Source organism: Cebus imitator, unplaced genomic scaffold (genome assembly GCF_001604975.1).
Source record: "Cebus imitator isolate Cc_AM_T3 unplaced genomic scaffold, Cebus_imitator-1.0 Scaffold5, whole genome shotgun sequence".
Lineage (NCBI taxonomy): Eukaryota > Metazoa > Chordata > Mammalia > Primates > Cebidae > Cebus > Cebus imitator.
This window is the reverse complement of record NW_016107320.1, coordinates 11,909,144-12,053,322: the sequence shown is the minus strand read 5'-3', so window position 1 is coordinate 12,053,322 and position 144,179 is coordinate 11,909,144. Positions and strand designations below refer to the sequence as shown.

General features: G+C 42.9%; 1 pseudogene; it reads right to left on the bottom strand.

Annotated features, from left to right (window-relative positions):
* Positions 1–107,009: 107,009 nt before the first annotated feature.
* Positions 107,010–108,301, bottom strand: LOC108309223 (annotated as a pseudogene).
* Positions 108,302–144,179: the final 35,878 nt, after the last annotated feature.

The following is a 144,179-nucleotide window of genomic DNA, read 5'->3' as shown; positions in this document are numbered from 1 at the left end:
TTATTCTGGAATGTGATCACCGAATTTTCTTCAACATGGGCCATTCTCCTTGCAGTGGGATCTTGGCAGTGGACTGCCATGGGAGCTCTGGGGAAAAAGGACCATGTGGACCCCAGAATCTCCCGAGAGACTACCACCCTCCCCGCCTCCAGCTCATGCCCAGCTCCGAGTCAAACAGACTCTTCCTGTTGTACTTGCGAGGTTGTGCAAACCTTAAAAGGCAAACACAGTGAGGGTCTCTGATTTGCTGTGTGGACAGCCCACTCTCTGACAGCTCAGATCATCTGCAGCTATCCCTGGGCTGGGAGCGGGAAGCCATCCTCGTGAACCACTCCTCATAGCTTGAGCTAAGCCACTTTGGGTCCCCTAAGTCTGAGGCTCCAGCTGCTTGGCAAGACTGAGTCTAGGTGATTTCTTAAGAACCAGTAGTTTGGCATTTAAAGATACTAGATTAACTGCAAGGCAAATTTAGATTGCATTTCAGATTGTAAACAATGATCCCAGTGCTTTATGTGAGACTAAATCAGAAATGAGCTATTAGCCAAGCTAGTTCTGGGAGTCAGTCCTCTTTTGAATGAACCCCTAACCCTGATCCAGGAATCCTTGAAGGAAAATCATCAAAATGATTTATCTTCACTTTACCTATTATCTCACAAGAATCTAATTACTCAAGGAAAAGGAGGGTGTTCTTCAGTGGATGGAAGGCATGGGGGATGTGGCCTTCCTTATAACTCAACTTTCAGAGGGAGCTGAATTGTAAACAGATGGAACAAAATGTGTACAAGAAGCTTCTTAGATTTAGTCTTCCATATCAAGGCTCTTGCTAAAAATCCTGGCACAGCTGTTGAAATGAGGGGAGCTCTGACACACAGACACCCTCTTTGCCTCACTAACCTTCCCATACACAGTCATGTGCACCAGGAGCAGGTGCCAATACTGAAATGCCTTTCTGGAGTTTCCCCAGTGTAAACCCTTGACAGCCTGGCAACAGCATCAAGTGAGGAAGGAGCTTCCTTGATCTGGGAAGAAGAACCCACTGATAAACATGGAACTGTGCCCTGAGTGTGTTCAAACTCATAGACCCACTGTCTTCCTTCACTGAGTGGGTTGGCTGTGGTTCTGCCTTGGCACTCAGATGTCCAGTTGCTCAGGCTGCTTGGGAGGAAGCCCAGCCCAGATCAGGTTGTCACAAGCCAGAGACCCTGTCCCCAGGACTGGCCTCCCTCTGGGGTCCAGCACGGCCCCAGTGCTGAGGCTCACACTGCTGAAGGACATGCCCTCTGTTTTCTCCCTTTGTTTCCATACCAAGGCGATCTGCAGGTAGGGGTCAAATTATTCTTGGAAGACTGGGGCTATGGGTAAGACAGAAGGCATGAGGGAGAGAGGAGACAGGAGAGGAAAGGGAAGGAGAGGGGAGGGCAGGGGACAGGTAGAGGAGAGAGACAGCAAGAAAAAAAATAGAAAAAAAAAGATAAAATAACAGGAAATAAAGGTTGCAAATGCAAAGGGACATTAACAAGGGGCAGAAGAAGGGAGGCAGAAGAGGGAGAAACAGAGAAGGCAAACAAAGAAGACATTTCCGAAAAAGACACACCCGGCAGGAGGCAGAAAAGAAACAAGGAGAAGGGAAGGAAGAGGAAGGAAGTGAGATAAGCTGGGGAGAGAAGAGGCAATGGCAGCCAGGGGCAGGGAGAGGGAGAGACGGGTGGGAAACCCCAGGGAATGCAAGGAAAAAAGTGAGGGAAGCCAGTGGGAGGAAGGTGAGGAAGAGGAGAGACAGCCTCACTGGGTGGGGAAGAGGCAGCGGGAGAAAGCCTGTGCTGTGCGGATTATTGTGTGTTTGTCATCTGGAATGGTATAAGCTGTAGGTACAGCAACTCCCGCCCATGATTTATGGTCCCTGTCAGGCAGGGACCGAGCTTTGTCTGCTGTAGCGTGGACGATGAATGCTCCGCTGTCATCCCAGCCTGGCCGGCCTTTCTCTCTCTCTGCTCCCAACGCTGGCTCCCCATTTCACGCCAGTGAACATAAACAATCTTTTGTAAACCTGACAGTCACACTTGCTTCTTTGGAAACATAAAGCAGAAATGTATGACTCGGCTTTCATTACCCAATTTCCTACGCTATATAAAAACACTCAGGAAAGACATGTAAGTGGTCACGAAACCTGGGAAATTGGAAGTGTCCTGGGGGGAAAAAAAAGGAATGGGGGGAGGAAGGGGGTGTAGGGTGGGAGGAAGCTGGTGAGGAGAGGAGACGATGTGTCTAACTCCACCACATCCTTCCCAGAAAACGCCGGCTGATAAACGGGCCATGCAGACACATAATTATATTACATTTCTGAATAATAGACATTTCCTGCCTGAAGTGTTGCTTTTTTTCCTCCTTCTCCTTTTAACCCAGAGTGCAGTAATGAAACAGGCTTGAGATCAAAGCTGCCTGATAATGTGGCTTTGTTTTTTCTCCCTTTTCCTGCTTTACATTTTTTTCTTCCCCACTAGCCATTTGGCAAACTCCCGGAAGTGAAAAGTGTAACTTATTTTTAAAGGGCAATTAGGGTGTAGATCTTGGTGATTTCTCAGCCAGGAAGGCGAGATCGGTGGTGGAGAATCTGCATCTGTTTTGACAGCCAGGCCAGGGCGGGACAGGTGGGGTTGGCAGGAGGGAACACTGGGTGGCTCTGGAACCCGCCAAGACCCGGTCTAGAAGCCACCAGGCATTTTCCCAGGCTTTTCTTTAGGGATGGATAACTTCTCTTCCAGCCTTCAGTTATATTCAGCTATAGTCTCATGCCCAGGAAAGGGGACAGGTGCTAGATTTGGAGCCTCAGTTCTTTCATTATGTGGGGTCCTGGCCTTGATGGCTGGGGCTGTCAGAGATCCTGGGGAGGTTACTTCAGCGACACTGCGGGCCAATGGGATTCCCGGCTTTGTGGCTCTGGAAGTGGAGAGTTATTTTCTACTTATGTTAATCATCTTTTCCCACCACATTCTTTGAGATCAAAATCTTTGAGAGGCATGTAGGGAGTTGCTTTACTTTGTCCACGTGGTTGCTTTTGAATGGAAGCGAGCCTTGCAGCAGCCGCTGGAGAAGAGTTAACGGAGCTACCTTGCAGTGGCGATGCCAGTGCACATCCTGGACCTGGGAACCGACGCAGAGATGGAGGAGTCCTTCTGCTTCCCCGAACCTCCACCCACCTATCTACACACCTAACACACACGCATGTAGAGAAATATTAGAACACTATTTCAAGGACTAGAATATTAAAATTCAAAAGAGGTTTTGAATACTTACTACATGTCCAACACTATACAGTCATTCCTTGGTATCCATGGAGGATGCGTTCCAGAACCCCATACCTATACCAAAATCCATGGATGTTCAAGATCCTTATATACAGTGGTCTGGTGTTTGCACGTTACCTATACATATCCTCCTGTATGCTACACATTATCTCTGGATTACTTCTAATAAGTGATACAATGTCCATGCTGTGTAGTTATTATACTGTGTTGTTTAGAGAATAATGACAAGAAAAAGTCTGTGCACGTTCAGTACAGATGCAACCATTCATTTTTTAAAAAATATTTTAAATCTGTGGTTGGTTGAATCCGTGGATGCAATGAGGAACCCACGGATATGGTACCCATGGATAGGAAGGGCAAGTACTAGGTTTTATAAGATGCATGTCCTCAAAATGATTTTCATTTAATTGGAAAGTTTAATAAGGAAGAAATAAACAGGCAGCTCACTGAGCACTTCTGACTGCAATATATAGACTCTGAACAGACGTGGATTTCTTTGGGGCTTTGGAGGAGTCCTTTCTCTGTTGTTGTTAGACATGTTCATTGGATAAACAAAGTAAGCACGATGAGATGAATTTAATACTTGTCAGGCCTCAGAACAAATGTCGTTGATCTTGCTGATACTACATAAAAAGCAGGAAAGTGGATCCGATTTGGCCCTATGGCAATTTATAAACCTTTGGTGTCCCTAGTTAATTTTCACTAGGACAGACATTCTTTTGCCTGCTGGGAGGAGAGGTAGCTACTCACACAAGCTGCCCGTGCTGTGCCAGTAGGAAAGGGACTCAGAAGGAGGGCATCTTACATGGGCAAGAACTGGAGGAGTAGCAAGCGAAGAGGGAGGAGGTGGGGATATAGTCGAACTTCATGTTAGGAGAGTTCGATACGTGGAAATCATAGGTCCTCTCTTGTCTCTAACTGCCCCCACCATTAAGGGGAGCTATTTGTAGGGCTGAAGGAGGGTTTCCTCCTTTTTAATGATTCCTGAAATATCCTGCTTCCTGAATAGGTATTCCGAGTAAGTTACACTAGACTCAAGCCGTACTACCATCTTATAGGAGAACTTGGGAAGGCAAAAAGATGCTCTTGGAATGCGTTGTTCTATGGCTATAGAATGATGAATTTCATTCCCAACTACCAAAAATGGAAGGTTTTGCTTTGAGGGGCTTTTTGATGGTGATATCACCAGCATGTTTTAGCTCATTGGTAGATTGGGTCTTCTTTAAAATTTTGTCTGAGGCAATGGAAAAGATCTCTGCCTAGGAGATCTTCCAGATCCCCTCCTATAGGAAGGGCTACGGAAGAGTCCCTATGAGCCTAATGTGTGCAACAAGAGGACCCAGCCCAACAAGCTGAGAGAGGCAAGTTTTTCCTTTCATTAGGACAGTAGCTGTAGCTGCTGATTAGCGTGAAAAAAATCTACCACAACAGTTTTAATCTTGTATGAAGCATCGAGGTATCTCATCTTCTCTATCAGTTATCAATTGCTCTGCACAACATTACCCAAAGTGTAGTAGTTACTATCTTGCAGTATCTGTGGGACAGGAATCTGGGAACAGCTTATATATGGGTGATTCAGACTCAGGGTCTTTCATGAAGTTGCATGTAAGACATTGGCTCAAGTGACATCCTCTGAAGGCTTGAGCAGGGCTGGAGAAGTTCTTCCCAAGATGACTTATTTCCTTACACGGCCTTGGTTCCTCTCTGTCTATTAGCAGAAGACTTCCTCCCTGGCTATTGCCAGGCTATTGCCACATGGACCTCTGAATAAGTTTGCTTTAGTTTTCTTATCATGTGGCAACTGGTTTCCTCAAAAGCAAGTGATTCAAGATATAACCAGGAGGAAGTCATAATGCCTCTTATGACCTGGAAGTCATATACCATCACTTTTGCCATATTCTATTTGATGGAAGTAAATCACTATATCTAGCTCACTCTCAAGGAAAGGAGAATTAATCTTGACTTCTGGAAGGGATATATATAGAGAATTAGCCAAGATACTTTGAATCTCCATTTCTTCTTATTTCTATTCCTAATTATTCATACCAAAATCATAGTGCTGAACCTTTATTTTATTGCTAAAAATTTCCATTTTTCATACCGTGAATTATCAAAATTTGATGTTGAAATAGAATGAAATGAAATACAAATAAATGTGATTACAGACATTTATTAAATATGCAAAACTAAATGATATAAAGCTTTGTTTTGACTACTTTCTTTTTATGATTCTTTCTTGGGTTATACTGGGTAAGGCCCCTTTTCTACCTTGTAGATTATATTCCTTGTAGACTTCTTTTTTTATTGCCCCAGGGACCTTGAATTTGCTTTCAAATTTGTGATCATTCATTTACATAATATTTAGGAAATTTGCATGGCCAGTTCAATGAGGTTGTTCACTGGAAGTTTTTGAATCACAAATAATGAGGAAAATGCAGTTAGAGTAGCACCTCCTCCTTCTTTTCTCTGGCCAGTCCTTGCTCTAAATGCAGAGCAGATCAAGTCAGTTAAGATGCTGCTAAACTTGACTGGCCAGCTGGCCAGTGACTTCTTGACCATCAGTTTTGGGACTGGTTGTTTACTGGATGGTGAGAAAAGAAAATAACTTCTATCTGAGGAATGGGAGTCCTTTTAATTAGCAGGCCCAGAGAAACATTAAAATGAGACAGGAATCACATCCTACTTCCCCCTTGAGCTATGTATTCTTCCCTTGAAACTGCTTGCTATTGCTACAAGCTATAAATCAACCTCATAATGCCACCCCAGACACTATCAACCACACACTATTGCTTAACAATGTCTAGCCAATCACTAGTCAATGTTATATCTGAAAACCAGTGAGAATTCCTGACAAACAACTTTGTATCAACCCACTCTTCATCCACCTGTTTTGCCTTTAAAAATCCACTTGTAACTGCTGCTAATCAGAGTGTATATTCAGGACAATTTGAATCTATGCTCCTAGGTTGCAGTCCTCAAGCTTGGCCCTAATACACTTTTTACTTACACAAATATTGCCTCAGATTCTTCGTTTTAGGTCAACGATAGCTACGGCTATGTTTTGGTTGTTTAGTAGAGGGGGTTTCAAGGCAAGCTGTCTTAGTCCAGGCATTATCCATACAAAAACTGGAGACTCTTAGCAGGCCCAAGTAAGGATGAGATTCAAGTACACGAGGCTGGCTCTTCCTGAAGCCTTCCCAAGTCCCCAGTCAGGTTCACTTACCCAATCATCCATGCATTCCACACACATTTATTAACACCCTACTGCGGGGCAGGCATTATGCCAAAGCAAAAGATAACAAACAGTGAAATGGCCTTTGCAAAGATTGTAACACTGAGAGCATTATGACAGTGAAAGTGATCTGACCCAACTCCACCTTGCCTTTAACTTCTAAGCTATCTTTGTTCATTCCTGAACATAGGCTGAACTATGTATAACGCATTAGCCACAAAATTGGAAGTTATGGCTCAGGAGTCATGCAGCCAGAGGCCGTAGGATTCCTAACCTCCGCAGTTGCTTTGATGACTAACATTACTATTCTAAGACCTAAGATTGGTGTTTGAGATATTTTTCAGACCTTGCATTCTGATGCATCACCTGGCACCACACAGACTGGCAAAGTGGCTCATCTGGTCTTGTGGTTCCCACCTAGGAACTGGCTCCATGCAAGAGGATGGCTTCAATCCCCTGTGATTTTATCCCTGACCCAACTAATCAGCATTCCCCATTCCCTAGCCTCTGCCTGCCAAACTATTTTAAAAAGACCTAGCATCTGAATTTTCAAGGAGGCTGATTTGAGTAGTAATAAAACTCGAGTCTACTGTTTAGTTGGCTCTATGTGCATTAAATTCATTTTCTGTTGCAAGTCCTGCCTTGATAAATCAGCTCTATCTGGGCAGCGGACAAGGAGAACCCATTGGGCAGTTATAATAGTTTCCAAGCAGGTGTGGAAAACACTGGGGTAAGGAAGCAGGGGTGGGGTATTTCTCCTGGCCAAGAGCCAGCCTCTGGGCTGATGTTCAGGGGACACTAGAGGATGGTGACAAAGGACAGAAAGGGACTCAGGACACTTTCCAAGCCTTTGGCACAGAGAGAAGGCAGAAGACAGAAGCCCTGTGGTAAGAACTGGGTGCAGGTTGGGACAAGCAGCCAGAGATTAGGGAGCCATTCAACTAGCAGACTTGAGGCCAAATTAGCAGCAAGTGAAACTCACCTGCTGATACCCTTAGGTGGGCCTAGAACCTCTTCCATCTCACAGGTCTCAGCAGAGGCAGGGCTAGAAGTTGGGTTTTCAGGCAAGCGTGAACATCAAGTCTCCTGAGCCAGGGGAGAGGACAGCTGCAGAGACTGGCAATTCCTGCTGTACCCCAAACATTTCAGTAGTGGGGATGGCTCTGCAAAGGAGCAGGGACAGCCAGGCAGGGAGCTGGATGGACCCAGGTAAGAGTCCCTGCTCATCCCTGATACCCCCAACACAGTCCCCACTGCTCAGCTGCCTATAGCCAGAATGAACCCCCCGAGACGCACAGGTAGGAGAGACACCCCCACGAGCGGGCTCCAGGAGGGGCGCCCTGTATTGGCAGATCCAGTGCCAAGGGGCACAAAGCCCCATCGAGGCACAGGAGCTTTCTCCCCTCCCCTGCAGTAGGGCCTGGCTCCTTCTCCTCAGGGGGTTCATTTCAATGTTAATGAGACTAAGAAGGTGGAGAAAGTTGTTTTCTTCTAGAAATTCCATTTCACCCTTCCTTGCTCTCTGAGCATACCTCTGATTTAGATACACTGTGTTTAATTAAAGCTGTGTTTGTTTTTCTTCCTCCTTTGCTCTCCCCACTTCCCTGTGCAGGCCTCTTCCTAGGCTGTCTCTGCCTCCCAGCCCCACCAGGCCTTTGGGGAAAGCTTGGTTCGGGGATTTTCTTTCTTTGCATTGCCACCTGGGATGCAGAAAAAGTTTTGCGTTGGGAACCCTCCTAAGAGTTGGGTACACATGTCCCTCACTTGGGGTAAATATGAGAGCTCAGGTATGAAAGATCTGAATGCACAAAAACTGATTATCGAGGAGAGTAGGGTTTCCCAATGCATGAGAGAACTCTGGGACAGGGAATCAGACTGCAGTTCTTTCCTTTAGGGAAGTACTCTTCTCCATTTGATGGGATTTAGAGCAAGTGCCCTGTACACAGCCAACCCCTCTACTGAATTTAAAATAGGGATTAATTCAGCAAAATGAAGAATATACAATTTCATAGAACATAGAGCCATGATAGCTACCATTTGTGTGCCAGGTTCTATGTAAGCACTTGAATGTGTCCAATGATATTTTTACTGGAACTTTGATTTATTTCACTAATAATAAAATAAATAATAGTAAAATAAATAATTTGATTTAATTTGTTGACAATAAAATAAATATATAAATATAAAATAATAGTAAAATCAATAATTTAATTTATTGTATTGGTAAAATAAAATATATGTAATTAATAACACAAATAATAGTAAAATAAGTTATTTATTTTACTACTAATAAAAAATCCGTTTATTAGATAACATTTAAAAAATTAATAAAATAAATTATTTTATTAAAGGTAATGGCAAAATCTACAATTACTTTTGCACCAACCTAATACCTACTTTACATATGAAGAAATGGCAGCTCAGAGAGGTTTAGTTTCTTGTCTAAGCGTATGGGGCTTGTCCACAGCAGAACTGAGATCTGATTTCAGATTTGTCCAACCACAAATCTCACATTTCCCACTATATCCGGAAAGAACCCCAAAGGTTGAGTCTGAGCAACTCAACCCGTTCTGATTTTTCAGAAGACTGCAACTGCCATCAGTGGTGACTGGATAGGAAGTGCTGGCCGTGACGTCTTTTGCATCGGGAAAGTCCAGATCTTCCGAGACGGTGGCGTGGGCGATGATGGGCTAACTGGAGGCCGGGCTTTGGTTTGACTCCCTTGCCTGGCCCACATCTAGCTGGTGGAGTTCCTGGGCCTGGGTCTTGGTGTTTAGCGCTACTCTCTTCCCATCTCTTTGTGTTGACCTTCAAGTTTGCTGAATAAACTGAGGCGTACTTGTCATTAAATACTTTCCATACATAGTATGCTCAAAGTGGAATGGCCTGGTGGTCCTTGTCTATTTCCTTCATTGATGTTTATCCTCCAGTTCAGTGCTGTCCAACAGAAATATAATGCAAGCCCCATGTGCAATTTTAAATTATTTAGGAGCCACATTATAAAAAAGTAAAAACAAAGAGGTGAAATTACGCTGAATAACAAATTTTATTTAACCCAATATATTTAATGTATGAGCAATATGAAAAAAGTAACATAAAAATCAATGAGATATTTTACATTTTTTTGTGCATAGTATTCAAAACCAAGTGTGCATTTTCCAGCTATCACATGCCTCCATTCTGACTAGCCATGTTGCAGATACTCCCTAGTCACATGTGCCCAGTGGCTAAGCTCTTTTGAAAGCACAGTAGCTGACCCAGTTACAGGTTCTTCCCTTTGGAGGGGATGTTTCTGATGCCTCTTGACTCAGAAGGGAAGAGCTGAGGGAGCAGACAGGTGTGTCCTCTTGAGCTACTCTCTACTTTCCCTGTCATGTATTCCCTGTAGCAAGCATCATGGGGCTGATCCCAACCTTCCCCAGCACAGAGGAGCTGCAGGGGAGAGAATTTGTGTCTATGTCAACAACCCATGGCCCTAAGTGTAGAAAGCACTTCCAAGGGAGACTGCAATCTGTGGCCCAGGAAAAATGCCTCTCTTCCTTTGTGCATTTCTGTTTAGACAAAGTTTGACAAAGTTTTTATAATCAGATTTGGCCATCTCAGCCCTAGGAAACCTGTGTAGCTGGTGAGGTTTGATTTCAATGTTCTCATTTCCCCACTGAACTTGATTCTCTCCTTTATCCTCAAGGGGCCTAGACCCCAGACCAGTGGGAGGCCCAGCTCACCCACGCTTCGCCACTTGAGGAAATTGAACTTTCTTCTTTATAGCTGCTGTGCTCAGCTGAACACAGAGTGTATGCAGTGTCTCTCTCTGTTCTCATATCTAGTCCTTCACTGAGTTTGGCTTGAGAATTTTGGGGAAACTGACCTTTGCTAGGTGATATGGTTTGGCTGTGTGTCCCCACCCAAATCTCATCTTGAATTGTAATCCCCGCATGTGGAGGGAGGGACCTGTAATCCCCACGTGTTAAAGGAGGGAGATGATTGGATCATAGGATGGTTTCCCATGTGCTGTTCTCATGATAGTGAGTGAGTTCTCTGATGGTTTTATAAGGAGGTCTTCCCCCTTCACTTTCTCCTGTATCTCCTGCTGCCATGTAAGATGTAACTGCTTCCCTTTCTGTCATGATTTTAAGTTTCTTGAGGCCTTCCTAGCCATGCAGAACTGTGAGTCAAATAGACCTCTTTCCTTTATAAATTACCCAGTCTCGGGTAGTATCTTTTTTTTCTTATTTTGTATTTTTATTTATTTATTTGTTTTTTGGAGACAACGTCTCACTCTGTTTCCCAGGCTGGAGTACAGTGGCGCGATCTCAGCTTACTGCAAACTTGCCTCCCGCGCTGAAGCGATTCTCGTGTCTCAGCCTCCCGAGTAGCTGGTATCACAGGTGCCCACCACTGCGCCTGGCTAATTTTTGTATGTTCATTAGATACGGGGTTTCACCATGTTGGTCAGGCTGGTCTTGAACTCCTGACCTCAGGTGATATGCCACCCTCGGCCTCCCAAAGTGTTGGGATTATAGGCATGAGTCACTGCGCCTGGCCATTGGGTAGTATCTTTACAGCAGCGTGAATACAGGCTAATATACTTGGTGTAGGAAGATGAGGGGAATGTGTGTAGAACTGGCTGTAGGCAGGAAAGGCATAGGCTGAAAAGGTATCATGACTTTTGGGGAGATGACAATCATCTAATCAACCGTCTGAGCTTTTGTGTTCCTAACCTTGGGCATTGTAGGGGCAGCGTACCCCCCACCTCTGAGACCAGTTGCCATCCTTGGACAGGAATTAAATAAAGCTCTCAAGGTCAGACATCTTCAGATTCAGCTGCTGGCCCTGCTCCAGTCTGCACACAGTCACAGAGTCATTGTCCCCTTGTGGTACTCTTGATTGCTTCTAGTGTGGGTCCCTCCCTTATATTCTTGGTGCTTTCAAGGATTCATGTTGTGTCCCATTGATATCTGATGCCCTAAGCTTATGTCAAACTCTGCTTCAGATGAAAAGCTTAATTCTGGTCTTGCCTGGGTGTTGACAAGGGTAAGAGAATTCCACAGAATCAAAAGAAACAGCAGATGTGTTTTACAAGTGCTAGTGCATTTTAGACAGTTTGATGGGGTGTGTTTTATATTTAAAGGATGAGGAGATAAAGCTAAATTCTTTCCATTGAATTGTTAGACCACCTTGCCGAAGATGGCAATAGAAAAACAGACCTTTCATTTCGGCTTTTGGCGCTGTTGCCCCAGAAGAAAGGTGCTTTTCTTTGTGGCATAGGTTACTCAGGTCAGAAATTGAGCCAATATGCTTAACAGAATTATGTTAAATAGAAGTCAGGGGCTGGTGGTAACCAACATTATGACTCAACCAAATGGCCATGGACACAGCTTTGGAAGGATCCTTGCAACAGCCTTCACCACGGCCTGAACTCTACCCACTTCCTCTACTGTGTGACTTATACCATCTCCTTCTGCATGCCTCCCATGCGTACTTTGCTTCAGCCACACAGGCCTCCTCACTCTTCCTTAACACACCAGGAATGAACTCAGCTGAGAGCCCTTGCTCTTCCTGCACCCTTTCTCTGGAAACCTCATTCCCCCGCAGCATTCACAAGGTCCACTCCCTCATGTTCACATCTTTCTTCTAATGTCATCTTCCTAGCGAGGCTCTCCTGACCACAGTCTCCCTCCTCTGTTCCAAGCCCTGCCACTCTCCATCCTCTTATCCTGTCTTATGATTATATGCCATTAGCACATACATTTATTTGCTTATTACCTGTCCTTTCCACTAGAACACAAGTTCAAAGGAGGATAGAGACTTTATTTTGTTCATTACCATGGAAAGCATAAGATAGTTCATGACACGCAGAAAATGAGAACTAAATGTTGAATGGTAAGTACACGAATAAATCATCTGGTTTCACATTCCAACTGTCCATGGCATCCTCAACAGATTCTGACTTCTGCTCAGATATCTTTAGGAATGGTCAATTCAATAACATATTTTGTTTGGTGGCTTCATTTGTTGTAAAAATCTGTGTGTGGAAGTATGGCTTGGTAGAGAGAGCACCAGGTGATTTCCAAAAATTCAAAACAAAGAACCACACACATGGATACCTGGATACAAACCTGGGAAAAAAGCAACAGGCTCTGCCTTTCCCAATCCTGCCATCAATTCCCACAAGATGTCAGAGAATTCATCATACCTCTATGGCCTCCGCTTTCTCTTCTATAAAGACTGTGTAGACATGTTAGAAGGAAGATCCCATGACCAGAGCAAAAGTATGTAGAGCTTAAAGAATTTGATAGCAGTCACACACTGCTGTGGTTTGAATGTTTGTCCCCTCCAAAAGTCATGTTGAAATTTAATTGCCATTGTGACGGAATTGGGAGGTGGAATCTTTAAGAGGTGTTTAGATCATGAGGGCTTCACTCTTATGAGTGGAATGATACTGTTATTGTTGGAGTGGGTATATTATTATAGGAGAGAGTTCATTTCTCTCTCTCTCTCTTTGCCCCTTTGCCATGTGATGCTTTCTGCCACGTGATAACACAGCAAGAAGGCCCTCACCAGATGCTGTTGCCTTGATTTTGGACTTCCTGGCCTCTAGAACCATGAAAATACATTTTTGTTCATTATAAACGACTTAGTTTGTGATATTCTGTTACAGCAGTGCAAAACGGACTAAGACAAACAGTAATGTTTAGCTTAAATATTGACTTATCAGAGAGTCTCCTTAGTGTGTGTGTGTGTGTGTTGTGTGTGCCACACAGGTGCGTAGACATGCCGTCTCAAACGGGACCGAAAGCTACACTGCTGGTTTCGGGGATGTTTTTCTCTTATTATTTCTTACAACCTGTGCAAAAAACTGGGCTGGCTCAAAAGCTTGATAACTGACTTAATATAAGCCTGAGAGTAACTGTGCATTTATGTAAAGGCTTCCTCAAAGGAGCTCTCAGCACTCTGCAGATAATGGACTTATTTATCCTTAGAGCACCTCTGTGAGGCAGTTACAGGACAGGGGTGACCAGGCTCACATCATAAATAATGTCAAGAACAGCATGAAGCCCAGCCAGCCTATAATTCTGAGGCCCTGGAGGAGATGGGATGGACCCAAGGTCACTGGGTGAGGTGGGGCTAGGACAAACTTTCCTGCTGCAAGAAAGGGACTCATTCTTTCCAGCACTTCTGCTCCCAGGGCCTCCTTGCACGTCTCCTTGGGCAGGCTTGGGCCTTTTCTGTGCACATCCTAAGGCATATTTTCTAAGTCATCAGCAGTGTCCTTATTAATCCATGGGCCAATGAGCTCCAGAAATATTGTGTTTCACAGAGTTAAACAGGAGTCTTTACTGGAGGACCTGACACTTCACAAGATCTGTTGTGTTGTGAATCTCTAAGAAGGGTCTTTATTATGCACAATTTTCCAGATTTACTCGTCCATGAAAATGTTCTTCCTCAGCCTCTCACAGGATTAGTAAAATGCCGCTTTCTTAACATCTAACACCAGAACTTCCCTTGTGGAAGGCGATATTTAGGTTTACGGAAGATCTTGATAAGCCCACTGGGCATGCGCTCACTTTGTCAATATGGCTGTTGGATGCTGAGATATGGAGAGGGAAAGCTACACTGCACGTGACAAGGAGAGGAATGAATGGCTTTTGTTCCTAAAAGAGGGGAAGAAAGAGAGGAGAAGAAAGGGGAAAGGTAAAAGAGAGAAACCAGGAAGAGGGGAGAGGGGTGGGCTGGAAGAAGTAAAGGTTCAATGAAACTCCAGGATGGTGGGGGAGACCAAAGGACAAGGATTTCAGGATTTAAGAATAAGGATGCTGGCTGGGCATGGTGGTTCATCCCTGAGATCTCAGTGCTTTGGGAAGATTGCTTGAGACCAGGAGTTCAAAGCTGCAGTGAGCTATGATCACACTATTACACTCTAGCCTGGGGGACAAAGTGAGACCTTGCCTCTTAAAAAAAAAAGGAAAAAGTAATAGGGATGCTTATTGTCCCATTAGAAGTTGCTGGTGTGACAATGTAGACCCCTTCTCCAGTGTCTTCCTCTCTCATTTATAGGCGAATCTACCAGATCATATGTGTGTGTGTGTTCATTTCATCCCTGAACTTCTGTGGACAGGGAACAGACAGCATTAACAGAAATAGGAGCTTAGAGGCAGAGATGACCAGGTAACCTCTTGGTTGCTCACGTAACTCTTTGGGAGGATTGGGGCACTATAGGACTTGAGTTAAATTCCCTAAGATTTCAATGGTAGCCCAGGCTGCAAAATTGGGTACACCGTGGATTAGCTGTTTCTAATGATGTCCTCTGCTATGTCATCTCAGGATCATAATTAAATGTCTCATTCCTGCCATACTAGCCCAGGCATCTGGAGTCACAGAGAACACACATCTTAAGTTAATGATCCTATTTCCCTGTAGCGGTCTGTTCTCCAGATTACACACCTTTTATTTCTTCTACATGTCTTATATGACTAGTTACCAGACTCATTACCATCTTATCCAGCCCTGTCTGGATTTCCCTTCCTCCAAGGTTTCCACAGCCCTTGTGGGTTTAACACAATCCAGCAAGTGTGGTCTGCCCTTGTAAATATGGTAGAGTTTTTACTGTTTGTGATCCGGACCTTCTGATTCTACTAAGAAAGCCTCAATTTGATCCAGGATTGTTTTTATTCAGCCCTCATATTGTCTTCTCAGCACCTATTAGACTGGGTCGACTGAAATCCTTATCAGGTGATAAGTAAGTCCACCCCTTTTTGTTACAGCTGCTCAGATTGTATGGTGTTACTGCCATGTGGGTGAGAACTGCTTAGTTTCATGTCTATTGCATCATGATTACAGTTTATATCATGTTGTAGTGGGGGAGGATGTTGTCAAATACAAGCACATGTGCAAAGGCCTCGAGAGCCACTCTGTGCCATTTTAAGGAGTGCCTGGTATAACGAAGTGATAATTAATAGCGTCAGTCACAAACAACCTTTTTCTTTTCTTCCCGCACTTCCCAGCTTGTTTGTCAAAGGCTGCTGATGTACCAGCGATAGGCGTGATGTAAACACAGGTAGACACAGAGATCCTGGCAGACAGTGAGTGTGGAGGGTGTACTGAGACTCCCTTGCAAACATCCTTAACAATAGTGACAGCCACATGTCTAAACACAGTTCACCTTAAACAGCTTTTACGTGCTTCTGGGGGTAAGAAATAGCAATGACGAAGGTAGCAGTAGCAGAATGTGGAGGTCTCCAGTTATGTTAAGTGAGTTTTAGTCTCATCAGAGCTGTGTTAACCTTTCCTGATGGACATGGTGTTGTAGGGCCACTTGTCCTTAGCCCATCGTCTTGTAGAACCATGGAGCTAATGTGGGCAGGGGAGAGAGAAGGTGCTTCCTCTTCCGTTACTCACCAGCCGTGTGACTGTAAACAAGCCAGCCTTTTGGAATTTGTTTCTTCATCTTCAAAACAGATTTTCCAAAGTGGATCTGAAGGGTAATAAGCAGGTGGAACCAGTGCCCTAATGCTCCAGAGGAGGAAACTTAGTACCCTGAAAGAGTTCTTTCCCCACTCAACATTGTGTGAGTCTCTCGGGGTCAGGCCTCACTGTGGGGCCACGGACCTTAGAAGACAGGCAGCCAACTCTGCCTTCATACAGCTGCAAGGTGATGAGATCTGTACACAGACAACCATGAAGCAAGGCAGATGGGAAGTGTTTTAAGAACGAAAAATAATAGGAGAAGGGAGAGCCTCCTCTGAGGGGAGGACAAGTGGGAGGAGAAGCCCTCTGCAGGGGCTGGCATTTGTGCTGACCCTGAAGGATGCGTGAGGGAGGATCAAGAGGAATGCCCTTTTTGAAAAAGGGAAAAAGTATGACTCCCATGTGAAGGCAGAGTGTTTCCACATAAATTATCTGGTTCAACTCTCCCTGCAATAATGCTAACAGTTAGCTTGGCAAAGCATTGTTCGTGATAGAGTCTGTCTGAACTTACTCAGCAGAGGCCGTTGCAATCTGTGCAATGTGTTGCAGGGTGCGAGGAGGGAAGTCAGGGGAGACAAGATTGGAAGTGGTTTCTGGGAGCTTAGCCTTTGTTGTATAGGCAGGAGGAGCCCTAAGGGTTTTAGAACAGGGCATCAACATGAGTCAAGGCAGTACCTTTACGGGGGGCGGGATGGGGGGTATGGGAAGCAGGCCACTGTGCTTTGGTATCTTGCAGGCATGAGGAATTCCCTCAAAACTCTCTCCCTGCTTTCTTGGGTGCCTTGAGCCATATTTCAGTCTGAAATCATTAATTCAAAGGTGCGGGACATGAAATTATCTTTCAAGCTGAAACTTGAACTCATATAATGCTACAGTTTTCTGGAGGGATGCATGGATTAAAGTCATTCACCAAGCACTTCATTCATTCATTCAACAAACATTTAGGAAAGACCCAAATGAGTCAGGCACAGTCAGGCAATGACTAAAGCCAGTCCTTGTCCTAACAGGCTTTAAGGCTCATCTCAAAGGGGCTTCACATCAAAAAGCCTTTCCTGATATGTCCTCTGAAAATAGTCTCCCGTCTCTCCCACATTAACCCCTGAGATCTCCCTACATTCTCAAGTAGCTCATCAGCTACGGGTGGCAGAGCCAGTCAGCAACAGACTGGATTTCATATAGTAAGTGGGGTTGGAGCCTTGCACAAGGTATGATATGAGCCTTGCACAAGAAATCAGAGGAGACTTCTCAGAGGAGGTCAAATCCAAGCCGAAGCCTCTGAAGGGAATGCTGGGGACAAGAAACAGCAAAAGGTATGGGAGAAATGGTGAGTACCTAGGAGTTGTTACAGCAGAACCTGTGAGACCCAGAGTAGACACAGCTATGGCTGGACACAAGTTGATGGGGATCAGAGCACAGAGGACCTGTGTACACTGTGCTCGGGAGTTTGGGCTCCATTTGACCAATGATGAAAACTACTGATGTCTACTGGGTGGAGGAAAGACATGGTCAAATTAGAATTTTCTATGATGATCATAGACAATACTGGTATTGCCTGGGTGTGGTGGCTCACGCCTGTAATCCCAGCACTTTGGGAGGTTGAGGTGGGCAAATCATGAGGTCAGCAGTTCGAAACCAGCCTGACCAACATGGTGAAACCCCGTCTCTACTAAAGATACAAAAAATTACCTGGGCTTGGTGGCACGTGTCTGTAATCCCAGCTACTCGGGAGGCTGAGGCAGGAGAATAGCTTGAACCCAGGAGGTGGAGGTTGCAGTGAGCTGAGATCATGCCATTGCACTCCAGCCTGGGTGACAGGGTAAGACTCCATCTCAAGGAAACAATAAAAATTAAAAAAAAAAGAAGAAAGAAAATACTGGTATTATTCCAGGCACTGGTTTAGTGCTTTGCAAAGGATATGGTTTGGGTCTGTGTCTCCACATAAATCTCCTGTCAAACTTTAATCCCCAGTGTTGGAGGTGGGGCCTGGTGGGAGGTGATTGGATCACCTTTGGGGGTGATCCAATCACCTTTGGGGGTGTTCCTGTGATAGTACGTGAGTTACCACGAGATCTGGTTGTTTAAAAATGTGAAGCGCCTCCCCCATCTCTCTCTTCCTCCTGCCCCGAGGTTAGAAGATGTGCTAGCTTCCCCTTTGCCTTCTGCCTTAATTGTAAGTTTCCTGAGGATGCCCCAGCCATGCTTCCTGAATGGCCTGCAGAGCCGCGAGTCAAGTAAACTTCGTTTTTTTTTTTTTTTTTTTTGTTGTTTTTTTTTAAATTTTAAAAATACCCAGTCACAGCTATTTCTTTACAGCAGTGCAAGAACAGGGGACTGTGACAAATAATCCTTACAATAACTTAGAAGTACTATTATTAAATCCCATTTTACAGATGAGGAAACTGAGGCTTAGAGCTGAAACGACTAGTCTGGGGCTGTACATATAATAAGTGAGGAGATTTGCGGTATGAAGCCAGGTGGTCTGGCTCTAGAGTCTGTGGTTTTAGCCAGGCTATTCTACTGCACTCTGGAGATACCAATGAGATGTCCCAGGTAGCAAAGTCTGGAAGGTGGGAGACACATCTGGAAGTTGTTGCCAGAGTCCTGTCAGGAGATACTAGGTTATTAACTAGTAGTGAGTAGAGAGGATGGATTCCATAAATGCTAGGGAGAAATTCTTCAGGCTTTAATGAGTGATTGCCAAAGGAGTTGAGAGAGGAACCAGTGTTGGACTTGCTTAGGCGTTGGCACACTGTTTCTACAAAAGCCTCCATGGCAACTCCTTTAGGCTTTGGAGGTCATGTGGTCTCTGTCACAACTACTCAACCCTGCCATTGCAGCAGGAAAGCAGCCACAGACCGTAAGTGAATGAATGAGTGTGGCTATGTTCTAATAAAACTTTATTAATGGACACTGAAATTAGAATCGCATGGCATTTTCATGTGCCATAAAATACGCTTCTTTTGATTTTTTTTTGCAACATTAAAATATGCAAAAAACGTTCTTAGTGTGAGGGCTGTACAAAAATAGGTAATGGGCCAGATTTGGGGAGCAGTTGGCTGACCTCTGGGCCAGTTCCTGGCGGGGTGGGACAAAATAATCCAGGATGATTGGAAGTAAACTCCAAGTGCAGGGCAAATGAGGCTGCACAGCATCTTCCTGGGCCGGGATCCTCTGCCCTGGTGTCCTCTAGCCAGGCACACACGCTGCGAAGGGAGTGATTCAGAGCCAGCATGCAGTGTTCGACCCCCTTAGACCTGAGCTGCTGCTAATCAAAGAACATTCGCAAGGACAGCGTTAACAAGCAGTGGCTTTCTCTTCTTCCAGCTCCCCCTTTCCACCCCAGGCACGGTGGTAATGAAAACACGTTTACATAAACACAGAGGTCACGGTCACACGGCCACTCTAATGCTAAAGCATTTCCGAATACTAATAGTTTCCATTTAATGCAAAATCCAGGTTGTACGGGAGAGCTTAAGGTGACCTGAAATACCACTCCAAATTGTACCACTTTATTAATAAAAAATCATTCTGCAGGCTAACCGATTCCAGTTTTCTTCATCCATGTTGGAGACAGGGAAAACAGAGAGTTTGAAACTATATCTGAAGACAAATCTTAGGACATGAGGGTATGGCCTCAAATGTCAAATCCTTACGAAAAAAACCAAAAGTCACCCCTTAGACTACAAACCAACCAGCCAGCATGCCTAACCCTGCTCTCAGAAACCCCTCATCATGTCCAGGAGAGAACCCTTCCCTTGGGGTTCGTTATGAATGAGTCAATGGTTCATGGCTGCCATCTCTGAGCACCAACTTCCTGCCAGGCACCTGGCCAAGACCTCTGCAAGTGAACAATTACAGATGTTTCATTGGTGCTGATGATGGCATGAGCAAGGCATGGGATCTCAGAGAATGTCTAGTTCAAGTGCCCTTAGACATTGAAAACTTTTAAATGAAGTAGAATCTTGTGCATATCATCAGATTTACATAGAACTTTACTATCTAAGACATGAAAGAGGGACAGGACAGCCCCTCTCACACAGTAGGTCCTGAGGCATTCTAGGGTCTTGCATTGTGACTGTGATCCTTCATTTTCTAAATCAGGAAGCTGAAGCCAAGAGAGGGTGTGTGACTGTCCCAATGGTACTTGCTCTGTCTGGACACAGTGACTCCATAGGTCAGTACTCACTTCATTCCACAAGGCAGTCTCTCACTAGCAATTTCTAGAGGTGGACATATTTATCCCATGACACCTTCAAGAGGGACAGCTTGGTAACATGGAATCAGCCCTGGATTATGTGACAGTAATTTGGGTTTGAATCTTAGCTGACACTTAACCAGCTATGTGACCTTGAGCAAATAACTGCACCATCAGCCATGGTTGTATGGTGCAATACAACTATACATGGCTTCCTCATATGCAATATAAGGAGTCACAATCAGATTTGTTAGAGGATCTTACGAAAGAAATAAGCAGAAACATTTTGTGAAGCACTACATTTCAGAATGTGGTTATGAGGGCATGATGACTCACACGTGATCCCAGCTACTCAGGAGGCTGAAGGAGGAGGATCACTTGAGCCTAGGAGTTCGAGACAAGGTTGAGCAACACAGGAAGACCCCGTCTGTACAAAACATAAGAAAATTAGCCGGTGTGGCGGTATGTGCCTGTAGTTCAAGCTGCTTGCGAGACTGTAAGAGGATCAGTTGAGGCCAGCAGCTTGAGGCTGTAGCGAGCTGTGATTGCACCGCTGCACTTTAGCATGGGTGACACAGAGAGACTCCGAAGCTAAAAATATTAAAAAATAATACACAAGCATGTGATCATGGCTGTTCTAGCCAAATCTTAGGGGCCACCCGCTGGAGGGCAAAGCCGGTGCTTGTGCAGTTGAAGGGTGTGGGATTTTCAACCAGCCCAGTTTGTCTTAACCCAAATGCATGTTCAGCATCTAAGGATAGGCTTTTTGCGATTGGTAAAAAAGAAAATACTACTGCATTTCAGTCCTTGGTTTGTGACCTCCAACCCTGTCTCCCATTTGCCATCCATCTAGCAACTGGGAAGGAGAAAAGAACTCTTCTTTTACCCTCTAGCTCCTGGGCAGCATTCAAGAGTTATGGGCTTTTGCTTCCCCAGGAAAGAAACATTATCCTCAGTCTTCAAGGATGAAGATCCCTGAATGTCCCAGGAACTAAATAATGCCTTTTCTCTATCTTTCATACTGGAATTTAAGAGGCCTCTAGAGCAGCTGAGTTTATTAGGACCCATAAGAACTGCACTATAACCAGGACACCGGCAGCCATAAACCTGTACCTTGAATTTTGCAACAAATCCTGAAATGGTGAACTAGGACGAGCTCTTGTCTCTGTCAGCAGAAAAAAAATAAAATAAAAGAAAAGAAGAAATGCAAACTCAAGCAGAAAAAGAGACTTGAGAAGGGAAGGCAGGAAGAGTGAGAAACAGCAGAAACAACAGCCACACTATTAATGACGCTAACAGTCATTAGGGCACCAAGAGGCAGGTGATATGTGCAAACCTCTCTGAGTAAGTCTGGGGAAGCCACATCCATCACAGGACGGGGTCCAGTTCATGAGAGAAGTGGGGAAATAGCTGGGTCAATTAGAAAGGAAGACACTTGCACCTGTACACACACACACACACACACACACACACACACACAGCCGCAGAGGAAAGCATAAGAAGCTGCTTGGAGAAAAGCAACACCCAGGTAGACAACAAAAGACATCTTGGAACTTTCTGAGCAGCTCCCACTGTTGGAAGAGCCATTGGGAGCAAGATCTCTGGGGAGAGTGGATACTTTCTCCTCTATCCTTTGGTGCTACTCAGATGGCTGAATTGACTTTTCTCTGAAGAACCCGAGTTCCTTTAAGGCTGAGCAAAGTGGACTCTGCCCTGTGTTAGAGAGGAGTACAACAACATTAGAGCATGCTGGGCCTCTGGTGGATGTGCACAGTTGGAGCAACCATGGCAGGGCAGCGCTGGGGAGCAGGGCTTAGAGCGCCATCACTTTCTCCTTGTGGGACGAAGACCATTTCTGCAGAGAGCATGTTGCAAACACGCACACACACACGCACGCACGCACGCACGCATGCACGCACGCACGCACACACCTGTCTCTTTCTTGGCAGGGAGCCTGTGTTGCCCCATATCCCTCTTTACCAGCATGGCAAACCCCATTCATTAATAACACAAACCCATTCCTCTTTCCTTGCTCTTAAACAGAACCCCAACTTTCTTTGGGGGTGACAAGGTGTCTATTTCATCTCCCAGGCTCTTTGGGGACCATAGAAGCCAATTCTGGTTAATGAGATAAATGCCTAACTTGCTGCTGGCTTACGAATGGGGTGTGCTGCGAAAATTGGCTTTCCTGATAACAGGGAATGAAGGCTGGAGCTGTCTTTCCCCCTCTCTTTCTTCTTGAACATGGATACTGTGTCTGTAGCTGCAGCAGCCATCTTGTGACTATAGAGTCAAAGAGGGCAAAAGCCAATCTCTACAAGATTCCAAAACAAACATTTAGAAAACTGATCCAGCACCTCCCACCCCTGGACTTCCGTTATGTGAGAAAAAATAAATACTTCTTTGTGTAAGTCGCTGTGAGTTGAGTTTTTTGTATTTGCAGCCAAATTCAATCTTAATTGGCACATTCAGGTAGAAAGAACTTGGCACCTTTTTGTTGTTTTTTAACTTCCAACCTTCATGTTGCCTCTTTCTAGCTCATGAGATTTCACTGTCAAAGTATTAAATAACCCCAACATTCCCCTGGGTGTAAAACTCAAGTGTCTTGGGCTGGGCTGGGGCAAAGAGAGAAGCTTCCGGTGCCTGAGCTGACTGGAGCTCTCAGGTCTCTGTCCCGTCCTCCTCATGTCCGTCTGCTCCTCCCTGCTCTGCTTCCTGCCCTCCCAGGGTCTCGGCTCTCCCTGGCCTGTGCTTCATGCCTCCTACGTTGACATCATCTCTGATCCAGAATGGGTTAAATTTTTTATTGATTTATTTTTCTTTTTGTGAGCACATAGGGAGGAAGAAGAGGGAAAATAAATTATACATCTCCCAAGATACGATCTGTAGTTAATTCTTAATTAGGACTGACAGATGCTTCCCCCATAATCCTATTCCCAACATGTTCTGTTTGCTTTGTTTGGTGCTGGAAGATGTATTGTGACACAGTAATGACCTTTCTAAGCTTGTCCTGGAAGTGTTATTGGCATTCTAATGATTTATTGCATGTTCCAGTTGATTACAGGGCCATTTGTCAACATTTTATTTCTCTCTCCATAAACCTGTCTCCTGCGTCACAGACATTCACTGGCATGAAATTTAAACAAATACAGTATATTGCTCTTATTCAACTTCTGTTTTCACTTGGAGCCTCTGGAGCCAATCCATTCTGGCCAAGAGAGGGCTTTTTATGACCGGTGTTGCTGCGGCTTTCACAGGGCAGGAATTGGTCTCTGTGTGTGAAGCTGGAGAGGATTTCCTCTCTATTGATTTGCAATTCCTTGTGATGGGAATATTTTTCTACAACCGAGTTCATCAGGCCAGTTTCCCAGTGACTTGTGTGGACTGTCTCTGGGTTTGTGCCTGTGTTGGCATGTGAGGAACTGCTTGGTTGAAAAAGGAGGTACTGACCTGTCGCAGCCAGTCTGCCTGGCAGATTTATCTCTTAACGCCTTACCGCCACAGAGTCACCACACAGGTGACAGGGGGACATTCAGAGAGAATGTGAGTCACACCATCACAGCATGGAGGCTCGTCCTGTTCCCAACTCGCTGGGTGACCTTGGGTCCATCCCATCTTGCCCAGGGCCTCAGAGTTATAGGCTGGCTGGGCTTCGTGCTATTCCTGACATTATTTATGATGTGAGCCTGGTCACCCCTGTCCTGTAACTGCCTCACAGAGGTGCTCTAAGGATAAATAAGTCCATTATCTGTAGAGTGCGGAGAGCTCTTTTGAGGAAGCCTTTACATAAATGCACAGTTACTCTTGTGCTTATGTTGAATCTGTTCTCAACATTTAGAGTCAGTTCATAAGACGCTGTGGGGGAGAGGGAAAGAAATATAAGATCTGGCTCCCCTTTCAGTCTTGAGAAAGCATGAATATTCACCTGTATGCATTCTCAGACACATGCACGCACCCCTGTGTCCCTCCACCCCCGATGGAGTGCACTTGTGAGTGAAACATTCAGCACTAACAGGGATCGCATTCAGCTTTCCTCAGATTTCTGCATCCCTAGTAGACCCTTCTTGGTCTCTAGTGTCTATTTTAAGTGATGTGGGGAAGCTGGAAAACTGCAGTGACGCCCCTCTATTCCAGATTCGTGTGTGCTTCCCACTGGCATCGTCAAATCTCCAGGTTGATAACTGAACTTGTAATTAGTTTACATGTTTTCATTCCCTGAAAGAGCCTTTCTCTTCTTGAAATACTTTTCTCATTGAATGGCATGAACATCTGCCCAGTGGCTCAGTTAGAAACCGGAGAAGCCTTCTTGCCTCCATCTTTTCCCGTATCTTCCTGAAGTCCTGGTGGATTCTGTGCTATGTGTGTTTATTGGCTCCAAACCTTCTCCACCATGCCTATCTTCAGGCCCTCAGCATTCCTCTCCTGGACCATGGCAGCTTATCTTTCCTTGGCTGGGTACAGTGGTTGCAAGCAACAGAAACTCAATATTGCTGTCACCAAAGATATTTTGTTCTTAGAACAGTAGGGGGAAGCCAGAAAGTCAGACCTAGAAAATAACTAGGAGGTAAGAGATCTTTAAACATTAAACAGTTGAATCCTCAGTCAAGATCCCCATTCCAGTGATCTATTTCTGTGGAACAAACCACCCCACACTCAGTGACTTAAAATGACAATGTTTATTTTGCTCATGAATAGGCAATTTGGGCACTGCTTAGAGGGAACAGCTTGTCTTCACTCTGCATGGAGTTAGCTGGGGTGACTAGAAGGCTGAGGCCAGAATTCACCCAAGGATCCGTCCTTCACAAGTCTGATGGTCATTGCCACTGTCAGCTGGAATCTTAGCTGGAATTGTTGGCCGGGACGCCTATCTACACATGGCTGCTCCGTGCAGTCTGGGCTTCTCTGCAACGTGGTGGCTAGGTTCCCAGGGCAAGCTTCTGAAGAGAGATTAAGCCAGATAGAAGCCATCTCACTTTTCGTGATGTCGTCTCTGAGTCTTGCAGTGTCATGTCTATTGCTTTGATTCCAGAGGAGAAATAAACCCCATCTCTTGTTGGAGAGGAACAAGGCTGTAGAAGAGCATGTGGAATCAGAAATGTTGCTATGGTCATTTTTGGAAAATAGAATCTGTCACAGTCTGTGAAAAGTGTGCTGTTTAGTTGCCCTATCAAAAGTCAACATTTCTAGTAAGGAATGTTGGATTGACTGTGCCTGTCTTTTGCTCCTGGCTACTACAGTTGGTAAGGCCGAGAATCGTGCCCCTTTTATGATAGAAAGCAGCAGTTTTTCCTTCCAGGACCACATAAAACAAGGAGTTTTCACTGAAAAAGAGATCAGGGTGCTAACAGGAAGATGGGAATGGGGATGTGGAGAACAGTATTGTGTACTAGACTTCCCCCAAATGACAATGATCTTCTTCAGCCTGACTCCCCAGCTCTGTTTAGGTCTTCATTACTTTGATGCCATTGTGATCTAAAATTCTATGGTGATCATGTGACCCCCATGCCTAAGATCCTCTGATATTTTCCCACAATTTTCGAATCAGTCTCTGTCTCCTCAGCCTGGCATAGCAGAGAACTATGAATCTGCCTCTTGCCTATGTTTGCAGATGTCTTCCGGCCACTGCTCAGAGCCCACAGCCCATACACAGCCTATGTACTGCCATGTTGCTTTCTGGCTTTTTCTCGTGTTTTCCATACCCTCTACTTTGAAATTTTGCATTTGCAAATCTGCAGATCCTTCTGCATCAAAAGCCCTTCCTCTGCATCCTTGTGTACCAGGCTAGTTTTAATTCATATATGTATATGTGTGTGTATGTGTTTGTATACACACACATACATATACACACACATATACATATACACACACTCAAACACATACCTGTGTCATGGGTCACCACAAGTGAGAAGCCTTCCCTAGAGTCACGTCCCTCATCCCAGGTCAAGCTATGTGTCTTTTCTGTGTTTCCATAGATCTAGTGCAGTTTTGATCTTCGCCTTTCTTGCCAGTTTTCTCAGAGAGGCAAAGACTATCTTTACTGTCTTTAGATCCCTCAGAGCTTAGAATGCTACTGGCCACATAGTGGTTGCTCAGTAAATGCCAACCAAATGGTGACAAACAACACAAGGTGGTCCAGATCCCATTTTCTTTTCTTTGAGACAGAGTCTTACTCTGTAACCCAGGCTGGAGTGCAGTGGCATAATCTTGGGTCACTGCAACCCCTGTCTGCCTCCTGGGTTCAAGCGCTTCTTGTGCCTCAGTTTCCCAAGTAGCTGGAATTACAGGCATGTACCACCACACCAGGATGCTTTTGGTATTTTTAGTAGCGATGGGATTTCACCATGGTGTCCAGGCTTTTCTTGAACTCCTGGTCTTTAGTGATCTTCCCTCCATGGCCTCCCAAAGGGCTGGGATTACAGGTGTGAGCCATTGTGCCTGGCCCGAATCCCATTTTCTAACATGACTGGGTGTCATGGAGGGAGATAGCATTTGCAGTTAAATGTTGGAAAGCCAGATGAAAGCTGTTCACTACCAGTGGGACTATGACTGTGCAGAATAGGGCTGGAGGGAAAATCAGCTTGACACAAGTTGCTGGGCCACATAAAACGTTGATGCTAAGCATTGGTGAGTTTGTCATAATTTGGGCCTGAGTAGGGTACCCCCGTGTGGGGTATATACACATGCAACAAAATGTGTGACCAAAACTGTTCTTTGGTTCAACATTATTCCAAGAGAAATGGACACTGGAAAATGGCAGGGAGGAGCAAATCCATGTAACTGGCAAGGAGAATCGTTTATTTTTCCTTGTACCTTTCTGATATAACTGCTCTCTCTCTGTGACTTGGACAAAATGTGAAGAAAAGCATGAAAGGGTAAATATCTTTGGAGAATGGGGCTGAGCTTGGTAAGTGAAGGGCAGAGAGCCAATGTGGTTCCTTTCACGTGTAGACCCATGCGGGACTGGGCCCAGGGTGCATCAACTTACTTGGAGACACAGGGATGGGATTAACAGGGCTTCAGCTCTCTTTCTGGGGACCAATTTCCCAGCCATTGCTGGATCCTCAGTGCAAAAGCACTGTCTCCTCAAGGATGCCTGCACCAGCCACATGGCAGACCCATGACCATTGGCCCCTATCTGTGCAGAGGTTGCAGCAGGCCCCATACAAGGGGCAAGAAGGAAATCCAGCCCTTGGCTGAAGAGGACAGATGGGGTGAGGAGAGGGGCATCCCTGGGAGACTGGAAGGCTGAAGAGCTCCAAGCCCAGTGCGAGCTGCATGTAACGTATGGCTTAATTTCCTCTCAAATTAGACACTTGATAAAAAAAGTTATTATATCTGTCAAATTGCCAGGGCATTTTATGGGTGTGATAAACTAAGAACCACTGCTTTACAAACCTTGATGGGATATTTCAGTACCTGGAAAACAATTTTATGGCCGCCCAGGCTACTAACAAATTGCAAATACTGATTAAGCCATAAAGTTACAACAACATTAAAATATAATGAGAGGTTATTGCACGAGGGAAGGCTTTTAAGCAACAGCCGCAGCTGCACTCAGCTGCCAAGGCGGGCTTGTGCTTCCTCTGGCAGAGCGAGGCATGTCAGGACTCAGTGGTGGCTTTGGGGCCAGGCCTGGGCTCTTGGTGGATCTTAGATGGGGTTTCCTTCAGGGTGGAGCAGAGCACAGAGAGATGCTGCCTGCACTGAGGGCTTAGAGACATCGGTCACTGGACGTTGAATGTCGTATTTCTTGGAACTCTGGAACATAAGACTGGGCAGAGAGGAAGGGCCCTGTGTCTGTCCCACATACCCTATTTTCAATGTGACACCCTTCCAGGAAGTGCAAATTCCCTCCTTGTCCTTTGTTTTCGCTTGCTATGGAGATTCAACTCCCCTTGATGTGGCATTTCCCACCCTATGTACTGGGCAACTCCAAATGGTCAATGTGTAAGCTTGAGGGTGGTTATGGGAAGCAAAAGGTAAACTGACCTACAGGCCTAGTTTCTGCCCCTAAAGAGCCATACTCTAGTGGGAGAGTGGGAACATATGCATCAGAGCATAAAAACCTAGTACAGAATTTGCTAAGAGCTGGTCAAACCCCTAGATGGAATCTACTGCTGGGAAAGAAGTGAAGTGGGCATTCTCTCTCTGGTTCCCTTTGCCTTGCTACGATTCAGTCAAACTGAAATTTTCTTGAGCTTCCCAATCTGTCACCCAAGGAGGCAGCCATTCCTGTTTGGATCACTGGTCCGTTCCTTCAGCTACAAGAAAATGTCAATGGAAGCCCAGACATCCAGAGCCCTGGGGTGGTGCTGCTTGCCTCATGTTTAAAGCCCCGTGGTGCCCTGCATTGCGCAGAGGCAGGAGTTTCCTTTCTTATCGCCCATCCCAGAGCTGAGGTCATTTGTGTGGTTCTTTAAATCTCAGAGCCTTCACCACAGAGGGTGACAACTTCTCAAAAGGGGTAGGTGGATTCGTCATTTGGGGTTTCCTTTACCAAGCTTGGACCACAGGCTTCCTGACAGCACTTGGATGTCCTACTTTTTATCCAGGAAAGAAAAGGGTGTGGTTGTGAGACCCATGTCACCTCCCCAGATGGGGGAGATGGAGCTAAATACACAAGCTAAAACCTGTGTAATGAATCAACAACAGTGACAGCTGCTTAGCATGGAGGTCAGGAGAGGCTACTCTGGGGCCGGGAGGGTCGGGGAGACAAACCCAAACTCAGGACTTCTCTGCTGAGTGGCCTGGGGTAGGTTATTTAGTGTCTTTATGCTTTAATATTCTCTTTTTAATTTATATATTTATAGATTACATTGTATTTATGCTATATTATTTGGATAATTATATTTATATGATATTTATCATTTGTATATTTACTATTTATATTTATCCTCATTTAAATGACCTACTCATAGGATTGTTGGAGGATTAAATGTGAATCCTTGATATATGTGAATCCTTGAAGGGGTCCAAATTGGCATATCATAAACCCTCAATTAATGTTATTACTGCCATGTATTGAGCATTTATTGAACATCTACTATGTATTAGCATCTCCTTTTGTACTTTATATGAATTACCTCTTTAATATTCATAACAGATACCAGCATAAATATTATTAGCCCAATTTCACAAAGGTAGACACAGTGAGGTTCAGGGGGGAAGTCCCTTGGTAACAGCTCATTGATGGTGAAGTTGGAATTCACAAATAGGTTGGGCTGATTTCAAAGTCCATGCTCAAGATGCCATAATTCAGAATACTTTATAGAACTTACGGGGCAGGTACCCAGAAAAGTGGGAAGAAACCTCTCTTCTTATCCCTCCCACCCATCTCGCATGCACTGCACCTGTCCATAGGACTTCAACTTGGGCTCTGCTGACCGTGGTTTCCAGGAGCAGCTCTGGCTTCTGACAGGCTTGGGAGGGTATGATCAAAGCCATCTGTTGTTCCCCTTATGACAGGCTGTCTTCGCTGCCTCAGCACAACTCTTCAGCATTTTACAGGGAGGAGGAGGATGCCTCGGAGCAGCTTGGGATCAGGAGTTCGAGACCAGCCTGGCGAACACGGTAGAACTCTGCCTCTATGAAAAATATAAAAATTAGCTGGGCATGGTGGTGGGCGCCTGTAATCCCAGCTACTCAGGAGGATGAGGCACGAGAATGGCTTGAACCCAGGAGGTGGAGGTTGCAGTGGGCTGAGATTGTACTACTGCCCTCCAACCTGGGCAACAGAGTGGGATCTGTCTCAAAACAAACAAACAAACATAAAGAAGGAACTAAGGAACTTAGAATGGAAATGTAAGCAGGAGACAGGCCATCCCATTTTGACTGTATTCATATGAAGAGATGGGCAGGCGTAAAGAACAATGCCACCTATGGAACTAGCCACATATTTGCCCTTTTAAAGCATGTTAGGGAAGTATGCAACAAATAGAAGGCTAGCACTCAGAAGCTCCTTATTCATTCATTCCTACTCATCATAATTTATTCTGCTAAATGTTAACAGTCTTAAGTGCCTGTGAAAGAGCAACATCGTGACTGGCACTTAGGATCAGTAGTTGAATAGAGACGGAATGTTCGAGTAATAGACTATTGTAGGGTCCATGGGGCATCAAATAGTATGATGAAGGTGGACAGAGCATAAGGGATGGTAGGGGAAAAGGTGATGGGGATCTCAAGTCAGCTTGGGGAGGTTCTGGTCTGAGGCTGCAGCTGAACTGCCCAGGCCAGAGAGAATTAGGATAATCATACTTCAGTGCCCTCCCTCCTCTCTTAGGAATACTGCCCCTGGGGTCTAGGATGTGAAAATTTAATGACAACTCACATCTGTGCAGCACTTTGCAAAAGGCACAGTTGCCCCATAAGACAGCTATTGTTGTTAGTCCCATTTGATATATTAAGAAACAGCAAGGCAGAGAGGGTGTACTTTTTCCCAGTGTTCCTTTTTTTTTTTTTTGTACTGTTAGGTCTTAGCCTGGTATCATGTAGCCCTCATACGAACAGGGACTTGCATCCTTTGAATGGCTGCTCACTGCCATGTTCTCAGCACCTAGAAGAGTGCCTGGGACATGGTGGTCACTGGATAATGTCTTATCGAATGAGTGGCTGAAACTCAGATTCTTTTTCATTCCAACACATCTGTGCTTTTCACTACATCACCAACTCCTGCTGAAATGCCAGTAGCCTAGAGAGAATTTCTGTGGGAGAGAACATGACACACAACTATTACTTTCTTCCCTTATCCAATAAGCACAGAGAGAAGGTGCAAGGTTTTAGTGACCATCGTTTGTATGAAGCACACTCTGTCGGAACCTCTCCAAGGTACCTAGGGAATGGAAGCATTGCAAGGGTGTGAGGATGGGCTGTGGAGGTGGAGAGGGTTAGCATGAGGTCTCTTGCAGAGTGGCTGAGCAAGATGGGAACAGTCTTCTAGCCATTTCTGCTCATCAGATGGGATCCTGTTGTGGCCCAGCTGGAATCAGACACAAACAAAGTAGCCTTCTCCATGCCAACAAGAGTGGAAATAAGATGTGTCAGCAAGACAAAACCTCTCCTTGAGGTTCCTCTGCAGTACCTATTAGAAGTGAAGTCAAAAGGCTGCGGGTGGTGGTGGAAAGCCTGTGGTTCAGAAAAGGGGGTTATTAGCGCTGGCATACTGGGCTGTAATGGAAAATGTCACCTTCCTCAATTCCTTTGAAATAGTCACTTGTGATATATTTTCTGATGTTGCTGCCCTGTTCTTAGCTGGGTCATTCCTCCTCTCTGGCATCTTGGGAGAGGGGAGGGATGAAATTGCAGAGGAGAGGCTAGGATAGAACATCAGTCTCCATGCCTGCTGTGTTCTAGAACCCAGGCTGGGTGTCTCTGTGCCCCGGCGCAGTGGTCCAGCCAGTCTCAGGGAGTGTCACCTTCACACTTGTCCCCATCCTCCTGGTCACTGCAAATAGGTCTAAATGTGTCCATTTCCTGCCCTCTGTGGAGCAGGGCTGGCCAATGCCTGGTCTACCCCTGAGGTGTGTGCTAGTCAGCCCGGGCTGGCTGCAGCCCTGCAAGTTGTATCTGAGAGAGGCTATTTTTAAGCCTTTTGCTCCTTTCTGGAGCACCAGCCTTGTGTTGTTGCCTTAGTGTTGTTGCTTCTTCCCAACATGACCAGACCTTGGGAGATAAAGGGGAATTTCATATAGAGACATTAACATATGACAGTCGAAGTAAGAACAGGGTGTATCAGTGACTGCGTCTCTTAGAGGCACACCTGGGAAAGTGTGTCCGTGCAACGACCAGCTCCACTCTGCGCTGGGATTGGCTGAGTCTGGAAACGCTGTGTGGAGGGAAAGAAAGAGGGCAACTGGCAACTGGGAGACAAAAATCTTGAGCAAAAAAGAGTGGAAAAATAAAAACGCAATGCACCAAACTCTAACAAACAGAGGCATAAAACTTTGAAATTGTTCAGCAAGTAGATGTGATCTTGCAACTGAAGACAGAGGACTAAATGGATGCATTTAGACCTATTTGCAGTGACCAGGAGGATGGGGACAAGTGTGAAGGCAACACTTCCTGTGACACAGGCTGGACCAATGCGCCTGGACACAGAGAGCCCACTACAGCCCTTGCAGGCCATCAGAGAAGAGCATGAGCGTGTTGGGATTCTCTTCACTTTAGCCCACGCGGCATCTTCGGTGTGTCCTGGGAACTGGGATATTCATCCCCAAGTGCCTCCAGATATTGCTAAGGAGTTGTGTTACCGTATAGATCATCGTCTTTCACTTTAACACTTGATATTCTACAGCACTAGGTAGCCTAACCTGCATCCTGGGGCCCCAACACAAGGCCAGAGCATCTGCGCTTCCCTTACGCAGTGATATGGGGATGTGCGGAAGCCAAACAGTCATAGGAACTATCATGGAGTCTGTGTCAGGACCTGCAAAGCCCAGCACTATGCTTATCATTTTACGTACAAAGTCTCCCATTTTCACAACCCTTTGCTGGCTTTTCACTTGCACTGATCTGTCTTCAGTTGCAAGATCGCATCCACTTGCTGAGAGATTTCAAAGTTTCATGCCTGAGTTTGTTAGAATTGGGTGCATTACACTTTTTATTTTTCCACTTTTTTTTTTTTTTTTTTTTTGCGCAAGATTTTCGTCTCCCAGTTGCCACTCTTTCTTTCCCTCCTTACAAAGCATTTCCAGGCTCAGCCAATCCCTGTGCAGAGTGGAGCTGGTAATTGTACCACTGCACTTTCCCTTTGCTCTCTGACTCTCTTCATCCTCACGCCAAACTGTGTTTATTGAATCTGGGCCTGTGATGTCTCTAGCATCCCTGGGTGTTTATTGAATCTGGGCCTGTGATGTCTCTAGCACCCTTGAGTGTTCTCAGCCATGCAGCCCAGACCCCTAAGACTCTCATTTCCACCACCTTGTGCTCCTCAGTCCCAGGAGAGGACCTCTTATTTCTGAAGGTCCAAGAGGCCTTGTGGGTTTACCCAGGAGTGAAAGCTGAAGGCAGTTCTGAGTAAGGAAGTTGGCGGGTGGGGAGTGCCGGTGTTCCTTTCTTGTATCAGGCTGTCTGTTGACCCTACAGGGTCAGAGTTGTTGTCTGCAGTTTAGATTAAGAGTGAGGCTTGTGGGCCCTAAATAACTGGCCCAAGAGATAACAACTAACCCTAGGACAGAGGTGAAATTCCACCCTGGATCTGTCTAATTTTAGGGCCCTCTCTGCTATATAAACTTGCCTCTTACAGAAAGGACATGACAGCGTGGATTCTGAGGAAGTGACTTTGTGGCTAAGGTGTTCTGTCTGTCTTGAAAATTACCAAATACTACTACTAAAGAAGTCTGATGACAGCCACTATGCTACTAGTAGAAGTTAATGTATACTGAGTTGTTCCTAACCTTGTTGAAAGCACTCTACATATATCAACTCTTTAATTTTCATCATACTCCTCTACAAATTTATCCCTGCTTTCTGGATGAGAAGACTGAGACCAAAAGAGATCATTAGAATAGTCATTTAATGGGGACAGTGGTACCAATGTGATAATAAGCACGGTTATATTTCTGAAGTACATCAAAACTTAGAAAATGTATAAGGCCTCCCCCACCTGCCACTCTGCTGGTCAGAACAAAATGGAGATGCAAGGGGAATGGAAGCTGGTAGAAATCTAACAAATTGATGCTATCTGAAGATTCTTGTAGCACTTGTTGCTGTTAGTGTTGTCTGCTTTGCACTGGGCAGTATTTGGAATACCAATTTTTTTTTTTTTAATCAAAGTAGGGGCACAATAGATTGTTTTACATGAAGGCATGATTACTTTCTTGAATAGTTCGGTCCTTAATGGTAAAGATAGAGTGTGAAGAGGTTTAGATGCCCTTGCAGCATGGACAAGGGAAAATGTACACAATTGTGGGATTGTTCCTGGGGACCCCAACATGGCAGAGCACAGAGGGTCTGAGGCTGGTAACCAGGGGGCTTTGATCTGAGTCGCCTCCTCTGTTGCTGACTGCCCATATGATCTTGGATAAATTATTTCCATCTTCTGGCTGGCCTTGGTTTCCATAAAATTAGAGGTTGGGCTAAATGATTTCTAAGGACCTTCCCTGCCTTTTCTGTCTACCTGTATGCATGCTTCATCCACGCATCCGTCCCCTGCTGCTGCTAAGGCTGTCGCCATGCCTCTCCTCTGATTCACACTCCATCTTCCCGCTCCCAGAGTGGTGTTTCTAAACATGCAAACCCTGCCATGGCATACTTACACCTAAAACCCTCATGCCTATGAAATAAAGACAGATTTGCCATGGATACAAATAAGGACATAGAGAATATAGGTAACAGAACTATAGAGTGTGATTTACCAGTAGATAATTATAGAGTGGATTACTAAATACCAACTTGGATTTAAGTGCTATGGAACTCTATTTCTCCCAAAAAACTGAGATGCCCATTCCTCCCAAAAGTGAGTGAAACATCTACAAAAATGGAACTTTTATAGTAATAACTTCCCTGAAGTAGAAAGTTTATTGGCCACGTTCATTGACTACAATGCATTAATATTGGAATTTACTAATAGAATAGTACTTGTTGAACATGTTAGAAACTTAGTATTAGCCGAAAAACCCCTAAAACCTAAAAGAACTTAAAAAAAAAAATCCTGATCAGCCAGAGAGGAAATCAAAACTGCAAAGACAGATAGTTTAAAATTATTAAAGGTCTAAAACCCTGCATATCAAAAGTTATAAAATGTGGCAAAATCTATTTTTAAAGGGTGCTTCATCCATAAATTACTTTATTACTAAGAAGAAATGAAAAGTAAATGATACAGTAACAGAATTCCAGAAGTGAAAAAAAAAAATAAAAAGAAAGAAAACCAAGAAAAATAAGAGGTAAGAATTAGCAAAAATAAGAGCAGAAACAAATACATTAGCATAAAAAAGGATCAATCCTTAAAAAACACAGAACAAACAGACAAAAACAGATTATGCTTTGGCAAGGAAGGCCAGAAAGAAAAAGAAAAGAAAAGAAAAGAAAAGAAAAGAAAAAAGAAAACGAATGAATAAGAAATACACCATATCAGATACGAAAAAGATTGCATGTATTAGTTTTCTATGACTAGTGTAGCAGATTATTGCAAATTTAGTGGCTTAAAACAACACAACTTTATTCTCTTACAGTTTTAGGGGTTGTAAGTCTGACATCAGTTTCACTGGGCTGAAGCCAATGTGTTGGCAGGCTGGCTCCTTTTGGAGGCTCTGAGATCGATCTGCTTTTTCCCATACCTTCATTCCTTGGCTTGTGACTCCTTCTTAGACTCTCTACTGACTTGTGTTGGGAGGTTGAGGTGGGAGGATCATTTGAGCCCAGGATTTAGAGGCTGCAGTGAGCTGTGATTATGGCACTACACTCCAGCCTGGGCCACAGAGCAAGACCCTGTCTCTAAAAAAAAACCTGTGATAACATGTAGAGTCCAGCTGGCAAATACTGCAGAATGAATTCATCTCAAGATCTTTAACTTAATCATAACTGAAAGTCCCTTTTGGCATATAAGGCAATATCCATAGTTTCTGGGGATTAGGACATGGATATCTTTTAGAAAAACATTATTCAGCCTACCATATTTTATAACCACAGAAATTTTCAAATTTAAATATTAAAATTGTTAGTTTTAATGTAGATCTTAAGTATTCTCACAACAAAAAGATGGTAACAATGTGAGATGATGAAATGATTGACATGTTAATTAGCTTGATTGCAGTAATCATTTCATAGTGTATACACATATCAAAACATCACATTGCATATCTTAAATATATATAATTTTTATTTTTCAATTATACTTCAACAAAGCTAAAAAAACCATAAAATGTGTATTAGGGAAATATATAAAACATGACTTAATTCTGAGTCTAGATGAATCGTGTATTCCACCTTGGAAAAATAAAAATGTCAACAATCGACTCAAGGATAAAAAATTTGAATAGAACAATAAATCCTCCCTTCCCCCAAAAGTTCACCAAAAAGGCACCAGGTCTAGATAATTTTGTGGGTAAATTTTTTCATGTCTTCACTGAAAAGAAAATACCCAGATCACACACAATTCTCCATAGCATTAAAAAATGTGAAATATCTTCAACTTCATCTTTCGATTCTGGTAATGAAACTAGACAAAGTTTCTCAAAGAAAAAATGCAGAACAATCTCACTTGAATATGGATATAAAAATCCCAAGAAAAATATTAACAAACCAAATATAGTAATGTATTGAAGGTAAAATATGTCATAAACAAGGATTCCAATTCAAGGATTCATTCCAAGAATGATTATGAAAGCTCTGTTCAACATTAGAAAATTTATTAATGCAATTTAAAAATGTAATATGACTTATTCCATTACTAGGTTAGACGAAAAAAAAGATCAACCTGTTAGGGTCCCAAATTGCATTTTACAAAATTCAAAATCCAGAACTGAAAATTGTAATTTAAAAAACTTTAGTACATTAGGAATAGAAGGAAATTTCTTAAGATTAAAGAGTATCAGAAACCAATAGTAATCATCATAGCAAACAGTGAAATAGCTGAAATGAGTAAATCAGAAATCTCCCTCAACTATTGTCATGTATTGTTGCTGAGATCTGGCCAGTGAAGTAGTAAAATAAAAGTAAGTAAGAGATAAATATTGAAAAGAGCCCAAAGAGCTTATTATTGTAAACCTAGAAAATCCAACCTAGTCAAGTAACAATCCACTAGATAAGAGAGTTCAGTAAATTGACTAATTTAAGATAAAAGTCAATAAATTTCTTGCACATTACTAATAAGCAAAGGAACGCTAATAAAGGAAAAATACTATGTTCACAAATGAAACTAGTTGTTAGAAATTAACAACATAAAATGTCGGAGACTTTCATATCATAAAACATTTTAAACTGTATTGAAAGATCTAAGAAAATAACAGAAACATACTATATTATTCCTGGAAACATTCATTCTTCTAAGTATGGTTCTTTATTCCAGATTTATCTGTAAATTTATGGCATATCATTCAAAATCTCAGTAGGATATTTTTAAGCTTTCCAAATTGATTCTAAAATTCATCTTAAAGAGTGAATATATAAAAATAGTTGGCAAATTTTGGAAAAGAGGAGAATAGGGTAGAATTTTCTTTGGTATCTATCACAATAATAATTAAATGATATTTTATTGGCACAGGAATTGACAAATTAACTAATTTATTAAAATTAATTACAAACAGATTTGGATTTAAATGCTATTATAAAATACCAGAAAACATTTTTCAAACTTTGAGTGGGGGTAGATTTTTCTAAGTATCTTCTGAAGAATTACATTAAGACCAAAATCCTTTAGAAAGTCAACAGATTTGCTTACACAATAATTGTATACTTTTATATATCAGAAGACATAATTGGCAAAATTAACAGATAACCAACTGGGATTGTGCATGTTAGGCAAAGATTTGTAATATATAAAGTACTCCTAGAAATCAATAAGAAAGAAGTAAATAGTAACCAAATGATGTTAACTGATGATTCATACACAAAAATACAAATTTTCAGTAAATGTCAAAAAAGATATTTCGCTAATAGAAAGGAATGTATACTAAATTTTTAAGATCCCACTTTTCACTACTAAGAGGCAATGGTAGCACATATTTTGAGAATGTGTGGAAATATATGCTATTGGTGGGTGTATTAGTCTGTTCTCACACTGCTATAAAGAAATGCCTGAGAGTGGGTTATTCAGGAAGAAAACAGGTTTAATCGGCTCATGGTTCTGTGGGCTGTACAGGAAGCATGATGCTGGCATCTGCTCAGCTTCTGGGAAGGCCTCAGGAAGCTTTCAATCATGGCAGAATGTGAAGATGGAGCCAGCACCTTACATGGCCAGAGCAGAAGGAAGAGAGAGGCAGGAAGGTGCTACATGCTTTTAAACAACTGAATCTCCTGAGAACTCTATCACAAGATCAGCACTTGGGGGGTGGAGCTAAACTATTAGAAATGGCCCCCATAATCCAATCACTTCTCAACAGGTCCCACCTCCAGCTTTGGGGATTACAATTCAACATGAGATTTGGTGGGGGCACAGAACCAAACCATATCAGTGGAGGCGAAAATTGGTTGGCACAATCATCTGAAAAGGCGACTTATTGGTGCATATCACATTTAAAATGAGCATTCTCTTTGTTTTGAAAGCCCTCAGCTAAATTGGGATTCCAGTACCAGAGCAACTAGCAACACTTCAACTGGAAATGAAAGGACCTAGATTTGGGTGTTTATAGCTGCACTCTGGAAGCTTCTTTTCCTGGCATATGGCCTAATGTCTAGTTGTCTGACATGTGACCGGGGTCCTGCACACAGGGTACTCATTTATGCTGGCAGACACCCTTGTAGCTTTTGTCTAATCTGTGTCTGGTTTATGCTTGCTCTGGTTCTGGAAGCCAAACTAGGTGTTCTCCTTGGTGTCCCAGGAAAAGCCCAGTCTGGGGTATCCCCTTCTTCTTCAAATAGAAGGCATAGAATGTGCAAATTCAATATACCACCACAATAGGTGTTCAAAGATTTCTGGACAGGGAAGATGCAATGGGAACAGAGGGTAGTCCTTCTTCCCCAGATCACACAAGGAAGGCATACATAGAGACAGGAAAGAGTCATTGAGAAAGAGAAGGAGAGAGAGAGAGAGAGAGAGAGAGAGAGAGAGAGAGAGAGAGGCAACCAACAGTATAGAAAATAGAGAAAGGAATAGGGTGTGAGCAATTTTCAGTTTGTGGGCAAATACCTTAATATTCCTTTTAAAGAAAGTGTCTGCTAGGTGAGAGGGTTGCCTTCAAATTCTTATTTCTGGCTATTGGCTTGAGCCATTTCGATGTGGTGTAGAACTAGAGACAATGTCAAGGGTGACACAGCTCTGGTGTGAGAAAGTTAAACCTCGATTCAGAATGTATGCTGAGGCAACAGAAAATTGTATGAATTCACTACACATTTTACCTAGCAATACATATCTGTATATTTAATCCATGGAAACAGTCTCATAAGCTTGTAAAGGCCTGTTTTCATTGTTTATTGGGTATATTATTTGAGATATTATATCAGTTAGTTATTTGATATAAATGTGAGAGGGGGACTTCAACAAGTTTTTGGAAAAATGGGATTAAGAGATAAAAACATATAAAGTTTATTTTTTAACACAAACTCCCTCAGGTCTATGATACCTTTGTAGGTGATGATACCAGCCATTTAGTCCATCCCTAGAGAATGAGGGTCCAGGGAATGTAAGCATGTCAATGCAGTCTTTTCACATTATTAACTGAAGAAAACTGGGTGCCTTTTAACAGATTTTTTTAAAGAGTAGAAAAGAAAAACAAGTCAGAGGGAGCCAAATCAGGACTGTAAGGTGGAAGCCTGATGATTTACCATTGAAACTCACAAAATTGCTCTTATTTGATAAGAAGGATGAGCAGCAGTCATGGTGGAGAAGGACTCTCTGGTAAAGCCTTTCTGGGTGTTTTTCTGCTAAAGCTGTGGTAACATTGTCAAAACACTCATAATAAGCAGATGTTATTGTTCTTTGACCCTTTATGAGCATCCAAAAAAACTTGCCCATGACCTTTGCTCTTGGCCTGTCTGCTTTTACTTTGGCTGGACCACTTCCACCTCTTGGTAGCCATTGCTTTGATTGTGCTTTGTCTTCAGGATTGTATTGGTAAGGCCATGTTTCATCTTCTGTTCCAGTTCTTTGAGGAAATTCTTCAGGATCTTGATCCCACTTGTTTAAAATTTCCATTGAAAGCTCTGCATATTCTCAGTGCTCTTTTGAAAGGTCAGTAGGTCATGGTGTTTGGGTGAGTGACAAAGAAAAAAGATTTCTAACTCATAATAACTATTCCATAAAATTTATTTTTCTTGTTTTAATTTCAGTGAAATCACTAATCATATTGTTATAATAAATATTTTTCGCATAATTTGTGTTTTATTGGCAATGCCAGAACAAACTTTCTTGAGTCACTGTAGTTCTTTTTTTTTTAAATTTCTTCTTTAAAAAATGGGATACATGTCAAAATGTGCAGGTTTGTTACATAGGTATACATGTGCCATGGTGGTTTGCTGTACCTACTGACCCATCCTCTAAGTTCCCTCCCCTCACTCCCCAACCCCCAGAAGGCCCTGGTGTGTGTTGTTTCCCTCTCTCTGTCCATGTGTTCTTAATATTCAACTCCCACTTATGAGTGAAAATATATGCTATTTGGTTTTCTGTTCCTGTGTTAGTTTGCTGAGGATGATGTCTTCCAGCTTCATCCACGTCCCTACAAAGGACATGATCTCATTCCTTTTCATGGCTGCATAGTATTCCGTGGTGTGTATTTACCACATTTTCTTTATCCAGTCTATCATTGATGGGCATTTGGATTGGTTCCAAGCCTTTTCTGTTGTAAATAGTGCTGCAGTAAACATGTGTGCATGTGTCTTTATAGTAGAATTGTTTGTATTCCTTTGAGTATATACCCATTAATGGGATTGCTGGGACAAATCGTATTTCTGGTTCTAGATTCTTGAGGAATTGCTATACTGTCTTCCACTGTGGTTGAACTAATTTGCATTCCCACCAACAGTGTAAAAGTGTTCCTATTTCTCCACAGCCTTGACAGCATCTATTGTTTCTGACTTTTTAATAATTTTCATTCTGACTCGTGGAAGATGGTATCTCATGTGGTTTTGATTTGCATTTCCCTGATGATCAGTGATGTTGAGCTTTTATTCATATGTTTGTTGGACACATAAATGTCTTCTTTTGAGAAGTGTATGTTCATATTCTTTACCACTTTTTGGATGGGGTTGTTTTTTTCTTGTAAATTTGTTTAAGTTCCTTGTAAATCCTGGATAGTAGGCCTTTGTCAGACAAGTAGATTGCAATCATTTTCTTCCATTCTGTGGATTGTCTGTTCACTCTGCTGATCATTTCTTTTGCTGTGCAGAAGCTCTGTAGTCTAATTAGATCCCATTTGTCAATTTTGGCTTTTGTTACAACTGGTTTTGGTATTTTTGTCATGAAGTCTTTGCCCATGCCTGTGTCCTGAATGGTATTGCTTAGGTTTTCTTTTAGGGTTTTTAGGGTATTGGGTTTTACATTTAAGACTTTAATCCATCTCGAGTTAACTTTTGTATAAAGTATAAGGAAAGGGTCCAGTTTCTGTTTTCTGCATATGCTAGCATGTTTTCCCAGCAGTATTTACTGAATAGGAGATCTTTCTCCATGGCTTGTTTTTGGCAGGTTTGTCAAATATCAGATGGTTGTAGATGGGTGGCCTTGTTTCTGAAGTCTCTGTTCTGCTTTATTGGTCTATATGTCTGTCTTGGTACTAGTACCATGCTGTTTTGATTACTGTAGCCTTGTGGTATAGTTTGAAATTAGGTAGTGTGATGCCTCCAGCTTTGTTCTTTTTGCTTAGGATTGTCTTGGCTATATGGTGTCTTCTTTGATTTCATATGAAATTTAAAAGTTTTTTTTTTTTAATTTTGCAAAGACTGTCAATGATAGTTTGATAGGAATAGCATTGAATCTATGAATTACTTTGGGCAGTATGGCCATTTTCATGATATTGATTCTTCCTATCCATGAGCATGGAATATTTTTCCATTGGTTTGTGTCCTTTCTTATTTTCTTGAGCTGTGGTTTGTAGTTCTCCTCGAAGAGGTCCTTACATTGCTTGTCATCTGTATTCCTCAGTATTTTATCCTCTTTGTAGCAACTGTAAATGGGAGTTCGTTCATGATTTGGCTCTCTGCTTATCTATTGTTGATGTAAAGGAATGCTTGTGATTTTTCACATTGATTTTGTATCCTGAGATTTTTCTGAAGTTGCTTATCAGTTTAAAGAGGTTGAGATGATGGGGTATTCTAAATATAAAAATCATGTCATCTGCAAACAGAGACAATTTGACTTCATGTTTTTCTGTTTGAATACCCTTTATTTCTTTCTCTTGCCTGACTTCCCTGGCCAGAACTTCCAATACTATATTGAATAGGAGTGGTGAGAGAGGGCAGCCCTGCCTTGTACTGATTTTCAAAGAGAATGCTTCCAGCTTTTGCCCATTCAGTATGATATTGGCTGTGGGTTTGTTATAAATAGCTCTTATTATTTTGAGATATATTCCATCAATATGTAGTTCATTGAGAGTTTTTAACATGAAGGGATGTTGAATTATATCAAAGGCCTTTTCTGCCTCTATTGAGATAATCATGTGTTTTTTGTCTTTGGTTCTGTTTATGTGATGGATTAAATTTATTGATTTGTGTATGTTGAACCAGCCTTACATCCCAGGGATGAAGCTGACTTGATTGTGGTGGATAAGTTTTTTGATGTGCTGCTGGGTTAAGTTTGCCAGCTTTTTTTTGAGGATTTTTACACTGATGTTCATCAGAGATAATGGCCTGCAGTTTTCTTTTTTTGTTGTGTCTTTTCCCAGTTTTGGTATCAGGATGATTCTGGCCTGATAAAATGAGTTAGGGGGGAGTCCTTCCTTTTCAACTGTTTGGAATAGTTTCAGAAGGAATGGTACCAGCTCCTCTTTGTATTTCTGGTAGAAGTCAGGTGTGAATCCATCTGGCCCTTAGCTTTTCTTGGTTGGTAGGCCATTAATTAATGCCCCAATTTCAGAACTTGTTATTGGTCTATTCAGGGATTTGACATCTTCCTGTTTAGTCTTGGGTGGGTGTATGTGTTCAGAAATTTATCAATTTCTTTTAGATTTTCTAGTTTATTTGCACAGAATTGTTTATAGTATTCTTCAATGGTAGTTTGCATTTGTGTGGGGTCAGTGGTGATATCCCCTTTTGTCATTTTTTTGTTGTGTCTGTTTGATTCTTCTCTCCCTTCTTATTAGTCTGGCTAGCAATCTATTTTGTTAACATTTTCAAATAAACCAGTTCCTGTTTTTTTTGGAGGATTTTTGTATCTCTATCTCCTCCAATTCTTCTCTGATCTGAGTTATTTCTTGTCTTCTGCTAGTTTTTGGATTAGTTTGTTCTTGTCTCTCTAGCTTTTTAATTGTGATGTTAGGGTGTCAATTTTAGATCTTTCAAGCTTTCTGATGTGGGCATTTAGTGCTATAAATTCCCCTCTTAACACTGCTTTAGCTATGTCTCAGAGATTCTGGTATGTTGTCTCTTTGTTCTTGTTGGTTTCAAATAATTTTTTGATTTCTGCCTTAATTTCATTATTTACCCAGGAGTCATTCAGGAGCAGGTTGTTCAGTTTCCATGTAATTGTGCGGTTTTGAGTTTCTCAATCCTGAGTTCTAATTTCATTGCACTGTAGTCTGAGATACTGTTTTGATTTCTCTTCTTTTGCATTTGCTAAGGAGTGTTTTACTTTCAATTATGTGGTCGATTTAAAAATAAGTGCTACACGGCACTGAGAAGAATGTATATTCTGTGGATTCAGGTTAGACAGTCCCGTAGATGTCTACTAGCTCCACTTGATCCAAAGCTGTGTTCAAGTTCTTGTTAATTTTCTGTCTCATAGATCTGTCTAATATTGACAGTGGGGTATTAAAGTCTCCCACTATTATCGTGTGGGAGTCTATGTCTTTTCATAGGTCTCTAAGAGCTTGTTTTATGAATCTAGGTGCTCCTGTATTGGGTGCATATGTATTTAGAATAGATAGTTGTTTTTGCTGAAATGTTCCCTTTACCATTATGTATTGCCTTTCTTTGTCTTTTTTGATCTTTGTTGGTTTAAAGTCTGTTTTGTCAGAGACTAGGATTGCAACCCCTGATTTATTTTTTTTGCTTTCCTTTTGCTTGATAAATTTTCCTCCATTCCTTTATTTTGAGCTATGTGTGTCTTTGCACGTGAGATGGGTCTCCTGAATACAGCACACCAATGGGTCTTGACTCTTTATCCAATTTGCCAGTCTGTGTCTTTTAATTGGGGCATTTAGCCATTTATATTTAAGGTTAGTATTTTTATGTGTGAATTTGATCCTATCATCATACTGCTGTTTGATTATTTTGTACAGTAGTTGATGCAGCTTCTTCATAGTGTCATTGGTCTTTGTATTTTGGTGTGTTTTTGCAGTGGCTGGTACCATATTTTCCTTTCCATATTTAGTGCTTCTTTCAAAAGCTCTTGCAGGGCAGGCCTGGTGGTAATGAAATCCCTCAGTATTTGCTTGTCTGGAAAGGATTTTATTTCCCCTTCTCTTATGAAGATTAGTTTGGCTGGATATGAAATTCTGGATTGAAAAATTCTTTTTTTTTTTTAATTTATAAAGAAAAGAGGTTTAATTGGCTCACAGTTCCACAGGCTGTACAGGAAGCATGACTTGGGAGGCCTCAGGAAACTTACACTCATGGTGGCAGATGAAGGGGAAGCAAGTGTATCTTCATATGGCCAGTGGGAGACAGAAGTGGGAAGTGCTATGCACTTTAAAACAACCAGATGAGAACAAGGGGGAAATTTATCCCTCTAACAGAGTCACCCCCCCACACCAGGCCCCTTATCCAACACTGGGGATTACAATTCAACATGAGATTTGAGTGGGGACACAGAGCCAAACCGTATCAGGGCCTTTCAAGGAATTTGTTAATTTATTGGCATAAAGTTGTTTATAATTACTTTTTTTTTATAAGCAATTATTTATTTTTATTTTTTTATTTTTTGACTGTGCAGCTGCCAAGTTGAGGGCTTTTTTTTGTTATCTTTTTTCCCCCATTTATTCTGCATTTTAGGTTTTGGGGTACATGTGAAGAACATGCAAAATTGTTGCATAGGTACACACGTGGCAGTGTGATTTGCTGCCTTCCTCCCCATCACCTACATCTGGCATTTCTCCCCTTGCTATCTCTCCCCAGCTTCCCACCCCCCACCGTCCCTCCCCTATTTCCCCCCAACTGACCCCAGTGTGTAGTGCTCCCCTCCCTGTGTCCATGTGTTCTCATTGTTCAACACCCGCCTATAAGTGAGAACATGCGGTGTTTGATCTTCTGCTCTTCTGTCAGTTTGCTGAGAATGATGGTTTCCAGGTTCATCCATGTCCCTACAAAGGACCCAAACTCATCGTTTTTGATGGCTGCATAATATTCCATGGTGTATATGTGCCACATTTTCCCTATCCAGTCTATCGTCGATGGGCATTTGGGTTGGTTCCTGGTCTTTGCTATTGTAAACAGTGCTGCAATGAACATTCGTGTGCGCGTGTCCTTATAGTAGAACGATTTGTAATCCTTTGGATATATACCCAGTAATGGAATTGCTGTGTCAAATGGAATTTCTATTTCTAGGTCCTTGAGGAATCGCCACACTGTCTTCCACAATGGTTGAACTAATTTGTTGGTGGGAGTGTAAATTAATTCTTTTCTTTAATAATGTTGAATGTTGACCCCAATCTCTTCTGGCTTGAAGAGTTTCTGTTGAGAGGTCTGCTATTCATCCGATGGGCTTCCCTTTGTAGGTGACCTGGTCTTTCTCTCTGGCTGCCCTTAACAGTTTTTTCCTTATTTTGACCTTGGAGAATCTGAGAATGTGTCTTGGGGTTGATTTTCTCATGGAGTATCTTAATGGTATTCTCTATATTTCCTGAATTTGCATGTTGGCCTATCTTGCTAGGTTGGAGAAGTTCTCCTGGGTAATATCCTGAAGTATATTTTCCAGCTTGTTTTCATTCTATCCATCTCCTTCTGGTATGTCAATCAATCTTAGGTTTGGTCTATTTATGAAGTCCCATATTTCTTGAAGGCTTCGTTCATTACTTTTCATTTTTATTTCTCTAGTCTTGTCTGCATGCCTTATTTCAGGAAGATGGTCTTCAAACTCTGATACCCTTTCTTCCTCTTGGTTGATTCAGCTACTGATACTTGTGTATGCTTCATAAAGCTCTCACGCTGTGTTTTTCAGCTCCATTGATTGTGTATGTTCCTCTCTAACGTGGTTATTCTAGTTAGCAATTCCTCTAACCTTTCATCAAGATTCTTAGCTTCTTTGCTTTGGATTAGAACATGCTCCTTTAGCTCAGTGTAGTTTTTTTATTACCCATTTTCTGAAGCCTACTTCTGTTAATTCATCCAACTGATTCTCCACCCAGTTTTGTGCCCTTGATGGAGAGATGTTGTAATCATTTGAAGGAGAAGAGATACGCTGGCCTTTTGGGTTTTTAGCATTTTTTGTTGATTCTTTCCCATCTTTGTGAGTTTGTCTAGTTTCAGACTTTGAGGCTGCTGACACTTGGATGGTTTTTTTGTGGAGGCTCTTTTGTTGTTGTTGATGCTGTTGTTGCTGTTACTTCTGCTTGTTTGATTTGCTTTCAATAATAAGGTCCCTCTTCTGTAGGGCTTCTGCAGTTTGCTGGGGATTCACTTCAGGCCCTAGTCATCTGATTTGCTCCTGTGCCTAGAGATGTCACTCAAGGAGGCTGGAGAACAGCACAGATGGGTGCCTGCTCCTTCTTCTGGGACCTCTGATCTTGAGGGGCACCAGCCTGATGCCAGTAGGATTGCTTCTGTATAGGGTATCTGATAACCTCTGTTGGAGGGTCTAACAACACAGTTGGGTGGCACAGGGAACAGGACCCATTTAATAAAGCACTTTGCCCCTTGATGTGCCCCACTAGGGGGAAACCCACTCATCTAGGCTGCCTGGATTCCTCAGAGCTGCCAGGAGGAAAGAGTAAGTCTGCTGGTCTGCAGAGACTGTGGCCACCCCTCCCCTTAGGGGCTCAGGCCCAGGGAGATCAGGGATCTGTCCCTGAGCCTCTGGCTGGAGTTATTGGAATTCCTGCAGGGAAGCCCCACCAAGTGAGGAAGGATGGGCCAGGGTCAGGCCTGAAGAGGCATGCTGGCCACAGACTGCCATAGCTAGTGTCTTGGACTGTGGGGCCAAGTCTTTGGTACCAGCCATCCAGCCTTCCTGGTTCCAGCAGGGGAAAAGCACAGCCTGGAGCTATAAAGATGGATGCCGCCTTTCCCCTGTCCAGGAAGCTTAGCATGTGAGTCTCAGTGCTGGCTGCTACTTCTCCCACAGGAGCTCAAAGGGCTTAGACCGCAGGCAGCCACAGCCAGTGCTGGCTGTCCTTCCCCCAGAGTCTGGTAGGCTAAAGCAGATTGCAGCTGAGAGGCTATTAACAGTCTGTGTGCTCTTGGGTTGGGACGCTAAGCCCTGTAGCTGGGTTCACGAGTGGGATCTTCCGAACCATAGGTTGCACAGTTCCATGAAAAAAGCAGGGTTTCCCTGGCTGGGTAGCATGTTCACTCACCGCCTCCCTTGACTGGGTGGAGGGGGCTCTCCCACCCCACGTATCTCTCAGGCAGGCTGCTGCATCACGCTGTTCTTCCTTCTCTCCATGGGTCACCTCAGTCTCCTAGTCAGTTCTGATGAGATAACCTGGATACCTTGGTTGCTGGTGAAGGATTCACATGCTTACTATGGTTTTGTTTGATGGGAGCTTCTGAACACTGCTGTTTCTAGTTGGCCATCCTGGCCCCATCACTGAAGTTCTTATGTGGTCCTTCATTAATTTAAACTTGGGGAAATTTGGCTTAGCTGAGGTGGTAGCAACTGGAATTATCAATATAAGTCTTAAAGCAATACATGGATTCAGAAATGAGCATGAATTTTACATGCCCTATTTAAACATTGAAATGGATCACATGTGATAAATTATTCTTAGCTCAGAAGGTAGTACAGAGTTCATCACTTTCATCATATAAGTTGTTATCATTTATATCTTGATTTTCACTGTTTTTTAAAGCAATATCTGGATCCACACAAGTATGTGAAGACTTGGTATCATACTTTACTTACATTTATCCATTTACACACACGAATGTAAAATAAAATAAATTGTGTATTATTTATTTTATTTATTTTTATTTTTTGAGACAGAGACTTACTCTGTTGCCTGGGCTGGAGTGCAGCGGCATCATCATGGCTCACTTCAGCCTTGAACTCCTGGGCTCAAGTGCTCCTCCCACCACCACCAGAGCCTCCCGAGTAGCTTCATTTTGAACTCCTGGGCCCAAGCAATCCCCCTGCCACAGTCTCCCAAGTAGCTGGGACAACAGGCACCACTCACTGGCTTTTTTTTTTTTTTTTTTTGGTAGAGATTGGGTCTTGTTATATTGCCCAGGCTGGTTTTGAATTCCTGCCCTCAAGCTAGGTTCTTGCCTTGGCCTCCCAAGTGCTAGGATTCCACGCATGAGACACCAAACCTAGCCCACAAATTGTTTAAAAATGCAAAATATATCTCAGCCACTATGTGCAGCTCTTGTAATTACCATGGTTACTTCATTAGTACCTCTGAAACCATGGGTTAGAACATAGCAAGAAGTAAGAAAATGGCTACTTGGCTCTACTAGAAAACAACACTTCACTTGTTTTTGTCTCTGTAGCATCATATTATTTGAGAGAACAGGATAAATTGGTTGGTTACTTCCTCTTTTCTCCTACCTAAGCCCTTCTACAGTAGTGGCTCAACTCAAACCTCCATGGCACTTGGGCACAACTTCCTTGTGTCTAGAGGACACAAGATAGAAATTCACTTGGGGCCTGAATAGGGTTAGTCATGAGCATGAAAGTTTAGGGTGATGGGTAACTCTGTGCCAGCAGTGAGGATGGGATTCTGAGTGAAGAAAGATCCCGGTGGCTTATGCCTGTAATCCCAGAGCTTTGGGATGCTGAGGCAGGTGGATCATCTGAGGTCAGGAGTTCGAGACCAGCCTGGCCAACATTGTGAAACCCCCATCTCTATTAAAAATACAAAAATTCGCCAGGTGTGGTGGCATGTGTCTGTAATTCCAGCTACTAGGGAGGCAGAGACAGAAGAATTGCTTGAACCCAAGAGGCATGTTCAAAAAAAAAAAGATCCCATTTGTTCTTTAATAAATTTATGTTTTTTTTAGACTTGTCACATGTGGAGCCTTTTCAGTCAGTCAAGCTACCTCCAGTGACTTGCAGCAGGGCTAATGCCCACTTGAAGCATTATGGTTTCAGGTGTATTGACAGGCCTGGAGCAAGAGTTCATCTAGCAATTGGGGTACAAAGATAGGGTCAGCCCCTAGGAAGGGTAGGTGGGCAGTAAGCAGCCAGCGTGCGAAACAGCACACAGGAAAAAGGCCCAGTCAGGTAGATGGGACAGGCATGGAATGGTTTAGGGTAAGAGAAATAGCTTGGTTAGCCTATGGCTGAAGAGCTCCAGACCCCTCCTGTTAAGGATGAAGCTTCCAGAACATTCTTATATGAATCAGCGCTTTCCTGCAGGTACCTAGGAACCACCTAGGGAGGGTTTTCCCATATAGGGATTTTGATGGGGCCCTCACATTATGAGGACACCAAAAAGATTGTGTGTTTGGGTATGAAGAAGCATTTATTAGACACCAAAGGCATAATTTGCCTTCTTTTTTGTCTAGAGACTTGACTGGGTAAACAAAACAATGATAATAATATAGTGGCTTTATATTTATTTAGAACATACCACACCAGTGTGCTAGGCATTTTAAAGACAGCGGATGAGCCTCACAGGATTTCTGACATAGTTCCTGCACATGAGGTGCGTGCAGGCCTGGCCTCATAGTTCCTGCACATGAGGTGTGTGCAGGCCTGGCCTCGTGGGTGTGTAGTCTGATCAATTGCACAGGGACCCACACTTCGAAGAGTCCTGTGCTTGATTTCATTTTCTGTTGTCACTATCCTGACAGTCCTAATCATTGTTCAATGAGATCTGCATTTTCATTTTTCAACGGGACCTGAAAATTATGTAGCTGATCCTGAGTATATGTCATTCAGCCCTGCCCAGACCTACCCTTTGGTGGCCTTTGACTCCCTGGTGAAAGCTCTGCATGCTTTCTCTGGTTTCTGAAATAGAACACATAAGTTTCTACTGGGCTCTAACTTGTTCCAGAGCCCCCATTAGGGCACCCTGAGCTCCTAGTGTTATCTAGCGAGTTGACTGGCTTCTAGAGGGAGATAAGGTAGCAAGGAGGGTTGGGGAGAGGAGGGGTGCTGGCTTGTGTGTCCAGTACAGTGAGCATCTCTCCATGGGATGTTAACACCCAGGTGGTGAGTAGAGCTGGGACATAGTTAATATACAATAACTCTGTTCTTTGGTTCATTACTAAGTTGTAAGATCCTTGAAGATGGGATCCAAGTATAATAGATCCACCATTATAGTCCTAGTGCCTGGCACTTCGTAGGTACTAACAAACATGTTTTTCAATAAATGCTGAAGTGACTGCATAAATAGAGAGAGAAAATCTCCGTGTAAATGGTGAAGGTATAAAGATGGTTTTTGCATTTTTGAGGAGGGTGCAGCAAAGAAGAAACTTCCAGAGACTGGAGATCAGGAGAACTTTGTGCCTCCAGGGTTAAGACTTCCTGCACATGAAAATGAATTACAGAAGTACTCAGACATAGGGAGGCCAAAGCAAACACTAGGGGGGCAACTATAAAAAGGAAGTGGCTCATACAGTAGAGGCTCCCACTGGCAGCTAGGCTGGCATTTCTCTAGCTCCCTCACTCTGGAGCACATTGAGGGTTACTCACAACCCTTCCTGCACATGCAGCCTCATCAACTTTAAACATACATTTGATGTTGGCTGCCACTGATTTCTTTAGATCTGCTTACCAAATGGGAAACTGAGGCCAACGAAGAGTGAGAGACTCTTAAGACAATCCATGCGTTCAGGTTGCATTTGGGCAGGCTCTGAGAGCTCTGGCCTCCTAGGGAAGTTAATTCCACAGAAGGAAATTGCAATTGGCCACCTCTTTTTCTGACCCGAGGCATCTCAGTGGGTCTCCTTGGCTGTGCAGAGCCTTCAAGAACATGCACAAGGCAGGGGCATTAATGTCTTGACAAAGATCTGCAGTGGGCCACTGCTTGCCGCTTTCCTGATGACAAGGTGCATCCTTCACCTCACATATACCACACATTTGGCTTTGAACACGATGGAGCTTGCAGAGGGCTTGGAGATCCCTGAGGGTGGCAGGTGCTAGATATTAACATAACATCAACTTTTGTCAAGCAGAACGTTCCCTCTCACTGCTGATGCGGAGCTCCCCCAAGTTTCAAAATATGCAAAACTGGCTCACCAGCATCTTTACACCTGGCCGAACCTCCTAATGGCATATCCCTGCCTGGCTCTGCCCAGCAGCAGCCCTCGTGCACAGCTTGAACGCTCCCCCCTCTTCTCTCCTTCCCTTGCCTCTTCTCTTGTCAGTTTCTTCCTCCCAGGCTTTCATGGAGCAAGTCATTTTTCTGGAGCTGTCATTTACTGCTCTGCCTAACTGCTACATCTGAGCGTGGCCAAACTAATGATGCAGCAATTAAGAGTGATTAGGGTTATTGATAATAAAGCGACTTCATAAACTTGATTAAATGCATTCATTAATGAACATGTTGTGGGTGTCTGTGTGGAAGGTGGTGCGGAATGAAAGGTGGGAAAAATAGAAGAATCTCACTCAGTAAATGTTCCAGCGTGGCTGTGAAGATGATGAGGAGGACTGAGGTATTTGGTAGGAAGATCAGGAGTCCCCAAGGGCTTGGAGATTGAGGAAATTGCAGCAGAATTGCTGTCCAGAGCACATCATCTATTTCTACACAGTAGAAGACAAAGGCAATAAGGTGCTAAAAGAGAAGAGCCCCAAGAATCACCTGGAATGCCCCCAAGCTTGAGATGTGCTTTAGTTCCCACTTTTCCTGGGAAGGGGCAGCACAGGTTGTTATTAATTAACACAAGCAAAGCATTTTCCCTTCCATTCCCTACCAGCTCTGCTGAACGGGTCATCGAGAGGGCTGCAGCATTCAGGCTCCTTTGATCCTCTCCGGGCTTGCTGAGGATAATAGTGCCACATTAATTACAACCTTCTCTGTCTCTTTCTTTTGGCAAGGCTTTGGTGTGCTGGGGAGACAGAGCATAGGGTCCTTGTCCTCCTTGCCACACCTAGGAACTAGAAAGACCTTACGGGTTTAGAAAAACCTCATTAACTCTGACCTCAACTCAGAGCCAAGACAATTCGGAAAGGAATTCCTCAAAGGGATTCTTCACTCAACGCGTGTAGATTCAAAGTGGTGCAAGTGACCCGAGTTTAAATAAATAGAAATGGGGAATTTAAAAAAACTGAACAAGCTGTTTATTAGAGGAAGCCTCAACATACTTCCCAAGCACCTACTTACTAACGGCAGTACATTGCTTACAATAGGCTCCTGGCCCGGAGCAGGCTCCCTCCTTACTCCTAGACAAGCAAGCCATTAGCTTGGCTCTAGTTACTGGTACATAATTCCAGTTATACTGAATTTCTCTTACATCAGTTGGTGATTAAAAAGGAAATGGATCCTCATTTGGCTGCAGCGAGTCTGAATTAGTGCAAATATGTTGCATTCCTCAAACCTCATTCTGGTCTGACGTGGTGGACTCCTTCAGCTGTGGAAGGTTCTGGTCCCTGACCTTCCATGCACTACTATCTATCCCTTCCGTGTCCTGAAGCCTCCCTGGGTAGAATTTAGCATGTGGAAGGCATAGATAGCACTCACTCATTCCTGCAGTACAGCCACAGCTGAAATGAAATATGAGAGCTGTTTTAAAAGATTTTTGCAACCATCGAGTGACTGATACTAAGCAGGAAAATTTAACAGGCACTTATGTTTGTGAACCTCATTGATTTTGCCTTCAACCCATTTCTGGGGGAGGATAACCCTTGGGGGGATAACTGGTCCCCACTTTAGAGATGCTCATGGCCAGTTGGGAAGACAAGGCACATCTTCATGAAGAGTCATTGCAATGTTTAGCAATATGTTGTTAGCTGATCAATGAACTGTAGAGCATTTGTAGTGATAAATAGGAATATGATAGCCTTAAATTGTATATCAACCAAGAAATTCCGTTTCTAAGAATTTAACCTTAGAAAATAATATTAGAAGATGATTTGTGTACAGGATTTTCATTGCAGCATTATTTGTAATAGCTAAAAATTAGAAATAATCTTAATATCCAACATAGGGGAATAGTTAGATCATTTATGGCTAAATCCATTCAATGGAATATTATGCAGCCACTAAAAACCATTGTTTTCAAATAATGTTTTAGGGGCATGGAAAAATGCTCATATATTGGCATTTTAAGTGGAAATAAACACACAAAATATAAAGCTATGTATCCAGTTTTGAATATCTATTATCTATCATTCTATCCATCTATTTACCTATCTATTTTTGACATTGGTTTTTATTACTTTCTTTATACTTGTCTGTACTTTCCAAAATTTACAACGAATGTAAAGTGTATATTTTTTATAACCAGAAAAACTCAATTTACGTATTTTTGCCTGTTTCTATGGTAGAAAGAGGAAGGCAAGACCAAGCTTAAATGCAGCATTTGTAGTTCGCCAGTCCAAGAAGGGAGTAAGACCAAAGAGAACCTACCTAGTGCCATCACTTCCTGAATTTCCCTTTAAGCCTGTAGAGAAAGGTGGGCAAGGGAAGAGACAGACCTGGGGCAGGGACTTTTTAGAAAGACTCTGTGTTGAGGCGATGCAGAAGCCAGGTAGGGAGGTCTGGAGGGACAGGTTCTCACTGGCATTTTGGGGTGCTGGCTTGGCAAGACGGGGGCTAAAAGAAGGCCTATTAGGATATCTGCAACAGGTGGGGGACGCTTGTTGTGCAGTTCTGCTTTTTAATAACCGGCACTCATATCCTATGGTTTGACTTCTAACTTGAGTTGAACTTCACTGAGATTTCAGTCAATGTAACCATTCCTGCTTGAGCTGTGCGGGTCAGCACACTTTGCCTGGAAGGTCACTGGGCTTGCTGCCAGTACGGCCCCATCGTACCTCCAAGGTGCAGGTCTGGCTTCACTTCTTCCAAACACCAGCCCTCTTTCTCTTCTGAACACCTGTAGCACTCACCCCTTAGCTGCACTCCTCACATACCACCTCCGATGATTGGTTACCTTCATGAAGATATATCTGACACACCCTGTTAACTACATCATAAGGCTTGGGAGAGCTGCCACTCTGCCTTGTACTGTACCTCTTTGTGCTTTGATACAGGCCTTCTCAAGCAATGGAGTCTCAAAACCAGAAGGCTGCTTCAAGATGATTCCTACATACCTTGCATTTTATAGCCTGTGAAACAGTCAGAGAAAGAATTGGATTGTACACAGTCCACTCGTGATGAATGAGAAGCAATTCCCTCATTCAAGAAATCCTTAGTGAGCCCATGTCTACTGTCTTTAAGATTAGGGCGCTTGTTTGTTAATTGAAGATTGAATGGATGATTTATTGACTACATCCCTAATGCGGAACTCCAGATTTAACTGTAATAAATGTTTTTAGCACCAATTCTTTACCAGGCACCATATATGTATCACCATCTCTTTATTTCTCACATCTATCCTATGACATAGCTTTAATCCTTTATTTTTATAGAAGAGGATTAACGGAGGGGGATTAACAACTTGAGTATGACTGTACAGATAGAATAGATCTAGCTCTACAGTTCATCCAATGCTCTTGCCCCTACCCTAAACCTCAGATAGCTCCTGCACTGGAAGTCATATGTGCAGGTGGAGTCATCCAGGGCAATTCTTCTTTTAATGTCAAATACTGTCTATTTTCCAGGCATCCAGGAAAGCTCTGGTCCAAATTACCCACAACTTAATGTCCTGTTATGAGCTGACTTTAAGATCATTTTCTTCTCATACAAGGAGACCTGGCATTTTGTTCTGGGGGTAGGAAATAGGTGAGGCCTGTTTTTCTGTGGTGGTTTTGCACCTTCAGCAATTAGGTCTGCAGTCTGAAAAACAACAGCAGTCAGCCTGTGCTGGGAGAGAGAAAGAGAGAAAATTCTATCATGTCAGAATAATGAGATCTGTGATTTCAGCACTTACTGGGTCAAAGACACACACAATGTGTTATCTGCAATGCTTTCCTCCTGACATTTGGGGAAATTGCATTTATGCAGAGGACACGGGACGCTGGAACGTGGTACTCCACGGATGCCACTCAGAGTTGACAGACTGCAGTCTCCCCTGCCAGAGGCTGGGCTTGATATCTCTCAAGGAGGAGTGAGCCACGGTCCTGTCCAGTCAGGGTGACAGTGGGGGTACTCCCAACTTCTGAGACCCTGCTATGCCTGCTGCTGCTCTAGCTACAAGGAAAGAGCCCAGAATCATGCACGTGGAACTTGTTGGTTAACTCAGTGCACAGGTACATGCAGTGTCTTCTTGAGCATCCTTTGCATGCAGAATGAAGTCTTCTTCCAACCCAACATCTTCTAGACTCCTTTTGGCTTCCAGTCTTTCCCAGCATACCAGATGTTTGGGACAGCCCTGGGCTTCTCTTGGAGGAAGCTTAGTTTCTGTTTCAGGCTCCTTGTTCATTCTCCGATTCCTGCACATAAAGGCCCATGAGCACTGAAGGAGTGTGGCTTGTTGCCTCTGAGGCTGATTTGGAGGCCAGGAGTTTATCACTCTCTCTAATGTGCTCCTCCATCCTTCCTCCTGTCTCGCCGCTCTCTTTATCTGCAGTGGCAGTGATGAAGTGATTGATTGTCCTGCCTCAGATGTCTTGTGTGGCTTTAAATTTAATCCTGGCACACAACAACAGGCTGACTGAGGGGGAGGTGCACACAAGTGCACACACACACACACACACACACACACACACAGAGAGAGAGAGAGAGAGAGAGAGAGAGAGAGAGAGAACCACAACAGGGAGAGATTCTCTTGGTTGATGATGGTGGTCAAATCTCTCTCGTGGACATAACACTTCAAAGAATTCTTCTTTCTCTTCTCAATCTGGGAACCGTTTTCTTGTCTGGTTCTATCAGAGAGAACTGGTGGCTTGTTAAACTGGCATGGTAGCACATCCCACATCAGTCATTCCTCAGAGGCTGGTATTTTCTGTGGCAGTCAAATGAGGCAGTTGGACTGATGAATAGCTTTCAGCCATTTTTAGAGCAGAATTTTTTTTTTCCAGACACAAATCTTACCTGGAACCCTGATGTCAAAAACAGATTAGAGTGATGAACTGATTCCCTGGCCAGTCTACCTCTTTGCTGTTTGCTCAGGTTCATGCCAATATCTGCAGAATCCCTAAAGTATCTCCTGGGAGCCCTCAAAGTCTGTAATACTCATCTGAAAACCTACTGGACCAGATGGTGTATCCTTACCAACCCTAAGGACCAAAGAGGCTAAATAATTGTCCAAAGTTACACAGTAAGTTAGTAGTTGAGTTGGGCTATAACCCAGGTTTTCTTTACCAGACACAATAAACATATTTATGCCTCTATAAAGGATGTGGAGTAGATTTTTTCTTGTTGCTCTAGAATTAGTGATGAAGTTTTACAGCTGAAGACAGGAGGCATTAAATTCCACATTGTAAAGAGATCCACCAACTACTGGGTCAGCATCTTCTTCTAGAGCTTCCTATAAGTGGCAACACTGACCTTCTTGCAATAATCAGACCCCTGCCCCATGACTGAATCTCAGTCCACATATGGAGAGAACTGGGGGCTGAGAGGGAGGCAGTCATCAGAATTGTCTGCTTTGTAGGGGTACAGTGTTCATAGTGAATGAGGGAGGGAAGAGGAGCTTCCATCCCCTCCTCCTTACCAAACCACAAGAGGAGGGTCTACTTGTGAAACTGGAAGATTAATATCTTATTCCTTACTTGGATGTCCTACTAAGGGAACTCACAGACCTGCCTCAGGGCAAGGGAAGGGGAAATGGGGTGTTGGAGGCTTGAGGAAGGGGCAGCCGTGCAGCAGCCTGACCCCCACCAGTGGCTTTTCAAGTCCTTCCTAGATCAAGGAGGCTCAGTGGGAGAGAGCTAACTCTCACCATCTTGCCTGGATTCCACCTGAAGGATCATGACCTATTCCTTGAGAAAGGGATCCAGGAGCAAGAGATTTCATGGAAGTGGACTCCAGGTGGCAGGGGCTGAGGGGGCCAGAGTGGTGGAGGAAGAGCTAGAGGTAGGTCTTACCTGTCAGAGAATTGCACGGGACCTGCAGGATCCTTCAAACATCCCCACACGTGCCATGCAAAGAATAGTAATAGTGATTGGTGTGCACTAGAGAAGCCATAAAAACCAGTATGGGTAGAATCATAATTGTACACAGTTAGGCAAAGAGATAATTCCTTCTCCAACACAATGTGTGAGCAGACCACCTCCCATCCTCTTGCAAGTCCCTAAAGCCCCAGGCTGTGCCCATGATGGGAGAGAGGGATCCCTTTAAAGTCGGTATTAAATGGAAGTTATAAAGTGGACTGGATTTCTTCTTCAACATTTTATTAGGTAAATTAAAAAATATGCAGAAATGTTAAACAATTGGAAAAATTAACGCCCATTTAATTACTTACTAGTTTCACTAATTGTTAATGGTTATTAATCTATCTATCTATCTATCGATCGATCGATCGATCTGAAAGTAAATTGCAATGCCATGACACTTTACCTCTGAACATCGTAGTATGTTCTCTTAAAATTAAGACTATTCTTCTTATAATCACAAAGACCTAATCAAACCTAAAGAAAATAATTCTCCTGTGTCATCTAATACACTGAATCAGACTATTTTAATCAGTGAACGTGACTGGAAAGTTGTGGATTCTGCCTGGATGTCACTAAGTAATAAGAGAGGGGGATTAAACCTATCACGGTTTGAGGTAGTGATTGGAAGAAATAAAACTGCTTCATGCTCATTCCTTGGGGGAGGTTAGAGCTGATGGCAGTTATCTGAAGATGTTTCACAAAGGATGCGTGACTTTCTGCTCTCTCGTTTCCATCTTCCTGATTGGAGCTAATCTTCAAATGTGGCCCCAATGTACCACATCTCTTGGTGTTTGCACCCTTGTCTGTGCACCTCCATGTGTAATCTGAGCTGACCTTATGACTTGCTTTGACCAGCAGAATGTGGTAAAAATGATCCTGTTAGTCCTTGTAGCTTTTACTTTTGTGCTTTTATGGGTTCTCAGCCACCATATAGGTAAAATTACTGTGCAGAAAAAGCCGCAGGAAGAGACCGCTTAGAAAGGCCATGTGGTGGGCAAAAGGCCTTGAGTCTACCTGATGGAGAGATAGAAAGGCCCAGCTGCCCACCTGCTCTGCTGAGTCTGGTCTTCCTCCCTGTCATACACAGGCAGCAGACATGTGAGCGAGCTGACTGGGACCTTGCAGCTCAGTCCAATCCCCAGATGATCGCAGCCCCAGATGACATCACAGTGAGAAGAACACCGACACAGCTGAACCCATTGAACCCACAGACACGTAAGAAATAATTAAGCCACCAAGTTTTGGGAGTAGTTTATTATGTAGCAATAGATGACCAAAATCAGAGCTCTGACAGCAGAAACTGTGTTAGATTTGAAAGCAGGCTTTCCCCAAAATATACCATATGCATGTAGGAAAGCACGCTGTTTAATATCTTCCTGTGCTTTCATCCTCTTGGCCAAAGATCCAACTTCCATGAGAGACAGGAATACACTTTCTTCAGTTAGCGCCAGATAACAAGCACCACATAGAGGACTGGCCAGACAATGGCGTTATGACCCAATGGAGGCAGCAGAATGATACTTGACAATGGCAGTGATGATAGGTTATGCTATCTATAGACAAATTCCATCTTATTTGGAGCTGTCCCAGGAGAATGATGGAGGCACCTTTATCTGCACAGCCAAGAGACCAACAGGGAACAAGCAACTGAGGGCTGAGCCCTCCCCAGGCTGGACCCAGCTCCCAGGGGCTCCTTTGATGATGATGAAATTGACTCATGGTGATGTAAAGTGAGCAGTCCTGTCCAGCGGCCGATCTTTTCTGGCAATTATTTGGAAGTAATGAAAGTGAATGCATGACATTTAAAAAGAAACTCCTCTGTCAGCAGGAAAGCTGCCACATTCTCCTGCACCTCTGAGAATACGCTTAGCTTGAAATAATGTTCATTTTAGCCAAGTTGTAAATTACAAGTGTGTTGGGGTCTGCGGGGATTTATTACCATTTGGAAGGAGGTTATTGGTTCTTGTGCAGAGTGGCTGCTGCATATGGTGCATGTTACAAAGTGGCTGTGTCGTGAAGCTTGCGGCAAGGGAAAAAGTACCTTTCTTGCTTTCTCTTTTGCTCTTTTTCTCTTTTTCCTTTACAGCTCCTCTCTAGAGTCTTTTTATTGCTAATGCTCCACAGAAACACCAGCAATAAAGAGCACAATGTTGCAATCTGTTTTTCCAATTGTTGCTTGGATTTGATCTGACACCATTAATGACACATGACAGCAGGCTTGTTGATGAGTGGTTTGGCTGGGCTCTCTGTCTCCCTGGGTCAGGGAAGGGTAGAAATGCTCAGCTGCACTCGGAGGTTCGGCTGAGGGCTCCTGGAGCAGGGCGCGGGCAGTGGGTCAGCCAAAGCCTTGGTGCCTGCAATAGCACTGGCCTCTCCTGCCAGACCCCTGACCACTGTGCAACCGAAGGGTGGATAGGGGAGAATGCTGTGCCAGAGAGGGAAGGGCACTGGAACCTCACAACACCCACCTTCTTTCAGCCACTCTGAGTTTCCCTTCTTAAAATGAGTTGTAGCCCTTCAGCCCCTGGGACCTGAGTTTAAAACAACTCTCCTTTCTTGGAGAGGATCATGCTGGGGGAAGCGGCGTAGAAGACAGATCCTGGCTTTGGAATCAGAAGGCCTGAAGGCGAGTCCAGGTCCTGCTGTGGAATCTTTATATACCCAGAGAAATTTATTTGAGCTTCAGTTTCCCCATCTGTGATGAGTGAAGACGGGGAAGTGAGTCAAAATTTAGAAAAACAAAATGGCCCCACCCAACCTCCCAGCCTTGTCTGAGCATCAGTGTGAGAAGGTTCATCAGTGGACACTCCTGGACAATGTGTGAAGGTGCAGGCCTCAGCTCACACAGGTGGGTAAGGTGTGGGCCTTGTGAGCACTTCGCGAATTGTGAAGGGCATGTGCGTGCCACTGTTTTTATTTTATTGCGTGTAAAATCAATTTTCTCTTGCTGCTTAACAGATCACCAGATGCATGGTTTCCATGTATCAGGAGACCAGGCACAGTTGCCTGGGTCCATTGCTCAGGGTCTCCATAGGCTAAATCAAGGTGTCAGCAGGGCTGTGATCCCAAACCAAAGCTCAGGGTGCTCTTCAGCATATTCAGGTGTTGGGAGATTCATTTCTCTGTAGTTATAGGCTTCATGTCCCTGTTTTCTGGCTGGCTGTTGGCTAGGGGTCACTGTTGGCAACTGGAAACACACTCAGGTTCTAATCCTACCTTTGGTTATGTCAGAGTGAACTCATTAGTAATCTAATTTTGGGAGAGACACCCCATCATATTCTACATTCCTGCCCAAACCCAAGGGGAGGGATTACACAGGACATGGATCTACGGGGTAAGAATAGTTAAGCCACCACGGGGTAAGAATCTGTGGTCATCTTAGAATCCTTCCTACTACAAATGCCCATTTCAAGATGGCCTGGATATGGCATATGGGCTACTGACTTCCTTTTGTAAGCAGTGGGGAACCCACGTCTTTTCACTGGCTTTAGTCTTCCAAGAGGAGATGTCCTCTGTTATATGTTGGGCCTTGTTTATTTCCCTAGCTAATAAGGTGACCTACTTGCTCCTTTGGTTACTGACAGTCCCACAAGGCAGCCTTTATTTCCCAGGCTTGGGTTCACCTTTTTCTTGTTTAAAAATTATCAGGTGATGTCCAAACTGGAAGGGCCTTGGGTATCATCTAGTCCAGCAGTTCCTATGAGAGCAGCCACATAAGAGGAATCACCTGGGAACTTGTTCAAAGGGGACTCCTGATTCTCTAGGTCTGGGTTGAGTCCAGGAGTCTGCATTTTTTACAAATTCTGCAGATAAACTTGATGAACAGCTAGGTTTAAAATAAACAAAACGAAATAAGCAGAATCCTTAACGCTGGAAATAAGAGATGAACTGAACCTGAATGCCTGTGGGTCCCGCCCACTTCTTCAGACCTAGATTGGCGTTTACAGGCCTGTGCTCGCATTTCTCTCTCAGCAGTCTCATGATGTGTTTCTTATTTATTTATTTTTGTTGATACGTAATAATCATACTAATATATTGGTGCATATGATATTTTGATACATGCATAGAATGTGTAATAATCAAGTCAGTATTTGAGATATTTATAATCACAAACATTTATCATTTTTTGTGTGGATATCATTTCAAATCTCTTCTAGCTATTCTGAAATATACAATACATTGTTGTTAACTATAGTCAGCTTACTCTGCTATTGAACATTAGAATTTACTCCTTCTACCTAACTATATGCTTGTTCTCGTTAATGAACCTTTCTTCACCCCCTCCCACCCCCTTCTCAGCCTCTGGTAACTTCCATTTTACTCTCTACCTCCATGAGACTCATTTTTTAGTGCTCACATATGAGTGAGAACATGAGATATTTGTCTTTCTGTGCCTGGTTTATTTCACTTAACATAATGACCACTAGTGCTACCCATGTGGCTGCAAATGACAGGGTTTTATTCTTTTTTATGGCTGGATAATATTCCATTGTGATATAAACAATATTTTCCATATCCATTCATCTATTGGTGGATACTTAGTTTGCTTCCATATCTTGGCTATTGTGAACAGTGCTGCAGTAAACATGGGGCTGCAGGTGTCCCTCTGACATACTGATTTCCTTTCTTTTGGATAATATCCAGTAGGGGGATTGCTGGATCTGTTTTTAGTTCTTGAGTAACCTCTATACTATTTTCCATAGAGGCTGTGCTAATTTACATTGTCACCAGCAGAGTATAAGAGTTTCCTTTTCTCTGATTTCTTGCCAGCATTTGTTATTGTATGTTTTGTCTTTTTGATAATAGCCATCCTGACTTGAGTCTCTCAGTGTGGTTTGCACGTGCATTTCCCTGATGATTAGTGATGATGATGTGTCTTCTTTGAGAAACTCTTAGCTGTCTCACAGAACAGGTGTGAGCATTGCCATGAAGGGGGACCCGGGGTTACAGCAACAGGTTATAGCTTCAGGCCCCAGGATGCCACTCCTCCATCAGCCCTGGGATGGCATCAGGAGTCCCTGCCTGCTTCCCTTCCCACTTATCATTGAGAATCTCCCAAATCTCCCAGTAATGCTTCCCCTAGCCACATCCTGAGCAGCATGTAAGCCCAAATTGAGTTGTAGATGTGAATTATTTAGAGGCACCGGTGGAATATTGTTGTATCAGTAACACAGACTATCACTTTGTGGCCTTGGGGCGGCCTCTGTGCACACTCCATCACTATTTTCTCTCATGAATAATGGAGGAGCCGAATTACTCTGCGTGTAGAGGATTCATACCCTGAGAAAACAAGGTTGCTCTGAAATTAATTTTCTGTACTAAAAGAGTGACAGAAAATCAATTAATCGCATATTATTCTATATGGAGACAGAGTAAAGAAAAGAGAGGATATAGCTCAGGCTATACGTCAGCAAGTGTCCAGGGTGGCCGAGAGCTTTGTCTGGCTTAACCCCGAGCAGGTGGCCCTGGGAGTCCATATATCCTGCCAAGAACATCGGGAGAGGGGTTTTCCAGGTCTGCTGCTGTGCTGAGTGCTTTTTTTTTTTTTTCTTTTTTGGCAACTTCATTGTTACCTTCTCCTTCCCTGACCCTTGTCCTCCCCAGCTCCCTCAAGGGTCAGTTTCTCTTCTCTAAGGCAGACCACAGAGATCTCTGTCCTTTGTGTCAAGACAAATGGGAGGTTTTCTCTGCCTGCAGCACTTGCTGGTTACCCATTCCTTAGGGTAGCTCCTTCCCCTTCACTTTTAATCTTAAGATATATCTCAAGTAAAGATCGCCTATGCTTATTCTCTCTGATAAACACCACAGATGACCAGATGCATTTGCAGCCCAACTGCATCCCAAAACAAAAGAATGAGCCTTGCATAGTGGAATTTCAAGCAACTGGTCGTTGGATGAGGGAGAAGATTTTCTGATCTGCAGGGCATCTGGTGTTGAGATTTCCTGGGACCTGTGCAATTGTGCCGCCCTGTCGGCAGCTAGCTACTCTGCCTTTTTGTAAAACTGGTACCTTTCTGTGTCTCTTTTCTGCACACAGCTTGCAAAGGAGGCTGGGATCTCTTCTTATATAGAATGTAGATGACAAAGAAGACAAAGACACTGAGGCTGGCTTCCTCTAGAGGACAGCAAGGTTAACCCGCCTGCCCCTCGCTACTATTTAAAGAAGGCCTTGAGCCAAAGAACCCTGGCTTCTCTCCACCACTACTCAGCAAGTCCGTGATGCCCCCCACTGAGCGGAATGGCAAATACCCCTGCAGGCGCTGGGCAGAGGGTGGGGGAGGAGAGGCAGGAAAGCCATGAAGCTGCGATGGCCACGAGACCAGCTTCTTCCTGGTCTCATTGCATGGGTCACACTTGAATACAGCAGCCTGATGAGGGCTGACCAGCTAAGGTCTCATCTGTGTGTGTCAACAGAATCACTTGAATACACGAGCTTGAGGAGGGGTAATCACATAAGGTCTCATAGAGTAGGAGGCTGGACTGCATTAAAGGTGCCAACAACAATATCCGTTTTCAGGGACAGAAAAGATTTTTAGATCTTCAGCATACGCTGTTCTCCCACCCCCTCGGATTTATTATTTTTCCATTGGATTTGACATTATGCTGAATTGATGCGTCGAAGGCTAAGAAGGTTTTGAAGAAAGCCTTTTTGCTGGCTTGTGCTTTTTGCTGCTGTTACACTACATTACACTACATCCCCTTCCTCCACTAAAAAGGAACAAATGGCCTGCTTATCAGCTGCCTGCATCTCCCCCCCGCGGCTGACTCGCGGGCAGATGTGTTGCATCCTGTGTTTCTGAGGCGACGCCTCAGACACTCCAGCCGGCTGATGGGCAGGTGCACTGCGTGCCCCAGCTTGGCTCTGGTGCCGCTGACTGCCCTCCTCTGCGGTGGCAAGGTGCTGGGTGTTCCCCTGAAGTCAGTGTCCGGAGGTGGCAAACATCCCCCCAACATCCCTGCGCAGTACAGCAGCAGCCAGACTAACATCAGGCCGGAGCCCTGAACGGAGGGAGGCAGGAGAGGATGAAGAAGCAGCTGGGCACCTCTTACCCCACGACAGGAACACCTGTTTCCAACCGCAGATTGCTTAGAAATCCATTTTTTCCAAAAAGTCATTTTAATCGCACCACGGGTATTCTCCATTCAGTGACACGGGATGGGATTGGGGAGGGGAGTGGGGGTGGTGCTGGTTGAGTCTTTGGTGAGAGAAAAAACTATTTTTACTGATAGAGAGATTAGCTCCTCCCGATTCTTGCTTAAATTATCCAACTCTTGGGTTATAAATGTGCTTTTTAGTGACAGCATAGCTGCAGTCTGCAGGGTCTCTCAAGAAAGGGTCTTCCTCAGAGGGCATATCTCCTGGCAGGGGAGCGTTTGCTGCCTGCTGCCCGGCTCTGAGCAACAACTGGCAGCCCTGCTGGCCACTCTGGTACCCTGAAACCAGCTCTGAGTTTGGCGAATGCTCAGTCTTCACCGGTGGGGCCAGGGTTCCCGTCTGCTGCTTCCATTTCAGGTGAGGACACTGGGAATAGGTGTGCTTCTATGGTGGGTTTTGTGCTCAGGAACTCAAATCCCTGCTCTGCAACATTATTTTGGTCTGAGTTACCTGCCTCAGTTTCCCCTTCCACCCGGTAGAGGCTCTGATCCAGCAGGAGCCAGGCCCTCGCTGTGAAGAATAAACGCAGTGGAGTGGAGGACAGAGATGCAGTCCAGGGCCGCCTGCACGTGCTGGGCCGCCTCCCCGCCCCCACACTCCCACCCTCCTCTGAGGGGGCCACATGTGGAGCCGAGGGAGGTCCTCTCCCACGGGGGCAGTTGGGAGCCTGCACTCTTAATCGGCCCATGTTTATTGACTTATAAATCTACTCTGTTTAGCGGCTCATTAGGAAGGTGCAGCTCTCCTGCTGCCGGCTCCCTGCGTTCTCTCCTGGCAGGCTTCAGAACCCTTTGCCAAAGCTTCAGGGTTTGGGGAAACAGCAACCCAAGGGTCTGCAGGAGTTAGAGCCATCGAGGGGAGGACAACACATGGCAGCCCCCCGTGGGACCCTGAAAACAAACCCAGCCTCATCAGTTGTCTCAGTGCCTCACCCACCTGCCGCTTTTCCTGCCTTCTACCTTGTCCTGCTTCCATACATGACTCTCAAGGGAGGCAGAGATCGTTACTCCTTTTTCCCAGATGAGAACACTGAGGCTTTATGTGTCCAAGGGGCACAGCTACAGAGAACCTCGGCCTTGATCCCAGCTTACTGCTCTTTCTGCTATGCCATGCTGTAAATGGGATAGAGACCGGAGGCCTTATTAGGCCTGTTGATTCTTCTTTTTCTTCTTCTTTTTTATTTTTTTGAGATGGAGTTTCCCTCTTGTCACCGAGGCTGCAGTGCAGTGGCATGATTTCGGCTCACCGCAACCTCCACCTCCCGGGTTCAAGTGGTTTTCCTGCCTCAGCCTTCTGAGTAGCTGGGATTACAGGCACCCACCACTACACCCAGCTGTTTTGTGTTTTTGGTAGACGCTGGGTTTCGCCATCTTGGCCAGGCTGGTCTCGAATTCCTGACCTCAGGTGATCCACCTGCCTCAGCCTCCCCAAGTGCTGAGATTACAGGGGTGAGCCACCCTGCCCAGCCTGATTCATTTTTATTGCAGGCCGTAAAGTAGAGGCCAACTGAAGTTTTCTTCCCCTTGGTACTATGTGATTGTTGGGATGATGGCAGGGAGTTGGCTATAAAGATAAGACACTCTTTCTACCAATTTGGTTCAATAGACATAGACAGAGCCCATGTTATGAGCCAGCCACTGGACTACAGGGATAAGAATTGGATGCTCCAATGAACAGGTTGGAAAATAAGAATCCAAGCTTCTGTTGGTTTCCATCTCCTTGCTTCTATTGGTCATAAGAAGTAAGAAAGGATGTTATCATGTCTCTAGTACCATCTAAGTTCTAGAACCGATGCCTAATGCTATCACTTAAGCATCACAATACACTTTTGAGGTAGGCAAAATTACGGCCCAGTTTGCAACTCAGCAAATTAAGGCTCGGAAGAGTCGGACAGCTTGTGAAGGCCAGACATTGAACAACTGGCAAGAGTGGACTTCATCAGTCTGACATGGGCACTGCAGTGTGGCCCATTTGTCCCCACCCCCAAAGTTGTCCTGTAGGTTTCGCTGAGTCTTTTGATCCTCTTGGTTTTGCAACAGTGCTGCCTGGCACTCACACCTCTCTCTGTACCCACCAAGGCCCTTCCTGCAGAGCGGAGAGACTGACTCTGCAAAGGGAAGGAGAGATCAGGCCTTGTCACCACCCTTGTCTGGTGAGAAGTCCCTGTGGCAAGCTGATTTGACACTAATATGTAATTTGCATCTAAATTCTGCAGGCTTTCGGCTAATGTCCCATGTATATTGCATTGTTAAAGACCATCGTATAATGTGTTTAAACAGAAAATGTATTGTCTTAAAGTGGTGCTGAAAGGAGGCACAGCTACACATGGTGGGAAGAACAACGTACCTAACATCTCAAGACTAGGTTGGAGTCTTGATTTGCATTCCAAGCAAGTTGTGTGAATGTAGTCAAATTAGGTGTTCTTTCTGAGCCTCAATTTCCTCATCTATAACATGAATATAATTATATCTTCCTACCTTACTTAGCTTATATGTCTATCAATGAAATAACGCCTGTGAAAACTGTCTCATGATTTGTAATGTGTTACATCAATGTGATGGATAGTCAGAATATGTTTTGTATTCTTATTTACCATTTCTTCCTTAGAAAAATAGAAATCTCCATGATCTTCTTCAGATTCCCTTTCCCTGCAACTATTGCCTGTGCTTTTAGAAGAGACTTAGCTGGAGGAAAGGTTCTGCTTCTTTGTGTGAAAGGCATCTTAGACAGCGATAGCCATCCAACGACAGCATAAGTTGAGCCACTTTTTTTAACAGCCACAAGATGCCATGAAACAGTATGGAACTTGAAGGCAAGAACATACTGGCAGAATTTCTTACTGTTGAGTGGTACAAGCTCCCTAAGTCAAAGCCATTGCTGGGTTAGACTGATGCGAAGCTGCTTCCTGTGATTCTGGTGGGCACAGTCCATGCTTGTGGAAGTGGAGGCCCACCATCCTTTCATGTGAGTGGAATGATGGGTTCATTCATTCATCCCTTTTTTTTTTTTTTCCTGCCAACATACCTGTGGCAACCTATGAGAAACTGATACTGATTTTCTATTATCTTTTTCCTGGGAAAGCTATCAGCATTTGCATACTTTTCTGGATGGCGTCGGAAATGGCTGATATTTCTGGCATTTGGCACATTCTTTCCCTGGGAGGGTGAACATAGAGCCTGCTTAATAAACAATTCAAAAGGAGATTGGGCTGTTAACTTGGTGCCTGTCAGGCTTTCTGAGGTGGAAAGTCGTCCATGGATTTAGAAACTTCTGGGGCCTAAAGATTTCTAAGGTTTTCTGTTTGGGCTACAGTGTGCGCTAGAGCTGAATTGCTCAGGTAGTGATAAAGAGGATAAAACCAAGGAATGGAATAAAAATACGGGCTTTTTGAGTCACACTTGAGAAAGGATATAAAGATAGGAGCGGGGTTACATTTGTTTGCATATGTGTAGAGGTTGTGCACTTTGTAATTGTCCTGTGCTTATACCGGCTTCTTTCCCCTTCCCTGCCGTCCTTCTGTAAGGGATGAATGTTAGGCTATGACTTAGCATAGCATGCCAGGCAATTACATTTCAGGTAGCTACAAAACCTGTTTCTAGATTGCAACCTCTCAGAATTTCGTTTATTTATGCATCCAGTCATTCAACAGCTATTTATTGAGTGACGAACATGTGATAGACATACTTCCAGAGACTGGGATGTGCAGTGAACAAAAATTAAAAGAAAACCCTTTGCCTTCTTAGAGCTTATATTTTAGTACGAGAAGGCAGATAATAAGCATAAATGTGAATGTATTAGATGATATATGATATAGCTATGGCAAAAAATAAATCAGAATAGGAAGATGGGGGTAGAGGGGTATTGCTAATTTTTTTAGGGTGGCCACCGAAGGCCTGTCTAATAAGGTGATATCTTGGTAGGCACTTACCTAAAGGAAGGGAGGGAGCAGACCACTCATATGTCTGTGGAAGAATGTGCCCAGCAGGCTGAACAACAAGTGAGAACTGTAGGTGGCTGTGGGTATGTTTGAGGTTTAGCATTGGGGTCAATGCCTGCAGTGGAGCACATGAGGGAGGTGGCAGACAGGTTAGAGAACTGAGTGACAGCGGGTGAGGGTAGATAGGGCTTTATACCCTCTGGTTAGCAATTTGACTTCTTGTTCTGCACGAGATCAGAAGCCACTGGAGAGTTTTTAGCTGGGTAATGACACAGTCTGACTTCTGTTTTAAAATGATCTCTCTGATTGCTGTGTTGATAATAGATGATAATTCAGGATTACAGCCAATTAAAAAACCAGGAGAAGTGCTTGGGCCAGGTTGGTTGGAATATCAGGGGGAGTCAGATGCTGGATATTTGCCAAAGGTAAATACCTTTGCAGCAAACCTTGACAGAGTTTGCTGATGGATTGTGTCCATTGCACTACGGCAGAAAGAGGAGTCAAGGATGACCCAAAATTTTTGGCTTGAGCGACTGGGATAATGGTGTGGTGATTTATTGAAAAGTGGAAAAGGGAGCCTTTTACTCTCAACAGTCGTGATGCACCTCCTTTCTCCATCATCCAAACCACCATTCTGTACGTACATTGTCAATCTCCTGTTAACTGGAGGACTATTCAGTAAGACGATAATCAGTAAGACGTTTGCAAAACCTAGGCTTTTGTGGTGATGTTGGATAATTCTTTCTTGGTCTAGGCTTATGCTATGATGCAGGTGGGGAGCACCTGTGCAGCTCTTATGAGGCTCCTCCCACATGCCTGTCACCAGTAAATTAACTTCCTAAGCTAGAAGTGGCCTCTTTAATTATCATCCCTAGAGGCTGTAAATGAGTGCATAGACCACAAACCGGCTGTGCTCATGTAATCTTCACTCAATCTCTCTATTTCTTTGGGCTTCAGTACCTTTCAAATAAGAGGAGGACACCATTTCCAGTCTTGCCTATCTCAGAAGGTTAATATGAGCACATAAGGTCATTCAGGAGTGTACTCTACAAATGAAAAAAAAAAAAAAAAAGAAGACATCCTGGCCTTTGAGATCTTCACACATAAGGCTTCACATGAGTGTCTGTGTTTTGTGTTTTGACACCAATACAACTAGCATCCAAGCTGCACACATTCACTTGGACAGTCTCTAAAGATTTCCATTCAGGGATATAAAGTTCTCAAACATGTGATTGTCTCCCAGTCAATGCTAAGTAGCCTTCAGGCTCAAGAAACCACCTGAAGCCTGATGTTTCTATGAAGATAGTGAACTGACATTTTACAGTGAAGCATGAACTGGCGGAATAATGACATACAAGAACCAGAGAAAGCTCCCAAAGATATGGAAGGCTGTGGGATACTGGTGTGGATGTGTGTGTGAGCTTGTGTGCAGGTGTGTGTGTGCATGTGTGTGCACATATGTGTCCGAGCGTATGTATGCATATGCATGTGAGCATTTGTGTGTGTGTTGTATGTGGAGGCAGTGGGTGAAAACTGGGGTGGGGAATCGAGGAGAGACTAGGGAATGTCTTAATATCTGCTCTTTCCTACATTGCATGTTGCCTAAGAACTCATTGCCTGTCCCACTGAATCTGTGATTCTCTCAAGACAGTGCCAAAGCCCAGGTGGGCAGAGTAAGCATGGGCTGAGTGGAACACACCAGTCTGGCCCTTGGCACTTCACCAGTATCCGTTACTAGGAAAAGTAGGGAGCTGAAATTCCCATAAGAAAATGAGCTTGCAGGCTACAATAATAAAACCGCTGAGAACACAAGCAATACAAAGGAAAGACAGCAAGCTGAATTGTGCCTACCAGCTGAAGCAGAATTACTAGAACAGTTTGGCCAGGAATTTAATGTAAGCAAAGTAAAGGTGCAATAGATAAGGGAAAATAATAGCAAAATGCAGTACGAAGCATAATCATAAAAAAGAACCAAGTGAAACTGCTAGATATAAAGAAAGTTATGCATTTTATCACAATTTAAAAAACATACACATTCTCAGGCTGGAATTTAAAAGACCAACAATATGTTGTCTATAAGAGACACACTGCAATGCTACAAGAGGGATGGAAATAAACGGATAGGTAGGAAAAGATATTGCAGGTAAATATAAACAAAATGAAAGCTGGCGAACAATCCTAGTCTCTGACATGTTATAATTCAAGGCAAAGATGTCATAATAGGCAAGAAGAAACTTTATTACACTGCTGACAGGAATGATAAGAAGATACAACCAAAAGTGTGACAGTAATAGACTAAGGAGTTAAACTGGTTTCTAATCCTAGGGAAAGGCAGGTGGAGGAAGATTTCTGGGTCTGGGAAACTGGCACCAACCTAAGGCTTAGAATGCGACCTGATAGTTTTAGCCTGAAATTGAAGTTTGAACCTAAAGATTATGCCAGAAAAGGCCTTATTACCCGGTGCAGTGGCTCACACCTGTAAGGCCAGAACTTTGCGAGGCTGAGGTGGGTAGATAACCTGAGGTCAGGAGTTTGAGAACAGCCTGGACAACATGTTGAAACACTATCTCTTCTAAAAATATTAAAAAAATTATCCGGGTGTGGTGGTGTGCACCTATAATCCCAGCTACTTGGGAGGCTGAGGCGGAATTGCTTGAACCCAGCAGGTGGAGGTTGCAGTGAACCAAGACTGCACCACTGCACTCCAGCCTGGGCAACAGAGCAAGACTCCATCCCAAAACAACAACAAAAAAGGCCTTATTTACTGGAGGACCTGGGGGCTGGTGAGAGGATTTGACTGGCAAAGGGGTGAAAGCAGAATAGAGCGAAGGTGGGAATCCTGCGTGGAGTGGCGAGCTTGTCAACACCAGCCCTGTAAATATACTGTAGGCCGATGGTTTGTGCTGCAGGAATTTAGCCACCATCATCAAACGAGCCTGACTATCATGATTTGGTAGATTCATTATAGAAAAGAAAAAGGAAGTATCTGTTAGGAGTATGATAGATGAGGGTTGAGATGACAGCTAGGGTAATGACACCAATGATAATACATGAAAACCTAAGCATGGATATTCCTAATGTTTTCATCACATGATCCACTGATGAGAAAAAGATCTCTGAGTAAAGCATTGGCTTCATCCCAATGAGAAAGTCATCACCCACTGGCCAAGTGGCTATGAGCATGTAATTGATAATCATTGGGTATTCTTCCCTTTGAAGCAGTGTTCTTGAAATAGCATGGCCATGTATAAGGGAGGTACCCAAGACCAGAACCGGTTGAGAGAACTCTCTAAAGGCAGAAGGGGAATGTTCTCTTTCCTGGCCACTGTTGGAAATGAGTCTCTGTACGCTTGTATAATTAGTACATGGAACATGACCAAAAAATGGCGAGGAGACAGACATAGCTCAGGAGAGTCCATTTTGATGTTTTAAGAGATTATTTGAGGCTGCCAGGCTGCTGGATTTTTCTAGGATCTTTTGCAGTACTTGATTTGGTGTTGCAGGAAAGTTATAATCCGTGAGCTTAGCGTGGCCTCATTGCAGCAGAAGCATCTACACGAAGGAGGGGTTCTCTGGAGCTGATGGTCACGGCAGGCCTGGAGTGCACCTTTTTCCACCTCTCATGCACTACTGTCAAGGAGAATCTAAATATAATGATCTGTGGATTTCTTTTCTAAACACACAAAACAGGGCACATAGTTTGGCGGTTTTGTTTTTCTGTGTTGGATATTTATTTGCAAGAAAAAGTCTTGCAGGGAAATAAAAATAAAGTCACAATGACTTGAATATTTAATGAATTGGCTTTATTGGAAGGCATACAATTGCTTTAGATGGGGCTGTACTGGGTAACCTTGCCGGGTCTGTGAGACAGTGATGGTTAGGATGGCAGCAGGTATCAGCTACTGGAGAGAAATCCACTCTCTCACCTCCAGATCTGGCAAACAGGCCTTGCTTTGATAGGCATGTGATATGACTTGCCTAAGGCCGCACACCAGCCTGGGCAGGACTGAGATGTAGACTCAATTAGCCTGCCTTCTGGACTCCCTACAAGCTGTATCCCTCTCAGTATTTTCCATTCCACTATTTAACTCATCACCCATCAAATTATTTGATGTCTTCATTTGCAAATAATAAACATAAGGAAATTCTTTATATTGAGAGGGGGAAAACCTTTAAGACGTATACAATATGTCTTGGGTGGGATAATGAGCCAAATAAAGATGGATGTGACAGGAGGAAGGCTAGCCTTGAATGACCCCACTATCAAAGGCAACCCCTCGTGTCTAAGCCTTGGAGCCCCTGGACCCTCTCTGACATTTGCTAATTACAGTGACTAATTAGTATGTCATTGGCCTCTAATCATGTACCCAGACAAGATTAATAATGATGAAACCATGGAAATTAATTTATAACCATCTACATACTTTTCCTGGACCCAGCTGGGCTCACTCTTCTCTTCTGGGTAGGGGAAATAAGAAGTCCACAAGCAGGAGAACAGAGGGTCAAGGGAACAGGAGATGTTTTGGAGCTGCAACTGAGCTGGGAACAATTCCCCTTCCCCAAGCAAGTGGCCCCATGGAATGTGGTCGCTTGGAGGAGTCAGAAACAGAAAAGTAAGGTCAGGCAGAAAACCAAAGGACCTCCCCAGTCCTAACCTGATTGGATTGTATGCAGTGGTTTAAAATAAAATTAAAACTTTAATTATGAGACTCTGTAAGATTGAAAGTCACTGAGAGTCAGGAAACCTGGATTTGAGCCTCAGTTCTGCATCTCACTAGCCGTCTGCAGTTGTTCCATCTACTCAATCTCTCTAAGCCACAGGCATATTAAGTAGGAGCAAAGCAGTGGACTGGAATTGTGTGAGTCATCCTCAACTCCTTGCCCTTCCTCATCCTTCTCTTGTGCCACAAACCTTAAGGATTCAGCCTCTGTCTCCCTCTTGCAGCCCTCCTCTGCCTCTGCCCTGTTACAACCGCCATACATTAGGCTCTTGAAGTTTCTTATTTGTGCTCTTGTAACAGCTGCGTGGCGATCTCTAGGCCTGTCACTCCTCCGCAAGTCAACCAGTTCTCTAAGCTAAAATAAAAGCGACAACACAAAAGTTAAATGCATTGTATCTTCTAGAAGCCCAGACTCTCTAGCAGAGCTCTTAGGCTCATTCACAATTTGATTTCAGCCTGACTGGGCTATCCATCTCTTTCCATATCCTCACCAAGCATACACTTGGCTCTTCCAAGCCGTATACTTCCCTTACTTCTGCCCCCAAACCCAATATACTTTTTGTTATTTTTTATTGCAGTAAAAATACAACTTTTCACTCATTTTGATCATTTTTAAATTCAGCGATATTACTTATATTCATAATGTTGCATAATCTTCACCACTATCTATTTCTAAAACTTTTTCATCAGCCCAAAGAGAAACTCTGTGCCTATGAAGCAATAATGTCTCCAGGCTATGGTAATCTCTCCTTTCTCTCTCTGTGAATTTGCCCATTCAAGATATTTCATTTAAGTACAATCATACAATATTTGTCTTTTTGTTTCTGGCTTATTTCACTTGGAGTACTGTTTTCCTAATTTGTCCATGTTGTAGCATGTACCAGAACTTCATTCTTTTTTATGGCTAAATAATATTCCACAATGTGAATCTGTTGACATAGTGGAATACTATTTTCTGTTTGTGTGCCTGTTTTTCATTCTTTTGGTTATGTCAAATTGCTGAGTCATGTGGTAATTTTGTGACTAACTTTGAGGAACCACCAGTCTGTTCTGGACAGCAGCTGCATCATATTACATCCCTACCAGCAAGGTGTAAGAGTTCCAATTTCTCCATGACCTCATCAACACTTGTTATATTTCACTTTTAAAATTATAGCCCTTTAGAAAATGTGTAATGGTGTCTAGGCCATAGATTTTGATTTTGATTTTCCTACTGACTAATGATGTTTAACAACTTTTCACGTGCTCACTGGCCATTTTTATATCTTCTTTGAAGAAATGTCTATTCAAGTTTTTGCTCATTTTTTAATTGGATAGTCTTTTTTCTTGCTGTTGAATTGTGAAAGTTCTTTATATATTCTGACTATTAAACACTTATGAAAAATAAAAATATTTTCTTCCATTTTTAGGTTGCCTTTTCATTTTCTTGGTGGTATCATTTGATGCACAAAAGTTTTTAACTTTGAGGAAATTCAATTTATCTATTTTTCTTTAGTTGTTCATGCTTTTGGTGTCATATCTAATAATCTATTGCCAAAACTGAGGTCATGAAGCTGTGCCCTATGTTTTTTTCTAAACCTTGGATAGTTTTAGCTGCTAAATTTTGGTTGTTTACCCATTTTAAGTTTTGCATATAATATGATATTTTTGCATGTGATATGAGAATCCAGTGTACAACTGCATTCTCCTCTGCCTGTGGAAATCCAGCTGTCCTTGCACCATCTGTTGAAGAGACTATTCTTTCCCCATTGAATGAACCTGGAAACATTGTCAAAATCAATTGGCCATAGATAGACAGGTCTATTTCTGAACTCTTAATTCTACTTCATTGGTTTATATGTCTATCTTCATGCCAGTATCACACTATTTTGATTATTGTAGCTTTATAGTGAGTTTTGGAAGCAGGAAGTGTGAATCTTCCAAATTGATTTTCTTTTTCAAGATTGTTTTGGGTATTCAGGGCCTTTTACAATGTCATATGAATTTGAGGACTGACTTTTCCATTTCTGCCAGAAACAACTGTTGAGATTTTACGAGGTATTATATTAAATCCATAGATCACTTTGAGTAGTAATGACATCTTAACAATATTAGATTTCCATTCCATGAACATAGGATATACTTACATTTTTTAGGTCTTCTTTAATTTCTTTCAGTAATGTTTCATAGTTTTCAGTGTACAAATCTTTTACTCCCTTAGCCAAATTTATTCCAGGATATTTGATTCTTTTAGATGCCTTTATACATGGAATAGCTGTTTGTATTTCCCTTTTGGATTATTCATTGTTAGCGTATGGTAATGCCACTCATTTTTGTGTGCTGGCCTTGTAACCCCAACTTTACTGAGTTCATTGTATCAGCCCTACTGGATTTCTTGTGGCGTCATTGGGATTTTCCCTATCTAGGTTTATGTCATCTGCAAATAGAAATTGTTTTAATTATTTATTTTCTATTTGGATGCCTTTTATGTCTTTTCTAATCTAATTATTTTGGCTAGAACTTTTAGTTCAATTTTAAATAGCAGTGGTGAAAGCCAACATCCTCGTCTTGTTCTACCTCTTGGGGGAAAGATTTCAGTCTTTCACTATCAAGTGTGATGCTAGCTGTATTTTTTTTTTTCATAAATGCCCTTTATTATGCTGAGGAAATTCTCTTTTATTCCTAGTTTTCTGAATGCTCTAGTGTACTTTCATGCTACAAATGATTTACTTAGATTTTTCTTTCTCTCTGGAAATTTATTTGCCCTGATTCTCTGAATAAAGAAATCCTTTCTCAAACCCAGCCCAAATGCCACTTTCTCTCACCCCCACAAGCTCTTTGTATTTAAAATCTTGCCTCCTAATTATTTGATTTTATGATTGTGCGCTCTGATAGTTTGTGATATCCTTGAATGTTGGAACTATTTTATTTTTCTATCCCCAGAGTCTAGCCCACAGCTCATGAAATGTTTTCTGGAAGAATGTTGATTGATTAATATTCTCTGATTTCTCAACTTCTTTACTGCCCTGAAATCTCTGCTTAAACTTGTCTCCATGGGCTACTGCCAGGACAGTCACCCTTTCTATTTAACAAGGAAGGATCTGGGAAGGGCTCTGAGTGCCGCAGTCAGTGCAGCAGAGGTGGCCATGGGGGTTTCCCAGATGCTTATAACACATGGACATCAAGGTGGAGAATAGCCTCCCACCCTGTTCCATGATGAACACCTTAAACAAGTGGGAGCTCACTGCCAAGTGGCCTCTTATGCTTGGATTTACTCTTATGCTTGCTCAAGAGCTTTGGCAATGTCAGATCACCAAACCATTTTCCTCTTTTATTGCCAAATCAAACCAAACTGACAAATACTGACTTAATGACTCCTGTGTGCCCAATGCATTGCTAGGAGCTCCGGAGGGATGCAAAGAACACCACCCGACGTCACACATTCCTTCACCAATAGTGTTTACGACAAGGCCAGGAAAGGAAGGTTTTCAGGCCAGTCTGTGTTGCAGGGGAATGTGTTAGTTTCTTATTGCTGCTATAACCACAAACATAATGGCTTAAAACAATGCAGATTTATCATCTTACAGTCCTCAAGGGTAGAAGTCCAGGATGCATCTCACTGGGCTAAAATCAAGGTGTTTGCAGGACTGTGATCCCTCTGGAGACTCCAGGGAGGTAGCTTCCTTGCTTTTCCCAGCTTGTATTGGCTTCTCGATATTTTTTTGCTCGGTACTGCTGTTACTCCAACCTCTGCTTTGGTCGTCACAACTTCTGTACCTGTGGTTCTCATGCTTTCTTCTTTTACTTATAAGGACTCCTGTGATTACATTGGGTTTGCCTGGGTAAAGCAGGCTTATCTCCCCATCTTAAGACCTTTAATTTAGTCACATCTGCAAAGTCCTTTTTGCCATGTAAGGTTGTGGAGATTAAAACATGAACATTTTCAGGATTGGGGCATTATTCAGCCTACCCAAGGGAATATGAACAGCTTGTTCTTTCAGTGACTGGAAAAGATCCCTTGCTACCACTCCCATGGTCAAGTTCATGTAGAAAGTCATCCTCCCAGCCCAGGGCCTCTTTGTATTACAGAGGAGGAAACAGACGCCTGGGGAAAGAAAGTAGCTTAACTCAGATTGCATAGCTAGTGGTCCACGAAACTGAGCCTAGAAAGAGGCTACCTAATCTATTGAATGCCAGAAGTCAGAGACTTCGTGATTGACCAGAGAAAGGGGACAGGAGAAGAAATTGGGAAAGGGCTGTCACCCCAATTCCTTTCTCCATATATGCAAAATCTCAGCCATTCACGAGTGGATGAACTTGTTTTCAAAGAGTCAGGAGAAATTTAGCTCCCTCAGTCAAGGAGGGACAATCCTCTCTAGTGATTTGTGTGTGTCTTATTACTAGCTTTAGAGATTATGTTTTTCCCCTTCCATATTCCATTCCATGAGAACATCACGTCTGTTACTCCAGACTTCACAAAGTTTGAACCCACCTGGATTTTCTTCTGAACACCCAGCGGTCCCTTCAGGGGTCTTGGAAGGTACCAGGGCTCAGGAAACCCCGACTCCCCAGCTTACTCAAGCTGACAGATTGCATTTCCCGTTAGCTCAGCCATTAGCTCCTGCCTTCTGTTACTCTGTGCCCACACACGGTCTCCCCACAGACTTCCAGAAACCTGCCTCCTGCCCATCCTCGCCACTCCAGCGCTGCTTTCTGCTGGGAGCGACACCCCTCTCCCTGCTGTCCCCCCACCCATGTCTGACACTAACTCAGAGACTTGCGTCTGGGGCTGGAATTTTGTCGTTGCTATGGAAGTGGGAACCAGCTCAGCCTTCCAAACTCACAGAGTGCCCAAAAACACACACAGCATCTCGCGCTGACACACCACTGACAACCCGCGATGACGGGGATGTACTTTTGAGTGTCATCTTGACAAGGAGCAGGAGCCTCTATCTGCCGGCCCATCCGCCTGGCCATCTGTCTCCCGAGATTGTCTGCACTTGACTGGCTCGGATCCTGAGCCCCCCTTGCTGGGGTGCCCGTCCTTGCACGGCCTGGCTGCTTCCAGGGGGCGAGAAGGAAAGAGTCCCTTGTCAGTGGGGTTGCTCTGCTGGGAAGCAGGTGGGTGAGGGAAGGCTCTGGGGGATGCTCAGGGTCGCTTCTGAGCCTGGCATAGGGAGTCCCAAAGCCACGGGTGGGCATTTCAGCCAGTGACAGAGGGAGGAGAGCCAGATCTCCTGCCTTGTTTGTGGCCTGAAGCCACAGCTTTTGGGATTTCCTTGGCTCTTGGAAAGGCAGCCCTTTGGGGAGGTGCCAGCATTTCCAGGTGGTGTGGGGAGGGCTGCCCAAGACACATGGATTCCTTTGCTTCCTGTCTCCAAATCCCCCTGTGAGGAAGGGGTGGAGGAATTCCTGGCTTTGGTGGACTTCTCAGCAGCTAATGTCACCAGCTACTGAAGGTGAAAACTGAGACCTGCAGTTTGGGGAAGGGAAGTTTGAGCATCTGGTGAGACAAAAGGGTGACAGGAAGGAGCAGAGAAGATAAGATCCCTTATCACTTAGGATTGACACACGCACATGAGACTTACCAGATCTGCCCTGCATGTCCTCTAGATCTTGGTCCACTCTCCCCTTATGACATGGGGCATGGCTTTCTATATCCTATAATGCACACCTTAGCTGGGAAGGGACAGTCAAACACATGGCAGGGGGTTCAGCCCCCTCCCAGGCCAGCCCTCCCTGGTGCTCTATTCTGTACACTTACCCCAGCCTGCAAAAAATGTTCTATGCTCAATCCATCCGTGAATGATGTTGTGAGACACTGCAGTCTTCCGTGTTCCATCCTCTCTGAGCTAATTTTTCCTAGATCGTTTCTCTTTCTGTGTCCCCCCCAATCTTCTCCCCCTTGAATGTGGGGTGCTAGATATTTTTCTCTGATTCTTGCACAGTCCCACAGACCCTGTTCATCAGGGCCTCAGGTTGCCAGCACTTCTCCCCTGTGGCGGCCACTTGGTCACTAGCTAGGAGGCTCTGGCTTTTGTCTGCCCTGGAGTCAGAGCCCAGAAGTGCAGCCATCAGTGTTGCATTTTCAAAATGACAGCACAGATTTCTCTCCTCCTGAGGCTGGGAGGAGACTGACCGGCCCCAGCCATTATTAGCTGATAAATATTTGGCTTGTGTCTCCTCCTAAAATAATCCTCATGCACGATGATGGCTGTCAACCCTGGCTCTGAGATCTAATTTGAGCCTCCCTGTCTACATCTGGTACCAAGGCTCTCGTGTGGCTGGAGATCTCTTAAGAAGGAAATGAAACTTGTGTCAATCATCTGATGGGACCCAAATGCTGATGGAGATGGCAAAAGGTCGGAAAGATAACTTGAGTAAAGCATTTTGTTTGAGAATTTGGCTCAAATTATTGCTCTGTTGCTAAGACTTTTTGATCCAGGGCTAACTGTTCTCATGATTTGGGCAATACAGGTTCATTCCCTTAACATGAACCAGGGCCCTAGCTCAGAGGCTCTCAAAGTCCTCCAACAAAAACCCTCCTTAGAAACTGTTCACGAGACCTCTAGCCGCACTAGACAGTTGCTCTATAACTCCCATTTATGGTGGAATAAACAGTTACACAGCAAAATCTCAGCAAGAAAACTAAAGTCAAGGGGATAGTTGATAACAAGAAACAAACACAAAAAATATAGGAGGAGCTTCTAGGTAAGTTTTCTGGACACTGCTTACCTAACATTTTTTGTTTTTTAAATTTTTCTATTCTGACATTGGGGGGAAAAAACCCCAAAGTTTGCTAGTTTCAGCCAAAAAGTGGAAGGTATAGAAATTAATGTGATCTAATGGAAAGACTTGAGCAACCAGTTTCGGCAGGTTGCAAGATGACTTCAAAGGACTTATATACAAATTGCTATCATTAAAGGGACTAGATTTCAATTATTTTTAGTTTTTATGTCTCTCTTCCAAATTCCAAACACTTGGAAGAGATAATTGTGCTGCACCAGCCTGAGTCCATTGTCTACCCCCTTGCCTCCAACCAACAATCAACAATGGCTTGGGGTATATAGTATTCACCAGCGAAGGAAGATCACTGTGGGCCAGGTGGCTCCCCTGAGAGGTATACAGTTGGAAGCTATGAACCTCCTTCACCCTAGACAAGGAAGAGTTTTCCCCCAGGCAGCTGGAGGCATTCACAAACATTTTGAGACAGACAATTTTGCAGGTGTTTCTAGTAACAGATTGTAACTCCACAAGAGGATGTTCCTTCAGCTGCAGAGATGTGTACAGAGCAGAGAGGAATGGAAGTAGCTGGGATTCTGCAAGTGTTTATTGAGTACCTACTCTGAGCCAGGCATTCTTTTGGATACTTAAATACATTGATGTAAAAAAGAGAAAGAGAGAGACCCCAGCCCTCATGGGATCAACTGGAGCAGTAGGATTATATTGTTTGGACATTTTACTACAGGTCTTGAGAGATTTCTAGTGCCTATTTGAGGAGGGGCCTCACTGATAACCAATATCTAGTCAGCTTCTATTGAGATATCCCTTTCCTCACCCCGCATACCTAATGCGTCACCAAGTTGTATTCGTCCATCTACTAAAGAGCTCTTGAATCTGCCTGCTGCTCTCCGTCTCCACCACCACTAAACCTGAGCTACCAGCACTCTCAGCTCAGTGGCTACATATCTTTCCAACAGTTTTTTGCAAATCCACTTTGTCTTTCATTTGTTCCTTTGCCACACTGCAGCCAGAGTGATTTTCTTTTATTCAAGATGCAAATCTGATCACATTGGCACCACTGCTTTAAACTTGAGTGCTTTCCTGTTGATCTTAGGATAAAGGACAGAAGATGGAACAGCTTAGAAGGCTTTTTGCAGCCCAGTCTTTGCTTAGCTGGCCAGCCTCACTTTGTGCCATTGTGCTTGTTCTCTGGGCTATGTTATGTCACGCCTCAGGGTGCTTGCATAAGCCCTTTGCTCCATGTGGGATGGTTCTCCCTTGCTTTATGTATTAAGCACCAGTCTTCATATAGTTGATTGCATCTCAGCTAAAGGGGGAAATATGCCCTGCTACTGCCCCTTTTCTACTTCTCCCCTTTACCATGTGATTCCACAGAATAGGAGTGGTTTGTAAGTATCCATTCATGAGTATAGTCAATGGATTCATGTAGGTCTCTCCTACGAGGTTGTGAGCTCTCTAAATGTGAAGACCTTGGCTGTTATTCCTCACCATTAAGTTTCCAATACGTAGCACAGGACTTGAGCAGTATAATAATGAATGAATGAATAAAACAAATTAAATTGTCCTCCGTGAGAGATTCTGCTATTATTCATTCCAAAGATTGCCACTGTTCCTTTCTAAAAGAACTTCAGAGAAATCTAGAGGCCTGCATTATGACCACATTCCCAACTACAGACTTGCACTTTCTAACAACCAGGAGAAAATGGGACCTTTTAAAAGACATAATCCTGGAGATTTAGTGATAACCAACAAATACTTGAAATACATTTTATTCCGAAGGGCATTCTAACATCCCCAAAAAGTGTTTGCTGAGGCTGAGGGTTTACTGAGGGATAAATCTGCCTTAGGTATTGAGGTCTCCAAAGAACAAATAATTCTGTATTAAAAAATGGGTGTGGGCAGAGGAGTGAGAAGAAAACTCCAATCACAGGCATCTGTATTTTCATGCTGATGATAATGTCATACACCAAACTGGATAAATTATAAGGAAAAGAGGTTTAATGGACTCACGGTTCTATGTGGCTGGGAGGCCTCACAATCATGGCCAAAAGCAAAAGGCATGTCTTACATGGTGGCAGGCAAGAGAGAATGAGAGCCAAGTGAAAGGGGAAACCCCTTATAAAAACATCAGATCTTGTGATGTTTGTTCATAACCAGGAGAACAGTATGGGGGAAACCACCCCATGATTCTATTGTCTCCAACTGGGTCTCTCCCACAACACATGGGACTTATGGGAGCTATAGTTCAAGATCAGATTTGGGTGGGGACACAGCTAAACCATATCAGCATCTGTCTAGCAGTTCCATGTTAAAAGGCCACCATTGTCTCTGTGAATTCACCAAGGTAGCTGGTTGATAAATCTGTGCAATGGAGAAATCTCATTGGGAAGAGATGAACTACCCTGTATTTAGAGCTGCACCAGCAGAATGGCTGGCCATGGGACTCTACTTTCCAGGTAGCAAAGGAGAGGAAGGAGTTGAGGGGGTAGGGTCAGGGGGCTGCAGCTTCCAGTGTTCTGTGGCCTCAGGTGAGCTGCAGGATGTCTGGACCTCAGGATACTGAACTATAAAATGGGGAAAAAGAGCAGGGAGAGTTATGAGGATTCAATAGATGATGTAAAATGGAATGTTTGGCTCTAAAACTATTCAGATATTAGCTAGTTTAATTTTTTTAGAGGTTCAAAATCATCTGGAGATTGAACGTCCTCTCTGCTGGAAGCAATTTGCCCCTACCCTAATGAGGTCCACAGTAATCCCAGACCTGGGGATCTTCTGTCCCCAGAGGAAAGGGGCCTGGTCTTTTCACACACCTGCCTTTGGAGGCTCTGGGCTGTCTCTTCGCCTCCATTTAGCATTTTGATTTGTGCAGTTTTGCTGAGAATCTCTATTGCAGCGTGTTGACTTATCACTCATCCCAGTAAGCTCCCATTCTCTCTCCTCCTGACAGCCTCGCCTAATGTACTTATTCATTCAATTTAAATAAATCGAACATGGGCCTATGACAGCCGATAAGTGAGTCACACAAGAACAAACAGAAGAGAAAGCTCTGCAAATAGTCAAATGTCAAGGAAGAATGGAAAACTGTCCCCACAGCTTCAACGAACCTTGGATATCTAATATTTATGGCCAATTGATGTCATTAGAAAGTAAATAAGCCCTCTTATGCTGCATTACATAAGATTAACTGCAAGCAATGGAGTTTAAATAGCAGAGATAAGTGCAGATGGAAATAAACCTGTTTAAAGCTAGAAATATTTGATGGGCCTCCTTGCTGCTTTTAAGATAATTGATCTGTATATCTGTATTGAATCTCGCCGTAAAAGCTTTGAAGAGACTTGTGGCAGAGCCTGTTCAGACCCAAATCACATTTCTCTGGGGCCACCCAGCCAGGGTTAGAACCTGTCTAAAGAGAGACTCTAGATTTGGGAAAATGAAAACTGAGAAGAAACAGGAGTCTTCTCGCTCTAGGCCTATCCCTCCACTGCCCCCATCCCAATTTCCTGCATAACAGCTAGAACTAAATGACCAGGCTCTTAGGGGGCTGACACTGTGATAAGCAGGATCACAAAAGGAGCCATGTTCTTTAGCTTGTAGGAGGAAAGAGTGAGGTGGTTGGGAAGGTCTCAGTCACTTTCTTTGAGGATTTCCAGCAATGTTAGGTAAAATAGCATATCTCAATTTTCAATTATTCACGGCAAAGAAACAGTTTTGACCTTTGATACACAGTTTTGTTGTTTATAGCTAACATGGAAATCATATTATAATTCGCTTATCACACAAATTTGGCATCTGATTGTGTCTATATTGTGTCCCACAAGGCATGTCCACTGGTCATGTGCTTAGTGACCAATATCTAATTGCGGTAACATTTTAGAAACTCATTTTTTCATCTTTGTGCTTACAGAGGCCAGATAGCAAACAGTGTATGAACTCACACCTGTCCATGCAGCGCCCTTTGAGTAGTGCTGATGTAGAAGGTTTGTTGTCTTTGTCCTCAGATGGAGGGAGAGAATTAGGAGCAATTGATGGAGCAGGAGGAGACCCATGTTATCCTAAAAGGACAAAATATTTCCTAACAGTCATCGGAGACACAAACCTCAATCCACAAACCCAGATAGACAAGAAATACAATTTTAAAAAAACCTTCTATAGCAAAACTTAATTTTTTAACAAGAAATTATTATTTAACATATATATGAATTGTTAATAGTCACCAGTGTCACTTTAAAAAAATTTTATTTCCATAGGTTATTGTGGTACAGGTGGTATTTGGTTACATGTGTAAATTCTTTAGTGGTGATTTGTGAGATTTTCGTGCATCCATCACCCAAGCAGTATACACTGCGCAGTGTTTGTAGTCTTTTATCTCTCACCCCTTCCCACCCTTTCCCCCTGAGTCCCCAAAGTTCATTGTGTCATTCTTATGCGTTTGTACTCTCATAGCTTAGCCCCCCCTTATGAGTGAGAACATATGATGTTTGGTTTTCCATTCCTGAGTTACTTCACTTAGATTAATAGCCTCCAATCTCATCCAGGTCGCTGTAAATGCCATTAATTCACTCCTTTGTATGGCTGAGTAATATTCCATCGTATGTCTATACCACCGTTTCTTTATCCACTCATTGATTGATGGGCATTTGGGTTGGTTCCACGTTTTTACAGTTGTGGATTGTGCTGTTATAAATATGCATGTACAAGTATATTTTTCATATAATGACTTCTTTTCCTCTGGGTAGATACCCAGTAGTGGGATTGCTGGGTCCAATGGTAGTTCTACTTTTAGTTCTTTAAGGGATCTCCACACTGAGCAAAACTTAATTGTATGATGATAACACAGTGCTCGGGCTGAAAACAACAAATCTCAGTATGAAGCCTAACACATTCACCTTCCCCTAGGTAGTGTATAAACTGCAGAGATTTTCACAGAGAGCAGAGGCTGGATGGAGTGGGGGCCTCTGTCCAGATTGCCATCATCTGTCTGTGTTGGCATTCATTGGGATGTCCTCATTCCCATCTGGCCTCCCGTCTTTGGTCCAAGAAACTCTCTGCAAGGTCTTTTTTGTTCCGAGCTTGTCCCGTTTGCTGGCTGTCTGTGCCACATTCAAGCCACCCATGGCTGTGTGGAGAACACATGAGGTTCTCTGTGAGGTTGTTAAGGTCCATCTGTCTGCACCCTTCCCTCCTGCTTCCGGCACAGGGCTCTGTGTTGGCAGAAGTTGGGGGGATTTTTGGAGGTCTTGCTGGGCCCTTTGGCTCTATCACAGAGATGGAGGGTATTGGAGTGGGGGTAGGAACAGGTGTCTTTCTGCCCTTGCTCTAATCTGGAAAGCCTGTTATCCTGGCCAGAGCTGGCCCAGGTGACAGTCTCTTCTTAGGGACTTCCCAGCACCTACATTTCCTTCCTTTTCTGTTGTACCAATGGTTTCCTTCCCTTCAGTTTAAAAGAGATAGAATCATTTATGTACTTTTTTTTTTCTTTGGTGGGAGAACCTGGCTCAGACTAATCTGAGTCTTTTCAATCTTTGCCTCATTGTTTAGACCTCGGCTTTTGAAACTTCAGCCATAAATTTGACTTTTATTCTGCTGTTGTTTCCTTGAGGTGAAGGGAATAAAAAAGCCTTGGCTGCTGTCTGCCAGAGGGAAAGGTCTCAAGGTAACAGGGATTTCTGGAACCGTAAGCCACATGGGATAATATATGAAGATGTTATTACACTCCACACTCAGAAGTTAAGAAGAGATAGAATGGGCTGCCTGGATAGCAAACGCCCCATCCCTGAAGACTTCTGAGCAGTGCCTGGACAATCTTTGTTTATGAGGAGATTCAGAACCCAGATGATATACCCTATCCATAGGTTCTGTAATTCTGACTTTGGGGTGGGAAAAATGGATACCACATAGGAGAATCCAAGGGAAGAAATCGCAAAAGAGTCCACCTGACTGCACCTGAGCTCATGGGCAGCCAGTGCTGGAAAAATGATGGCTGAGAGCCAGGGCGGGTGTCTGACCTTCTTTCCTCCATGGGGACCATCTCGCCTATGCAGCTGACTTATCCATGTTTTGTTTCCCTTTAAATCAGAGATTCAAGTGGGGGTGGATTTAGGTGTGTGAGTTTAATTGTCCTGTGGCAGCAGTACTGTCATTAGCACTCAGGTGGTGGAGATGAATGTGGCATCCCCATTTCCTGCTGTAGAGATGTTGGTGATAGACGAGTCATCCTGATGGTATCATCTGCATCACTCATGTATCACTTAGAAAGATCAATAACAGAACTGAGTAGCATCTGCTTTGTGTGTGTTCTGTAAACAGTAGATTATACTTCTCTTATTCCAGCCCATGGCATAGTGCCCTGCTCCTACTGACTCTCCAGGATGTAGCTACACATCAGATGGGGCTACAAAGTCATGAAAATAATTTCTTTTTCATGACTTGCAGAAAGTTTGCTAGCCCATATTGATACCATGTACTTATTAAGACAGGCAACTTCATGTTGATGTGGTCAGTCTTTTAAATTTTAGTGATTCTAACAATGAGTGGTGCTATCCATTGTGTTTTGTTTTGTTTTGAGATGGAGTTTCACTCTTGTTCCCCAGGCTGGAGTGCAATGGCCCGATCTTGGCTCACTGTGACCTCCACCTCCCAGATTCAAGTGATTCTCCTGCCTCAGCCTCCCAAATAGTTGGAATTACAGGCACGTGACACCACAGCCAGCTAATTTTGTATTTTTAGTAAAGAGTGGGTTTTACCATGTTGGTTAGTCTGGTCTCGAACTTCTGACCTCAGGTGATCTGCCTGCCTCGGCTTTCCAAATTGCTGGGATTACAGGCATGAGCCACTGTGCCTGGCCCCATTATGGTTTTAATTTGTATCTCTTTAATGAGTAATAATATTAAATATACACACTGCTGGTGAGAATATAAAATGATACAACCACTTTGGAAAACAGTTTCTAAGTTTCTTTGGTTCACAACACCATACAAACACTTGTATGTAATAAAGTACATAGTGGCTTTATGTGTAATAGCTAAAAACTGAAAACAACCCAAGTGTCTATAAACAGATGAATAGATAAACAAACTGTGTTATATTTATATAATAGAAACTACTTAGCAATAAAACAGAATGAATTGTTGATATATGTTATAGCAGAATGAATCTCAAAACAATTATGCCGAGTAAAATTTAAAAGGTCAGAAAAGAATACACATTGTATGATTCCATTTATTTAAAATGATAGAAAATGCAAACAAACCCAGAGTTGCAGAAATCAGATAGGCTGTTTCCTGGGGATCTGGACTTTAAAATTATAGAGGGGATTGAGGAAAAACTTTTCTGGGTGATGGACTTATTATCTTGATTGTGTTGATGGTTTTGTGAATGTGTGCATATGTCAAAACTGATCAAATTGTATACTTTAAATCCATGTTATTTGTTGTTATATGTCAATTATATCTCAATAAAACATTTTTTTAAGACAGGATTTTTTTTTTCTGTCAGTTATCAATCTACCTCTCTGTTTCAATATAGTTATTGACTGGCTATTTTTGAAGACTAAATAGGTAGATTTTCTCCTTTTTTAAAACTATCTTCTGCTTGCCCTCACACAGAGGGGAAGTGGTAACTGTGTTCCTGGCATATGACCTAGCTATAGCTTCTCCAACTCTGTGACTTTGGGCTGGGAAAAGTGGATGCCACATGGGAGGACATCTGCAGAGCCCACGGGAAAGTAGCTATGGTCTTCTAACAGACACGGAACAAGAAACTGTAGGGAGATGTTTCTGGAGATGGAAGGAAACAATGACATGAATATGGATGACTTTTTGGTATATTTTAAAATACGTTCTCCCCGAAAGAAGTGGCAGAGTAATATGTAGACTATGACAATATAAAAAAACAAAAGGAAAGAAACCCCAAACCATGCATATGAGCCAGTGTTCTCCAGAGAAACAGAACAAACAGGATGTATTTCAATATAGAAGAAGGGAATCAGTACAGGAATTGGCTCCCGTGAATACGGAGGCTGAGATCTTCCACCAGATACATTTGCAGGCGGAGGCATCATCAAAGCTGCTGATGTATTTCAGTCTGAGCCTGAAGGCCAGAGCCATTGGCAAGGGACTGCCGGTGAAAGTCCATGAGTCTGCAGGCCCAAGAACCCAGAGCCTGGATGCCCAAGGGCAGGAAAAATGGACGCTCCAGCTTAGGAAGAACAGTTCATCCTTCCCCTGGCTTTTGTTCTATCCAGACCTTCAAAGGACTGGATGATGCCCCCTCCCCGCCCCTGACCTTGGTGAGGGTGGATCTTCTTCACTCAGTCTACTGGGTCAAAGGTTGATCTTGTCTAGAAACATCCTCATAGCCACACCCAGAAATAATGTTTTACCAGCTATCTGGGCATCCCTTAGCCCAATCAAATTGACACGTAAAATTAACCACCATATCCTATATAGGTCTGTATGTGTTTGTTTGTGCATATATGAGCAGGGAGAGAGATATAGAAGAACACACACTGAGATATGAATATTGCTTACCCGAACGGGTTGGATTAGGGAACAGGGGGAGAGAGTATTAATATTTTAAAAATAACTTTCATATGTTTTTATGTGTTACAATGAACATATATTACCTTTGCAACGTACATGACCTAATTTAGAAAAATATATATCAAAACTGAATTTTCTTATTTTAGAAAATTGTCCAAAGAGCGGTGAAAACTTTCTACTTTAAATTACTAATATAGATAGTATATAGGTATTCTCTATTATCCACCTTTCAGTAGTTTCATGATACTGATAATTTTCTTTTCCTTGTTTTTTGAGACAGAGTCTCATCCTGTTGCCCACGCTGGAGCATAGTAGCACAATCTCAGCTCACTGCAGCGTCCGCTTCCCAGGTTCAAGCGATCCTCCTGTCTCAGGCCCCCTACTAGCTGGGATTACAGGCATGTGCCACCATTCCCAGCTAATTTTTGTACTTTTAGTAGAGATGGGGTTTCACCATGTTGGCCAGGCTGGTCTCGCACTCCTGACCTCAGGTGATCCAGCTGCCTTGGCCTCCCAAAGGGCTGGTATTACAGACATGAGCCATAGCACCCGACCGATACTTTTCTACCCTGTGTTTCGTGGCATGAATGTTCTCTGGGACCTTTGGCAACAAAATGTCCCTAACATCCTTTTGGTAGAGCCTTGTCCTCTCATTGAAGACAGGTTGCCAGGTGAGATCTTGTCTTTAGTTTGAGTGGACTTGTGAAATGTGGTTATCAAATGCATGTCTGCTGTGAATCAACTAGGAAGCCTATTGAAAATACAGATTTTTAAATCCTGTATCTGTAAATTCTGATTCACTAGCCCTAGCTGGAGGTTTAGTGTCTGAATTTTTCAAAGATTTCTTAGAAGATTGTAGTATGTAGCTAAGTCTGGGACCACTACTCTGGCACTCAGAGAATTTTCATTGAAACATTTAACAGAAATCTTCCCTTTATTCTGGAAACAACATTATCAGAGTGAAAAGTTATAGGATATATAGAGTACGTGAAATCTGTAAATCATAATACACTAGATTGGGTGCTCTGACCACATGCAGGTGGGGATATTAACCTGACCATGGGCTGTTACTGCTGCCTGCTACCCTAGGGCAGGTTGGTCACCTGGAGGGCAGCTCTTTTATCCATACTGGGCATCTTTGTGATGGTGGCAACAGGTTTGGAGGGAGACGGGTAGAGATGAGATGGCGCCAGGCTCTGAGAGGAACGAATGTGAGATCTGGTTTCCTGTTTAACTCCAGAGACATGCTGACCCAGCATTGTCCTGAGGAATTCTCCCTGGGGACTGTCTAGCCCAACTACTTGAATTCTCTAGTGACAATTTCAAGCTATTCAGATTTTAAATAGAGCAGAAGGATGTTGGGGTATTTCTCTTTTGAAGTTGCTTACAAGCAATTCAAATGCGTGGAAAGGCATTTGGTGTGTTCAGATGTCCTCCGCATCCCCAGATGTTTCTTGGTTGGAAGATCATTTTCTCCAGGCTGCTGTGATATCTCCCTGTTTTTGACAGGCTCAGGTTTTAGTTTTTTGGTGTGTTAGGGACACTCATTCATGAAAGCAAGTTTTCAATAATCATTCCACAAACATGTCGGCATGATGGCGGCCTGAGGCTAGGATTAGGGTTGGGGTTGGGGTTTGTGTATTACTGGCTTGGGGAGACTGAGCCCTGTGTTGAGAAATGGAATTCTAGGGAAATGGTGAGGCTCTGTCTATGGCTATATGGAAGTGCATGCAAGTGTATGTTGGAAGGACTGGGGTTTAGAGGTGCTGGTAGTAACTACAGACAACTGTTGAAGCCCCACCTTACTCCCCACATCTTGGTGTGCCCACTGGGCACCATCTGCAGACCAAGAGCATGCCAAGGAAGCATTACTATGACTATTTCCATCATGGAAACATTTATTTGGTCTTCCAGGGTTGCTTTCAAGATGATTAATCTCAGTGTGGCTGTGTGTTTAGGCTCTCCATAAAGGCAGGTGCATGTGTCCGTGCGTGGCTCTGTCAGGACTGCTAATGTAAGCGTCTGTTTTACAGCCCAAGTGACAGCTGTATTGTTCTGGCAGGGTTACAGCTCTGACATGTGGAATCAATCTTTTTAACCTGTCAATTAATCAGCGGGCAGCTGTCAGCCCAACTGAAAGGCTGAAGGACAGTGCCCTTTCAATGGATTATACTGGGGGCATGGCGGAGTAAAATTGAACACTTCAAGCTTCAAGGAACTCTTGTTGCATTCAAAGCCAGGCTTCACTCTCACTTAAAGGAAACAGGCTAGAGCTCCAGTTTGGGCCCCTCCTGAGGAGGCTCTATTGAGGCATCTGGGTAATGATTAGGAAGCATGTTCCTGTGGTTACCTTGCCAGGCTCAAGGGCGCTTTAAAAGGGCGCTTCCATATTCCTCCAGGTGAGCATCATCCGGGCCTGAGTCAGGTGGGGTTGATTCATTTCTGATGTCCAAAGCAAGCAGTGGACAATAGAACACTTGGTCTTTAGGAAGATTTACAAAGTGGCCCATAGAAGGAAGCTGGTTTGGTAAGCCAACGTTTGCTAAGCCCTTTTTCTAAATGGAGGATTGCCCTAAGGGCACAGGAAGAATATAGAGCAGAATAAAACAGACTTCTCTTCCATTATCCCTTTACATTTTAATTGGGCAGACCTAGGCAGAGAGCTGCATAGAAGGTTATCACACAACGGTATCCTCTTTAGACAGTGAATTATTGTTAAATACTGGAATAGACGTAAGTTGGTCTGTGCTGGATGTTGCTGAAATAAAGTTCTGAGCACTTCAGAAGAAGGAAGGAGGACTGCAGCTGCAGATGAAGGCTTCCCAGAGAAAGGACGACAAACAGCCTACGCTGTTTTCTGTTTTTCCTGCTGCTCTTTCTTGCCATTCCATAAATAATTTTCTCTATTTCTCCATTCCCTTTTTCCTTCCACAAATATGGACTGAGCCCCTAACATTTGCAGAGCCTGCTGCAAGGTGCAGTGGGGAATAGACAGTTGATTCAGACAGCGTTGAATTTAAAAGAAAATCCTCACCCCTCCTGTCACTCTCAGCCCTGAGGAGAGGAAGGTCTCTCTCCTTACTCACTCCAGTGAGTTCAGGAATCATCAAGGCTGTGAGTTACTCCATTTCTTTTTCATCCAGGATGAACAGTCTGCCCGTCTGCATTTTTTTCCTTGTGAATCCTGAAGTGAAAACTGAGTTCCTTTTGCCTAAATGACAGGTGAATTCTTGGTTTTATAGGCACATCCACAGCCCCCAATCATCATGCCCTTTCTCAGATAATGCATATGATTTCCCTCTAACCCAATGTGCTTTTGAACAGGACAGGTCTGGGTTGAATCCTAGTTCTGCCACTTACTAATTGTGTTAACTTGGTCAGATTTCTTTTTTTTTTTTTTTCCCATTTATTTATTTTATTGTATTTTAGGTTTTGGGGTACATGTGAAGAACATGCAAAATTGTTGCATAGGAACACACGTGGCAGTGTGATTTGCTGCCTTCCTCCCCATCACCTACATCTGGCATTTCTCCCCCTGCTATCCCCCCCCAGCTCCCCACCCCCCACCGTCCCTCCCCTATTTCCCCTCAACTGACCCCAGTGTGTAGTGCTCCCCTCCCTGTGTCCATGTGCTCTCATCGTTCAACACCCGCCTATGAGTGAGAACATGCGGTGTTTGATCTTCTGCTCCTCTGTCAGTTTGCTGAGAATGATGGTTTCTAGGTTCATCCATGTCCCCACAAAGGACCCAAACTCATCGTTTTTGATGGCTGCATAATATTCCATGGTGTATATGTGCCACATTTTCCCTATCCAGTCTATCGTCGATGGGCATTTGGGTTGGTTCCAGGTCCTTGCTATTGTAAACAGTGCTGCAATGAACATTTGTGTACACGTGTCCTTATAGTAGAACGATTTGTAATCCTTTGGATATATACCCAGTAATGGGATTGCTGTGTCAAATGGAATTTCTATTTCTATGTCCTTGAGGAATCGCCACACTGTCTTCCACAATGGTTGAACTAATTTACACTCCCACCAACAGTGTAAAAGTGTTCCTACTTCTCCACATCCTCTCCAGCATCTGCTGTCTCCAGATTTTTTAATGTTCGCCATTCTTACCGGCGTGAGATGGTATCTCAATGTAGTTTTGATTTGCATTTCTCTTATGACTTGGTCAGATTTCTATGTCTATCTGAATTCCAGATTTTTTTTAACCTCCAAAATGTGGTTAATAATGTTCAACTTTAAAGAGTTATTAGGAGAATTAATAAGATTATGAATCCAAAATACCCAGTAGAGTGATGATTATAGGAGCCAGTCAAAGAATGGTAGTGCAGTGACACGATCTAGGCTGACTGCAACCTCCACCTCCTGGGTTCAAGCGATGCTCCTGCCTCAGCCTTCCGAGTAGCTAGGATTACAGGCATTGCTGCCAATCGTGGCTAATTTGAGTATTTTTAGTAGAGATGGGGCTTCACCATGTAGGCCAGGCTGGTCTCGAACTTCTGACCTCAAGTGATCCATCTGCCTCAGCCTCCTAGACTGCTGGGATTACAGGTGTGGACCACCATGTCTGGCCCCTGTATTTTTATATGTATTTTTGGAAGGGAGAAAACATGACTGACTTTGTCAGTATCCCCTAGTGCCTCTCTTGGTAACTGCTTCTTAGTAGGAGCTCATACATGCTGTAACATTGTATCATTTGGGTTTTTTTCTGGAGTCTCTATTTGCTATGGTCACCATGTGAATTAAGGAGTGGGCCTAATAGTGGTACATGCTCTGGCTGTAGGTCAGGCTGTCGTTGAGTGACTTAAATCTTCTCCCGTGGCTGGTTGGCTGGAAGTCCCCCATCCCTCTATCTGGGGCTAAAAGCAAAGCAGCCACAAGAATGCCCAGGGCAATTGCAGAGGACTGAGAAGTGAATTTAGATCTCTGCAAACATCATGTCAGGAGCATGACTAGCCCAGCCTTTCCTCCCTCTGCCACATGGTGTTCAGCATCTGCTCCAAGCAAACACGCCCACGCCTGCTGAGACTGGCATCTGAAAGCTGTATTTTTGGTAGGATGCGTGTCTGCACAGGCCAGTGAGAGAGGAGCTGGAAAATCCTTGTGTCTCACAGGGAAGCTTATGTGCCATTCTGACTTGCAAATATGGGGGCTACTTCCAGAGAAGCATATGGTTAAATCATTTTGACTAAATGATCACTCAAGAGCATGATGGAGTTTTTCACCAGAAGGACAGGCGGTCAATGGCGCACCTGTTTCTCCTCCGACTGAATGGGGTGGAAGAGAGAACTCCCTCCCACTGACCCCCAGAATCCCTGACTGGTGTAATTGGATGCGTTGTTGGATCCAACCACGAAGGAACAGGATTTTACACTTGTTAGTTACACAATGGAGTTTATGGAGTGTACTTCAATACTATAACTTTCTGGTATTATCTTCATACAAATTCCTTTGTTGTGGGTAGGCATGCAAAGCCACGTGAATGAATGATGGCTGTTATCAGAAGCATAGTTATTATTACATACAATGCTGTACCTCATTTTTACCCTGTAAAATAATTCCAAGTTTACAAATCAGTAAGTTGAGACTCAGAAATCTTAAGCAATTGCTCAAGATTATGGAGCTGGTGAGTAGCAGAGTCAGGACTTCTGCCAGCCCAAGTCTTCTGCTAACAATATCATACGGTAACACATAAAAGTACCTTTATGCAAATCTGGAGCTGCTCAAGTCATTAGATCAACTAATAGCACTTTATTACACCATCTAGCTCTGTTGCCATGAGACTGGATAGGATAAAGAAGGCATTCTAAAAGGAGGCAAATTTGATATATAAACCAAGGCTGTGAAAAGCAATTTGCTGAGTGACAGGGGATTTAATGAGAGTAAAATTCTCGGCAATAGCAAAACTTTTTTTTCTCAAAAAAGTTTTGGAAATTAAATGAATAAAAAAGAATTGAAGAAATGTCTGGAGATCAAGAGGAGAAGAGAGATGAGACTTTGGAGTCAGGAGAGAGAGGGAGAGAAGGAGGGAGAGAGAAGGGGGGGGAGAGAGAGAGAGAGAGAGAGAGAGAGAGAGGGAATCTGTCCTGTGTTTGCAGAGCAATTCCTGTAGTGAGAGTGTCGTATCTGCTTTCATAACCTTAGCATAATAGACCTTCATACTATTTTAACCTCCAGTCTGAGCTCCATTCTTAAAATCTGAATTAAACCACATGAATGATAGTCACTTTCACAATCAGTTCAGCAAGTGAAGAAGTTGCAAGTACTCATGAGTGCTTATCAAATACTAGTTATTGGGTTGGGTGCTAGATATTACAAAAATGAATATGATGGAGTCTTGCCCTCAGAAAGTTCATAGTCCAGTGGGTGAGACAGTCATTCACCCACACGTTATTTTAATATAGTGAGATGTGTGCAGAATTATAGATGATGGACGTGTGCAGACAGCATGGTACAGAAGTACAACTCATTTTGGCCAGGGAGTGGAGTCAAGGAGGTGGCTAAAAGGGTTTTTAAAAGGAGACAGGAAATTTATCAGGTGAGCAATTACTTTCCAGGAAAATAGTTGGAAATACTTGAAGCAAAACATGATTTGATAAATTTGACACTTTTAAGACTTTCTTATAAAAAGGGAACAAGAAGAATTATGATCCAGTTTAGATATACTGCAGTTCATATTTATGGTTTCCAAACCTTGAGTTTTCCATCTTCGTGTATGAGACTTTCAGGGCACGTTTATCTTTATGTTTGTGACTTGGCTGAAGTGGTCTGAAGGGGCTGGGCGTTGACTGGAAATAGACAATGATTTCAAAGTGGAAGCAGCCAAAGCTGATGGAGATTAATATGGCTCCCAATCCTAAAAGCCCACGCTCCAAACAACCTGCTCAAAATGCAGCTTCAGCCTGGCTAGGAGGCTTTTTGATTTCAATTAAGTCTTGCAGGTCAAAAGGAATAAAACAAAACCATGACCAAAAAAAAGAACACCCAAAACAAAGTGTATTTTCTGGGAATCAATGACTCTGTAGCCTGGGGCAGGTCGTTTCATGCTAAATGAGACTCTGTTTCCCACTATGCACTAGGAAAGGGATATGAAGTTTGTGATGAAAAATGACATGCCTGCATCCAGTAATGAGCCCATAAGACCCACATTGCTGTATTAGTTGTAGAAAAACCAAGCAATGCTCCCCTTCTGACCTTCCTCCTATCCCCAGCTTTTTAAGAGATGTAGTCAAATAACTCTGGGTTAGATGACTCTGCAGACTAAAATAGTCATAGAAAGTCAAATATACTGGGGTCTTTTTCTGTTCCTCCTTTATTTCTTTCTTCTTTCTCTTCCTTTCCTTTTTTCTCCTTCCCTCCTTCCCTCCCTTCCTTTCTTCCTTTCTCTCACCCTCTCTCCCTCCTTTGTTTCCTTTCTTCCTTCCTCTCCTTTCTCCTCCCCTCCCTCCCTCCCTCCCTCCCTTCCTTCCTCTCTTATTCCTCAGTTTTTCATTTAAATTTTTTTAATATAGCTTTAGGTTTATAGGGTCCAATTAATTGTTTCTGAGTATGCCACCAAGCACTCTGTTTTTGTTATATAAATTGTTATTGTAATGTAATACACACAGAGAAAATTGCCCAAATTAAAAGGGCACAGCTCAGTGAATTTTCACAAAGTTAAGAAAATTCACCAGCAACTAGATAAAGACCCAGAGTGTGGTCTGAGCCCCAGACCGCTCCTCCATCCCCGTCTCGTTGGAGCCCTTCCCCTGCCAACAGAAACCATGATTCTAGGTTTTCATGTTATAGATTAATTTTGCCTGCTTTTGAATTTCACAGAAATGAAATTTTGCTTTTGCTATCGTGGCTATTTGATGTATCTCACTGAACGTTATATTTGTGAGATTAATTCAAACTGTTCATTTATTGTCACTGCAGTGTAGTATTCAATTGTATGAATATACCAAAATGTCCTTATTCATTCTATTCTTGATAGGTTTATGGGTTGTTTCCAGGTTAGGGTGATTACAAGGAGTGTTGCTATGGACAATTTTATAGATTCTTGGGGTGGACACACATCTGCATATCTGTTGAGTACACACCCGGGAGTGAAATTGTTGGTAAATGTCACCAAAATGTTTTCAAAGTGATACCATCAGAAATGCATGAGGGTTTAGATTCCTTGCCAGGACTTGGCATTGTCTGTGTTGATCATTTTGGTTGATCCAGTTGCTCTCTGTGGGAGTGTGCCCTGTCCACAGCTGCTCCGTTCCATCCAGAAGTGAGAGTGAACACTTTGTATTAAAACATTTGCTTATATTACTGTGTACTTGAAGTCCATTTCTCTTAACTGATGCACAGTATTCCATAGTAGGTCTGCACTCATTACCTTAGTCCATTTCCCAAATGGTAAACTCTTTAAGTTGTCTGAAATTTCCTACTACTTCTTACTTAATTAAAACGCTGAAGAATTGCTGGATTTTAGGGTACACATATTTTTACTTTTGCTAAGTACTGCCATATTTTTCTCTGTAATAGATGCCGGTGTTACACGTCCACCAAAAATGCATGAAAATTTATGTGTCTCCATGGACATTTGGGTGGTCAAAAAGTGGTCTCTCACTGTTACTTATCTCATTGTTAATGAAGCTGACTATCTCTGTATATGCCAGCCATTGGGAGTTCCCCTCTATGAATTGCCCACTTAAACCCTATTCCATTTACATATTGGGTTCCTATACTGTTGTTGATTTGTGAAAATTGCTGGTATATTCTAGAGAATAACTCGTTTGCTAGTTTTCAACATCGAACATTTATCCTCTCCTCCTCCCATTTGTTATTTTGTCTATAACATTTTTCATGTAGTAGAAATATTGCACTTGAATTCAGAAAATATTTTTACATTATGATTTGTGTGTTTGGAGTCTTAAAAAGTTCTTCCTCACCCCACATTACAAACAATGTTCTCTTTCATTTAAAAATTATATTTGTTATTTCATCTTTCTTATTTAAATATTTACTTCATACAGATATTTTATTGTATCTAACAGCTTCTTTTCATGCATATAGTGTTGTAATTTCCCAATAACATCTATTAAAAATCCATTTATCCCACTGGTTTGGAATAACATTCTATATCATGTTTCTGTGTGCACATGAACATGTTTTTGAGCCCCTTATTGTTTCCCAGGATTCTATTGGCCTATTGTTTCTGTTGTCACATGTATTTTAAACGTTCTTTTTGTTACAAAAACTGACTTAGCTGTCTATGCACTCTTTTCTATGTAGTTTAAAAATAAGGTTATTTCCTTGACAACAGTTCTGCTGAAATATTATTTGAGGTTGCTTTGAATTTGGATTAATTTGGTTAAAACTGGTATCTTTATAATATTAAATCATTCCATCCATGAAAAATGGGATGCCTCTTCCCTTTTCTCATTTTCTCAATAATCCTTTTTTTCCTTAATAAAGCTTATAAAGTTTTTCTTTGCAAGCTCTTGTACAGTTTTTGTTGGTGAATTCTAGATATTTTGTTCTTTCTGTTGCTGTCACAGATCTCCTCCTATTTGAAGCTTCACAGTGCCGTGGGGTCAGCCTGAGCAAATAAGAATTGGATAGGCTTGAAAGGCAAGAACCTCTTCAGAGATGGGACTTCTTTAGTCACTAACCCAAGATCCCAGCAGGTGAGAAAGCGAGGGGAAGTGAGAGGTCCCCCCTGCCATGCAACTTTGCATTATTCTAGAAAACAACTTCCATTTAAATTCAAACTTTTTATTATCTGTTTAATTCAAAATGTTATGAGAAAACATGGAATTCACATCCCTTGAAAACGTGATAGGCTGGTGCCCATTTTTCTCTTTGGCTGTTCTCACATTCAGAGTATTTGAGAAGATGTTGCACGTTGTCGGGAGTTAACAGGACTCTGGGGTGATGTTTTGTGGCTGTTGCCTCTCTACTCTTTGGCAAGAATCAAGTGAAGGTGGGAGTGGCTGCCACTGTCTCTTTCCCCAAGCTGTTCTATTTCCCTGGGCTTTGAAAACTGTTCCTCCCCAACCCCCGCCCCATTTCCTCATCCCTTGGGCTTCTCTCCTGTACATCTTTACATCTTTTCCAGAACACGTGGTCTCTGAAATATTTGGTTCTTCAGCTCCCATGCACTGTTGCATTCCCCCCAAGGCTGTCTCACCTGCTTCCATCACCAACCACTCTTGCCTGGATCCTCATCTTGATGTGCTGACAGCGCTCATTCGGTCACTCTGCTTCCTGACTTCCTCTTTCCAGTGTCCATCTTGCTGTCCTCTTATCCCTGGCTGCCCTAGGCTCAGTCACTTCTGCCACACTTTGTTTCCCTTACTGCTTTTTGGCTACCAAGAAGTGGTGTCTCTCTGAGATACCCCATTCATTCACTTCCCTCAGAAAATACTTATGAAGTCCCTGTTAGGTGACAGGCATGGTGTATCCACTGTGTACCCAGGGAACTCAGGTTCTAAATCCCTTCTATTGACTGGTCTCAGGAGAGAAGGGCTATTTCAGAAAGCTACCAGATAATGAGCTCCCCACCCCTCCAGTAAATGCACACTGAGTCTGACTGCTTGATGGGCTTGCTGGCGTTTTAAAAAAATGTTTTTTGGTTTATTTTTTGAGATGAAGTCTTCCTCTGTCACCCAGGCTGGGGTGCAGTGGTGCAATCTTGGCTCACTGCAACCTCTGCCTCCTGTGTTCAAGCAATTCTTCTGCCTCAGCCTCCCTAGTAGCTGGGATTACAGGCATGCACCACCACGCCCGACTAATTTTTTTTTTCATTTTTGAGTACAGACAGGGTTTCGCCACATTAGATAGGCTGGTCTCGAACTCCTGACCTCAGGTGATTTGCCCGCCTTGGCCTGCCGAAGGGCTGGGATTACAGGCATGAGCCACCATGCCTGGCCAGCTTGCTGGTTTTGATTCCAGCAGGTGTATAGTGTGGGCAAGGCATGTGTATATGGGGGAGGGGATAAGGGGCATGGGGAAGAGATGTGCACACCAGGACTATGCTTTCAGTTCCCTGCTTAGATTCCAACTAGAGCTGAAGCACTGGGGACAGAGCATGGCTCGCTGCTCTGCTGCTCTGACTTTGCTACCTTTTTGTCCCAAAGTGGAATTCTAGCATGTTCTGCTATTTCATGTCTTCCTTTCTCCCCACCTTGCGGGCTGTCTATAAACACTTCGTGTCAAGTCAGCAAGTTCTTCAGATGTGTTTGTGCCCCTTTGCTATCTCTAATTCCTCTTCACCCCAGGATGGGGGTGAGGGCCATGGAGAGAGAGTGTGTCATAAATCATTTCAGTCACTGCCACTCTTGGCACACTGCCAGTCCTGAGGCAAGTCAAATATCCTTCCTTAGACAATGGACTCTGCCTGGCAAACATCTTCCACCTATTTGAGATTGTGGGCCTGGGAGATGGGGAAGCTGGAGTTGTGCTACCACAGAGAGCGGGAAAGATGGGGCAAGCTGCTCAGTAGAAAACAGCTGGGCTTTCATTGCACCCATTACACTGTGGCTCAGAGCCCGGGAGCAGTTGGGACTGCTCTGGAATCTACTTCCATACCTCATGTGGCTGGAGGAGCCCCTGGCAAAGACAGCAAATGTAAGGTTTCCCTTCACCAGGGAATCTTGAGAATCAACCTTGACTGTTCTTTCCCTTCCCAGTCAAGTCAGTCTTACTCACTGAAAGAAGAGGCTAGCCCTTATCAGCCATGATTATGATAATTGTAGCACATAAAAGCAGACTTGTGTGTCCTTGGACAAGTTACCAAACTTCTTCATCCCTCAGTGTTCTCACCTGTAGGTTGAGGAGAATAATAATATTTGCCCCATGTGGTTGTTTTCAGGGAAAAATAATTTAATTACAATAACTGCTTACAGAAGTGCCTAGAATTTGTCAGCTGTTTAATATACAAGATCTGAAATTCACAATGTCATTGGGCAGTATCTCAAAGACCAAGGTTTAGAGAAGTTAAATTATGCATGCAGGCTGGGCACGGTGGCTTACACCTGTAATCCCAGCACTTTGGGAGGCTGAGGCAGAGGGAATCACCTGAGGTCTGGAGTTCGAGACCAGTATGGCCAACAAGGCAAATTAGCTGGGCATGTGAACCGTGTGTATAATCCCAGCTATTCGGGAGGCTGAGGCAGGAGGATTGCTTGAGGCGGAGGTTGCCGTGAGCCGAGATCGCGCCACTGTACTCCAGCCTGGGAGAGAGAACCTGTCTCAATCAATCAATCAATCAATAAAAACTCATGCAGCTATGAAGGGGTACAGGTAGGATGTGGACTCGGGTTTTTCCAATACCTAAGCCCCAGCTCTTTCACCTGTGCTGCATAGCTATATTGTCTGATTCTGGCGACTTCTCATGTGTTTCTTAGCCTCTGGGAATCTGTCTCCATTCACTGTGCATGAAATGGCCTTTCTGAAAGTTGCGGTCAGGCCAGCAGCAGGAATGTGTGAGAAGAGACTTAACCTGCTGGTTCTTCTTTCTTACCTTGACAATGTTGCTCCTTTGAGCAGCTTTTCTTCTGCAGAGGAAGGGAAGTACCAGACAGTTAGGGGTGAGTTTTCAGCAAGGCCAGGGCTCTGGGAGCAGCTACTGTTTTAGCTGCCACCACCACAGTAGCAAAAAAGTATCAACTGTGCATGCAAGGAGGGCACAGTGCATGCAAAGAAGGAGGAAGGACCTGGTAGAGATTCATAATCTTTGAAAATTTGTAGTTGCACTTCCTTAGTCCCTACAGCTTAATTTGCTGTAATACTAGTTGAACGGCCACTAATTTGATTCATATAAGAGATTTGACCCTATTCCACCAAGCTTTCTCCAGCCTGAATTTCTCTTATGTATAGAGTATACAGAGCCTTTTGTATTTTTTTCAGCTGCTTAGGAACTCAGATTTCTCTATTCCACTTGGTCCCTGGCGATCAAGGTCCCGATGGCAAAGATTTTTCCTCCCACGGTGCTGCCTCGTCTATTAGTGTACTAGTGCCGGCAGGAGCCGAGGGGCAGGGGGTCGCTTATTTGATTGTCGTATCATTTATGTGGCTGTGACTTCCAATGCTATTATCTTTGTTTAGCACAAACGGAGAGCAGTTAGTGCTCCTGGTAATCTATCTCGGAATCAAAAAGCTATGGAGACAGAGACAGCCTCTTCTCCGAGCCTTTATCTCTTACCACCATCATTTTCTCAGCTGGGAGCAGGCGACGACCCTGCTTCCAATATGCCGCTCAATGATTTTAGATGATTGATCTTTCTAAAGTGCTTTTCCGTTTCTTGCCACACAGACACGGATAGATTAAGCAATTATGGATTATTTCAACATCAGATGGCCCAAGACAATTAGTCAGAGGAGAAGCAAAGAAGTGGCCCTGCTGGCTTCTGGTGAAGGGGAGTTTTTGGGCGGAGGTAAAGGTGGAAGCAAGGATGGGTTTGCTCACTGGGATGGGCAGGAAGGGGACAGGGCCTGGTTGATCTGCAGGGTTGGGAGAGAATATACATTTATACAGTGGGAACAGTTAAGATTTTTTTTTTTCAGTTGGACTATGGCCTAAAGAACCCTCAGTTTCTTTGAATCAAACTAGCACTTTTGAATAGCATTCTTTTAAGGGAGATTAGATTGCTGATACTTCTTGGAGGAAAAAAAAAAGTTGCAAGAAGGAGAGAGAGAGCGAGAGGCTGAGTAGTGCATGTAATAAAAGACAATAGATTAGATAGTCTCGGAATGGATCCGGGGCCCTAAATCACTCCCAGGCCTGGCTGCCAGGACACAGACTTCCCGAGCAGGGCCTTCATGTTTTATGGTGGCGGCAGCCCTCCGGGGAGTGAGTTACAACCTTGCCGTCAGTGGACGGCTATCTGTTATCCTACATGTAAACAGGTATTCAAATCCTGACTCCGGAACCTTCGCCTTGGCATTTAATCATCCTGGTAATCTAACCCCCGTCCCCCACCAAGGTCGGTGTTTTGGATTGCGTGACTTTCAGACTCTTCTCTGGCACTGAAGGCAGGCGCAGCCGGGCTGACAGCCGCCCAACTCATCAACTGGGCTGACAGGCCCAAAAATTAACTTTGATATTTTGTGTGGAATAATTCAGTGGCAACTGGGCCAGATGATGTTCTGTAACCTAAATTCAATTTCCATCATAGGGAAGCATCAGAGAACTAGTCACCCACTTGCCAAGAGCACCTAGCAATTTAAGGGGTATGCGTGCATGTGCATGCGTGTGTGCGTGTATTTGTGTGCGTGTGCATGTGTGTGTGTAGATTGGTAGATATATATATACACACACACTATACATCAGTCATTTCTATTAATATGTGATAGATTAATATGTACACAATGTAGTTGTGGAAGCAGTCATCGATTATTCAGAGGATGATTATGCAGGGTCTTGTCCTTTCTTTCTTCCCTGACTGCCTGTGCTTAATTCTCTCATTTTCTGTGGTGAGGGGCAGACGGGAAGGGGAGGAGTGTTGGAGTGGGAGGGGAAGTGTAAAACACTCCATTATGCTTCTTAGCAGTTTTCCAAAACGCCTGGGGATGAAGGGAGGTGTTGCTCTAATGCTAAATCCGAGACCTGCTGATATTTCAGTGTGATGCAGGTCACGTGTGTCTCTTGGGCAGGGTGGCTCAGTAGGCAGCTTGCCTCCCGCAGAAACGAAGAGTTGAGAATTGAATCCTGGCTGTGTCTCTTTCTGGATGTGTGGCCTTGTTGCCTCGCTTCATCTCTTGAGGCCTCAGTTTGTCTGTTTGTAAAACGGAGAAAACCATTCTCTTGGTGCCTGGTGCCCAGAGTACGTGTTCAATAAATGGCAAGTATTGCTAGTCGTCAGCAACGAGGACACGCTGGGTCCTGATTTCCTCCACATCGTGGCTCTCTGCAAAGCCTCCCCCTCTTGATATATCCTTCGAGAGACAGACACTGCCTCAGTGCCGGAGCCCAGAGCATCTCTTAAAAAAAGAAGTGGTGGCCTTGGAGAGGAGTTTCTCCCAAATTAGTCATAAATGCTGCATGGTAGGACTAGTGGGAGCTTGGAGATCGGCCACTCTCACGGGGGCATTTGCCAGAACAAGATGCTGAGGCCCAGACAGTGCAAGTGAACTGCTCAACATTGCAGAATGGCAGACACTAAGCATCGATAACACATCCTCCTGCTGGGATTCTCAGCACAGAGCAACTGCCCCTACTCGCTTCCTGTGAGGGTGTAGGAGACTTGACCTTGGAGCCAGGCCGCAGGACTGATCACGGAATTGTTAACTCATGAGGTCCTCTTGGAAGAGGTCTCAGCCAGACACTTTATGCCAAATGTGGTGCTTCTATGGGCTTTTTTTTGGCAATACCTCTATCACCATTGTCGTAGCTAGCAAGGGTAGAGAATGTAACGTCTTACTTTGGAGTTGGGTGAGGTGGGAGGGGGGTGGCTCCAGGACAAGGAAAGGGAAGACAGAACAAGTGTCAGAAGCCATCCTCAAGTATCACAGCACGCAGTGTCCCACACGACCTCATCTTGGCTCTTTGGTTGGTATCATTATCCTATTTGAATAAAAAAGCCTAGGACTCCGAAAAGTGTAAGAACTTGCTGAAAGCCGCACAGCTAAGAAATGGCAGAGGTGGGCTTTAAATCCAGTGCTTGACTTCAACTTAAGTGCTCTTGCCTGTGACATCTTGTGGCCACCAAAGGCAGACTCTGACCAGATTTATGTTCATGGTCCTGAGCCTGGGTCACCAATTAATGTCTCTTTCTGGTGAAGTCTAAAATCTAAATATTGTGAACCCTACAGGCCTTGGCAGTGCATAGAGGGCTGTTTGCCAAATGTCAGGGCCTTATTTGTTTCTTCAGGTCTCCCCAGGAAATGCTTTTGTTCATTTCCATACAGACATGGCTCCCTTCATTGGGGACCGTGTATTTTTTTCTTTGACCAGAAATGCCATGTGTGTAATGTTTTCTTTGAAAAGGAAAGCCTAGGGATCATCTGCATCAGGTTATAAAATGATCCCAAGGTCCATTCCTGGCTCTAGGCAAGCTGAGTATACATCACCTCGTTTAATTCAGCAATATCATCAATGTCAGTGCGTATCCACCGGCTGTTGGCTATTGGTCATCCGGACCTGACACAAACTCAATAAATACTCCATAACCCCTGACAGCCGCTAGCAGATTAGCCTGAAATGAGCGATGGCCCAGCCAACACCTGCTGAACCAAATCAGCCCCATGACGGATGGGCCTGTACTGAGCTCTGGCCACGAGTGAGATCAGTGAAAGAATGATTTTATACTTTAAGAAAAGAATTAGAGATGGTGGCGGCTGGAATGATTGGAAAGCTTTCAGAGGGGGCCGTTTTTCTTCTCTTTCTTCCTCTTCTCCGACAGATTCCCTACTGCCATCTCCTCCCACAACTGAGACCATGACACATTCTGAATTCCTGGGCCCACAGGAGGAACAAGGATTGGGGAGCAGCAGGCAGTGGAGGTCGGTGCTGGGGGCCACCTTCAGGCATGTGTAGAGTGTAGAATGTCCCACGGCAGGGGGAGGCAGGGAACCACCCCAGAGCCAGGGGGCAGGGGTTGTCTACCTGACTCCATGGTGAAGTGGGATCCTGGGACAGCAGTTCAGGGATGGGGTTGGAGAGGGGTTGGGTTGCACCACCTAACTAAAGGGTAGGCTGAGGTTAAGGGCCCAGGAAGGTGTTGGCTAGGTATAAACTTTTAGGCTTCTTGTTACCTTGTAGCAATCATCAATAAAGCCTTCTAATCCCAATAAATTGCATCCTATTGTATCATCTAGATGAGAACACAGACTTGGTGAAAAAACCGAAGTACAGACAAAAATTCCTTCTTCTGCTTTCTTACTCTTTTCCTTAATGGGAGACATGGACGTATGAATCATCTGGAGAATGTTTTGAACTTCAGTTTTCTAACATGTAAGACTAGGATCATCCAGTCCAGCCATTCCGCTTTCTCCAAAATCTACTTTTTATTTAAGCCAGACTTTGATACTTAGAACAATTGTGGTTGTCTTCTGCAGAATTTTTTTTTTTAATAATTGGCCAACAATTTGATATTATGACATCAGTCTACAGAGATGTTTTTAAAAACAGACCCGAGAAGCTCATTGCCATGTTTATAGAAAGGTTGCTCTGAGGATGTTACTCACTACATCACAGAGTCCCTTCTGTGAGGATCTAGGGGAGGCATTTCTGCCTGGTTTCAGTTCCAGGAATGATTATGTTTATCTTGAAAGACTGTTTAGATTTAATGTTGTGGACTCTAAATTGTGTACATGATCCCATTTCCCTATTTGCATTCGTGATTAGAAAACACCAAACCAAACTGGTGTCCCTTCTCTAACAGTGCACTGAATTCCAAGACGTGTCTGTGTTTGGTACTAATCTTATTCACTGCTCCTATTTTCTTTTTGCCTCAGTTTTCTTGTTTTAAATTTATTTTATCTTGTGGACTGAGGTGTAAGCCATTTGTTGATAGGAGATAGGAGTGCAAATAAATCACGAAAACTGGGTGGGGCTACAAGGCAGTGACCCTGAACTTGGATACCAGGGTGCTGGGACAGGTAGGTTTGAGCACGGAGGCCTTCAGTGGCATCTAGGATGAGAGCAGAGCTTTCTGTTATATAAGCTTTTGAAAAAGTACCCTTTTACCTACAAAGTCCCTGTTAAGTAAAAGGCAAGTAATTCACACAAGGCCAGGCCTACATGGCACTAGTCACCAGTAACCAGAGGGGGTCCCTGGAAGTCTCAGCCCATCTCACTCACACCACCGGGCCTGGCCATGTCAACCGGACCCAGGTATCATAGATGGCAAAGTCTTACTTGGTGGTTCACACTGCCTCCTTTCCTTGCAGAGGAGGCACTGCAAGTTCAGCCTCTGAGCCTCCCGGCCTGGCGGTGTCCCTAAAGCCATGCCTTCCTGCCCATGCTTGCCTGGTTTTGCAAACGCAGCTGCTCCTAGTTACTCTTGCTGAAACTTCTTCTCCCCAAACCCCACCTCCAAATAGTCTCTCTCTCTTTTTAAATTTGAGAATTGTTTTATTTTTTTAACCAAAACACAAAAACAAAATGAAAACTGGGCTTAGAATATAAAATTCTTATTTTTTTGAAAGTGAAAGTTTGAAAAGATACTAGCTAATGTTAATAACTTAAATAATGGCAAAAGTAAATCACTTAGAATTATGGCAGAATCACCAGAAGAAACAGAAAACATGGGGACTAGGGATAAGGAGGTAGACTTTTACTTTAAAATAGAACTACGCAGCAGATTCTCTATGATGACTTGGTTTACATGCAGTAAGACCTATGGAAGTAAAATTTTCAAATACCTCTATCATCTTCAGTATCGCATATTGATAAAGTAAAACTAGGTACATGAGATAAGAACCAATTATATAACATATACATCAACTGGGTCCCCAGGTAAATCAAAAACAGTTTTAAAAAATTTTCCCCACCATACCTTTTAGACAACTTTTCCGTTACCCTACGGTAGGAAGTAAGTACATTAAAATGAGTTAAGCTATAAAAAAGTAAAAGAGGTCACAATCTGTACTTATTACTGTTGTGTTTACTTAAAAAGTAAGTAAACACAACAGTAATATGTACAGATGGCACATGAGGCCAATTTTATTTGTCAATATAGTACTCCAACTCAAGTTTATAAGTTACACCTTTGCCATAGCCTTGGCTAAATCTTCAGCAAGTGCAGAATTCAGCTGTTCTAGAATGCTGATCTTAGCATGCTTCAACGTGGCATACTTGTTCTTGATAGTCGTGTGTTTTGTAAGCCCTTGATTTACCATGAGCATGGAGTGCTACATTCTTAGCCAGGTGCTACATAATCGGAAGAAGGGATTCTGCAGTATATGACAGGTAATGCTGTAGAGTTGGTGTCCCTTCACCATTTTCCAGAATTTTCAATGCTAAGTAAAAAGCTCCTGCTGCAATTTGAGAAGGAGGAAAGTGAACCATATCACAGTCCAACATAGTCAGTTCCATCAGGTATTTGGCCAAAGTATGTTGTTCAGCATCAACCTCTTCAATCGTAGATGCTCTCCGAAGGAAGCGCAAAGGTAGAGGCTGACCCAGACCAGTGTTTAAAGCTCTTAGAATCTTCATTTCCATCTGTCTGATTTTGTACTTAGTGTTAAGTGTTGTCAGTCACAAAAGCAAAGTCACCAGTTTCAGGAGGGTACATTTCTTCATATTTGCTTGCAGTAAACATGGCAGTGACACCAACCGGCTGCAGCATCTTCTGGGGCACACAATTATTCTGCATGAACTGATCAAAAATGGAGACAGTTATGTACATGGTCTCCTGCAACAACCTGAATTACATTTGAACCTCTACTAGCCAGTCAGTTAGGATGGCTCTCATGTTTCCAGTGACTTCCTGACCCAGTAGGTATTTTGGTCTGACTGCTCACTCTTCCTCAAGTTGCCTCAGATAAGCATAAATATCTTTCACATATTCAATACAAAGGTTTGGATTGGTGCCATCTTCTGCACCCACATCATTTACTGCAAGAATGACATCAGAGAAAGCATGACACAGGTCTTCTTCTGCAGGGACACATCCAGATGTTTCCATTGGGCTTAGAGAGGGAGTATCAACCAAAATAGACCCAGGAAAAAGTTCTTCTTAACAGGCTCTGGTTCTGGCTCTGGCACTGGCTGGGACACTGGCACTGGCACCAGCATAGGCACCTTTTCCACAGGTTTTGGTAGTTTTTTTAGCAATAACTTTTCCAGTAGCTGAAGGTTTTGCTTCTTTTTTCCTAGGCGTTTTGGAGCTGTTCACTGACTTTGTTACCAATATCCCCAATAGATTTTTTGGCCTCAGTCCAGGCTTGGAGGTTGTAGCAAGGGGCATAGGCAAGTGCTTTGCGCCTGCCATACTGATCTTCACCATATTTTCAGCATTAATTTTCGAGTTCCTGGTGACTCGGAGTGCCATGGCTTCCTCTTCACCAGGCAGCAGCTCAGCAGTGAGAAGCAGAACACTGGAGCCCCGACCAGCCGAGGACCTACACCCACCAGAGACCAACAGCCATTCCTCTGCAGCACGCTGAGCTTTTTTGTTTTTGTTACTGTAGAGACAGGATCTTGCTGTGTTGCCCAGGCTGGTCTTGAACTCCTTGCACCAAGTAATCCTTCTCCTGGCCCTCCCATAGTACTGGGTTATAGGTGTGAGCCACTGCGTCCGGCCAATTCTTTTTGGATGGATCATTTATCTGTTTCCCTTGCAGTATGGTTCCTGCTTTCCACTGCCTCAACTCCCCTTCCTACACGAGTGACACCAGGCCCACTTTCTTTTCCTCTTTACTCTCTCCTATCTATCTATCTATCTATCTATCTATCTATCTATCTATCTATCTGTGTATTTGTAGAGACAGGTTTTCACCACATTATCTAGGCTGATCTTGAACTCCTGAGCTCAAGTGATCTGCCTGCCTGGGCCTTCCAAAGTGCTAGAATTACAGGTGTGAGACACTGTGCCTGGCCCATATCTAAATTTTAAAGGCCTTTATGTAGCTCAACAGGGCCAGCCTCCATCTCAGTTGTGTGCCCACATATCAGACACATCAGGGCATGGAGGCCTTTCTTGGAGTGCCCAGATCGCATCTGTTCCTATCTGGCTCCAGTGGAGGCTGCTGGTTCTCAACCCTGGCTGCACATTTAAATCGTGGGGCAACTTTTGAAAAAGACGAATGCTAGGGCAACTGGAGCTGATTACTGAGTGGTGGTGGTGGGTGGGGGAGCACTGGAGAGCTGTGTTTTTTAAAGCTCTCCAGGTGGTTCTGATGTATAAGCCAACATTGAAAACAACCACTATCGTAAAGAGACCAGCCTAGGTCAGTGTCCTTAAAATAGCTCCTGGCCACTGCTGGAGCTTGGATGGAGGCTATGATTCTATAAGGGGAGTGGTGTGAGTAGGGTGTGTTTGGGTTAAACTTCTGAAAATTTGGAGTACTGCTGCCTCATGAGTGAATGCCGAGGGTCCACTGATGGTCAATAGCTGTCAGCAACATGGACACCCCAGCTTTAGGGGCGCTGTGCTGAAGGAGGTGAAAGGCAGAAGAAACAGCAGAGAAGAAGGCAAAAAGAGGCAGAAGCCATGTGCTCGGTAATGTATCTCATCACGTCTGTTCCCACGGGGCCTGGCACGTCTCTGTGCCAGGTAGGCCTTAAAGGAGGGGCTCCTGCCTTACTGTTCAACGTTCACACAGCAGGGCACAGGCCAGCCTGTGTTGGGAGGATATGTGGAAATTTCAGAACATTATGAGCTGCTGGAAAGGTTACAGGGGCCTATTTTCCTTTCCCAGCCCATCGTGGCGGCCTTTACAGGTACAGAGCCGCCTCATTTATCTTCCACTGTCAGGGGAGTAGCGTGTTCCACTTAAGTGAATTTCCTTGAAATCCCAAGCTTCTTCTTTCTAAAGCCAGAATTTCACTTATTTTAGACATTCTGAATGGAAGACTTTCTACAATGCACTCTACACCTCCTCACCTTCTTAGATACACACAAGAATTTAACTCTTTCTGCATGACCCTGACTAATTTTTACGGCCGCCCAGCACCCACAATGCCTCTCCTCACTTCACTTTGTTTATTTCTTCTGTTTTGGGGCTATCAGCTGTCAATTCTCATTGCCGTGATTGAGCTTTATCTAATGCTTTCCTCTTCCTCCTTCTGTAGGTCTTCTAGATGCAACATCCAATTTGCTGTGACTAGGAGATCAAATATCTGAGATTGTTAGACTTTTATGTTAAGCAAGCATGAGGATGCCAGGAATGAGTTCCTTGGTTCTTCTTCCAAGCAATGCAGCCCGTGAATTTGGTGTAGGATCATGAAACAGTTATTTCAGGTATCCAGAGCTTTCCCTGCTTGCACATCTTGGAAGTTACTAGAAGTTAGATTTCAAGATAAGTGGGGATGATGCTGTAGTGGGTTGGAAGAGCAGTATAAGTATTTTCCTGACTGTTCATTTTCAGGAATGTCATGTGTCTTATTCAACTAGCTGGGCGCCTGCAGAGGAAGTGTTATTGTCTTCACCTGCCAGACTACCTGTCATTAGGTTTTTTGTCTGCAGGTTTCATGAGTCTGGACTTTGTGTGACAAAGGACCCTCCCACATGGAAAGAAATGAAGATCAAAAGCCCCTTCAGGAATATGTCCAGGTCTTCAGACTCTGAGGCAGAGCCCCAATTTGAAGACCTGTCAGATTCAGACAGATGCAGTGACATTTGGAAAATAATTTGAATTACCAGAGGACCAAGGATATTGGATGGCCGGCAAAAATGTCTCCCCACACCTGCTGTCAACAACGATCAACCACCAGTGCAGCATTCTCCTGAGAGGAGCATTGCCCTCACCTACATTTTGGTGTCTTGTGAAGTTACAGCATTTGGGCTGGCAGCCTGAGTATGTTGCTGGGAAGACTAATAGGCTGCAATTAGGATCATCTGCAGGGAAGATTCCAGGGTTTACAGAATCCAGCCCTGGGATGTTTATCTTCCCACCAAAGCCTGGGGCATGAGTGTCATCACCATCACGAGGAATTGCCCATCGTCGCTCTATATTGGCACTCTTCTATGAGCAGGGTGTGGTAAGTCCTGTTTTAAAGATTGAAAACTGAGCTTACAGATAAGGTATCTTTCCTGAGGTCGGGCATCTGGAAACTGATGGAGCTGAGCTTAGAACTCAGGACGATGGACAAACTCATGACTCTTGCTTCTGCTCTGATCATAGCCTGGCTGCAGCTCTGTGTATCCACAGTCTACTCAAATGCTCTTACCTCCTAAACTTTTCCCTGGAATTACAGGGAGATGGGAGTCTGGAGCTTGTTAGGATGATGGCAGGCCCTGGAGGACAGAGATCAAGGCCAGCTTTTCACACAGACGGGGCAGGCAGCCACCTCTGTGGTGTGCAGGGGTGCTGATGTGTCACTCTTGCCCTGGAGGTACTACTGCTTATGTCATCTGGGATGCCTGAAATCCCCCAATTAGTGTTGGAATCCTTTAGCTTTGAGGTTTTTTTCAAGGTAAAAAGATACAAATAACCCTAGAAAGGTGCTACTTTAAGCTATAATACTTCAACTTATGTGCATCTCAAAGTAAACAAGTTTCAAACTTTTTCTTGAGAGCAGATTTTTCCTGGAGCACAGGGAAAGTGTGAGCACTACATGTTTATATTGTCCACTGAGGGTCGAAATGGGGTACAGAGCAGCAGGCTGGAGGCCCTAAGTCCACATTTATTCCCTCACAGCTTCATCTGGAATCTGTTTGCACACAATGGTGAAGTTAGAGATAAAAAGCTATAAAGTGCATATTTCATACATCTCATTGGAAGCTCAGAAGGTAGTACAGTAGATGTGTGGTTGGGATCCAGCCACATCTTTGATTGACACTTTGGGAGCCATAAACAGAAATCCTGCCCATGCCATCTTGCTTAGCCTCCTATTTCCTGGGCCTGCCATGATCTTTTTGAAACTTAAATCTTCTAGGACTTGTCAGCACCTGAGATAAAGTTCAATAAATGCTCATTCCGTATTAACCATTCCATCCCATTACATGTTCACATGGGTGGATGAATGGAAACTCTTGTAGGACACATGTGACTCCATGTGCATTTAAGCAAACTCCCAGCACACAGGGTTGGGAAGAGGAAAACACTGTCTTGCACTCACATCCTTGTCAGCCAATGCAGAGTCAGCAGATAGAACCACCTGGCCCCATAGTCCCAGAGCCCCAGAGCCAAGAAGGCTTCTCTGGCATTCAAGTCTCAAGTCAAGAAAGAAACCTCTATCCACCTGGTAAATAAAAAGAAACGGAATGACTATAAGGCCTCAAGAAATCGTGTTGTCCAAAAATGTAAACCTTCTGTGTTAACACCTTGCCACGCCATAACCCTATACCCACACTTCTCCTCCAGACATCTCAGCCCCTTTCCCAACCATGTCTCCACTCACCTTTCCAGCCTCATCCCCACTTCTCTGCAATGGTCCCCTCAATGCTAGTCACACGGGTCTCCTAATTAGCTCTAAACACACAGAAGAGTTTGCACCTCTTCACCTTTGCCAAAGCAGTTCTTTCTGCCTGGAAACCCCTTTACCCTGGCTGAACCACACCCCTTGTATGGGTCTCAGCCTACAGTGGTATTTACTTACTAAAACCTCATGGCACTCATGCCAGTCACCTAACACAGTAGGTGCCAGTCCGTGCCAGTCACCTAACACAGTAATGTGCTGTATAATGATGTTTCACTCAGCAACCAGCCCCATATACTATGATGCTCCCATAAGATTATAATACTGTATTTTTTTTTTTTCTGAGATGGAGTCTCACTCTATTGCCCAGGTTGGAGTGCAGTGTTGCCATCTCAGCTCACTGCAACCTCCACCTCCCAGGTTCAAGCAATTTTCCTGCTTCAGCCTTTTGAGTAGCTAGGATTAACAGGCGTGCGCCATGACGCCTGGCTAATTTTTGTATTTTTAGTAGAGACGGATTTCACCATGTTGGCCAGGATGGTCTCGATCTTTTGACTTCATGATCTGCCTGCCTTGGCCTCTCAAAGTGCTGGAATTACAGGCATGAGCTACTGCACCCGGCTATATAATACTGTATTTTTACTGTGCTTAGATCCACTTATACTTACCATGGTGTTACTTGCCTACAGTGCTCAGTACAATGACAACCTTACAGTGCTGTACAGGTTTGTAGACTAGGCGCACTAGGCTATTCCGCATTGCCTAGGTGTGTAGTAGGCTAGAGTATCCAGGTTTGTGTAAGCACACTCTGTGATGTTCCCACAATGATTCAATCACCTAATGAAGCATTTCCCAGAACATAGCCCTGTCCTTGAGCAACACATGACTGTGCTTGAGATTTGCCACATTGATTTGGTTACTTTGAGGAAAGGCCTGTATCTTACATGTCTCGTCTGATCTGATGCACTCAGCATGGTGCCCATACCCAGAACTTGCACTATAATGATAGTATGGTAAGGTTTCTAAGTCAGTGAAGCCTTAGTATTCCAGGAGGTTTTATTATGTGTTTTATGAAACACAGGTTCTCTGGTAACGTTGTTAGGAAAGCACTAAGTTAGATTAAATGTTTCTCTTCTGTAGGACTTCTCAGAGTCTACACAACATGCAGAATTTTCTACTTGTTCATTTGACTGTGAGTCCCTTCCTATGGCCCTGTTTACCTCTGTGCACTCTCTCAGTGGTGGGTTGGAGACAGCTGGTGCGAGCTTGTGTGAGTCAATTGTTAAATTTTCAGGAACTTTGCAAAGTCACTTATCTTCCCTGGGTTGCGTTCCTGATCTGTAAAATGACAACGCCATAGGTCCAGATTAGGAACTCAGACCTGAGAAGATAAGTGACTTGTCCAAGGTCACTCAGTCAGATGGTAACAGGTTTGAAATTGGCCCATAGTGGAAGTATTTACACCAAAGAAATCGTGAAATGCGTTACCTTCTTTATTATTTTTACTGCTGGTGTCCCAAGGAAAGCAGACAAATCCTGGTCCTTCACCCCAAAGAGCTAGTCATTAAACATTTATCGGTATGTTACTGACATTAGGTGGGCCCTATTGGTGTCTGGCTGCTGGTAATTATTGCCTCATACTTTAATTTCACTAAGGAAGATGTCTTTTTCAAGCATCGTTTTCCAGAATCGATGATCCATTTGTAAAGTAGATAACTAATTCCCAGTGTGGTTGGTTTTTGATCTATTAATTAGGGTTGCTTTAAAAGAAATCTTATCTGTAGCCAGGAGAGCCCAGTATTTCCCCCTTGTCAGAGGGGGAAGGTGATACACTGAGCGTTGTGTTTTCTCAGTTGCTGTAAGGCAAGCAGGCAGTGCTCAGGGTGGGTACCTGCCTGCAGGAGAAACTCTGGTTATTGAAACTGAGCTGTGTGTGTGCCCAGTGGGAGCTGACATTTCAGGAAACAAGGTTAGGGACTAGCCTTTCTCCCTTAAGACACCAGCAGTAAGACTAACAGAGAAAGTGAAGGGGCACGACTCAGAGAGCCCTGAAACGGAAGTGGACCTATGGGGTTGTCATTTTACAGATGAGGAACTCAGCCCAGAGAAGATAAGTGACTTGTCCAAGGTCACTCAGCCAGATGGTAACAGATTTGAAACGAACAGCCTGGCTTCTTTCTTCCTGAAGACACGCAGCCCCCAGGGAAGCTAGGCTGTCACTGACAGGCACATAAGCATGCCTGCACCTGCTCTGGCATGCCTTACACTCAAATCAGAAAACCTGCTGCTGCGACCCTGATAAGGAAATTAAATTAGCTACTAATTGGTTAATTGGCGGCAGGCTCTGTAAGGTGGTAAGGGACAAATTAAGTTGGAGCAAGAAGCATGCGTTTGTTAGGTCTGATCATCTTCATTATTGCCTGCAAGGCCACCAGCCATGCTGTGCCCATCTCCCCTAGGGAAATCATTTAGAAGGATCTTGTGATCTTTTGGCTCTCAGAGGAATTATTCCTTTCTCTTCCCGTTTCTTTCCCACATTCGCTACCTTCTCCTTAGTTCCCATCATTTCACAAGCTGTGCCCACCCTGAGCATCGCCTGCTTGTCCCACAGCAACTGAGAAAACACAATGCTCAGTGCATTGCTTTCCCCTCTGAAACCGGGGAAATACTGGGCTCTCTTTGCTACAGATTTCTTTGAAAGCAACCCTAATTAATAGATTAAAAACAAACCACACAGGGAATTGGTTATCTACTTTACAAATGGATCATCCATTCTGGAAAATTATGCTTGAAAAAGACATCTTCCTTAGTGAAATTAAAGTATGAGGCAGTTTGGAATTACCAGCAATCAGTCACCAATGGGGCCCACCTTCTTTCTGTTCTGACTCCTCCCCTCAGGCTGTGCCTTCATCACCACACTCCTTCGCCTTCATCACCTCGCTCCCGTGCCTGTCCTACCTTCCCACCAGCTGCTTCGCAGCCACCCCTCACACCCTGTTCACCTTTCCCACGGCCTCGTGTTATGCTTGTCTTCAGGAGCACCCAGATCACATCCCCCTGTGCTCTCATTCCTCTGCTTATAGTGGAAGTATTTACACTGAGGACCCTCTCTAGATACCAGTCTGAGTCTTGGGAAAGTTCTGGATTGGGAAGTTGGACCATTCAACATGGAGCTCTTGTGGTACAGTGGGAGGACTTTCAGAAGAGGCAGAAGCAGTCATCTGCGAATTAAGGGCTTGGGCTAGAGGACAGTGGCCTAACTGGTGTTCACCTGCACATAGGTATGCAAAGGTAGAGAACACTACTTTACTGTTAATGTTTTTGTAAAGTAGAAAAACTCTTTTTCACAGAAAAAAATCACATCCTAATAAATCCCACTGGGAATCAGGTTTTCTGAAAACCTAGGCACCCAAGTATCCTTTTCCCCTTATCAATTTATGGACTCTTTTTATATATTGTTTTGGTGAGCATTTATTTTATAACAACTTTATTGATATGCACTTTACATTTCATAAAATTTACCCATTTAAAGTGTACCCATTTAAAGTATATAGTATCTTCACAGAGTTGTAAAATGATTACAGCAATCAAATTTAGAACATGTCATCACCCTCTAAAAGAAATCTAGAACCCATAAGCAATTGCTCCCAATTCCATCCCTACCCCATCAGCCCTAAACAGCCACTAATCTGTCTCTTCTCTACAGATGTGACTTTTCTAGACATTTTCTATCAATGGAACCAGAGAATACATGGTCTTTTGTGACTGGTTTCCTTCACTTAGCACAATATTTCCAAGATTCATCTATGTTGTCGAATGGTCATTCATTTCTTTTTATTGTTGAATAAATTATTCCATTATATGAATATACCACTTTTTGTTTAACCATTCATCAATTGATGTGCATTGAGATTGTTACCATTTTTGGCTGTAATGAATAATGCTGTGTATAACATTTATGTGTAATCTTTGTGCAGACATATGTTCTCATTTCTCTTGGGTATATATGTAGAAGGAGAATTGCGAGTCATATAGTAATTATGTTTAACACATTCAGAAAGTGCCAAACTGTTTTCCAAAGTGTTACATCATTTTATATTCCCTCTAGCAGTGCATGAGGGGTCCAATTTCTCTGCATCACCAACACTTGTTATTATCTGTCTTTTGATTATAGTGATTCTGGTGAGTGTGAAATGGTATGTCATTGTGCTTTTGATGTGCATCTCTCTAAACTAATAATGTTGAACATATTTTTATGTGTTTATTGACTATTTGCATATCCTTGAGAAATGTTTATTTAAATGACTTGCTCATTTGAAATTGTATTATTTATTATGAAGTTGTAAGAGTTTTTTAATATATTCTGCATATAATTCCCTTATCAGATATGTGATTTGCAAATATTTTCTCTCATTGTGTAGTTCTTTTTTTGTTACTTTCTTGATGGTGTTAATTCATAGAACAAAAAAAACTTTACTTTTTGTGAAGTCCAACTTATCTATTTTTTCTCTTGTTGCTTGTGTTTTGCTGTTGTATCCAAGAAACTATTGCCTGATTCAAGGTCATCACAATTTATTCCTATATTTTCTTTCAAGAGTTCTATAGTTTCGACTCTTTTATAATCCATTTTGAATTTTTTTTTTCAAGATGGTTTTGGCTATTTTGTGTCCATTGAAATTTTATATAAATTTAAGAATCAGCTTTTCAATTTCCACAAAAAAAAAAAAGGCTTAGATTTTCATGGGGATTGCACTGAATCCACAGCTCAATATGCAGATAATGCCATGTTGACAATAGTTTTTTTCCAACCCATAAAAATAGGATCTCCTTCCATTTATTTGGAGCTTCTTTAATTTATTCCAAAATTTTTTGTAGCTTCAGTATATGTCTTGAAGTTCTTTTGTTAAATTTATTCCTGGAAATTTTATTTTTGAATACCTAAACTATTGGCAGATGTAATTTATTTTCTCCTTCCTTCCCTCCTTCCTTCCTTCCTTCCTTTCTTCCTTCCTTCTTTCTTTCTCTCTTTCTTTCTTTCTTTCCCTTTCTTTCTTTCTTTCTTTCTTTCTTTCTTTCTTTCTTTCTTTCTTTCTTTTTCTTTCTTTCTTTCTTTCTTTCTTCTTTCTCTCCTTCCTTCCTTCCTTCCTTCCTTCTTTCTTCCTCTTTTTCTCTTTCTTTCTTTCCTTCCTTCTTTCCTTCTTTCTTCCCCTCTCTTTTTCTCTTTCCCTTCCTTTCTTTCCTTCCTTCCTTCCTTCCTTCCTTCCTTCCTTCCTTCCTTCCTCCCTCCCTCCCTTCTTTCCTTCTTTCCTTCTTTCTTCCTTTCTTCTTTCTTTTCTTCTTCTTTCTCTTTCTTTCTTCTTTCTCTCCTTCCTTCCTTCATTCCTTCCTTCTCTCTCTTTCTTTCTCTTTCTTTCTTTCTCTCTTCTTTCTTTTTCTTCTTTCTTCTTTTCCCCCCTCCCCTCCTCTTCCTCTCCTCTCCTCTCCTCCCCTTCCCTCCTCTCCCCTCCCGTCTCCTCTCCTCTCCTTTCCCCGGGTCTCGCTCTGTCACCCAAGCTGGAATACAGTGGCGTTATCATAGCTCATAACAGTCTTGATTTTCCCCTGCTCAAATGATCCTCCCACCTCAGCATCCTGAGTAGCTAATACTACAGGCATGCTTAATTTCATTTTGTGATTGTTCATTGTTATTATATGGAAATAAAATAATTTTTGTATGTTGATCTTGTATTCTGCAATCTTGCTGAACTCATTTATTAGTTCTGATAGTTTTTTGGTGAATTTCAAAGAACTTTCTATATACAAGATTATGTGCTTTGCAAATAAAAATAATTTTATTTCTTTCTTTTCAGCCTGAATGGCATTTATTTCATTTCTTTGCTAATTACCCTGTCTAGAGCCTCCAGAACAACATTGAATAGAAGTGGCAAGAGCTGACACACTCATCTCGTTTCAGTTCTTAGGGAGAAAGTATTCAGTCTTTTATCATTAAATATGATGTTAGCTGAGGGTTTTTGATAGATGCCCTTTTTCACAGGGAGAATGCTTTTACTCCTAGTTTGTTGAATGCTTTTACCATAAAAAGATATTGGATTTTGTCAAATACTCTTTCTATTTACTGATGTGATAATGTGGTTTTTTTCTTTATTCTATTAATATGGTGTATTACACTGATTGATTTTCAGATGCGAAACCAACCTTGTATTCCTGAAATAAAGGGCACTTGACCATGGTGTATAATCTTTATTATATATTACTGTGTTTGATGAGAATGTTTTCTATTTATTTTCCTAAGGAATATTGGCCTGTAATTTTCTTTTCTCATGACATCTTTGCCTGTTTTGGTATCAGAGCAATACTGATGTCATAGAATGAGGTGGGATATATTTCTCTTCTTCCATTTTTTGGAAGAAGTTTTGAGGAATTGCCATTAATTTACCTTTAAATATTTGTTAAAATCCATAAGGGAAACCATCTAGGCCTGAGAATTTTTTTTTGTGGAAAGTTTTTGAATTATAAATTCAATCATTTTACTTGTTATAGTTCTATTCAGATTTTTTATTTTCTCTTTAATCAGTTTCAGTGATTTGGATGTTTCTAGGAATTTATTCATTTTGCCTAAACTATCTAATTTGTTGGCATGTGATTAGTTCACAGTATTCATTTATAAGCCTTTTATTTTTGTAAGGTTAGCATTGATGACCTATTTTTCCTGATTTTACTAGTTCTGATATTCTGTCTTTTTTGTTTCTGAGTCTGGCTAAAGTTTTGTTAATGTTATTGATCTTTTCAAAAAATTCATTCTTCATTTTCTGATTTCCTCTATTTTCCCATTTTGTATATCATTTCTTTCCATCCTAATTTTAAATCCCCCCTCTGCTTACATTTCATTTAGTTTTTCCTTCTTTATTTTTAGTTTCTTATATATATGTTTAAAAATCTTTTTATCTAAACATTGATTTAGTAGCATTCAGAAATATTTTGTTATGTTATGTTTACATTTTAATTTGTCTCAGAGTATTTTCTAATTTCCATTGTGATTCCTATTTAGACTCAGTAGTTACTTAATAGTATGTTGTTATGTTTTCACGTATTTGTGAGTTTTTCAAACTTTTTTCTGTAATTGATTTCTAGTTTAGTTTTAGGTGGTCAGAGAACAATACCTTGTATGATTTTAATCCTTTTAAATTTATTGTGACTTGTTTTAAATCCATTTTGCTAATCTCTAATTTTTATTGGGCACATTAATCCATTTACATTTAATGTAATTACTGATGAGGCAGAACTTAAGGTTCTACCTTAGATGAGGTCTGCCATTTTGCTATTGTTTATATGTCTTACAATTTGTCCCTCCATTACTCCATTACTGCGTTCTTTTGTGTTAAGTATATTCTAGTACCCCACTTCTGTTGCTGTGTAGTTTCACTTATTATATTTTTGGGGTTTTATTTTAATGATTGTCCTGAAGATTACAATAAACATCTAAACTTAAAACATATACTTGGGGTTAATACAAACTTAATTTCAGCAATATACAGGAAGTTTGCTTCAACATAGCTTCATTGTTGCCCTCTTCCTTTGTGCTATTATTGTGATACAAATTATATCATCAGCCCCATCAATATATTTTTGTAATTGTTGCCTTATGCCACTGTCTTTTAAACCAGAACAAGTAGAATGTTATAAAAACATTTACACTTGCTTTTTATATTTGCCTATTAAGTTGCATTTACTGATGCTCTTTACGTTTTTATCTGGACTTGAGTTTCCATCTCAAGTGTCCTTCATTTTAGCTTGAAGGAATCCCTTTAATATTTTGTGTAGGGTAGATAGGCTACTGGCCAATTTTCTCATGTTTTATATGAGGATCTCTTAATTTTTCAATTTCTTTTGAATAATAGTTTTTCTGGATATAGAATTCTTGGTTAATGGCTCTTTCTTTCAATATGTCCTCACTGGTTTGACTTTAAGATCCACAGTAAGAACAAACTGTTAATATCATTGAGGATCCCTTATATATATAAGGAGTCATTTTTCTCTTGGTGCTTTCAAGATCCTCTCTTGGTCTCTATCTTAGAACAGTTTGACTCTGGTATACCTATGTGTGAATCTTTTCCAGCTTATTTGATTCAGACTTTATTGAGCTTCTCGGAAGTGTAGATTGCTGTCCGCCACATTAGTTTTTAGCTGTTATTTATTCAAACAGTTTTTTGTTTGTTTGACTCCTTTTTCCCTCTTCTGCCTCTGTGCTCCTGTTACACACGTATCTGTATGCTCTGCAGTATCCTACACATCTCTGAAGTCCTGTTTATGATTTTTCATTTTGCTTGTTTTGTTGTTTTTCTTTTTCCTTAGCAGTCAGGATAATTTTATTTCATCTTTCTTCAAATTTACCGTTGAGCTCCTCTAGTAAATTTTGCATTTTACTTGTACTTTTCAACTGTGAAATTTCTATTTGGTTCTTGTTTTTGGTCATTTAAATTTCTTTATTGATATTTCCTATGACAGTATTGTCAAGCTTTACTTCTCTAGGTGATTTCATTTGTTCTTTTGTACATATGCATATTACCTGATTTAGAGTCATTGTCAACTTCTGCTCCCCCATGAGGGATAGTTTCTATTGAGTGCTTTTTAAACTATCTATGCATCATACTTTTTTGTTTCTTTGGATGTCTTATAATTTTCTTTCTTCATAAACTGGAAATTTTACATATGCCCATTCTGGAAATCAGATCTCACCCCATCAGTGTTTGTTTTTGTTGCTGTTTTTGTTTTCGTTGTTGCTGCTGTTTGTTCAATAACTTTTCTAGACTAATTATGTGAAGTATATATTCCTTATGGTACAATGCCACTAAAATTTCTGTTAGCATATCTTAGTAGTCAGCTAATGATTGGCCACAGATTTCCTTAAGTGCCTTGAACCAATATGTCCCTGAGCTTTGCTGAACATCTCTTTGGGTTTGGTATATACCCTAAATACTCAGGGAGCTTACAACTCTACCTTAACCTTAACTTCCTCTTCCTATCCTTTCTGAGGGGAGAGATTAGAAAACTCTTATGTCTTTCCTGGGCATATGCAAAACCCAGCACGTGGCATTGTAGATCCCCAAGAATATGTCAGCACTTTGGAAAGAATACTAAGGACACCTCATTTACCAAATGTTCCTTTTAAATTTGGGGCCAGGCTCTTGTTTCCCCGACTTGTATTGCACCCTAAAACAGTTGCAAATGGTGAGCAATTGCTTTTTTTTGTTTTCCCCACAAACACTTTGGGGAAAGGGCTTTTCTATAGAGTGAGTTCTGAGTCAGGGGAAATAACATTGCATTGTGAATGGGACTTTTCCAGGGAGATGATAGACAGGTAAAATAATGACAGTGCTCTGGGGATGGGACTTGTGGAAAAGCTCCAAACCCAGTCTCCACACCACCTCTGGTGGTAACAGGGCAGCTAGTTTTCAAAACTAATACAGAGTGGGAAAGAGGGAGATAGAAATAGGTCAAGTTACAATGCCCAAATTCCTAGTCTTCTGATGGTCTTTCCACCCAGGCCATCCCATTTTATCCCTGATATTGTGCTTTCAAGTGTTAAAATATGAATTAAATAAACTAAACAAGCAGAGCATTTACAATAAATACAAACAAAAAGGTGTTTGGTAGTGAGTGGTGAATAAGCTCTAGGCATTTTGCATCAGAGGCGCATCGCAGTCAGAACCAGTTCAGGCACAAGCTTTTTTTTTCCTTTTTATTGTTTACGCCTATATTGGTCAGTTTTCTAAGAATTACAGTTTTTGAAAACTATATGATTTCTCTGATACTTTACATATGCTTTTATATCCATTACCTCGTCAAAGCTACAGCAGCCTGGGATTCTAGAGGAGGAAACATTGCTGCCTAGATGTTAGGGGAACCTCCTTCAGGTTTCAGAGCTGGTCTCTGACACAGTCACAGCAGGAGCCAGCCCTGAGGAGTCAGGTTCCTGACTCTTTCCACAACATGGCTGTCTTTGTTGAGAAAGGATTGAAATGCGAATGTATCCTCTTATGCCATTAGGAGAACTGCTAAACATGTTTGGTTGGGAAGAATTTGAAATTAATTGCTCAAGTGACATTTCTCTGCACCATGTGTGGTTTCCTTAGCTTCATGATAAGAAGCTCTCCTGGATCATCCACTACTCTTGGACACTCCTACCGGCTCTTCCTCTAGTCAACGTTTATGTCTGATGCTCCTCGGCCCTTGGCTCCATCCTTTTCCGTCATTAACCTTCTTTCCCAGAGAATGAATCTGCGTCTGGATTCTCAGGGTCACCTGTAGCACTTCCAATCGCACTTCTAGCCTTAGGGTCCCTCTTGAGCTTAGTCCTGAAGGATTTCTTGCTTGCTGTGCATTTTCACTTGGAAACCCGTTCTTACAGGGAGACGCTACAGTTCAGTTCTGCCCTCAAACCCCGTAATTCCAAGTCACTGAGTATAGATGGCTCTTATCCAGAATTTGGTCCTCACAAGAGCACGTCTTCTTATTCTCTCTTTGGTGCAGGGGCTATTCATGTTCTTTCCACTCCAGTGAACTTCAACAATTGACAGGTTTACAGATTCCTGGCCTTTCAGAGTTCTGAATTAGTTGTTTTATTTATACAATGATGGGTTGGCTGTTTCCTAGATGACTTAGCAAAGAACTATGGGTTGTTTGGGTTTCACCTGCTTGCTGAGGAGGGGATGATTCCTCCCTGACTCTGCTGTGTCCACTGAGGCTCTCCCTATTTCCCTCCATGTTGGCACCTGGAAATCTAGGAGTACAATGGATAAATATTTTAAAGAGTGGAAATTGGAAGCTGGATACCTCTGAAGATTTGTAGTAGTGAAGTTCCTTGGATGTAGCTTGTTAGTAGTTAAATCTATACAGATATGTAATACACTTTGTGTGGAAAAACCTCATAAAGATTGCTTATATAGTCTATTTTCTCATTTGTGTTTGAACAATATATTCACAGTGCTGAATGCCTGTCAACATCATCAAAGATAATTGAAACTGGGTCTCCATAGCACCCATAATTTCTTGCCTCCCACCCTCCACGGGCAGTTATATTCTGCATCAAGCCTTAGAAGAGGAAACAAAGGCAGGTTCAGGGACCAAAAGGATTAATGATAATCGATAAACTAAATTGAAACATTACATATATACATATATATGTAATTATTTATCTTTAAAATTATGAGATGAATATTTTATATGACATGTATACTTACATATAAAATTAATATAAAGTTTGCAAAAAAAATTGATTCTTCACAAATCAAGTCACCTAATTTACCTAACGGACTGACTGCCCATCCCTACTTAATAAAATGAATCCTCAGAATGAAGGCTTGTTCCTTTTATTTATGTGATGTTATTCACATTTAAGTTGCCAAGGATTTTGTCCAATTTGGGCTTCTTAGTCTCTGAGGCCCCAGGAGTCAGGGACAAACTTGGCCAACAAATGTTTGCTGAATGAATGAATGAATGGATGGACAGATGATCTAGGCTCATTTTGTACAGAAAGGCATGTAGATACATGCTGCTTTTCAATATCATTTAATAAATGCTTGTCTGACTACCATAGTGGTCAAAATAAACAGATTGGATGTAGGGGGCTATATGGAGAATTCAGAGTAGTAGAGATGACATAGGGTTTTGAAGTCTTGTCCATGTAGTATCTTATTGGGTGTGGTTACAAATTCGCTTTTCTGATATTCTTTTTCTCTAATGTAAAAGCAGGAATTAACAAGAGGATCCCCAAACCCTGTGGTTCTCATGCTTTATATTAACAAAGAAGAATGGAAGAGGGAAGATAGCTCTTCCACATGCAGCCACAACTGGTGGTGGAGAAAGACCCTACACTGATCCAAGTTGGGACTGATTATCTTGCACGGGCACAAAATTTAAATAATGTTAGTTGAAAAAACTGTGAAGTCAGAAACATCTGTTTCCAGCCAGCCTCACATTTTCTTCCAGTGCCTTTTTCTTCCACTGGCTGGCTCTACTCAAGTACTGGGCGCCAAGTGTTATCCCTGCTATGAGGGCCTGAGGGTCTTGTGAAAAGATATATATTTTTTTCCCAGTAAGGCTCATGAATAAAGGCTCAACATGTTAACCTTTCTCAAGGAGTTGTTGCATGTAAGAGGTAACCTCTTATAAATGAGAAGCCTCCTGGACCTGAAGGATAGTCCCCCAGAACTCAAATGCATTGATTGGTCATGATGATTTTGAGAGGGAGAGCCCTCCTGACTCTTCTCAAATCAAGTCACCTAACTGACTGCCCATCCAGCCTGTTCCCAAGGACCACCCTAGGCGAGCACAGGATATGTTAGTGAAGGAATGACATCATTGCTTCTGGACTCCCATCCTCCTTGAAGTTAATCACACTCATCATTCTGCAGCTCAGCACCCTGAGCTTCACTTGTCTTTCTTTTCCTCTTGCTTCTTGTCCAACTTTGCCCTCAAAACAGTCTGACGCTCATTCAGGGTGCAGAGGGCACTTGGTGCTGCTGCCACTGGCCCCTGTCACTTCTTGTCAACTCCAATCACCCTCATTTTACTTCCTCTTCACAGTCCATTAACAGCAGCTCTCGGAATCCTGGGTGGTTACCTGTAGCCTCTGACACTTGGCCTCAGGTGTCATGTAGCAAGAGAGTGACTCTTGAATGAGCAAACCCCAGCTTCTCTTTGTGACCTGTCACCTCCTAAGGAGATGATTCTTGAAAGGGTAGAAAATCCTGAGAAATTTTATACATATATATTTTTAAGTTAATTCTGCAGACTGCTATGTTGGTGACATTTCCTTCAAACTGCAATAACTAACCTGTCACAGCCCTACAAATGCTGACAATACAGCACCATGTGGGATTGACTTAATAAACCTCATTTACATTCATTTTGATTCACTCAGGCGTTGAAAAACATTTCACAGGAAAAACTAGGAACCTCTCCAAGACGACATGATGTTTGCTGATATGATATGAACAGACTTAATAGGCAGCATATATGAAAACATGCATTTCTTAGATTATTAGCAAACTCAGTACTTAATTTTTTAAAAAGCATTTAAAAATTAGTCCTTTGAATGCTGGACTTCTAAGCTGTGAAATGTGTCAACATTTACAGAGTCTTTCTGTTGAGTAGATAGAGAAGAACATAGTCAACTCTCTCCTTTGAGCTGTGAACTTGGGAAAATTTTTAACCTCACTTTATCTCAGCTGCTTCAGCTTAAAAATATCTGTTTGCCTAAGTGTATCATTGTTGCAATGGTGTTGCATGATAAACATTCCCCTAACAGTAGCTTACACTTAGAGGCATTTATATGTCAATTACAGGCACTTGTGGTTCTACTGGGCTTAGATACGACTTAAATACGATCAGCCACATGTAACTCCAGGCTGTGGGTTGGATTTAGGTCTGCTCTACATGTCTTTTCATTCTCCTTGGATCAGCAGCTACATGGGGCATGTTCCTCTGAAGGTGGATGGAGAAAGCAGGAGAGCCAAAACAAATCACAAACGCACATAGAGATGCCTCTGCCCATGTCATGTTTCTTTACATTGCATTGAACAAAATAAGTCACATGGCCAAGGCCAATGGGCATGAGGATGTATTCTCCCTTCATTCTAGTGGAAAGCACCTCAAAGTCACAAGAAAAAAGAAAGGAGTAAAGAATTGGGAACACCTACCATACCATCTCACACAGACATTTTTTAAAAAGGAGATGATGGTTGGACATGGTGGCCCATACCTGTAATCCCAGCACTTTGGGAGGCTGAGGTGGGCGGATCACCTGAGGTCAGGAGTTCAAGACTAGCCTGGCCAACATGGTGAAACCCCCTCTCTACAAAAATACAAAAATTAGCTGGGCATGATGGTGGGTGACTGTACTCCCAGCTACTCAGGAGGCTGAGGCAGAGAATTGCTTGAACCTGGGAGGCGGAGGTTGCAGTGACCCAAGATTGTGCCATTGCACTCCAGCCTGGGCAACAGAGCAAGACATTGTCTCAAAAAAAATTTAAAAAAAAAAAAGAATATGATGTATTTGAGAGCTCTGTAAATTGCAAAGTATTATGCAAATATTAGGTCTTGTGAAAGTTCTGTACAGGAATGCTTTCTCCAAATGTGATTATTCTCTGGTTACCGGATGTCTGTCTGTATACATGCCATCTTCCTAGCCACCCAGACTTGACACAGTGTCATCCTATTTCATCCTCCCTTTCCCTCATCTGCCATGTTATATCAGAACTGGGGAGTCTGTCCAGAGATGATACCTTATCAGCCTTCTCCCCTTCATTTCTCTGCTTCTTACCTCTCATCTCCTCTAACTGTCTTTCCTTACCCCAAAGTCTCCTTGCTTTAATCAGTTCTCAATAACACCGTTAGGGTCATTTCCTTGTTATGTGACTTTCATTATGCCATGTCTCTGCCTCATGTTAGGTTTCGTAGAGGCAGAGGTTGAGACAGCGATTCTTGTGCAAGTGATTTGCTGAGGAAGTGCTCTCAGGAGAAGCCTCTCAGGGAATGAGGGAAACAGGAGAGCACAGGGGAAGAAGGTAGGCACAGATGTGGTTGCAGGAAGAGTCTAGCCTCAGTCTAATTGCATAGGGAGCTCTGGTGCATTAACTGCACCAAAGAGGTTATTCCATCCGGAGGCAGGAAGACCGGCTATTACTTCTTTCAGTCCATCACTGTTCACAAGCCATGCCTGCCAAAAGCACAGGAAATCCTCTGCAGGAGAGTCCAGTGTAAGCCATTGGCAGTCTTACCTACATCACGTTGGGGAAGGGTGCACTGGCCTGGGAAGTTTCTGTGAAGCACCAACAGCATCTGTTACCGTCTCCTATCGAAAGTGTTCAATAATACCTCATTATCTTCAGATTAATGTTTCAGTTCTTTGATTTGTCATTTAAATTCCGCTGTAATTTTTTTTTTTTTTTTTTGTTTTTTTTTTTTTTTTTTTTTGTTGTGGATTTTTTTTTTTTTTTTTTTTTTTTTTTTTTTTTTTTTTTTTTTTTTTAAGAAAGAGCCTTACTCTGTTGCCCAGGCTGCAGTGCAATGGTGTGATCTCAGCTCACTGCAACCTCCACCTCCTGGGTTCAAGCGATTCTCCTGTCTCAGCCTCCCATTTTCAAGCTACCTCTTTATCTTAATTTTTCACTGCTGTATTCCACAGAGCTTTAGCTCTAGCTCAACCCAATCTCTCACTGGTCTGGCCTCTGATCCTTTAATTATGCTATTTCCCCTACATGAAATGCACTTTCCACTCATTCCTTTAGTTTCTCACTTTTGACATCTCACCAGATCTGCCACGTTCTCTGAGAAGTTCAGAAAGAGAAAATATAGAATAAAGAGGGAGACATTATTAAAGAAATAATACAAAAGAAGTTCCCAGGAAGAAAGCATGTGCCATTCCAGAGTGTAAGGATCTACCAAGTGCTCAATTATATCTATTATGGTGAAACGTTAGAACACTTGGAATGAAGGGAAGCTCCCAAGCTGGAGAGGTTACACACAAAGATTTGAAAGTCAGGAAGTAGGAAATAGCAATAGCAAAAATGCCTTAACAATGATGAAATTAAATGCCCAACGCAGCTATCAACTCTGAGACATTCACAATCTAAAAAAACAAATAAACAATAAACAACAGCCTCCAAATGAACAAATAAAAAACCCAATTCCACAGAAGGCCACAAGAAGATGCAACCAACCAAAAACAAGAAAATAAAAGAAATGGCATCTGGCAAACTGGGAACCCAGCAGACTATAGGAACAAACAGAATTCACAGAATGATGTTAAGGGGATGCCTGGCTTAGTACTGGTCTGCACTTGTGAGGAATAAAATGATTCCATGCAGGGAGAACGGGCCCAATAGAGCAGGCAGGACAATTTCCGGAACCCACGCTGGGCTAGAAATAACTTATGCCTTTCCAGCCCTTTTGTATATCGTTGCTTTTGGTTCTAATTTCCGGAAAGTTTTCTCAAGTTTAGTTCCAACACTTCAGTTAATTTTTAAAATGTCTACAATTATATTTTAAATGTATAAAATCTCTTTGTTGTTCTCAGAATATTTCTTTTCATATCTTCTCTCTGTCTTAATCTTGTTTAACACTTTATATCGTATATATTGTTTCATCTTGTCAAACAGTCATCTTTTTGTTCATTAATTTTCTCTCTTTTGTTTATTACTTTCCTTAGGTGGCAGTTCAAGTTCAAACTTAGACACTTGTGAGTATCCCCCTTGGACGGCCTGCTTGTGATATTGAAGCATTTTCTCCTTGTCAGCTGACATAATGGTAAGCTTTGTCAGTGGAGAGTGCTGAAGAGACACTGCAGGAGGAAGGGGCTTCTCTTCCTGGTTCTAGGGTAAGTTTCTTCCCACTGGCTTCTGTGTCACTCAGCTGTTGTACAGGACCCTCAGTGGAGCTCACCCCTAGCAAGTTTTGGTGGCACTTCTGTAGGCACTTTACCTGTGAGTTGTGTAAGTACTCCTTTTCTTTCCTTCCTTTCAGGTGATGAGTTCAGCAGCAGCCCCCATGGGTGGCTTCCAGGACACTACTGACAACATTCCAGTGAGCAGAGTCTTGCCTACCATGCATTGCCACTGGCACTGTGGTGTGAGTTTTCCTGCTTGCCACTTCTGTCCTGCACATTCCTGATCACCAGTTTGCCCAGTAACTCTGGATCCACCTCTGGCTCAGGGCAACCCAGCAAACCTCCCCACAGTCTAGTGGGTTGTATTCACAATCTCTTCAACAAGGTCTGAGTTTCACATCTGAGATCTTGGGTGATAGCTAATTGATTGCAATGTTCCACAGAATGAAATCAATGGGCAGCTGCCTAGAGTATTTTTTAATCTATATAACAGAAAATTTTGGCCAAAAACTTGACTCAAATCACCAGTTTCCAGACCTAAGTCAATGCACAGACTCAGCATCTCTCCAGTGAAGGGCACACTTGAGAAGGGACCCTGTTGGATTTTCACAAGTAGGTGCTGTAAATCTTCTTCCAAGCCTAATCCAAAAGGACATAGGGCCATTGGCTAGAGTGACTATGCATTGGGAAAAAGGCACTGCACAAACTTTCAGAGATTATTAGACACTGGCTATAAATGGACACTAATTATTGGGTACTCAAAATGTGACCATGACTCACTAGTCAAAGTGGGGCCATGGTAATCAGGTAATAGATGGAGCTTTAGCTAAAGTTTTATTCACATCTATGGACTAGTTCATCTACAGACCCACCTGGTGGGTTATTTTCCCAAGTCTTAAATGTATAACTGTAATATGCGTAAGACTATATATAGTCCTTGCTCAGTATCTATGAAGGACTTTATCCAGGACCCCCTGGATATACCGAAAACCACGGAAGCTCAAGTCCCTGAGATAAAATGGTGTAGCATTTGCAGATAACCTATGCACATCCTCCCGTATACTTCGAACTGTCTCTAGATTACTTATAATACCTAATACAATGCAAACATCTATGTAAATAGTTGCTATTATACTGTATGTCTAAAGAATAATGACAAGAGAAAAAGTCTGTTTATGCTCAGCACAATTTTTTTTCTGAATATTTTTTATCTATGGTTGGTTGAATACATGGATGCCAAACCCGTGGATGGTGAGGACTGATTATACTCAGAAACTGGAAGTATCCTCATATTGGCTCTTGGACTCATCAGATGAGGGCCATCATGGTTGGAAGGGCTAAATGAATAACTCTTGGAACTTCTCTTTCATACCAAGCCAATAAATCAGAGGCAATATTGCATCTTTAGGGAAAATTTCAGAGATTTATACCATTATCCAAGCACTGAAAGAAACAGGAATGGTGGTACTTATTGCATTCCTCTTTAATTCACCTGTTTGGCCCATGCAGCAGTTGGATCGGTTTTGGAGAATGTGGACTGTCATAAACTGGTTCAGGTGGCTCAAATGCAGCTGTTGGCTCTGTTGTGTCTTTACTGGAGCAAATCAGCAAAACTGCTGGCATTTGGTATGCAGTAATTGATGTGGCTCATGCTATTTTTTCTCCATACCAATTTGAAGGGACCATCAGTCACAGTTTGCTTTTACCTGGCAGTGCCAACAGTGTATCTTCACAGTGTGGCCTCAGAGCTATGTCAATTCTCCTGCTCTCTGCCACACATAATCTGCGGAGTTCTTATCTTGGCATTCCACAAAATGTCGCATTGTTCATTGATGGCAGTATGCTGACTAGATCTTGGGTAAGAAAGTGGAAAGTATTTTATTTTTAAAATTCATTTAGTATTTCTTTAAAATTCTTTTTGAAATATTAATTTTAATTTTAGGTTCAGGGAGTACATGTAGATGCTTGTTTCAAGGGTTTATTGTGTGATGCTGAGGTTTGGGCCTCTGCTGATCCTGTCATCCAAATAGTGAACATAGTATTCAAGAGGAAATTTTTCGGCCCTTGCCATCCATTCTCCCTCCCTTCTTTTGGAGTCTCCAGTGTCTGTTGTTTCCATCTTTATGTCTGTGTGTACCCAGGGTTTAGCTCCCACTTATAAGTGAGAACAGCTGTAACTGTTTTTTTGTTTTGTTTTGTTTCATTACTGGATTAATTCACTTTGGATAGTGTTCTCCACCTGCATCCATGTAGCCTCCAAGGACATGATTTCATTCTCTTTTATGGCTGCGTAGTATTCCATGGTGTATCTGTATCACATTTTCTTTATCCAACCCACCGTTGCTGGGTACCAGGTATTTTAGAAGCCTCAGTAAGACATACATAAACTAGAGGTGGTTTAGCAGCACGCTCACAGGCAGCATCTTTGCATGTTTTGTTGTTATCTCAGTGGTCAGTTTCCTGGCAGCTAGCTTCAGCTTTCTTGCCTCCTCATGAGGAATTTCCTGCTTGACAATCTGGACCTGTGATTCTGTGCCTGCCAACCCTGGCCTGCCAGGCTGGGACAAGCTCTGGTCTAGGGAAGCCCAGAACTCTGGCATCTGGTAGACTGCAACCTCCTTACTCTAAGGAGGTCTGAATCCCAGCCTTCCATTTCTGTTGCTTCCTTGGGTACTCTCCCTCAGACCTGGAGTATTCTTTAGAGGTCTCTTCTTATCCCCACCATAATAGGTAATTCCTTGCAAAGAGCTAATAATTATTTTTAGTAAACATCCCTTGTTCAAAGTACTCAGTTTTTTATTTCTCCTGACTAGACCATGACTAATACATTTATTTTTGTTACTTTCTTTCTTGGTTTTCTTTGGATTCAATCCACTCCTTATTTATAATTAATTTTAATCCTTGGCTAATTTGTTTTTAATCTTTCTTTGTTTCTAATAAATGTATTTAAATTTATAAATTTCCTTCCCAAAACTATTAGTTTTGTATCATAAATTTGACATGATTTTCTTATTATTTAGCTCCAAATAGTTCTTATTTTGTTGATTATATCAATTTTTAACTCAATAATTATTTAGTAATGTACAACTTCATTTCCAAATATTTGAAAGTTTTAAGAAAGATTGCTTGGTTAGTGATACCAAATTTTACTGCATGATGGTTTAAAGGCTTACTTGATAGAAGACTGATTTTATAAAATCGATTACGTTTCCTTTATGACCCAATATACGATTTAGGTTTATAAATGTTCTGGATGTACTTGCAGAGTTCTGTAAGCGCTGAAACATTGTTTTGTTGTTCAGATCTTTACATTTCCATTCATTTACTTTGCCTCCTTGATCTATTTGTTTCTGGGAAGGGCCTGTTGGAATCTTCAATAGCTATTTTTGATTTACCTCTTCCTCTAATTCATGTCAGTTGTTGCTTATGTGAATATTTTCAGACTGTATTGTTAGAGGTATTTATGTTCAAAATGTTGAACATATGATATCTTACTTTAACCTTTAGGATTTTCTGTTTCAATATTAAGTTACACTTTTTCTAGTATTAACCCAGCTTTTTGGAGGCTTATGTTTTGGGAGTATTTTATATTTTTTTCAATTTTTACATTTCTAACCTTTCCATTATTTTTGTTCTAAGTATATTTCTTGTAGATATTTTTGTTGCTAGATCTCTTCAAAACCCGATGAAATGTCTAATATTTAAATTGGTGAGTTTAACCCATACAGTAGGGACTATTATACTAGGATTTATTACATCTTATTTCATATTTCCCATTTGCTTTGCTAAACTCTTCCACCACTTCTCCTGCTTTGAATTCAATGTCTTTCATCTTTCTTTAATTTTAGAAAATTTTTAATTATTTTAATTTTTTATTAAAAAATATAGCATACATAGGTATGTTTATGAAACACATGTACGCAAGTTTGAATACAATTTTTAAAAAACTCACTCAGAGACCCACTGCCAGGATCACAAAATAGAACGTCACCAACTACTCAGAAGCACCCTGGGTGCATTTCCCTGTCACATCCTGGTCTCCTCTGCAAATGAGCACTGTCTTGAATTTTGTTCTGACAATTTTTTGCTTTTGTAGTTCTTTTTCCCACCTAATAGGTATTGCTTAACAATATATTATTTAGTTTTGATTGATTTTGACCTTGATATGAATAGAATATTTTTTTCTTTAAATATGTGCTTAGAGTACTATGTGTTTGAGGTCTATCCATGTCAATAATTAAATCTAGAATTCATTTATTTTCATTGCTGTATATACCAGTGTATGATTATACAACAATTTATTTATTTATTGCACTGTCAATAGATACTTGGTTTTCTCCCGAATTTTTCCTATGAAGGATAGTGCTGCCATAAATGTTATTTTACTTATCTTTGGTTCATGTGTTTGAGAATTTTTCTAAGGCAAATGCCGAGTGGTGGAATTGCTAGGGTGTAGATTATGTGCATATTTAACTTTAGTTTTGCATGTTTAATGCCAAAGTATTTCCCCAAGCAGTTGAACCAGATAATATCTCACCAGCAGGTTCCCAGTGCTTTGAGTTCCTATTGCTTTGCATTGTCAGTAACACTTGGCATTTTGAGAATACAAAATTTGGTTCACACATTTTTTTTTTTTTTTTGGATGGAGTCTCTCTCTGTCACCAGCCTGGAGTGCAGTGGCATGATCTCAGCTTACTACAGCCTCCCTCTCCCAGGTTCGAGTGATCCTCCTGTCTCAGCCTCCCAAGTAGGTGGGACTACAGGCATGTGCCACCACACCCAGCTAGTTTTTTGTATTTTTAGTAGAGACAGGTTTTCACCATTTGGTCAGGATGATCTCAATATCTTGATCTCATGGTCTGCCTGCCTTGGCCTACCGAAGTGCTGGGATTACAGGTGTGAGCCACCAAGCCTGGCCTGGTTCACATCTTTATTATTGCTTCAAAAATTGATTTTCTTCTTGTATTATCCCCTCATTCCTATTTACTGTTATTAACCCTTCTTTTAGACATGTTTCTTCACTTTAAAAAAAGTTTTCCATCTCTTGCTCCTTTCGGGAAAAGTTCTTCTGCTACATGTGACAAATCCTTAATTCACTTTTCTGCTGTAGCCATCATGTAAATTGATCCAAATACTTGATTCGTTATTTCCATTATTATCTATTCTATTTCTACTTGGTCCTTTCTTTATGATTTCTTGTTCTTGTTTCACAATACTGATATCTTCCCTTGTATCTCTAAGTGTATTTGGTAAGTCTATTTAAAATTCTTGATGTGTCTGCTCTACTCATTTGGCTTTAGATGATAAACATTTTTTATTTAGTTGCCTCTCTTTTGAGTGATTGTACTTCTCGAGTGACTTGGTCTATAGGTTATTCTACTGTGTAGGCTCAAGTTCCTTTGGGGATATTTCCTTTTGGGGAAGGACTGATGTCATGTAGACTGTGTCTTACTCACTGGGCTTAAAGAGAGAGTAGGTGATGAACCTTAGATGATAAAGAGAGTTAAACCCTACAGAATTATTGCTGGTCATGCAAAATTGCCCCTACTCTTACTAGGTACTTTCAATGACTAGGGTTTTGCTTTAAATTCTCAGAATGCAGAATTCCTGGGTGGAGAGTAAATACCCAGAAATAGCTGCATGGTCAACCTCTATTTTCCTCACTCCTCACCCCAAGGACACTTTCACACCTTCCTGATGTCCTCCTGCTGACGGAGGGTGAGACCCAGCATCTTTGCTTAACAAGCCTTCCGAGGAATTCCCATGCGTGTGAAGTAATGAGAACCACTGGGTTTTTCATTTCTCAGGCTGATACTGAAGGGCGGAGTCAACAACCTGAGCTGGTTTGCTGTCTTGTCAAGATCTGAGGACTGATTTCAACATCCTCATTTTTGAAGAGCTCCCTGTTCCTGTTTCATGAATGCAACATCTTCTCCTATCCTTTTGAAATGCTTAACTATAGTTTTAATTTTCTTTTTAAATTTTCTCCTCTTCTCTGCATCACCTTAATTTATAACAAGTTTCTTATTTCTGTTTCGCTTGCTTGTTTTTGTTTTGGTCTTCCATGTGTGAGGAGTTCACCACAGTTCTTACTAGATGACTATCATTGCATGTCAGTTTGTAATGGAGGTGGGGTTGCTTGGAAGCTTTATTTACCAGAAGGAGGCCTCTTAGTTTGCAGCTTTGCTTGTAGGCTGATTGGGCTAGGACACAATCAGCCATTTCATTTGGGGATCCTCTCCCCTCCCTTAATGTCACCAACCACAGATATTTTCTCTTAGGCCCATCAGTTTCGCAGGGGAGAATCCTTAAGTATCCTGCCTTAATCAAGTCTGCTTGGCTATTGCCATAAATGTGTTTAATGTAGTTGCTGCCTCTGCACCCATTTCTAGGCTAAGTTATCTGAAACCCATTTCTACCCTGCCACCCCTGGCCTAGTTAAAACTTGCCCTCCCTGTGTGATTGTTTGTGATATAGCCCTCTTGTTCTTCATCTCATTGACCCCAAACCCAAGCTGCTGACCACAATAAAATCTAATGGTCAACACCAGATTATGTAAATAAGTTTGTCCTTCCTTTCTGGAGTGTTTTCTGTAAACTAGCCAATTCACAGCCCCCTTGGGGAAGCCTGAAGAGTAATACCCACAGGCTTTGATGAAGGCGCCCGGCAGGCTCACTGACTTGCTTGCTGGGTGAGCTCCCTGCTGCCTCCAGACTTCACCTTGGCCTCCTTTCACCACCAAATCTCTCTGGGACCTGTGAGTAACACATTACTTCTGTTTCATGCACTTTAGTTTCACTTCCTTATTGTGTCTTATCTGATACACACATAAACCCAACTTTCCCCTCTGTCAGCACTCTCCTACAGAGTGGCTGTCTTGGCTTATGGCCACTCTTAAGAAAGAGAGACCTCAAGACAATTTAGAAGAAACCATAATCATGGAAATCACAACAGCCACAAACATTTTGGGAGCAGAGATGTGCACTGGAGGGCTTAATGTTCTGTGTGTCAATTTCTCCTCTCTTTAGCAATTGGTTCATCGTGTTTTCAGCAATTGCTGTTGTCCTTGGTGTCAGACCCTGTCTGGCTCAATCTGTACTTTAAGCAGGAGTTCTCAGACTTTAGCCTGCATCAGAATTATCTAAGGAGGGCTTATTGAAACACAGACTGCTGAGCCCCATTTCAGAGTGTTAGGTTCAGCAGGTCCGGGGTGAGGCCTGAAAGCGTACCTTTCTAGCCAATTCCCAGGTGATGCTAATCCTGCTGGTCTCAGGCCCACACTTTGAAAACCACTGCATGGAGTAACCCTTTAAACTCCTGCTGGAGCAAGGAGGGGGCCACCTGGCTACATGGGTAGAAGAAGGCATCTGTGAGCCGGACTGCTTCTCTAAAAGACTTTCAGCCAGTCCTTATATGGCTAGCCCTGCCCTGCACCCTTGCAGCAGAGGTATTTGGTGCCTCCAATTCCTGAGCCTTCTGGGACTATGCTGTGAAGTGGTTGGTTCTTGAGGCTTCTCTCTTGCTGCCAATGTAGTTTAGCTTTCTATTGTCTGCTATTTCAATTGTCATTTACTTGTTTACTTCTCTGCTTCCAAAATTTTGTCGACATTTCTTGTCAGCTGTGACCGCTTCACCAGTTCTCTTTGTGGATCTGCTGAATTGTTCTGCCTCTTTTTTTGGCTGTTATTTTAGTGTCATTAGTTGAAATCAAGCATGTATTCAACTGGCTCTTCCTCTACCTTACTTTTAAGCCACCATCATCTCTCACCTGGCAATAAATACCTTTTGAAATGATGAACGAATGACCTTTGACACACAGAGCCATGAGGGAGTGAAATGTGATGCTGCTCAGCCTCATTGAAATGCATCTCCATCTTGTTGTTCCTATAACATCTCTTAAAGTTTCAGACATAGATGCTGAATTATCGCTTTAAGCAACTTTCAGGGTTTAATTAAAGTACAAGGTCTAACTGCCAGGACTTGAGATAAATCTCACTGTCTCAGAGGCAGTGAGACGTGGCTTTGAATTAAAGGGCTGAAACATTCTCTGAGAAGTAGTATATGAGGTCACAAAAGCTCCATTCAGAAAGGAGAGGATGGACAAAGATGGAAGCCAAAGTGTGGATTGTTAGTTATTCTTCATGTGCAGGTGTGTCCCAATTAAAAAGTTGAAAGGCTCTATAGGGACTTTGATCATGGATAAGTAGGCACTAAACCGATTTTTTTGTCATTTTGTTGACTATTTAATTACTTGAAAGGAGAAGATTCAGTATCCAGAATTGTCTGTCATGCCTAGAACTAGGTAAACCAAAGAACAGTTAGAAAGTTTTGTGCACGTGGATACTGGACATTTTCATGAAAATCAATTATCTGTAAAGGCAGTAATTTAATTTGAATTAAGTCAGTTCATGATTGAAACTGATAAAGTGAACAATCTTTTAATAATGCGAAAATACTAAAAATTCTGGGATCACAGAATGGGCAAAAATAATAATTAAACTCTCTGCCACCTCTCCCCAGCCTCACATAGCATATTGCTTTAACACGCTGAAGTGGTTTGCTAGGGCTGCCATAAAATAATATCACAGACAGGTGGTTTCACCACGAGAAATTTATTTTCCCACAGTTCTGGATGCTAGAAGTCCAAGGTCAAGGTGTCAGTGGATTTGATTTCTTCTGAGGCCCTTCTTTTTGGCTTGCCTATGGTCATCTTCTTGCTGCGTCTGTGTATTAGTCTGTTTTCATACTACTGATAAAGACATACCCGAGACTGGGGAATTTATAAGGAAAAAGAGGTTTAATGGACTCACAGTTCCACATGGCTGGGAGGCCTCACAATCATGGTGGAAGGTGAAAGGCACTTCTTATGTGGTGGTGGCAAGAAAGAATGAGAACCAAGGGAAAGGGGCTTCCCCTTATAAAACCATCAGATCTTGTGAGATTTGTTCACTACCACGAGATTGGTATGGAGGAAACTTCCCCCATGATGGTTCTTTCCTATAACACGTGGAAATTATAGGAGCTACCATTCAAGATGAGATTCGGGTGCAGACGCAGCCAATCCACATCAGTCCCCACATGGCCTGTTCTCTGCATACACATCCCTGGTGTCTCCTTGCATATCCAAATTTCCTCTACTCACAGGACACTGGTCAGAGTGGACCAGGTCCCATGCTAATGGCCTCATTTTAACTTTTCTCTTTAGAGGTTCTATTTCCAAATACAGTCACATTCTGAGGTTATGGGGGCTTCTGTGTGAATTCAGCCCATAACACACATTTTGTTTTCTGATAAACTATTATAAGTTGCATTCCCTCAAAGGGGACCTGCCTTTCCCCTCCACTCAAAACAAAGATCAGCCTGAGACACCAAATGACCTGTGGGTGAAGATCTGAACCCCTTTGACTGAGCGTTTGAAGCTAGCAAACAGTTACCCAGCTGATTTGGGGAATTCTATCAAAACTCGTTTCTGCAGAAGATTCATTATCCTCACCCTCAGAGCCCAGCTCTTTCAGAAACACTGGCTCTTTTGGTCTTCTCTTTGTTCTTTGGATGCAGACAGTGGCCTGAGGGATGTGGTGTGGTTTATCGTGGCTGTTGATTTTTCATTCTCTGAATGTTTTCAGTCAAACACTTGAGTTGGCTTTCTCTCCCTCCCTGTCTCTCCTTGCTGGCTCCTCCCCCCTCAAGAAAACCAAGGGAAATTGACAAGCAGCAGGACAGGGGAAATTGAGCTATATTATTTCTCCTTTGGGAACCTCACTTTGCTGCCTTTATCTGAAAGCTATCATTTTCTACATCTCTTGGCAAGAGTTCTCATCGACCAGTGACCCCTAAATGCCTATGCTGATCAATAGTCCTGGTATCTTATTGACATGCCCATTGACAGCTCTTACTGAGCACAGGAATCAGGAATGGCAGCCAATTGCAATCTGTTCAGGCTGCTTGAGAGGCAGGGAAGGCCCCACGTTGATATTGACACTGTAAATGGAGACAGTTTACTTAGAACTCAGGGAAGATGCATTTGTTAAGGAGACCCATAGATCTCATTACTATTTAAGGGCAGAGGCCTTTCTGGGAGCCCACAGGGCTTGCTTATATCAAGCCTTTCCACTTACGGAGCATGGCAAAACAAACCCTGAGTGATTTGCCCTCCCTCTCGCCCCCCATAAAAAGAACCATCAGAGAAGGAATTGAATGTAACCATCAGAGTTGGACACAGAATTGAACAATGGGAAACCTTGGCGCCTGTCATTTTGGTCCTTGGTTACTCAGATCTCAGTTCCCAGGCACCAATGAGTGGCAATTTTTTTTGTCTGAGTGGGTTTGGGCTCCTGCACTCTTACTGAGCAAGTGCAAACTCAAGATTCATAGGATCTCCAGGAAGGGAGAGATTTCTGGATTCATCTCCCCCAATTTTTGATTCAGTGCAGAGATTCTTATAGCAGCATCCTCTGAATGTGCCTACCTTGCATTTGTTTGGTTACATTCAGTGACATGGAACTCACTATCTAAAGAAGCATCCCATTTCATTGTTTGGAAGCTGCAGTAGTTGGAAAGGCCTCCTGTCTATGGGGCTGAAATCTGCCTACCTACAGCTTCTCCTAGTTACAAGATTGATTCTCTGTAGCTGAATACATATACTAAAGATGCCGACTTGGCATTAAACATTCTTTAGCCCTTATCCCGTTAACAGCTCCTCAAAAAGGCAGCCTCCTTACCTCCACACCTCTCCTCATTTTACAGATGGGAAAGTTAAATATTTGATAATTTAAATAATTTTTTCAAGGACACAGAACTGGGACCCAAGCATGCCTGAATTCCTTGTTCTTTCTCTAGCCTTGTCTTGAGCTCTTCTGCACAATGGGTCTGATCTGATCTTTCTTCCTTTATAATTTTCCTGAACAATACAATTCATTTCCAAAGAACCAAATACCTGTTGTGTATTGTGACCTCTCTGGTCCTCCCTCCCCCTCCCTTTCTCTCCATTTCCCTCCCCTCCTCTCCCCTCCCCTTTTCTTTTCCCTTTCTTCCCTCTGCTTCTTTTTTCATTTCTTTCCCTTCCCTTCTCTTTGTTTCCTTCCCTTCCCTTCTCTTTTTCTTTCCTTTCTTTTCCCTTCTCTTCATTTCTTTTCTTACTTTGACAGATTTTCACTCTGTCACCCAGGCTGGAGTGCAGTGGCACAGTCATAGCTCATGGCAGCCTCCAATTCCTGTGCTCAAGCAATGCCCCCCATCTCAGCCTTCCAAGTAGCTAAGACTACAGGCAGAAATCACTCTATCTCACTAATTTTAAAAAATTATGTGTAGAGATGAGATTTCCCTATGTTGCAAGGCTGGTCTTGAACTCCTGGCCTCAAGTGGTCCTCCTGCCTTGGCATCCCAAAGTGCTGGGATTACAGGTGTCTCCATGCCTGGTTATTTTTCCCTTGACTTGCCCCTGGATCACAGTTTTCTAACTCTCTCAACAGAGAAACCTTTGGAATGCCAGCCCTTCCATCTCCCCATGCAGCACTGACGCTCCCCATCAGGCCCATTCAAACTGTTCCCATACTCTGTCCCTTCTCTCCTGCTTCTAAATCCTTGGCTGTAGGAGAAAGTTGGTGCGACATGCTCACCCATCCTGTTTGTGAAAAGTGCAGGGAGGCAGAGCTTGAAGGAGGGATTGGGGCAGTTCATGGGGATACACATCATCTGTACCCCTTCCTGGAGGCCAATTGTCTAAAGCAAAGGCAGAGCAGGGCCATGCCCAGGTCATTTAAGGTCTCTGCCAAGCCCTGGGAATCTGGGAAAGACTCTTGGGTCAGGGACAGAATAAGAATGTAGTTTGAGGGTCTTCAGGGAGACTGAAGTGAGAGCCATGTGTCAGGCTACACCACCGCACCACTGCATCAGATCCATTATATAGAATGAGGGCTGGAGTCCAGCTGCTTGGCTGGAAATTCATGGTGACTCTTTTCTGATCACTGTGTCTTTGAGGTCTGAGGAGGTTGGAAAAGCACCAGAGAGTTGTAGTCTCAAGACAGAAGAGGACTGTGGAGAATCCTCACAACCCAAGTGATTTTGAAAGGAGCTGCCGACACCTCTATCCTCGGACACAGAATGGAAGTGGCTTTTATGAGCCCCATTGGAACAATAGAGAAGTAACGAGTGGGACCAGAAATAATGAATAAAAGTGGCAGAGAAGCAGATTTTGAGGTTAAATTATTCCCAGGTGAGGGCCTAGTAGATGCTGCCTAGTAGAATGCGTTATGGGGGACCGTGTTCAAAGTTAGCTAACAGGTTTGAATACTGGTTGTGAATGTGTGGCTATATTGACATATTGCCTTTTGAATCAATGGTAAATGAAGGATGCCACTGACTGCAAATGTTTGGATTGCATTTTGGGAAGCTGTGAAAGGGCTAGACAAGGGCAAAGACAGATGTTCATTGGTCAATGCCTTAGGCTAGACCATCACCACCATCTACCAGAGCTATTCCAACACCTAACTAATGAGACTTGCTGCCCTTCAGACTTTCAGCTGACCTTCATCTGACCTTCATATATTGTCAGAATTGGACTATGTCTCCCTCCTTCATTCTCCGATACATTCATAGCAAAGCCAAAATCCACCACGGCATTCATGATTCAGCCTGGTCCAGCCTGTGATCTGCCACATGACTCACATACCCAGTAATGAAGTCACATTAAACCAGTTGCTTGGCCCCGAACACACCAAGCACTTTTATGCCTTTGTGCATTTTTTCCTGCTATTTTCTCTCCTCGACAAGCTCTTCTCTTTGCAATTTTGCCTGTTAAATTCCTAGTCATTAGTGGAGACTCTGCCCTGAAACCTTTTCTGATTTCTCTCATCAGAATAAACTCTGCCTTTTGTGCTCCAATGCTAGAGTGTTTAATTCACCTTGTTGAATATTAGCATTTAATTCATCCTCCTAGAGCATTTAATTCACGCTGCTGAATATTATAGTTAAATGTTTTTGCATATCTTTTCTAGTTCACTGAAAATGAAGACTGTAACTCACTGGTCATTTTACCCCTGGGGATCTCAACAGAGTGTCTTGCACGCAGTGTGTATCCACTATTAGGAATTGAGGGATGGTATTGGTGCTGGTTGATGGCCCATTGATTGTGGCCAGTCAATATCCCAAAGCTCTAATTGTAGGAAGAAAGTCTAGCATTCAGCAGCACCCACATTCTCCTCTTCCTTGAGGACTCACAGCTGGTCCACTGTTCTAGGGTCCCTACTGGTTATGAACATGCCAATAGGACCTGAGGGGAAGTGAAGACTCCATTTTCAGGTCTGCCCTCTGAAAACCTCCCCTGTGTGAGCCAGTGTTTCATTTTTCATATTGAATGCAGAAAGCTCCAAGGTCCTAGAAATGCTGGTTCTGAAGAGAAAAGTGGAGCTTCCAGATAGAAGGAGGCTGGGCCTCTGAAGGGCTTTGAGTGGAAGGGCCTCCACCACCCCTCCAGTGATGCTGACCTATGGGAGAAATAAACACTCTGTAACCTACAGATAATTAGATGGGGTTTTAGAAAGCAGCCAGCCTAGCCTGCTGCACTGACCAGTCACACTAGCAATGGCTGCCTGTTGATGAGTGTGAGGAGCTGGAAGGCACAGGTCGGTGTGATCTGGCTTAGGGGGAGGGGCTGCAGCTAGCTCAGTAGTGCTTTTGCATTCAGCTGAAGGACAACCCAAGCCTCCTCTACTCTAAGTGTCTCACCTCTTTCAACCTTCTTTTGCATATAACAATTTTTTAATTTTTCTTTGCCACTTTGGTAACTCACCTTGGGAGGCACTTTGGTTTTCCAACGATTACCCCAAAAGGCAGCTGCAGAGTTGGGAGTACGAAGCACATGGGCATCCCGGTGATTAGGAGCACCTGAACGTCAGGGACCTGGAGATGAATGGTCTAGGTTTAATCCCTGGCCTCACTACATACTAGTTATGAGATCTTACTTCTCCAAATTTTTTCCACTATAAAATGGGGACAATAACAACCCCCACTTCAAATTTTGAGGCTAAAATATGTAAAAATAAAAGAGATAATGCAAATTAAACATGCCATCATGCTTAAACACTTCTTTTTTTTTTAACCAACTTAATATATTATTGTTATTGCTGTAGGAATAAAGACTTCTGGTATGGCCTGAGTACTCAGAGGAGATATTATCTGTGAGTACACAAGTAACATTTATCTTACCTGTTCTGTGTAAAAATATCTTAGCGTGAGAATAAAGTTTATTTTGGGGATAGCCTTATCCACCATGGAGTTGCTGTGTCTGTCAACCCCCAAAAGTCATTTTATGAATGCTGCTGCTGAGGCATGTTTTTCTCTCCCCACTCCCATTCAGTTCTGCATTTCAGAAGTTGACATTTGGGACCTTACCGTAAAACATTACATTTGCCTCCTTATACTTCGCTTGATTGGGCTCAGTCCCTTGTTCCAGCCTGTGAAGATTATTTTGAATATTGAATCTATATCCAATATACTTGTTATCCACATTTGTCTTTCCATCATTTAAAAATCTGAGAAGCTTTCCATCTATGTGTTGGTCAGTCATGGAAAAAGTACTAAAATGACAGAATGGAGAGCAGCTCCCTATGACATGATATGTTCCTTTAGAAATTTTTAGAGGCCACTGGCACTACTGAGTAAAATCATTCCCACAATTATAAACCCATTCAACGTAGACTCTCATTCTAGATTGTTCATGCTTTCATTCATTCAGCCACTTACTCATTCATCCACCTGTCAGCAACCTTTTTCTGTAAAGGGCCAGTTAGTAAATACCTTAGGCTTTGCAACCATACTATCTCTGTTGTGACCACTAAACTCTATCATATGATTGTAAGAAAGCAGTCATAGACAATATGTAAGCTAATGAGTGTGGCTGTGTTCTGATAAAACTTAATTTGAAAACAGGCTGTGAGCTGAATTTGGCCCACATGCCGTAGTTTGCTGATCTCTTATTGTAGGACTTTCTCCTTAGTTCAGTTAAAAATGGGGTCCTTGTCACATGACCGTGAAAGATTAGGCTTGCAGAAACTTTGAAGGGTGAGAACGATGGTTTATTGGTTGACCAGGAAAAAAAGGGAAACAGGGACTCTCAGCAAAGTGAGAGTGCTGCTAGCTGGCTGGCTGCCTCATAGATTGAATCTTAGGTACCACTCTGGAGCGGGAGAGGCCAGGTTCCTCTCCTCTGCAAATGGCTGAAACTTCCAGAGCCTCCACCCCTGTGCATATGCCTCTTGATGCACAGACCAGTCGGAGGTTCTGCCAGGGAGCCCTTGTCACTTGGCTGTCTCATTATCTAAGATATTACTCTTTATATTTAAGCAGTATTTAAGTGTTGAGTAACCATCATCCTTGGTTGAAGAGCTCTGAGGAAGAGGCATACAGTAGAGCCCACATGCCCCATTACAGTTATAAATGGGAACCTCTTACCCTATCTATC